Source organism: Podarcis bocagei (genome assembly GCF_964188305.1).
Source record: "Podarcis bocagei genome assembly, chromosome: 18".
NCBI classification, from domain to species: Eukaryota; Metazoa; Chordata; class Lepidosauria; order Squamata; family Lacertidae; genus Podarcis; species Podarcis bocagei.
This window is the reverse complement of record NC_138144.1, coordinates 11,104,012-11,244,599: the sequence shown is the minus strand read 5'-3', so window position 1 is coordinate 11,244,599 and position 140,588 is coordinate 11,104,012. Positions and strand designations below refer to the sequence as shown.

The 140,588-nt window shown below is 49.0% G+C and overlaps 4 protein-coding genes and 2 long non-coding RNA genes across 13 annotated transcripts; 2 read left to right on the top strand and 4 right to left on the bottom strand.

Annotated features, from left to right (window-relative positions):
* Positions 1-11,622: 11,622 nt before the first annotated feature.
* LOC308577764 lies at positions 11,623-14,464 on the bottom strand. The gene is made up of 3 exons (XR_014003664.1): positions 14,359-14,464; positions 12,860-13,019; positions 11,623-12,730 (listed from the first exon to the last, which is right to left on the bottom strand). It is a non-coding gene; the product is annotated as an uncharacterized lncRNA (long non-coding RNA).
* A 272-nt stretch (positions 14,465-14,736) lies between these two features.
* Positions 14,737-26,214, top strand: ARMC6 (armadillo repeat containing 6). Of its 2 annotated transcripts, none has more exons than XM_081177874.1 (8): positions 14,737-14,869; positions 16,812-16,933; positions 17,066-17,148; positions 18,017-18,587; positions 19,607-19,752; positions 20,980-21,111; positions 23,944-24,081; positions 25,473-26,214. In XM_081177874.1, the coding sequence occupies exons 2-8, from the start codon at positions 16,813-16,815 to the stop codon at positions 25,683-25,685; spliced, it is 1,404 nt and encodes a 467-aa protein (XP_081034000.1). In that variant the 5' UTR covers positions 14,737-14,869; position 16,812; the 3' UTR covers positions 25,686-26,214. The 2 variants fall into 2 exon arrangements, with proteins under 2 accessions (XP_081034000.1, XP_081033999.1); XM_081177873.1 differs by having other exon boundaries at positions 14,755-14,864; positions 16,807-16,933.
* A 2,851-nt stretch (positions 26,215-29,065) lies between these two features.
* On the bottom strand, positions 29,066-34,660 carry LOC308577584 (uncharacterized protein). 4 transcript variants are annotated; one of them, XM_081177914.1, is made up of 7 exons: positions 34,516-34,660; positions 33,866-33,958; positions 33,432-33,584; positions 32,669-32,764; positions 31,375-31,793; positions 29,892-29,986; positions 29,066-29,470 (listed from the first exon to the last, which is right to left on the bottom strand). In XM_081177914.1, exons 1-7 carry the CDS (start codon positions 34,528-34,530, stop codon positions 29,106-29,108), a joined length of 1,236 nt encoding a protein of 411 aa, XP_081034040.1. In that variant the 5' UTR covers positions 34,531-34,660; the 3' UTR covers positions 29,066-29,105. The 4 variants fall into 4 exon arrangements, with proteins under 4 accessions (XP_081034040.1, XP_081034041.1, XP_081034042.1 ...); XM_081177915.1 differs by having other exon boundaries at positions 33,432-33,581; XM_081177916.1 differs by lacking the exon at positions 29,892-29,986 and having other exon boundaries at positions 31,386-31,793.
* Positions 34,661-43,686: 9,026 nt separating this feature from the next.
* Positions 43,687-71,556, top strand: SLC25A42 (solute carrier family 25 member 42). Of its 4 annotated transcripts, XR_014003650.1 has the most exons (10): positions 43,687-43,975; positions 53,725-53,950; positions 59,207-59,332; positions 60,167-60,278; positions 61,114-61,139; positions 62,105-62,271; positions 62,845-62,961; positions 66,289-66,440; positions 67,355-69,235; positions 69,275-71,556. XR_014003650.1 is itself a non-coding variant. In XM_081177984.1 (9 exons), the coding sequence occupies exons 3-9, from the start codon at positions 59,246-59,248 to the stop codon at positions 67,678-67,680; spliced, it is 987 nt and encodes a 328-aa protein (XP_081034110.1). In that variant the 5' UTR covers positions 43,687-43,849; positions 53,725-53,950; positions 59,207-59,245; the 3' UTR covers positions 67,681-67,866. The 4 variants fall into 4 exon arrangements, 3 of the variants coding, with proteins under 3 accessions (XP_081034110.1, XP_081034109.1, XP_081034111.1); XM_081177984.1 differs by lacking the exon at positions 69,275-71,556 and having other exon boundaries at positions 43,687-43,849; positions 67,355-67,866; XM_081177983.1 differs by lacking the exon at positions 69,275-71,556 and having other exon boundaries at positions 43,687-43,922; positions 67,355-67,866.
* Positions 71,557-74,594: 3,038 nt separating this feature from the next.
* Positions 74,595-92,251, bottom strand: TMEM161A (transmembrane protein 161A). The gene is made up of 12 exons (XM_081177862.1): positions 91,854-92,251; positions 90,057-90,160; positions 87,976-88,056; positions 87,654-87,751; positions 85,962-86,118; positions 83,905-84,056; positions 82,577-82,637; positions 80,799-80,942; positions 80,560-80,673; positions 77,678-77,852; positions 77,174-77,270; positions 74,595-75,254 (listed from the first exon to the last, which is right to left on the bottom strand). The coding sequence occupies exons 1-12, from the start codon at positions 91,854-91,856 to the stop codon at positions 74,977-74,979; spliced, it is 1,464 nt and encodes a 487-aa protein (XP_081033988.1). The 5' UTR covers positions 91,857-92,251; the 3' UTR covers positions 74,595-74,976.
* Positions 92,252-98,679: 6,428 nt separating this feature from the next.
* Positions 98,680-136,386, bottom strand: LOC308577767. The gene is made up of 3 exons (XR_014003667.1): positions 135,502-136,386; positions 102,685-102,786; positions 98,680-100,571 (listed from the first exon to the last, which is right to left on the bottom strand). It is a non-coding gene; the product is annotated as an uncharacterized lncRNA (long non-coding RNA).
* Positions 136,387-140,588: the final 4,202 nt, after the last annotated feature.

The window sequence follows — 140,588 nt, the reverse complement described above, 5'->3', positions numbered from 1 at the left end:
ATGACCCTCAGGGTCCCTTCCAATTCTATGATTCCCTGATTCTATGACTAACTCATGGAGATGACTATGGGCACATCTGTGGCTACAGGCCATGTTGGCTCTCCTCTGCCTGCATGGTGGGAGACAATCAGGCAATTCCTTTCCCCCTCCTTGCAATTTCTGGTAGTGCAAAAATACTCTTCATCTCAGGGTCCTGGGCAAAATATTCCTGCACTGCAGCGGGTTGGACTAGATGACCCTTGGGGGGTCCCTTCCAGCTCTGATATTCTATCCCTGCTTCAGCAGCTAAGGAGAGTCCTCCAGATTTCACCCATGTGGTTGGAGATGGGAGCAGGGTCACACCCTCCCTCCAGCCCCTTGGAACCAGGGAAGGGGGCAGAGAGAAGAGGCAGCTCTCCATGTCTGCAGAAGCTGACTTAGGCCTAACTCGGAAAAGATTTGGGCTGCGTGCATTTTTTAAACCCGGCGTTCATGGGTCATGAAGTCCCTCTGTCTCCAGGCTCGGCTGCCCATTCACCTAGGAAAGGGAGCCGGGGACGGAGGCACCGGGCTTCAGAAATCAACTTCTGCCACTGCTTCTGTGGCCTCCTCCTCTCACGTAGGGACTTGGCCCTGCTCCAGCCCTGCCAGGCAGCAGGAAGGTTTGCAGAGTAAAGAAGCGAGAGGGAAGCAAAGGCTTCCTTGTTGTAGAGTCCTGGAAGGGCAGGGTGGGGAGGGGCCCCAGGGGTCGTCCAGCCCAACCCCCTGCAATGCAGGAACCGCAGTTTTGGTGCCTTGGGAGCATTTGCACCCTGGGAGGGGGCTGGCAACGAAGTCATGGCAATGCTGAGCGTTCTCTCACTCGCACCCCCCAGTTCAGGGCCTTGTGGGTGGGTGGGTGGGTGGGGCAGCCTGGGTGATTTCCCCAGCTTGGCCTGGGGCGCTGACTCACCCCATGGGTGCCGAGTCTGCCTTTCTGACAGCAAAGCATGTGGGAATACACCTCTCTCTCTCCTTGTGAGTGTTCTGGATGGCTGTGAGTCACGCTGCCTATCACAGGCACCCTCCCTGGTGCTGCTAGAAGCCATGATCTCTGCAGGGGACAAAGACAGGGGAAAGCAGGCAGGGTTCTCGGGAGGAGGGCTCTCAAATCTCCTCCTGCGCCAGAAACAGGGAGCCAGGAGGGGGAAAGGGCAGGATTCTCATGCCCCTCCAACCAATCCAGATCTCTGGCCCAGGCTGGGGGGGGGGAGGAAGGGAGCTCTCCATCCCCCCCCCAATGCTTTTTAGGGAACTGCTAAGCCTTTTCTCCCTCTAGACTTGCAGCATCTCGGGCAGAGGGGGGGGGGGACATTCCCGGTGCATTCAAAAGGGTTCCCTGTGTTCAGCAGCACCCCCCCCCCCGCTGGGAATGCCCTGCGAACCTGAGACCCCGGAGAGCCACTCAGTCAGTGCCAGCAGTACTGAGCTGCAATGGCCTGACTCTGCATCAAGGCGGCTGAGATTGCAAACAGATGAATATCAGCCTGGATAGCTCAGTTAGTTAAAAGGGTGCTGATAAGGCCAAGGTTGCAGATTCAGTCATGGTAAGAGACAACTGCATATTCCTGCCTTGCAGGGGCTTTTGCTAGACGACCCTCCGGGGTCCTCCAACGCTTCAGCTATGTGATCTCCCCTCCACACTTGAATCCTCACTGCTGGAAACCATCTTGTGCTCAGATCATAGAATCATCCGAAGGGACCCCAAGTGTCATCCCGTCCAACCCTCTGTGATGCAGGAACATGGGAACGGAGCCTGCAGCCTTGGCGTTGTCAGCACCACACTCTGAGGAATGGAGCTGCCCTGCCCAGGGTCCTGTTCTCACAGTCGCCAAACACAGCTAGCACCAGGGAGCCCAGATAGACTGCCTCTGGGCCTGGAGGTTCCCTAAAGGCACAAGAAGACCCAAAGCGCCCCCCCGAAACTGCCACACCGATAGGATCAGGGCCCCATTGGGAGGGGGTCAGGCCTCCCCATGCACGGAGAAGCCATTTTGCACAAGCAGCTGTTACGGTAAGATCTGGGTGCGAGGCTGCTCTGCCACCCAGCTCGTCGGACTAAGTCCCTGCGGAGCAAAATGAGCGCAGCCGGAGACGGGAGCAAGATGCAGAAGATCCACGTTTATTGCGCAACAGGTTCAAGGCGAGATTGAACCCCGAGGATGGGGTGACATGAACATTTAAAACTTCCCTCCCTTACCCATGATACAGTGCAGAAGCATCATCAATACATCAGAGTTACATCATGAATATATCAAGAAAGGGTTGGGTTACACAGGATTAACATATGGAGGAGGGAGGGGGAATATGCAGAGTTGGGGATATGCACAGATAAAAATGCTGGGACAGATTCTTCGGGCATATATAAGTATATGCCACCCCCATGCAGGACAATGAAATTGAAAAAAACTACACAAAACTACATAAAAACTGCATAAAACTACTACAAAACTACATAAAACTACATAAAACATTCAACCCCCCCTAAAAACTCTAAAACCCCATTTTAAAACGCACTATACTATAGAAACCCTTTGGCTCTGGGGCGCTTGGACCCCTGGTCAACCTGGCTTTCTTGGCCGCTGCAGGCGCCTTGGCCTCTGCCTGGGGGCCCCCTCGTCCTCGGCCCCCCGTCTTGCTTTCCTCCATGCCTTGGCCTTCGCTGGAGGTTTCCCTGGATCCTGCGAGGTAGGAGAGAGAGAGGAGAAGGGGCTCAAGTGGCAGAATGGCAGAGTTGGAAGAGACCCTGAGGGCCACCCAGCCCTGCCAGTTGGAAGCCATGCCGGACCCTGCTGAGCTCTGCCAATGTGCCAGCAGCCTTATTGCTGCACACAAGTCACCCCAGTGGCCCTTGAGGCTCTGAATCTCGGAGCCAAAGATGCCTGCCTTGCAGGGGGGTGGACTGGATGACCCTGGGGGTCCCCTTCCAACTACACTATGGAGAAGCAATGAAGGACTTCCCCACTTCCTTGGGTGCAAGCTAAAGGGAGATCCAAATGCAAACATTTGTTCCTTCAGGCCAGGGATGGGGTACACTCTCAAGGGCCAGATGCGGCCCTCCATGACTTACTGCCTGGCCCTCAAAAGGCTCTGCCAGTGCTTTTGCCCTTGGACAACTGCCTCTCATTTCGAGGAGGGGTGAGTGTGCGTCACCTGCTAACCAAAGGCAGCCCTGACATTGGCCACTCATTCGCTTCCCCCACTGGCCCCTGGAAGGTTGTGCAGATGGGCGTGCGGCCCCCGGGACGGAAAGCCTTCTGACTGAAAGGGGACCTGGACTGTGCAGGAGGGGAGGCGGCTGCATGGCAGCATCTTGGCGGCCTGAGGCCGGTTCTGGATGCTGCTCTTTGGAAGAAATTCAGAGGAGGGCAAAGAAGACAGAGAAGCCCCTGGAGGAAAGTGTGAAGGAGCTTGCAGAGAGAGGTTCAGCTTGGAGGGGCGGAGGCAGAGAGTTAAGACCTCAGCAGGCTTGGAGGCCCAGCTGTTAGAGAAGCAGAGTTGGGAGGGGTCCCCAGAGGTCATCCAGCCCAGCCCCTGCCATGCAGGGCTCTCAGATCAAGCATCCCTGACACTCGATGCCCGCCCAAGCTCTGCTTAGAAACCTCCAAGGAAGGAGAGCCCCCCATCTTCCTCGTTCTCAGCTGGATTAGTGACCCCCACTCTGGCCCCTTCTGCCCCACGGCCTGGTTGGCTGGTGGCAAGAAGAGGCCAGAGCTCAGCACTGTGGGGCGGCAGCCCCCAGCAAAGAAGACCAACCGCCCTGAGATCTGCAGGTGAAGGGGGGTGCACTAGGAATCAACAACAGCAACAGTAATGACACCCAGGACTTACCGGTAATGAAAATGATTTACAGGTGGTACATAACACCAGTCAAGCTTGCAAAAATTTACCATTTGCCTAATTTGCAGAGGCTTGTGGGCGAAGCAAGAATGCAAATGGAGAATTCACTCCTGCTGCCTCCAATACGATGCAGCGCAAAGCGTTGAGCAAGGGCATAAAGAGTCTAGTCCTCACTGTTCAGAATGAATAAGAACATAGGCAGCCAGGCCACCCACCCACTCGGGATAAGACATCCTTTCCCTGCACTGCTGTAGACTGTGATTTAATCTGAAGCTGGGGGATAGAGAGGTCTGAGGTCCCCACAGTGCTGGAAATAGTGTGATCCCCCGTCTGAAATCCCAAAGAGCTGCTGCCAGCCAGTGCAGGCAATGCTGGTGCAGATAAGCGGATGGTCTGATGTGAGACAAGTTCTGCATTCCATGGTCTGCGTCGCTTGAATGCAGTCACTTGGCTGTTACTCATGCAAAGGTTCTTGAAGACTGGGCACATTACTCAACCACCTGAAGCTCCTGCAGTTCATCCAGGAACTCTGAGTGACAGCCTTCGATCCAAGGAATGCTCTGATGCTCTGCACATGTGGAAGAAGAGCAGAGAGGGAGCACAAGGGGCCTGCACAGAACAAAGAGGAGAAACGGGCAGAATATGCAAGCGGAAAGAGGGAAGAAGGAGGTGCTAGGGCTGCCTGGTCATAGAATTGTACGGTTGGGAGGGGTACCCAAGGGTCCTCTAGTCCAGCCCCCTGCAGGGCAGGAATCTCAGCATTGTGCTTGTTGCATGGAAGACTTGGCACAGTTCCCTGCGCTGCCCACAGGCCCAGCGTTGTGTCCATTGCACTCGCCCCCCCCACAAACCCCACACTCCTGCGCTGTGAGAAGCCTGCCTGCCTGCCTTTGGGTCTTCTCGGCTGGAAGCCAGCGGCCGCCAAAGCTCAGACAAGCCAAGGATTTTATGAGGCAGCCTGTTCCTAGACAGCTGTCTGGATCCCACCCTCTCAGTCTCCGCGTGCCAAGTCTGGAGCAGAGCTGGAGGAGCCCCAAAAGGGGGCCTGGCTGCGTGGGGGGGGGGCTCTCTTTGCAGCCTCCCCAGAGGAAGTGGCTTGTCTGCAGTGGAGACACCCTGGCAGGCGGCGACCGTGAGGGTTTTGCTTGGTGCTCAGAGTCTCTGGCCTGGGAGATGTCTGGGGTTCGGCTGCAGCCAGACTGGGTGGGCGGCGGAGAACAGAGGACTCATCCAGCCAGGCAGCCAGCAGCGTCACTTGCCAGAGCCCAGAGGCTCAGCTGGTGGAAGCAGGGAAGCCTCCTCACCCCCAGGGCAGGTCAAGAGCAGGAGAACTTCGGAAAAAGCCTGGACCCATCTGGATCAGAAGACCCCCAGTGGAAGGAGCCCTGATGGCTGCATGCTGCTTCCAGGATCAGAGACAGGATGGGAACAGCAAGAGGCTTAGAAAGTGGCTGTTGCATCTAGTCCTGCATTTGAGCTTCTTGTCTGGTTGGCTACTGCAAAGAACAGGTCTCTGGACAGGATGGGCCCCCTTTGACCTGATCCACGCCCAGAGCTCCCTCCTTGGGAGGGAGTTGAAGGTGTTGTGGTGTGTCCTCCATCCCTTGCTTTCCTTGCAATTCCTGTCCCATTTTATGACTCCTATCTCATCTTCGCTCTGCCTTTATCTCCTCCACCCTTAACCTTTGTCCCAGGCGACACACTTGGCTTGCACAGGCCTTATCAGTTCTGCACGGAGCTTAGCCTGGTGTCAGTGGTGCCGGAAGCAGGAAGAGGAAGAGCGTTCCTGGGTGTGCATCCCACCTCTAGCCAGTCCCCAGCGGCTGCAGGACCCACAGACACCATATTTATACATAACAATTATTCCATTCAATTAAAAACGAGATAAGTTTACCCAAACCTTTGGACCTCCCTCCCTCCCTCCCTCCATGAGTTCTGGTTTTTTTTTATTTCTATATTTCATTTCTGCAACTTTTACTGTAATCTAAGAGAAGACTCCCTGGAAAAGACCCTGATGCTGGGAAAGATGGAGGGCACAAGGAGAAGGGGACGACAGAGGACGAAATGGTGGGACAGTGTTCTTGAAGCTACCAGCATGAGTTTGACCAAGCTGCGGGAGGCAGTGGAAGACAGAAGTGCCTGGCGTGCTCTGGTCCAGGGGGTCACGAAAAGGCAGACACAACTAAGCGACTAAACAACAACATCTAATATATATCTGGAATTTCCAAAGTTCACATTACTTTGCAAGTGTTGGTTATATTCCTGCTACTGTTTCCAACTGCTTACCATGGTCTCCCAAATATGTTACAAAATCATTCCAGTCTCTTGTAAAAATATGACCTTCCTGATTGCTGATCTTTCCCGCCAGCTTTGCCATTTCCGCGTACTCCATCCATTTGGTCTGCCCTACTTCTCTGGTCGGTCCTTTGTCTTCTTTCCACCTCTGGGCTAGGAGCATCCGTGCTGCTGTTGCCGCATCCATAAACAGTCTTTACTTATCTCTTGGTAGTTCGGCACCTGTTGTTCCTAATCAAAAAGCTTATGCTTTTTAAACAAAAGTTATCATAAACTTTTTTTTTATTTCTTTATATATCATTTCCCAGAATTCTTTTACCACCCCACATTTCCACCACATGTAATAAAATGTACCTTCCTTCTTTCGTTTCCAACACATTTCAACATGTTCTGTAAATTTTTGCTAGTTTCCTGGGTGTCAGGTCCCGATGATACATCATTTTCATGTAATTTTCCTTCAACGTACAGCAAGCTGTAAATTTTAAATTTTCCTTCCATAACTTTTCCCATTGTGAAAACTATATTATAACCAAAACCTCCTGCCCTGTGTATCATCACAGATTTAACTTCTTCTTCATCTTTAGTATACCATTCTAAAATCAATTTATACATTTTAGATAGTAATTTCATATTATTTTCCAACAGATCTTTTTCGAATTTTGATATCTCCGTACTGCAGCCATTTTTTAAATCAAGTTTCAAAACATCATTAAATTGATAATACTAAATCCTATCTGTTAGTAAATCTTTAATATCTTCAAACTTTTTCAACTTCAACTGATCTCCTCCTTCTGTTAACAGCTCCTTACAGGTTGCCTCCTCTGCCTGCCACGTCCCTCCTTGAGGTCTCCGGAGTCCCAGAAGGTGTCGTTCACTTCGGCTCAGGGAGCTGTCTGAGCTGATATCTATTTTGGGGAACTGCAGAGGACGAGAACTCCCTGTCAGCAGCGCTGGGAAGGGAGGAGAGACTTCCCAGAACCCTCTGCAACCTGGCCTGACGCTACAAGGCTCTCTTTGGCTACTCTGGCTTCCCTCCTCCTCTGTCACTTTTTCCGTGTGGGTCTTCATCCTCAGAGGTTGACTGTTGGCCCAGACAGCATGGAGGAACCAGCCCAGAGGTGGTGGGGAGAGGGGAGAAAGAGAGCAGCCCAGAATGAGACAGGCAGGAACCCAGAAGCCAAACTCTCCTGCCCGCATTGAGTAGCTGGCCAGGAAAGGCCTGGTGCCATGGGGGGCTGGTCCATCAGGACGAGTGGGGCAGCAAGCACAGCCTGCCCCCAGCAGCCCCCTGCCTGTCTGCCCCTTGCTCACAACTGGTCCAGAAGGTGGCCTCTTCCTTCCCAGCCTCAGGGTTGCCCTTGTGCAGCTCAGCAGGGCTTCCCTCCTGCTCTGTCTGCTATGTACCTCATTTATGGAGTCCCAAAAAGAGTCCAGTGAGGACACTGAGCTGAGGGAGCTCTCGGGGGTGATTTTTGGCACCTGCGAGGAAGAGGGAGAAGTAATGCGTGTGCCATAAACAGCTCTTTCCAAAATATAAAAACCAGTATCAGGAACATTAAAATGCAAAAGAAAAGCAATTAAAAAACACAACCAAACATTAAAACTCAAGGCACCCGTAATTGAAACAACAGAACAGCGGTGTAGCTAGCCGCTTGGGTGCCGGGTGCAAGGCACGCGTCCTGAGGGCGGGGGGCACTGCGTGGAGCCTCTCTGCTGCCTCCCCCTCAGCTGTACATCGGCTGAGGGAGAGGAAGAGGGCAGACACAAGCCCCACGCTGCCGTTTCAGGCAGGGCAGAACCTGCAAGTGCCCAAGCCACCACGTCACCCCCAGGAAATGGTTTGCTAATTCTTGTCTACAATAAATAGGAGACAGAGGTGGTGCACAAGGTTTTTCTCATTTTGATCACAGAAGTAACATCATGATTTGGGTTAAACTGAGATGCAACGACCTCTCCACATCAACTGAACCCAATGTTTCCTCCCTTATGCCGAAGACACAGCTCTTTACCTTGACCTTCCTAATGCAAACAATTTTGTTTCTTTTTAAAGTTTTATTTATGCATTTTTACAACTTACAATACACTTCATTTATCCTAGGACTTCATGGCATACTAAGTAAACCTTAGCTGCATTTTATAATATTCTACCCATTTTCATCTCAAATCATCCTTGTTATCTGCTGGTCATAAGTTAAGTCCCACTTGTATGTTAAATTGAACATTGTATCCTCAATGATATTCTCCAAAACAGTTCCACACTTCTGTTATTCATGATTTATCCTTATTTCTTAATTTTGCAGTAATAGTTACTAATACTGTCTATTCTACCAATTTATTCTGCCAGATTTCTTTCGTGGGTACTTCTTTTTCCTTCCATTTTTTCACACACACCATTTTAGCTGCAACTGTCACATATAAAAAGATATTGAGTGCTTAAGGCAAACAATTTTCTATTGCTTTCATGGACTGCTCATAGTAATGAGATCCCAATGGTCCCTATATTGTCCTCTGATGTCAGGCTTTGGAGAACCGTCTTCCTCCCCACTTGGCCGTGGATAGCAGAACAAAGGAAAAGGAGTCTTCTTACCACTTAGAAACTTTAATAATCACAGCGAGAGAACAAATAACACATCTCCTAGTAATTACAGAGCCCACCCCCTTTGGTCCCGATGAACCTACGTCGCTTCTATGTCTCCTAATCTGAGACTTTGGGGAGGGCAGTGGAGGAATGCTGTCTAGAGACTGTGAATCTGTTAACCCTCTCCCTCCCAGTGTTTCTTCTCCTAGCTGTTCCCCATTCAGTATTTCCCAACTTCTGCCTTCTGAACTATGTCCCTCTGCAAACCGCTGTTCCAAACCTCTACTCTGTTCCCACCATTCCTCCTCAGTGCAGCCCTCCTCAGCACGGTCCCTGATATGTGATCATTTTAATATAATGTATTGTCATTTTTGTATTCCGCTTTTTTTCTTGTGTCAAAATGAGAGTACCCATAAACATTTTTTTTAGAAAAAAAGCACTGTTATACCATAAAATTATAAATCAATGGAAAGATAATTTAATGAAGAATGTAATACAATAACTTTTATGAAGGATTATTTATCACAACAGAAGTCATACAGAAGAAGCGTGAAACACACAGAAAAACTGATATACAGGTTAAACTGCCAGGTTGGCACTTTGCGAGAAATAAATGGGTTTTGGGTTGCAGTTTGGGCCCTCGGTCTCTGGCCTAACCCTTCTACAACTGATCCGATTTCCCCTGTAAAAATACCAAACCATTTTATATGTAGCGGGAACTACACAGAATCATAGAATTGGAAGGGTCAACTAGTCCAACCCCCCTGCAATGAAGGAATCTCCACAAAAGCATCCATGAAACAGGGCCTCTCAGTGGAGCCTGTGAGCCAGGAGTGAACCCTCTTCCTTTCTTAAAGTATTGTGTAGTTTTGTTTTGTTTTTATTTCCAAAGGATAAAGCTATTTGTTTTTGCAGGCATTTTCTGGGACTTGAATCTGTATTCATAAAGTTATTTTGCAGCAAAAGGAGGCTCTTACGCTCTGTTGCTTTTTCATCTCTGAATGTACTCTAGGAGGCGGGAGCCCTGAATGTGTGCTGCAACAGCAAGAAGGATGCTGGAGGAGGAAGCAGGAAGGGTGCGGGGTGAGTTCGGATTCTGAGAGGTGCCCAGCAGGGCTCGTAGGGCCATTGTAGTGGCTTGGAAGGGGAGGAGGTAAACACAAATTCAGTCAAGCGGTGATACAATTGAATGAGTGGTTTATCCAGTCATTTAAAAAAAAACATTCTCTTAGGTTGCTTTTGGTTCAGTATTTATCTTGTAAGTTATCTGTTTGCATGAGTTTCCCGCTGAACAGGAGTACCCCTCCTGAGGGCCAGGGACCCCACAGCAGCCCTCCCTCGCCTCCGCAAGTCTGGTTTTATTTTTCTTCATTCAGCTGCCGGACAACCCAGCAGCCTGGCCCGTTTGCCAGCTGATGTCACAAAGTGCTTCTGTGCAAGCAAGCCTTATAATGCCCTGCAAGGGGGATGCCTGTCAGATGACAGTGAGAGTTGGTAGAGAAAGATGGATTCTCCAGGTAGGAGGCCTAGAGGAGATGAGTGGCAATATTATTATTGTGAGGTGATGCTATTACAATTCCAAAGGGAATGTCAAGCAGGGAGGGAGGGGGAAGAGAGAGAGTGGAATTCTGGCGGAGACGGAAGATGGACGGAGGCTTGGAAAGGGAGTTTGAGGGGGGGGGCAGGTGAGTGTTGGTTGAGAGTGGTGGGTTCTAGAAGGGGGCCCAAGGGGGGGGGCTGAAACTGAGCTGGACACAGCCGTCATCACTCTGAGCATGTGCAACTTGGCAGCAGGAGGATTCCCTTTATTCAGGTGAGCCATGGAGCCATGTAACCTCTTCCTTTTTTATTTTCCTTTCTGTCTCCTAGGACATAAAAGGCTGCTGAGACGGCAAACCATGAAGGAGGCTGGTGTGCCACTGAAAGAAACATTGGAGATTGTGGTAAGTTAATTCCATGGGGAAAGGGAGTTTGAAGGGGGGGCAGGTGAGTCGGTTGAGAGCTGTGGGTTCTAGAAGGGGGCCCGATGGGGGGGGGGGCTGAAGCAGCCACCACTGCTCTGAGCAGCACAGCCGCCATTGCTCTGAGCATGTGGCCGTTCAATGCCGAAAGAAGGGGGTCTCTCCAAACTTGGCGGCAAGAGGATTCCATGAATTCAGGTGAGCCATGGAGCCAGGGCTTGGCTTTGGAGTACTCAGGAAAGGCACCTAGCAGGCTTCAGCTTGCACGGGGCAGGAGCCTGGTGAAATTACTTCCGAATTATTTCTTTGCACCATCGCTGCACATGCCCCTTCATGGTAAGGGTCCTGCCCGGAGGGGCTTACAATCTTTAATAGGACACAGGGAAGGAACAGGGAAAGGTTGAGGTCCAGGCTGGATCCTGAGTCTAGGTCTCTGAATTTAGACTTTGGGATTCCCGGACATTTCCCACCTGTAACCTCTTCCTCTGTTTTTTATTTTCCTTTCTGTCTCCTAGGACAAAAAAAGGCTCCTGAGACGCCAAACCATGAAGGAGGCTGGAGTGAATCAACCATTGGAGTTTGTGGTAATTCCATGGGGAATCCATTCCCCACATGTGCAGGGAGGTCATGGCGCTGACCTGAGTGAAACAGGGCTGGGTTGGGGGGTTGCAGTCCCGTCTCGCCCCAGCCCCTTGCTCCCCTCCTTCCAAGCCAGGGGTCAGGTGCCCAGGCAGGAGCAGGCTGGCAGCCTGTGGTGACGTGGGCATGGGCAGCCTGGCAGGGGTGCTTGTTCTGCCCCCCAGAGAGTACAATGTCCTTCTTCCTTTGCAGGGCCGTGGTTTGGGGAAACAGCAGCAGCCCAGCGGTGCAGGGAAACCCAGCAAAATCCGGAGGTATGTTGTGACCTTGTGTGGCAGGGGAAGTGTTATCTGTTTGCATGCGTTTCCCGCTGAACAGGAGTACCCCTCCTGAGGGCCAGGGACCGCACAGAAGCCCTCCCTCGCCTATCATGGCATGGAAGTGCAAAAAAAAAGAAGAAACATCTTTGAAGGTCAGATAAGCAGGACCAGCACTCTCTGCCCAGCCCAGAAAGGAGGCGGGAGTCATCAATGTTTTTCTGACAGCCTGGAGGCTGCTGGAGATGCGAAGCAAGTAGGGTGCGGGGTGGGTTCAGATTCTGAGAGGTGCCCAGAAGGGCTCGTAGCACAATGGTAGTGGCCTTTCTGCTCTAGAACCAGGCCTTTGGCTAATTAAAGAATGCATGGCCTTTTAAACATGCTTGTGGATTGGGAGGTTGGCTTATGAGTTTGTTTTTGTTTTTAATGTGTATGCTGTGTTTTTATTTTGTCTTTTTATGCTGCAAGCCTCCCTGAGAGCTTCAGATGAAGGACGGCATACAGATTAAATTAATCGATAGACTGATTAATGATCATGGCAGTTTCCCAGAATCTGGAGGTGAATTGTCAGGCTAGAAATGGAAAGCGGGAAAAGGAGTCCCAAGACCCACTCGTGCCTTGGCCTGCGTTCCCTCATCGCCTGTGTCCAAAGGGCCTTTAAAAAAGTGCCACCACCTGCGCCACCACTGCAACCCAGAACCAGGACCAGCAGGGCGCAAGCAGAGAGGAGGCTGCTCCGCACGCAGCTGAGGCGGTGGATTCGCCAACACAGCAGCTGCATGCACCCAGAGGCACTTTGAGGATGAGGAAACACCACTTCTTCCCCGGCCACCACCCAGCACCAGCAGCCACCGGGTTTTCCAAAAAGCACCGCCACCAGTGCAACCAAGCACCAGCACCAGCAGAGGGGCGCAAGCAGAACCGAGGCCGCTGGGCAGGCGGAGACGGGGGAACTGAGTGAGGCATGAGGGGGTCGTGCAGGGCTCTGATGGTCACCCCGGGGGCATGTCCTTGCTGCCGCCACACAAGTAAGTCTCGTGGGGCTCTGATGGGGTACCAGGAGTCTCCTTGACGGGGGTGCGGCTCCGAGCAGATGACCCCCGCTGGGGATTCTTCTTCCCACCTTCCTTCGCTGATCTGACCTGTGAGAAAAGAAAACAATTCACCATCAGTGCTGGGAAGAGGGGAGAGACTTCCCAGAATCCCCTGCAACCTGGCCTGACCCTGCAAGGCCGTCCTTTGTCTTCCCTCCTCCTCTGTCCGCCACACACCTCCTTGAGGCATCCAGAGTCTCCCAAGGTGTCGCTCTTGTAGGTTTCATGGTCTAAGCTCAGGGACGGTCCGAGTCAGCGTCTCTCTGGGGGTCAAGGCGTTTCTTCCCATTTGGGCTCCTCCTGCACACATCCTTGGAGTTGCCGATATCCATTGAAACTTCCATAACAAAACATAAAAGCCACCAAATTAAAATTATTCTAAAAACAGGTAACAAATCCTAAAAGCAATCAGCGGCTCTCCAAACAACTTCAGAATTGCCAGGGACAGGACTTTCAACTCCCAAATACCTTGTTTAAACAGGGATACCTTTAAATTTCTCATAGACGCTAATAGCGAGGGAGTCGGACGCACCTCACGAGTGAGGGCATCTCACAAACGGGAAGCCACTGCCTTGTCTTGGGTTACCACCAACCGGCCACCCTGGCAGCCTTGTGTTAACCTTGTAGATGCAGGGTCACGTGGGCGGAGGACTTCTGCCCGCAAATGGGGCCTCTTTTACCCCGGCCACGCTAAACACGTCCACTCCCTTCCAAACTTTCTTCATCGGACTGTTCCCCACTTGTTCCAGTTTGTCCCTATCCTCCTTTAAAGTGTGGGACCCTCAACTGGGCACATTCCCACTGATGTTCAAGGAAATCACACCTGGCCTAACAGGCCTCTCATTCCAGGCACCGTCTTCGAAGGAAGCAGCACTTTCTCTGTTTTTAAAAGGTGTTTTTTTACCAATATGGTAAGTTCTAGACAAAAACGAATGTGTGACTGATCGTGCATCACATCCTCTTTCTGGAGATTCCTGCTTTAGCTGGTCAGTCGAAGCCGGTCCCAGGATTGTGGCCACTGTTGTCTGCTGAATGCTTCCGGGAGCCGCAGATGAGAGCGGAGTGCAGGGTGGGGACCAAAGGTGGACACACAACCCCAGAAGGAGCACAACATGTCTCTCCCCCCCCCCCCCTGAGACTGTCGCTCCCCTAAAACACCACAGGTGACTGGCACCTACAGACATGACTAGAGCAACACCAAGTATATTCTATCATCTCCCCTCAAAAAAGGAAAAAGCCCTCCCTGCCTGCCTCCTCCCAGCACAGTCGTACCTTGGGCTGAATATTTTTGGGTTGCTCTCCGCAGTGACCCAGAAGTAACGGAGCACGTCCAATTCTGGGTTTCGCCACTTGCGCATGCGCAGACGCTCAAAACGAAGCGCCGAATCGCAACACACGCAGACGCACAGACCCGGGTTGCGTTGGCTTCTGGATGCGAACGGGGCTCCGGAACAGATCCCGTTTGTATCCAGAGGTGCTCCTCTACAAGGTTTCAACAGTTTAATCCAAATAAACCATGTCCCACCCTTGAGCAACGCCGTCAGGGCAATTCTAAAACACGGTTTCCAAAATCAGTTTTAGAAAGTAGAAGTACTTAACCTATGAAAGCAAGACCTGCGACAGCAAGAAAAAGCCTAGGGCTGGGAAACTCTTCTTTTCGAGGGTTGCCAACTTACCAGCCTCTTCCTCGCACTTTCAATCGGGGCGCTCTCCATCTGGCGCATGCGCACAAGGCCCACTTTCGGCTCCCGGCCTTCCTGCGCTTTCTTCGCGGCAAAAGGCGTCGCCAAGGCCGGGGGCGCTTTCCGCGCAGGCGCAGTAAGGTGCGCAGTAAACGGGAGGAGGCCTCCCGCCTGGGTCGAGGGGGGCGAGCGGCCTCTGCGGCGGATTAGGGGCTAAGGAGACCATTCCTGACGGAAGGCTGAGCGAGCTCGACGCCGCCCGGAGTTACGGTTGCCTCACGGCCAGCGCAGGCGCAGTACACTAGCGCCTCGAGGCGCACGCGCAGCGCCGTTAAGCTAGCCGTTAAGGGGCGGGCCGGTCGCGCTCTGCGCACGCGCTGCCTGTGCTTTCGCGGACGGCAGCCGCCTGGAGACAAACTTAGGGCGCGCCGCCGCGCTAACGACCCTCGCTGCCGATGCGGCGTCTTTGACGGGACGGCGAGCGCCGAGGGACACACCAGGTGAAGTGATGCAATAATAGAATCTGGGGGGGGGGGGGTTGCGCTCTGCCCATGCTCAGAGTCCCGGTGTCCCCCCCGCCAGTCAGGGGCGGAGGCCGTTGGCGGTGGGTGTCAGGAGGTAGGGTGGGCTCGCCGGCACTCTGTGTGTGCTCAGAGGCACAGCTGCCTCTCAGGCCGCGTCTTCGGGGCTGGAGGAGGAGGGGGTCGTGAGGGCTGGAGACTGCTTTTCATACCGCGTTCTGATATTCAGGTTGCGTTTTGGGGGGTCGTAACTAGATAACGAGAATAGATAACAATATTTGAGTCCTTGGAGGCATCTCAGCTCCAGGGCTTTGGGGAAGCAGCTGGTTATCTCACCACCTTTGAGCCCAGATTTCAGTCCAGCTTCTAAGACTGGGTGCCTGCTGCCAGTCACGGTAGACTGACGTTTATAATAAAATAAAAATAATAATAAACTAAAAAGAGGCATTCTGATCAATCCTTCTGTATGTTATTTCACCCCCCACTCCCCTGCACCAGTGCTGAGCCCTGACCTTGACTTTTAAAAAATAATTTATTTTCTTATTTTTTATACTGCTGTTCATTGCAAATCTTCCAGAGTCAGACAGATCTTTATAAATAAAATTAATGCAAAGTAATCCAAATATCATAAAACAATGAACAAAAGTCAACATGGCCTAGCAGGCTACATTTTAAAATGCCATTCAAAAGCTATGGGAGCACCTACAGTACGATAAAACCTTCTATTAGCAGCATGGGGGAAACAGATCAGCTTTTTAAAACGTCTGAAAAACCTCAGGTTGCAGATCTTTTGAAAAGGAAATTCATAGGGGATATTCAGGCAGGATGCAGCATTTGGAAAGGGAGCAATCTGTGGAGCTGATGATCCTTCCCGCTTTCTGCATGAAAGAATGTCTTGTTCGTGCACAATCAGAAACTGATTACTCAGCAGAAAAGCCCCCCCCCCCTGCGTTCCATTGGACACTCTTCCAAGCAGTGGTAGACACTCAGACATATGAGCTAACCACCAAATCGCACCTTAAACCGAGGTAACAGTCGCCAGAACCAGAAAGACCAGGTTTGAAATCTGCACTTGGCCATGAAGCTCACGGAATTACCTTGGGCCAGTCTTTCTCTCAGCCTAACCTACCTGGAAGGGCTGGTGTGATGACAAAAAGGGAAGGGGCCGGGAGACGTTTGTATGTCACAATGAGCTCTTTGGGTTAAAAATTGGGATATAAATCTATTTTAAAAATAAGCAGAATGTCTAGTTGCCATTTTGGGACGAGATGGCTCTAAAGTCTTACTTTATGCATTGACTGTGATTGATTCTCAGTTAAACATCTGAACTAGTTCAGAGGGCAACCTTGAGTGAGGTTAAGAGCTTTCAGAACCTAAAGAAGAAAAGTCCCCTGATCCAGGGACAGTCCACACATCTATTGGCCTGTTCCGACCTCGTTAAATTCTTTAGCGACTGCAGCCTTGGTTTAAGGACCCATTTGGCATCTAGCTTATATATCTGAGTTTCTAGCACTGACAGGGGCACAAGTGACCGCCTTGTTCTGCAGGAGACCATTGGTCAGTCTAGCTCAGTATTGTATACGCTGACCAGCCGTGGCTCTCCAGAGTTTCAGCCCATATCTCTCACGGCCCACGGACTGAAGCTGAGCTTGTCTGCAGGCAAATTGGGTGCTCTAACCCCTCAGCTACGCTCCTTCCCTTTCTTTGGGGATCCTATACCGTATCTTTCTTTTTTAAAAAGAACACACGCCGCTATATGTAAACTGTTCTCTTGCGGACTCTCCTTCCTTGGAGGTTTGGAAGCAGAGGTTAGGCGGCCGTCCGTCTGTCATGGATGCTTGAGGAGAGATTCCTGCATTGCAGGGGGTTGGACTAGATGTCCCTCGGGGTCCCTTCCAACTGTAAAACTCTTGCCCCGCAGGTCAGAATGGCGGCCAAGCGGATCACCCAGGAGACCTTTGACGATGTTGTGCAGGAGAACATCAGCGACCTTGGCATGGATCCGGAAGAGGCCGTGATTGAAGCCGTCCAGCAGTTTGAGTCTCAAGGTGTGGTTTTTGCGAAGAGATGTTTTTAACTGGCTGGGTAGACCTGAGATGGCACAGCCTTCTCTGCTGTTCTAAGAATCCCTACTGAGGACCCCTTCTCATTGCCCCCACCGCTCCGTGTCTTTTCTCCAGGTGTTGACTTAAGCAACATAGTGAAGACAGCCCCCAATTCCGCCTCTGTGGGTGGGCAAGAGCCACAGCATGCTGTTTTGCAGGTGAGAAGGGTGCCTGGGGCCGCCCATGAAAGGAGGAAAGCCCCAGGGGTCGCTTAGGGAAGGGGCCGTGGCACCACAAGGACCTCAGGCTGAATCCCGGGCATCCTGAAGTTGGGCTGGGAATATTCCCTCTACAGTGGTATCTCTAGTGGCGGACTTAATCCGTTTTGGGGTGCCATTTGCACCCCAAAAAGTCCGCAACTAGAGTGCCTCTTCTGCGCATGGATGGGTGGCGAACCCAGAAGTAAACACTTCTGGGTTTGCTACATTCGTAAGCTGAAAGTCCGTAAGAAGAGCGGAACGCAACACGAGGTATGACTGTATTCCTATTTAAACCAGGGCTTTAATCAAAACCATGAGCGCTAGAATCTTGGTTTATTTCTTAGGAAAGGAGCACAGCTCAGTGGGTGGGCAGCACTTGTTCTGGAATACTGAGCTCAGTGGTCCGACTCAGTGTTAAGCAGACCCATAGGGCCCTAAGCATCAGAAGGTCAAATATATAAGCTGGGCGTCAAACGGCTCCTTAAACCAGGGTTACGGTCGGCAGAATGGAATGCCTACTTGCCATTTGGGGGCCAGACGGCTCGAAGGTCATATTTTTTAATAGGGCTTTCCTGAAATTCATTCTGTTTGTACCGATAAAATGGAGTTCTACAGGATGGGGTGTCCCAAACCCAAGGACCCCCAGGCAGGCACCTCCAGGTGGTGGAGACGCCAGGCACCCTCCCGGCACCCAGGCATCTTCACCTAGCCAGGTGCAAAATGGCATCGCAATGTTAATCACCAGCCCCGTCCTTGTATCAGCCATTGTGATCTACTGGTGTGTCGCAGATATTGCCCAGCCCTACTCGCTCCTTTCCTTCCGCAGACGCTGGACTCCTTGCAGAAGGCCGTTGCTGATGGCGACTCGGGCGCGGTGGACGAGCTGCTGGTGAGCTTTGCGGAGCAGTGCCGGCAGGAGATGGCCGTCCGCTACTTGGCGGGGCAGAAGGGCGCTTATCCTGCCGTGCTGGCCGCCTGCCGCCTGGCTTGTGAGGAAGGCTGCTCCCTCCTCAAAGCCCTCCGCGCCCTCTCCGCCCTCCTGGACGGCCAGCCCGACTTCCTCGATGCCCCCGGGCAGGAGCTGCTTCTGCGAGTCTTGCGGGAGCGGCAGGACGATGGCGACCTGACCCTGGCCACGATCCGCTGCGTCCGGCAGGCGTCCCTCAAGCACGAGCAGAACCGGCAGGACCTGGTGAAAGGCGGTGTCCTCTCCCTGCTGGTGGGGGCCATTGTCCGCCATGGGGACCGGGCCGATGTGGTCCGGGAGGCCTGCGCGGGGCTGCGCTTCATGACCTTCGACGACGATATCCGGGTGCCCTTTGGCCACGCCCACGAGCACGCCAAGATGGTCGTGACGGAGCACGGCGGACTGAGGGTCCTCATCGAAGCCGCCAAAGGTAGAAGCATTGTCCCTTCCTCCCCACCCATGGAATGCAAGGAGAGCCCTTCTGGATCAGGCCAGAGGGAGGGGGGAATTCGATTCCAGCGTTACCGGAGGCAAGACCTCCCTCTCTGTCTTTCCAACGCCAATCAAAGACAACCAAGAAGTGGTTTGGGTGTTGTCGGTTTTTGCCAAATCCTTTTTATTGATTTTCCAAATTCAACACAATTTCCCCCAAAATAGGTTTCCCACACTCCACGCAAGGTTTCCTCTTGTTGCTGCTTTGTTTCCTGGGTTGTTTCCAATGCTCATTCCATTAAACTTACTTATTCTGAACCATCGACTCTCTGCTTGCCAATTCCTGCTCGTATGATATTTTAACATTTGCAATATTGAGGATTGACTTCACGACAGAAGTACTGTTCTTGGGAGACAGGGGGCGGGCAGGTGTGGGGGACTCCCTGGTCCTGAATGGGGCAGCTGTGTTGGTGTTGACCCTGAAAGCCCTAAACGGCCTCGGCCCAGTATACCTGAAGGAGCGTCTCCACCCCCATTGTTCTGCCCAGACACTGAGATCTAGCGCTGAGATCTTCTGGCGGTTCCCTCACTGCGAGAAGCCAAGTTACAGGGAACAAGGCAGAGGGCCTTCTAGGTAGTGGCACCCGCCCTGTGGAACGCCTTCCCATCATCAGATGTCAAGGAAACAAACAACTATCAGGCTTTTAGATGACATCTGAAGGCAGCCCTATTTAGGGAAGTTTTTAATGACTGCTGTTTTAATCTTTGTTGGAAGCCGCCCACAGTGGCTGGGGAAACCCTGCCAGATGGGCGGGGTATGAATAATAAATTCTTATTCTAATCTACAAGTGTGGTTACTCCACAAATCATCAAATCCACAATGAATCAGTAATTGCCGTTTTTCAAATTCCTTTTCTTTCCTTCTGCATGTATGAAGCCCAAAAGCTCACTTTTACTTTTCACAACCAGGTACGATTCACAAACCATCTCGCTTTCTCTTCCTCCTCCTCCTCTCAGCCTTCCCCGACGACTGCAGCGTCCTGAGGGAGATCTGTGCCACTCTGGGGCGCCTCTCTGTCCGGAACGAGTTCTGCCAGGAGATTGTGGACCTGGGCGGTTTAAACTTCATGGTGGCGCTGCTGGCCGACTGCATTGACCACCAGGTACTACGAAGTAGGTAGCTGCCACGTCAGAGCACTGTGTCTGTCCAACCCAGTAGTGTCTACTCTGACTGGCAGTGGCACTCCAGGCAGGGCTGGCCTGATCCGTGAATATGCAGTGGATCGAAATAAATCAAGATTTCGGTCCTCATTATTCCGAAGGAAGGACTGATGGACTAAAAATCTAGGCAGCATCTTCATATTGCACTGCGCCAGCAATCCATCTGGCTCAGTGTTACCGACACTGGCTGGCAGCCGTTTCCCAGGAGTTCCAGGGGACATTCCAGAAATGCCAGGGATTACACTCATTTTTTTTAGTTTTTGTTGATCTGTGGTTTGTTTGAAAGGAAGTCTGAGACCAAACTCCTCCTGAAAAAGTTGATTTCAGAAAAATGATTCCAACGGGATCAGGGACTTTTGAGAGTTTTCTCACCAATGCTCCAACACCCCCTCCCCTTTTTTGGGGGTAAAAACAGCTACAAGCAAAGGGACTTTCAGATATATAAAAGCCAAAAGCGTTAGGGAGGCTGTCCTAACTGCAGCACAGACTTGACCATTTTCATTTCCGTGGGCTTGCGTTGGGTAATAATAATAATGAAAAGAACAATCTATGGCCTTTTAAACTTTGCATGGGTGAGTTTTTGTTTGTTATTATAGTATTTCTTGTGTTCTTATATTGCAAACTGCCCTGTGATCTTCAGATGGAGGGCGGTATAGAAATCTTCATCATCATCTTGGAAAGTAGTCGAAATAGTAATAATAATAATAATAATAATAATAATAATAATAATAATAATAATAATAAATGCCCATTAGCATCTTAGAGACCAGCTAAGTTTCTTCTGGGTAGAAGCTTTTGTACGCATGCACACTTCTTCGGATCCACCTGAGTTGGTCTCTAAGGTGTTGCTGGACATTTTTTTATTCCGACTGCATCAGACCACCTGCCTGACTCTAGACTCCTGGGAAGCAGATGTTCTGCCTTGGAGCTACAGCTGTTCCAGTGTTTGTTTTTCCAGTATCTTAGTGTTTGCTTCTCCACCCCAGATCCAAACTTTAGCTGACTTGGTGGGCTGGCCGTCTGTCCTGGATGCTGGAGCCGGGATTCCTGCCTTGCAGGGGGTGGGACTAGAGGACCCCCAGGGTCCCTTCCAACTCTGCGACCGTGAGGCTTTCTTTCCAAACCTGTCCTCACGCCTTGGGTCTTTGCCCTTCCGCTGCGGATTGTAGGACCTGGTGAAGCAGGTGATGAGCGCCATCCAGGCGATCGCGGGCAACGACGACGTGAAGGACGCCATCGTCAATGCCGGAGGGACAGACCTCATCGTGCTGGCCATGACCCGGCACCTCAGCAGCCCTTTGGTGAGTGGGTGTCGGTAGAGGAAGCTTCTATTTATTGGCTGGTCTGTTGCATTTATCCCGCCTCTTCCTCCAAGCAGCTTAAAGCGGCGTTCGGTTGTTCACCTCTACAGGTGTAACCCTCACGACCACAATGTGAGGGGGTTAGACTGAGAGGCCCCAACCAGCCCATCACCTTGTCATGGGGAGTGGGCTTGCACGTTCCTAGGACCCTTGTGAGCGCAGCCGTCGGGAGTCTCGTACTCCCAGCAGGGTCACCCAAGGCGGTAAGGTCAAAGGGGAGGAGCTAGACAAAGCATGATCCCAGAAGTCCTCAAGGGCAGAACAGGCGGAAGATGACAAGCGGTGTGTGACAACGGCTGTGAAGGCGGAGGAAGAGTCTACCGGTCATCGTGATCCTCAAGCCACTGGAATAGAGCCTTACTGTGAAGACCGTGCGTTGGTCAGTGTGCCCTGATCTATGCGCATAAAACAAATTCACACACAGGCGTCTTCCAAAAACCCCTCCCAAACCCAAACCCCAAAAGTCCCATGGGGATCGGCAAATGGTATCGGGGGCAGGACCGTGACATCTGGAAGCCCCTAGTCAAGAACCGGCACATGGGCGGTGGATACAGATTCAGTCGCTCTGAGTCAAGGAACGAGGCAGTTGAGTAGCTTGGCAGCTGTATCCATGACTGAGCAGCCCTATTTAGGATCCACTCTGCTCACCCCAAAAAGGGGGAGGGGCTAAAAAAGGTGCCCTAAACATAGTCTGCCTGCCTTTTCCCCTGACTGGATTACTGCGCCAAGGTCACCACCCAGCGGTCGTAAAAGACAATTGAAGCTGTGATGTTTAACTTCAATATTGCATCGCTTCAAGGAACTCAAAGAGCAGGTGAGGGACAACTGAAGGAAGAAAAGGGAGGCTACACTTTCTTCTGGAAAGGTCTGCCTGAACAAGAACGTTGAATACACGGAGTAGGCTTTGCTATCAAAAACGATCTTGTGAAGCTCTTGTCAGAAGTCCCTAATGGCATTAATGAGCGACTTTCAACACTTCAACTAAAACTCACCCCAAACCATCATGTCAGGGAACTGCCATCAGTGCCGGAGGGGGAGAGCAAAAGCCAGAGGGATTCCAGAGAGCGTCCCGGGAGTGGGAGAGGCAGCCCATCTTCTGGGGAAGAGAATCAGCGTAGCACCAGTGGAGAAGGGGGGCAGATGGGGGAAGCGGCGAGGCGGTCCCATGACTCCTTGCCGGGGACCAGAGGGGAGAGTAGGGGTCCTCCGCTGCCCACGCCCTCCTTGCGCAGAAGGCTTTCGCACAGAGAGTGTAGGAGGAGACTAGGCGTCAAAGAGCTTCTTTGCTGGAAGAAGTTTAAGAAACGGCCACGGACGGATTCTGCCAGCGATTGAGTCAGCCACGGGAGAGTGGCTGTCCGGACAGAAAAGGTTCACTCAGGCAACCCAGCCAGGTGTTGGCACCGGCTTACGCACGAGCAACCCCTAGAACCATTACACATCAGGCTCCTATTCTAAGCGCTTATGCACCAACACTGATTGCTGATGAAGACATTAAATAAAAATTTTACTCTCAGCTGGATATCCTCCTGGGTAATTTTAATGCAAGAGTTGGGCAAGATTTTGATCTGTGGCCTGGGACTATAGGGAAAGAAGGAATTGGCAACAGCAACCAGAACAGAATCTGACTTTTGATGATATGTGCAGCGCACAACCTTGGTATTACCAACACGCTCTCGACAAAAAAATAAATTTAAAACATCTTGGAGGCACCCTTGGTCAAACCACTGGCACCGCTTAGACTATGTAACCGTCCGAGCGGAAGATTGCCGTGATTTGCTCCTTACCAGAGCTATGGTGAGTGCTGATGACTGCTGGACAGATCACCAGAATTGGCCTCCACAGTAACTTACGGACTCACATTTAAAACTGTGTTTGTGGAAGACAATCTTACTTGGCTATGAGTGATCACTGAAGAAGAAGAAGAGTCACTCAGTGAGCTTCTCTTGGGTCCTGTACTGACCCTCTAACCTAGAGGTCTTCAACATTTTTGAGTCCATGACTCCCTTGACCAACTACATTCTTTTTGCGGCACCGCTGTGGGGCTCACCCCTTTCCTGGTGAACCAGCAGCCCCTCATCCCTTTTTGAGCACTTTCCCTTGTTGTGCGTTCACTCAGCCTCCCCACTCCCTCTTCTTGGGAGTCCTCTAGGCAGCCACTGCTGACACCCCTGGTCTCTGAGCTGCCCCCCGCTGCCCCAAAGAGAGATGCCTCCCAGAGGCCCCTTTCCCCTGGGAAGCCTATAGCCGGGCTGCTGCACCAAACAGCTGTGCAAGCCTTTGGGAGGCAGAGGGGCAAGAGGGCATCAGAGGAGGGAGGGAAGGAAAGAGGGACAGAGGCCAGTGCTGCCCGCTGCACCCCGATCATCATTCAAGGCACCCCAGGGTGCCATGGCACACTGGTTGAAAACCCCTGCTTTAAGCACTACACCACATTGGCTCTCTTTGGTTGCTCCCAGTTCCTTTGCTGTTCTTGAACCCCCTCCCTCATCTTTTCCCCCCGTCCCCTGGATCAGCCCCCTCCAGAAGAAAGATGCATGCTCTGCCCTGTTCCAAGGGATCATAGAATTGTAGAGTTGGAAGGGGCGGCATGCATATTTAATAAGCAAATAAATGTTACACTATATTAAAAGCAGTTGAAAAGAACTTAAACTTGCAGAAATACTATTACTGTACGATAAAATGCAAGAGTGGCGTCAAGCTTGCTGTATAATAAAAATGCAAGTGTGTCGTCAGTCGGTTGAACATGGCTGCCTGCGTTTCCGCCCTCAGGTGTGTGAGCAGAGTTGTGCGGCCTTGTGCATGCTGGCGCTGCGGAAGCCCGAGAACTGCCGGGTCATCATGGAAGGGGGCGGGGCCTTGGCAGCGCTGCAGGCCATGAAGATGCACCCCAAGGAAGCTGGCGTGCAGGTAACAATTTTGCGCTGTGAGACAGGAGTCGCTCTTTCACCCACCCTCTGCCCTGGCGTAACCACAATTACCTCTGAAGGTATCAAGTCTGCTTTCCCACAAGGGTATAAGATGGGCTGCATCTGGTGTTGGAACTACTGTTTCTGGGGGACAGGGGGCAGGCAGGTGTGGGGGACTCCCTGGTCCTGAATGGGGTAACTGCCCCCGAAGGACCAGGTGTGCAGCCTGGGAGTCATTTTGGACTCACAGGTGTCCATGGAGGCACAGGTCAGTTCTGTGTCCAGGACAACTGTTTATCAGCTCCATCTGGTAGGCAGGCTGAGACCCTCCCTGCCCGCAGACTGTCTTGCCATAGTGATGCATGCTCCGTTTATTTCCTACTTGGACTACTGCAATGCGCTCTATGTGGGGCTACCTTTGAAGGTGACCCGGAAACTACAACTAATCCAGAATGTGGCAGCTAGACTGGTGACGGGAAGTGGCCACCGAGGTCATATTACACCTGTTCTGAAAGACCTACATTGGTTCCCAGTATGTTTCCTAGCACAATTCAAAGCATTGATGCTGACCTTGAAAGCCCTAAACGGCCTCAGCACAGGGAACCAGGCAAAGGGCCTTCTCAGTGGTGGCACCCTCCCTGTGGAACACCCTCCCATCAGACGTCAAGGAGATAAACAACTATCTGACTTATTGGGAAGCTTTTTATGTTTGACGTTCTATTGTGTTTTTATGTGTGTTGGAAGCCACCCAAAGCGACTGGGGAAACCCAGCCAGAGAGGCGGGCATAAATAATAAAATTGTTGCTATTAGTAGTATTAGTCCTACTCAGAAGGCCCACTGAAATTAACATAAACATCTTAACACCATACTGGAAAACCACACAATGAATCCCTAGAGTGCAATATTATATACCATTTTTTACACACTGTTGATTTTATTGGTATTGCAAACATTATAATTTCATAAATAATGTACATTCTAATTAAGTGTAAACCACTTAGGAAGTGTATCAATGTTGTTTAAGGTGCCATATATTTTGGAGAGCTGTTTCTCTCCTCGCCCCTTACATTTGGATGCCTCTTAAGGTACCATAGACAACGTCTGCATGATGGTTTCTGAGATCAAGGAGCAGTTTTCTGCCTGCTTAGGGGTACAAGTTTTGACTCAAGGTGGCGAGCAGAACCTTTCAAAATGGTGCTGATTTTATTCAAACATTGCATAGTGGTCCTTGAGATCAAGGCGCAGGTTTCGGCCTATATTCGGATGCGACATTTTGAATCGAAACGGCACTGATATTTTTGTTGTTGCTTCTCAGAGGTCCCAGGCAACGCTGGGTGCTTTCTTCTGCTAACGAAGTAAATCGTTTGCCATTTTTCTCTTTCTCCGTCCAGAAACAAGCCTGCATGCTGATCCGCAACCTTGTCTCCCACACTCAGGATTTCTCCCAGCTCATTCTGGAAATGGGCGCTGAGGACTTGATCACTGAGGCCCGGGCCGCCCACCGGGCGTGCGAGGACGTGGCCAAGGCCGCCTTGAGGGATCTGGGCTGCCAGGTGGAGCTGAGGGAGCTCTGGACGGGCCAGAAGGGCAGCCTGGCACGTTGACACCCGGAGACAATGGGAAACGGGGGGTTGGAAGCGGTGGGGATGAGCGGAGAGCAAGATGGACTTGCAGACGGGAATAAACGCAGCCCAAGAGAGAAGGAGGGTGTTGGCCTTGGGGGCCATTAGCTGCACAGTCCCCGGAAATTCACCGCTGTGCCGCCATTTACTTTTCTGCAACAAGTCTTCTGTGCGGTTTTTGTTGTTATTTGAAATATCTGCCGCTTCAAGAACTTGACTGGCCGACCCTAGAGAATGGAGTGGTGCCTGCGGAGAAAGCTTCCCTTTCTATAAAAGCGGCCAAGAGCAAAAAGCAGCAACAATGGGGGGGCGGAGGCTGGCAGGCCGCTTGTTCCATTTACAGCTGTATTTTGGCCCTACCCTGGCTCTCCATATGGCCTGGCAGGCTTCTCCACCTTCAATTAGGCAACCACTGCTCCCTGCTGTCCTCCATTCTTCTTCCAGATGTGCCATCCTCTGGCCCTTGGCCGTTCTTTTTCCTCTTGTGTCATCATGCTGCCGGTTTAAAGCAGCCATGTGCCTGTCTCATTATTGTTCTCTACGGTTCTCCTCTTTGGTCTCATGATAGTTACAAGGAAGGAGATTCCAACTAAACATTAGGAGTAACTTTCTGTTGTTGGCAAGATCCGTTCGACAGTGGAATGGTCTCCTTCGGGAGGTTGCAGACTCTCCTTCCTTGGAGGTTTGGAAGCAGAGCTTGGATTGCCATCCGCTGAGATTCCGGCATTGCAGAAAGTTGGACTAGAGGACCGGGGAATCTCTTCCAACTCAACTATTCTCATTCTAATTGGATAAAAGTTGGCTCTCCCACATCCTCCGTTTCTTCCTTTTTTTAAAGTCAAGTTACAGCCCTTATGAGTGTTAAGAGATGCTTGGGAGAATCTCTCAGGAGCTGGAGCAGATTGCTGGCCTTTGGGGCTTTGGTTTCTAAGAACATGTTTCCAAGAACAGACCCTCCACGTATCCCCTTTTTCCAGGGACAGTCCCAGATTTACAAAAGCCGTCCCAGTTTCTGATTGATCCCAGAATGTCCTTCTTTTCCTTAGGACAGGGGTCAGCAAACTTTTCCAGCAGGGGGCCGGTCCAGTGTCCCTCAGACCTTGGGGGGGCGGACTATATTGGGGGGGAGAACGAATTCCTATGCCCCACAAATAATCCAGAGATGCATTTTAAATAAAAGGGCACATTCTACTCATGTAAAAACACGCTTATTCCCGGACCATCCGCGGGCCGGATTTCGAAGGCGATTGGGCCGGATCCGGGCCCTGGGCCTTAGTTTGCCTACCCATGCCTTAGGATGGATGTCCTTATTTTCATGAGAGAAATGTTGGAGGGTATGATGTAAGCAGGGAGCAGCGTGAAGGAGCGAGCATAAAAGATGCAAGTTGAAGGCTTCAGTTTTTCTTTCTGAAGAAGCTTGTTTGGCAGAGACAGGGAGGAGCTCTCTAGATGTCAGGGGACTCCAGCTTCCCTCAGCCCAGCTGGCATTGCAGACAGTCGGGAGTGATGGGAGACGGAATGCAGCAACACCCAGACTCTGCAGGTTTTCCTTCCCTGGTCCTAAGAGGAGACATTCCCTGCTGGCTGCACGAGGAAGGAAAATGCCTCTAATCAGAAGAGGGATGCTCTTCCAAGAGCAGGGAATGCCTCTTAGAGCTGGGAGGGGGAACTTCTGGAGCCCCATCGAAAGTTCCTCCAGCCAGTGGTCTGAGATGATGGCGAGGGGTGTGGGCGTGTGTGGCATCCGCCTGTCTCGAGGGACAGTGGAGTGTGCCTCCAGGGGTGAATTGCTGTGTTGGCAGCACGGAAGTGACCTCCCCAGGGCAAGGGCCTGGGCAGTGTGTCTGGGGGTCCTGGGCTGCCCAGAGGACAAGACCCCCCTCTTAGCCTCGCTGATGGGGGATCCAAAGGAAACCAGAGCAAGACGTTGGGCACCAGCCGGGCTGCAGGAGTTGCCAGAAGGAGGCGGACAAGGCACCACCCAACCGCCTTAGGGACTCCACTCTGGATTTGTGTAGGGCTCACTTCTTGGCCTTTTCTCTCTCAGAGATGTCCCACAAGGCAGAGTTTTCGTCGAGACAGGCTCCCTTCCCAGGAGCCTGGCTTCGCATGCAGGGGAAGCCCCTGACTCACTGAGGGTTTGAGACCCATTGGCTCCCCTCACCCGATTTAGCCAGCCAATCGAAGCTGCTCCCAGGATTGTGGCCGCTGTCGCCTGCTGATGGCATCTGGGAGCCACAGGTGAGAGTTGGGTGCAGGTGGAGACCAAAGGTGCACAAACGACCCCAGAAAGAGCACATGACCCCCCACAGAGCTACCACCCCTCCCCTACCACCCCATCATTATCTGAAGGGTTGCAGGCACCCCACCCATTGGGCTATGTAAAGCTGTCGTGTGAGCGTGCGTGCGCGCGCGCACACACACACACACACACACACAAACTAAGATCCTTGTTTTGTCTAGCTCTGTCCTTGCTGTCAAAAGCTGCCTTGGGTTTTGGCTACGGCTCTTTCCTCCGTCTTCCCTGGAGATTGAACTGGTGGCCTTCTGTGTACATAGCAAATGTTCCACTACTGAGCTAGGTCTCGCTTACGGAGATCCAAAAGTTGCTTCCAGAAGCTTCCAGGTTCATCCCAACTGGCTGCGAGGTGACACTCCCCCCGAAAGGCTTGTTCACCCAATAGTCGCACTGTGTACGCAACGGCCTAAGTAGATCCCTGATGGATCAGGACAAGGAACCATTGGTCCAGCATCCTGGCCTTGCCTTACAAATCAGCAAGGCTCTCCACCTGCGATCCCAGCAACTGGTATTTAGAAGCTTGCTGCCTCCAGCAGTGGAGGAGGGAGAGCAAGGGTGCGTTTCAGCCTTGAAGGGAGAGATGCCAAGAGGCACAGGTGAGTCAGGCTGGTGAAGGAGCCACGATGTCTCCCCTTTCACCCGGTCTCCCAGCACTAGAAGAGGTGTGAAGAGGGAGAGGCAGGCGCACCGGCAGAGTCTCAGGTTGGCTGGGAAGGCCCCATGGGAGAAGGTGGGAAGTGGCCACCTTTAGTCTCTGCCTCCTTGGGGCAAGATCTGCCGAGAAGAATTGCTGGGCTCATTGGGCCTGGCGCCCTTGAGGAAGCCGTTTCTTCTAATAAGCAGTTCACTTACTCCGCGTGGTTTATTGCTGGCTGGCTCCTTGAGCACACATCCTCCTCCCGTGCCGTGAAAATCCTAAATCACTCCCCACAGTACCTCCCCAAAGGGGCAGAGGCCAGGTCTGTACACTGGAAGTATAAAAAGGGTTACAATTGCAGGGTCATCCCAGCCAATGCTCCAACCACCCGTGGTGCCCATGTGGCGATGTGAAACGACTCTCATGTTTTAGTTCTGTGTTGTGAGCCAAGAAGAAAGCGGGAATTTTAATGGAAATGGTTGGCTTCTGCAAAATACCCTGCAACACACCCCAACCGGGCCCCCAAGGTCTGAGTCACATCGACTGGGGGTGGATGCGACCGCGGTACTGGGCAATCCACCGCCCCAGCCGCCTGGCCAGCGGCCTCCCCACTTGCGCCCCGCTGCTGGTACTGGGTTGTGGTGGAGGCTGCGGCGACGGCGCTTTCCTGAAGATCTTCCGGACCCAGGAGACCAGGAATTGGAGGCTGAGGCGTGAGGGGGTCGTGCGGGGCTCTGGGGGGGTGTTGTGACTCTCCTTGACTGAGGGGCGACTCCCAGCAGAAGGGCACTGCTGGGGACTTGTTCTTCCTCCTTCCGTCTCTAGCCTGACCTGCGAGGAAAGCAAACAAGTTACCTCCAGCCCAAGGGATTCTGGGAAACTGGTTACTATTCAGATGGTCCTGGGTAGGGTAACTGTGCCCCCCAAAGGAGCAGGTGCACAGCCTGGGGTCATTTTGGACTCTCAGCTGTCCATGGAGGCGCAGGTCAATTCTGTGTCCAGGGCTACTAGCTCCATCTGAGACCATCCCTGCCTGCTCCCTGTCTCGCCAGAGTGGTCCATGCCCTGGTTACTTCCCACTTGGACTACTGCAATGCGCTCTCCCTGGGGCTGCCTTTGAAGGTGGCTTGGAAACAACCAACCTCGAATGCGGCAACTAGACTACTGACTGGGACCACATAACATAGGTCCTGAAAGACCTCCACTGGCTCCCAGTACATTTCCAAGCACAATTCAAAGGTCTGGTGCTGACCTTTAAAGCCCTGAACGGCCTCAGCCCTGTATATCCGAAGCAGCACCTCCCCATTGTTCAGCCCAGCCACTGAGGGTCTTCTGCTGGTTCCCTCCCTGCGAGAAGTGAGGTTACAGGGAACCAGGCTCAGAGCCTTCTCAGTAGTGGCACCCAGTCCGTCAGATGTCAAGGAAATAAACATCTACCTGACTTTCAGAAGATATCTGAAGGCAGTTTAAGGTTTTACATTTTTTATGTTTTCATATGTGTTGGGAACCATCCACTCAGATGGGCGGCCTCTACATAATCAATTATTCCGATGCCTGGCTTGAGGTCCGGAGGGCCTATGGCTGGGCTGCCCACAGGCAGGGCTGGATGCTGAAGAACTGCAGAGGCCTCCTTATTGTGGAGGGTTGCAGGGGCTTCCCCTCCCTGTGCCAGCTGCGACCTCGCCAGCCAGCGCATAGCAGTGGGCACCTGTCCGCTTTTGAGAGAGCCAAGAGGGCTGGTGGGAGGCTCCAGCTGGGGAGCCCCTCCCCGAGGGAGACCCCCGAGGAGGCAGGCCCAAAGCCAAGGGACTGGTGGTTGGACACCGAGGAGGAGAGGTCAGAGGAATGAGAGGAGGAGCCGGACACTGACGGGGCAGCAGGGTTTAGGGAGCAGGGAGAGCCTGCGACAGGGAGCAATTCAGAAGAGTCTCCCTTTCCGGCTGCCCCAAGCTCCCCTGCCCTGGGTCTCTGAGGATGCACAGAGAAATGGAAAGGGGTTGACTGTGCACAGACACAGTTTGAGATTGCTAGGGAAACATCTGGGAGAGGAGCAGCCTTAGAGAGTTGGAAGGCAGGGACCTTCAGTCCTGGCAATGGCTCCATGGGGCAAGACCACCTGGGAAGGCTTGCTGAGACCACTAGGCCAAGTTGTCTGTTCATTTCCCTGAATGAAGAGTCCGTACCACTGACAACAGAGCCTTGCTTGCCTGCACCTGACCCCAGGGCTCTGGAAGGAGCTGCAGGGAGAGGAGATCTCTGAGGATCCACACAGCTCAGGTGTGGCGAACTAACAGCTGCTCCCACAAGGCAGCTGCACACCTCTGGGCGACCTTGGACCTCGTCCCCTGCAAAGCCACAAGCCCTGCTGCAGACCTCTCCCAGCGCCCCTTCTTCCCAGGGAGAGACCCAGATTTACAGAAGCCGCCCCGGTTTTCTATGTGATCCCAGAATGTCCTGCTTTTCCTCAGGATGTCCTGCTTTCATCAGGGAAATGCATGGAGTTACGTGAGCCCCAAGCAAAGGAGATAAGTAACAACCTTTTGAGGACATCTGAAGGCAGCCTTTTTCAATGCTCTTTATATATGCTGGAAGCTGTCTAGAGTGTCTGGGGCAACCCAGTTAGATGTACAGGGTATAAATAATAAAATTATTATTATTGAATAATACGGCCCTATTTCCATTGGATTAAATTGGGAGGGTATGCTTGCTGGGCCCCACCCAGAATTTGAACTCACATCGCGCCCACCTGCTCTGGGTTGGGGGGCAGGGAGCGCTGGTCTTGCAGCCGCGGCTTCAGCCCCCCTTCTGTGGCCTGCTCCTTCTCCGGGGGCCCTCGGTTTTTCCTCTTTTGAGGGCACTTCCTGCTCACACTGGCTGCTGGCAGGGGCGAAGGAGGGCTGTGGGGGGCTCCCTGCCCCTTGGTGGGGGGGATCTTCTTCCTGCCCGCTCGGGGGGCCCCACTCTCTCTGTCCTCGGGGCGCCCGGGGGGCTGGTAGCGGGGGAACTCCTCGTAGGTCCGGTAGCAGGGGAAGTAGCCTGTGGAGGCGCAGGAGTCGCCCAGGAGCGTTTCCTCGTCATCGGCCAGGTAGTAAGCCTCGTGATCCGCTGTGGCCCTTGCAAGTTGGTCTGCCTTAGCATTGTCATAAGGAAGGACCTTGAATTTTTCAGAGAAGAAAGAAAACAAGGCTGCAATCTGATGAAGTGAAACTGAATCGCGCTGGAGTGTTAGATCTGCAGGATTGCAGGGTTGGTTTGGGTGAATTGAGACCCTCCAAGACTCCCTATTTTCCCAGGACACTCCCGGATTTACAGAAGCCGTCCCGGTTCCTGATTTGCTCCCAGAACAGAACGCCCCGCTTTTCCTGAGGTTTCATGATTTTTGACCTGGCAATATATTGCAAATCATGAGCTGCGTGTTGGTGTGCTGTGCAAAAATCCCAACATGGGGAAAACCAGCCAAGGGCTCTACACAGCTTCAACTTTATTTCAGACATCGAGATATAGGGGGACATCGCAATGTTTAGCTGGTGATATATCACGATGTTGAAAAGCGTATCTTGCCTGGAACCCCTGGAGATTGGGGCATGCGCATCCGTGTCTCTGCATTAATGGGTGGATGGGTGGAAACCATCATTGCCAAGCAAGAAGTGAAATCATGCTCCATTGTTTGACCTTGTAAGTAACAACCCTGTACTATCCTAGTTCTCAGCCCCCCTACTGTGGAGTGGTGGGTTGTGTTTCTATTCAAATTTCAGACCTTATTCCTAAATCTGTCCCTTTGGCCATCCAGATGTTGCGAAACTACAACTCCCAGCGAGCATGCAGTGACTACGGGAGTTGCAGTTCAGTCCAGCCACATCTGGAGGGCCACATCTTCAGCCCAGTCCCGTTCCATAGAAATGTGCACACTCTTTTCTTGGGAGTTGTGTTCAAGGGCCACCCACTCCAACTTAGGGCCACCCAATCCTGCCATCTCACCAGTTCTGGTGGCAGGCAGTTCCTAGGACTCAATTACTACATGCGCCTGACCTCTTTGACTCTGGGCTCCGGGGGGTCTTCTTTGTTGTTGTCAGGTGGGGGCCACAGCTGCTCTTGTAGTAACCCCTTTTCTTCCTTTTCCTGCAGCTGTGGGACAAATTCCAAACAAAAATAGCAATATGAAGAAGTCTGAAGAACAGTGTTATAAGAATTCTAAGGTCTCAGATATAAAAGACCTGTTCATAAATGTACAAGGCAAACACAAACATAAGTATATAAACCACGTGTCTGAAATAGTAGAGGGGAGCAATCCTGAAACCATTTTGACTCTCTCAGGGACCTCAAATATTCCTCTGCAGTGAGGAAGGAAATGAGAAAGCCTCCCCATTGTCTTTTTGCTCCCAAATCCTGTCTTAAGGGCATATTTGTGCATGAATAGGGTGAGCCTGTGATCTGGATTCAGGAACTGAGTATTACAAAATACTTTGCCATTACAAAAAAATGGCCAGGCTGCCCAGGCGATGCAATCAGGGACCATTAACAGGTATCCTGACAGACAGGATGTCTGCTGTAGACCGCCTCCTGTGATGTGTGTCTGCTGTAGACGCCTCCTTCTGTGATGTGTGTCCTTGGGGGGGGGGTCTTGGGCTACAGGGTGGGCAATTTCAAAAGCCTACATAAGGGCTTGCACACCAATGTTCTGGGTTCTCCTTCCTCCCTGTGTGGGGAGTGTGAGGACCTTGTTGCAACAGTTGTGGGGTTGATATGCCCCCCTCCCCTTCTGCCAATTGCCCCTCAGCCCGCTGCCACCTACCCATCGGAAATCCAGCAAATCTGTGCCCTGTGGCCTGGGGGCCGCCTCCTTGCCCTCGCCTTCTCCCTCCAGGGGGCTGCCCGGGTCTTCCTTGGGCTCTTCCTCCTTGCCAGCCGCTTGGTCACGAGGTTTTTGGCCCTCAGATGCCGACTGCTGGCAGAGTCAGGACCCCCGAGGGGGTGGGCGGGGTGGGGGGCAGTGAAGAAAAAGAGAGCAGCCCAGAATGAGACAGGCAGGAACCCGGAAGCCAGACTCTCCTGCCCGCATTGAGTAGCTGGCCAGGGAAGCCCTCAAGCCCTGGCGCCATGGGGGGCTGGTCCATCAGGACGAGTGGGGCAGCAGGCACAGCCTGCCCTCAGCAGCCCCCTGCCTGCCTGCCTGCCCCCTTGCTCGCGACCGGTCCAGAAGGTGGCCCTCCTCTCTCTGCCACGTACCTCTTTGATGTCTTCAGAGCCCCCCAGGGTTTCAACGCTCAGGGGCCTCCTCCTGCACACATCCTCGGAATCCCCAATATCTGTTTCGGGGAACTGGGGAGGAAGAGGGAGAAGGGTGAGGGGAGGGAAGGCGTGGCATCTGCCGCCACACAAGCAGGGCTCTGCCCCAAGGAAGCTACAGTAGGAGGCTGACAAGAGGGAGGGTGTCAGCATGAGGAAGAGGCAAAAGCCTTTCCAGGAATGTAATCCTGGGGCTCTGGCTTGTATCTGACACCAGCCATGCTCAGAGTAGACCCATTGAAATGAATGAGAAGGAATAACTCTGGCCCATGACTCTGAATGGGTCTACGCTGGGTGGAAGCTAATGGGATCGAAGCCACACGGAACAAGGGGGTTTCAAGAAAGAATGCTTGTAGCAGAGGGAGAAAGAGAATTATTATTATACAGGTAGTAATTCATGTGTCATAAGCAGCTCATTCCCAAATATAAAAGACAAGTAACACAAACATTAAAATGCAAAAGATGAACATTTTTAAAAACACATTAAAACATTTAAACTCAAGGCACCCATAACTGAAACAAGAGAATAAAATAAGGACTCAAAACACTTTTAGCGACTTCCCATTAGCAATAGAGACTGGTCCCCTCACCAGTTTCCCAGCCATTGATCTTCAGGTTTTGCTCCGGCTTTCTTGCTGTCCCCAGATTTTCCGATTCTGTCCCAGCCCAACCTCGCCACTCACAGGCTGCTGACCCAAGGCTGGGTGGGTGGGTGGGGGGCACTCAACTGCACAGTGAGGCTGGGATTCTGAGCCAATGTCATAGACAGGTTCCGACCAGTCCACTTCCTCTAAGGGGGGGGGACACCTGTTTCCCCTTAGGGTGAGCGCTTAACACAGCACCCCAGAGAAAAAGAAGAAGAAAAGCAGGGAGATCTTCTAGTTCTGTAGCATGAAAGAATGAGTGCCAGGAGTTTTCTTTCCCCTGCCCTCCTCCATTCCAGCCCCTTTTCCTTTTGTGGACTGTCTTATCACTGGTACTTATAGAATCATAGAGTTGGAAGGGACCCAAGGGTCATCTAGCCCAACCCCCTGCAATGAGGAATCTCAGCTAGTTCATTCATAACAGATGGCCATCCAACCTCTGCTTAAAAACCTCCAAGGAAGGAGAGGCCACCACCTTCCTAGCTAGTCCATTCTCCACTCTCGGACAGCTCTTTCTGTCAGAAGGTTCTTCCCGATGTTTGGTTGGAATCTCCTTTCTGGTAACTTGAAGTCATAGAATCATAGAATCATAGAATCATAGAATCATAGAATCATAGAATCATAGAGTTGGAAGAGACCACAAGGGCCATCGAGTCCAACCCCCTGCCAAGCAGGAAACACCATCAGAGCACTCCTGACATATGGTTGTCAAGCCTCTGCTTAAAGACCTCCAAAGTAGGAGACTCCACCACACTCCTTGGCAGCAAATTCCACTGTCGAACAGCTCTTACTGTCAGGAAGTTCTTCCTAATGTTTAGGTGGAATCTTCTTTCTTGTAGTTTGGATCCATTGCTCCGTGTCCGCTTCTCTGGAGCAGCAGAAAACAACCTTTCTCCCTCCTCTATGTGACATCCTTTTATATATTTGAACATGGCTATCATATCACCCCTTAACCTCCTCTTCTCCAGGCTAAACATGCCCAGCTCCCTTAGCCGTTCCTCATAAGGCATCGTTTCCAGGCCTTGGACCATTTTGGTTGCCCTCCTCTGGACACGTTCCAGTTTGTCAGTGTCCTTCTTGAATTGTGGTGCCCAGAACTGGACACAGTACTCCAGGTGTGGTCTGACCAGAGCAGAATACAGTGGCACTATTACTTCCCTTGATCTAGATGCTATACTCCTATTGATGCAGCCCAGAATTGCATTGGCTTTTTTAGCTGCCGCGTCACACTGTTGGCTCATGTCAAGTTTGTGGTCAACCAAGACTCCTAGATCCTTTTCACATGTACTGCTCTCAAGCCAGGTGTCACCCATCTTGTATTTGTGCCTCTCATTTTTTTTGCCCAAGTGCAATACTTTACATTTCTCCCTGTTAAAATTCATTTTGTTTGTTTTTGCCCAGTTCTCTAATCTGTCAAGGTCGTTTTGAAGTGTGATCCTGTCCTCTGGGGTGTTAGCCACCCCTCCCAGTTTGGTGTCATCTGCAAATTTGATCAGGATGCCCTTGAGTCCATCATCCAAGTCGTTGATAAAGATGTTAAATAAGACCGGGCCCAAGACAGAACCCTGTGGCACCCCACTAGTCACTCTTCTCCAGGATGAAGAGGAACCATTGATGAGCACCCTTTGGGTTCGGTCAGTCAGCCAGTTACAAATCCACTGAGTGGTAGCAGAGTCAAGACTGCATTTTACCAGCTTCTTTACAAGAATATCATGGGGCACCTTGTCAAATGCCTTACTGAAATCAAGGTAGGCTATATCCACTGAGTTCCCTTCATCTACCAGGCTTGTAATTCTGTCAAAAAATGAGATCAGGTTAGTCTGACATGACTTATTTTTCAGAAATCCATGCTGACTATTGGTGATCACAGCATTCCTTTCTAGGTGCTCACAGACTGTTTGCTTAATGATCTGCTCCAGAATCTTCCCTGCTATTGATGTCAGACTGACTGGGCGGTAATTATTTGGGTCCTCTCTTTTCCCCTTTTTGAAAATAGGGACAACATTTGCCCTCCTCCAGTCTGCCGGGACTTCGCCTGTTCTCCAGGATTTCTCGAAGATGACTGCCAGTGGTTCTGAGATCACATCTGCCAGTTCTTTTAATACTCTTGGATGCAGTTCATCTGGCCCTGGAGACTTGAATACATCTAAACTAGCCAAATATTCTTGTACTGTCTCCTTAGTTATTCTGGGCTGTGTTTCCTTTGCTGAATCATTTGCTCCAAATTCTTCAGGTCGGGCATTGTTTTCTTTATCGGAGAAGACTGAGGCAAAGAAGGCATTGAGGAGTTCAGCCCTTTCTGTGTCCCCTGTTTGCATTTCACCATCTTCTCCTCTGAGTGACCCCACTGTTTCTTTGTTCTTCCTTTTGCTACGAACATACCCATAAAAGCCTTTTTTGTTGCTTTTAACCTCTCTAGCAAGCCTGAGTTCATTCTGTGCTTTAGCTTTTCTGACTTTGTGTCTACACGTGCTGGCTATTTGTTTGAATTCCTCTTTGGTGGTTTCCCCCCTTTTCCATTTTTTGTACACATCCTTTTTTAATCTTAATTCAGTTAAAAGTTCTTTAGATAGCCACCCTGGCTTCTTTAGGCACCTTCCATGTTTCCGTCTCATTGGTATTGCCTGACGTTGTGCTTTTACTATCTCCCTCTTAATAAACTCCCAGCCATCATGAACTCCCTTTCCTTTTAGTATTGCTGTCCATGGGATCTCACCCAGCACTTCCCTAAGTTTTATGAAGTCGGCTTTCTTAAAGTCAAGAAATTGAGTCCTAGTATGCTTGGCTGCTCCTTTCCGCTGTATAGTAAACTTCAGAAGAGCATGATCACTCGCGCCTAATGATCCTTCCACTTCTACCCCACTAACCAGGTCATCAACATTGGTTAGGACCAGATCTAAAATGGCTGTTCCTCTTGTTGCTTCTCCCACTTTCTGGACAATGAAGTTCTCTGCAAGGCCAGTGAGGAATCTGTTTGACCTTATGCTCTTGGCTGAGTTTGACGTCCAACAAATATCCGGGTAATTGAAGTCCCCCATTACTACTATCTCCCTTCCTTTTGCATGCTTGGCCATCTGTTCCAGGAAGGCATCATCTATGTCCTCCGTTTGGCTTGGGGATCTATAGTAAACTCCCACAATGAGGTCTCTGTTATTCTTCTCTCCCTTAATTTTGACCCAAATGCTCTCACATTGGCTTTGAGGTTCTAAATCTTGGATCTGTTCACAGGTATACACATCCCTGACATATAACTCCACTCCTCCTCCTTTCTTGTCTGGTCTGTTTCTCTGAAATAGATTGTATCCCCCCATTATTACATTCCAATCGTGGGACTTATCCCACCAGGTTTCAGTGATGCCTATTATGTCATATTTAGTTTGCTGTACCAAGAGCTCAAGCTCATCTTGTTTATTTCCCATGCTTTGCGCATTAGTGTACAGACATTGAAGTCCATTAATCATTCCCCCGTGTCTCTTATTTAAGGATTTTTTCCTCCCACCACTAGGTCCGCGTGCTGTTTGCTCCATTTGGTCTATGACATTTGGATGATCATCTTCATTAATTGATAGACTCCTACCTTCAGGAGCACTGTCTCCCTCCCCCACATTAGTCAGTTTAAAGCCCTCCTGATGAGGTTTCTGAGATTTTTGGCAAAAACATTCCTCCCAACCGTTGTGAGGTGCAGCCCATCACTTGCCAGAAGTCCATCTTCAAGAAACTGCAGTCCGTGATCTAAGAATCCAAACCGTTCCTGTTTACACCATTTGCGAAGCCAGCTGTTCACTTCCACTATTTTCCCCTCTCTCCCTGGGCCACGTCGTTCAACTGGGAGGACAGACGAGATGACAATTTGTGCATTTAGTTGCTTCAATTTCCTGCCGAGAGCCTCGTAGTCTCTTTTGATCTTCTGGAGGCTATTGCTTGCAGTGTCATTGGTTCCCACATGAACCAAGAGGAAGGGGTATTTGTCAGTGGGTTTTATGATTCCTTGCAGTCGTTCAGTTACATCTTGGATCTTAGCCCCGGGGAGACAGCACACTTCCCGAGACATCTTGTCAGGCCCACAGATCACTGCTTCTGTTCCCCTCAGTAGGGAATCCCCTATCACCACTACACGCCTCCTCTTGGGTTTGGTCGGGGTTCTTCCGTGAGCTGTCCGTTCCAAGGTCGCCTGCACATTCCCTGAGGACTGACTTTGCTGCTCGTCTTCATATACCTGATCGACTGTAATGAGGGAGAGATCCTCAAATGGAGTCTGCTCTTCGTCTTCCATGCTAGGGGAGAGGACCTCAAAGCGATTGTGTATTTCTAAACAATCAGAGTGAACCCTGGGCCTCCTACTTCTTTGAGTCACGTTTCTCCATATATCTGGCTCCTGTGTTGATGAACTAGCCTCCTTCTCAGGGGAGTCCCCTGTCTCCTCCTTGGTGGGGACGGTGTGCTCTGTTGCTTCCAAGAAGAGCTCCAGCTCTCTAATTCTTTGGAGCGTAGCTACACGTTCCTCCAGTTGCTGGACTTTGTCTTTTAAAAGGGCAATCAACATGCAATTGCTGCAGGTGAAGCTGCCTGCAACCTTTGGCAAGATGGCAAACATTGCGCAGGAATCGCAGGCGACTGCAGCTGTTCCCTCCCCTTCCATCTTGAGATCGTGTTGTTGGGGGTGGCTACAGAGGTCCTCCATCATAAAAAGCTTGAAGACAGGACAAATAACTTCGCCCACAAAAAAAAAAACAACCTAGGTCTCCCCCAACAAACGTTTGAGACTAGCTCCCCTAAATCTAAAAGATGGATATAACTGCGCGCGCCGCTAGGCGCGCGCCGCTGCCCTACAAACTCTGATAAGCTCCTCCCACAGCTAATCCCCTGCCTCAACAGAAACCCTGCCCCCTCTGACCTTTACACAGGGAAAACAGCTAATCAGCCACAAGAAACACACACACACACAAGAAAACCCTTTTTGCTCCTTCTTCAACTGCTGCCCTACAAACTCTGATAAGCTCCTCCCACAGCTAATCCCCTGCCTCAACAGAAACCCTGCCCCCTCTGACCTTTACACAGGGAAAACAGCTAATCAGCCACACACACACACAAGAAAACCCTTTTTGCTCCTTCTTCAACTGCTGCCCTACAAACTCTCATGGGTTCGAGTCCTACTCTCCAGAGCAGGAGAAAACAAGCTTGTTCCCTCTTCCATGTGACAGCCCTCGAGATATTGGAAGATGGTTCTCAGTTTCTCCAGGCTGAACAAACCCATCTCCCTCAACCATTCCTCATAAGGCTTGGTTTCCAGACCCCAGAATAGGGCTTGATCTTGTAAGTCACTGGTGTTAGTAGCAATAAAGGTAACACTAATCACAATAAGAAAGATAGTAATATTAGGGAAGTTTTTAATGTTTAATTCTGTGTTGTGTTTTTAATATTTGGTTGGAAGCCACCCAGAGTGGCTGGGGAATTAATAAATTAATAATAAATTATTATAGTTATTATAGGTATTGTTAACAATTGTTTTTAAGAACATTGTTCACACATATTTATACTGCTTAACTGTGTGTACATTGCAATCACTTATTCATTTTTGTGCGTAGTCATTTTAAGTGCATTGTTAATATAAGAATAAACGTGCAATACTGTTAAAATGCATATCTTCATAAAATATAAACACATAAATAAATGAAGTATCCTATAGTACAGTAATTCAGTGCTTGGATAATATAATATAATATAATATAATATAATATAATATAATATAATATAATATAATATAATATAATATAATATAATATAATATAATATAATATATTCCCTTCACCCCAAATTAATACTTCATTAATAATTACCGTAATATTCGTACTACTGTAATAAAAAAAAGCAAAGCCAGAGGCTCCTCCCAGCTTCGCCTTGCCCCGCCCACTGGGCGTGACCACCCCACGAAACCCCGCCCCGCTTTCCGCCGCCGCCTTTCGCGACCTATTGCCTTCCCCAGTTCCACTCTCCCCGCCTCCTTTCCACAATGCCTCTCCCGGATTGGCGCAGGCGGACTGCCACTCCCGCCAGCGCCGGAGCTCCCCGCTCCCCTCTCTTCCCTCTCGCCTCGCCCGCCCCGCCCCTCGGCCTCGCCCCGCGCTGATTGGCCGAGACGGGGGCGTAGGGGGCGTGGCTCGGCGGGCCTAGCCGGAGGCGGCGCGGCGGCGGCGGCAGAAGCAGCTGGAGGAAGGAGCGCGAGCGAGCGCGCCCGAGGGGAGGGGTGAGTTCTCAGCGTGGTCGGCACGGGACGCGCATGCGCACGGGGCAGCTGCCCCACTCCTCACCTAAGGGGGGAAATGGGGGGGGGGAGGAGTAACTGACACGGACCCCCCTCTTAAAAAGTGCATCTTTAATGTTATTATGAGTTAATTTTGGTAGGGGGAGTCGAAAGCTTATTGCCCCCTATAGTTTGTCTCCCATAGGTTAGGGGGCTTAAAGTCTGTGGCTCTGACCCCCCCATTTGATAGGCCAGTTCCAAACCCCCCCCACTTGAGGGGAAGGCTTGTTTCCTGGCCTCCCACCCCCCCGGGTTGAAATTGGTTGGGGGCTTATGCCCTTGGTGATATATTTGGGGGGGTTATAAATGTGACACCCCCCAATCTGAAATCAGGGAGGGGGTTAAAGTAAGGGGGTGGAGAGCTTAATCGCTCCCCTTGCTGTCTGAAAGAAGGGAGGATCATATGGTTAATTTCTGTCACCCCCCCCTTATGAGATTGAAGAGGGGCAAGGGGTGGTCTCTGAGATACGGATTTTGGGGGAGAAAAGATAACTCTCCCTACAATTTTGGGGGGCCAGAGGTTGAGTCCCTCGCCTCTTCACAAGAGCTGAGATCCTTATTGTGTGGGGGGAGGGGGGCAGTTGTCAAAAAATCCGCAACCCACCCATTAGGAAAGATCTGTCTCTAAAAGGGAACTGGCTTCCTCGTTTCTCTTCCCAGTGCCCCACCCTGCCCTGCAAGCTAAGGGGCAGGGGTCTTCATTTCCCCTTATCAAGCCTGAGTGCTTATGGGTGTTTTTCGGGGGGTTGGGGGTTGGGGAGATCAGATGTTAACCTTCGGACTAACAGCCCCCTGGTATGACTCCCTCACACAAAATAAAAAGTTTCCCTGCCTTGTCCCCCCACCCCCAACAGGTAGAGAATTGAACGTCCTCTGTGGGCATCGAGGGGTTAATTCACCCCCAGACTTAATTATACATTAACTCTGCTTGAAGGGGGGGGCAGAAAAAAGGCTAAGTTCTGCTCCCTCCCCATTTGCCTGCTTGAAAAGCGGGGCGGGGGGGGGGCTTTGAAAACACTCAAGCTTTCAAGGACTCGGGGAAATTTCAGTTCTGGGGGGGGGGGCGTGGAAGGTGACTTTGTTTTCCTGGTCAGAGTTTGAGGCTGGGGAATAGAGAGCAACTTTGAGGCTCCTTCGAAGGATAAAAAATGGGAGGTCTGTTTCTTTAGGTGTGGGTACAGTTTTTTTTAAGTGTTTTGGCTTCCTTTCTCCTTGGCATTCCTCCCACCCACTCCAAATTTATTTATTTAAAGTATTTATAAGCCAGTTTTGGGGGTAAAAATAGAGATACCTCTTCCAACCGTCAATGTATGCAAAGTTGTTTTTTTTTAAAGAAATATTCTCCCCCCTTGATGCCCTGCCTTTTTCTGCTAAAAATGTATAATATATAAATGGGTGTGTATATATGAACTGTTTCTCGAGACAGACGGGTGCCAACAAAACAACTCTCTATATTGGATACAGTTGTACCTTGGTTTTAAAATTCAATCTGTTCCGGGAGTCAGTTCAACTCTGGAATATTTAGAAAACCAAGGGGCGGCTTCTGATCAGCTTCCAAAAATTGTCCAAAAACTGGAATAATTACTTCTAGTTTTTGATTGTTGGGGAGCCGGAATGTTTGAGTTCAAAGGCATTTGGCTTCCGAGGTTCCGCAGTACATAAAGAAAGAGAGAGATTGAGAAATATCTCTAGCACAGCTGGAATGTACAAAGGTTAAGCGCCTCAGACATTGCTCTGCCGGTCTTCTTTGGGTTGAAAAAGCTGCTCACTGATGGGAAAAAATCATAGAAATGTATCGTCAGAAGGGACCACGGGGGGCATCTAGTCCAACCCCCTGAAATGTAGGAATCTGTCACCCAATGTGGGGCTTGAACCCTCAACCCAGGGATTGAGAGACTAATGCTCTACCAATTTAGCTATCCAGCTTCAAGTAAGATCTTAAAACTGGGGGGGGGGGGCATTTGCTTGTTGGAGGAATGCACCGTACTGGGAGAGACTGGCCAGTGGCCTGATTTGGAATAAGGCAGATTCACCTATTGGAATCCTTGGGCAAAATATTGGTGGGAATTTGCACCCATTGCCCTCCGGGTGTTTCAGTACTCCAACTCTCAGCAGCCAGGAATGGTCAGGGGTGATGATGGGAGTTGAAATTCAGCAAAACCTGGAAAATAGATGTTTTCTCCTCCTGGTTATCCTCTCCAAAGTATATGGGAAGAGTTGATAGTAAAATAGCAGGAGAGTCCTAGCCCAGCAGGACATCTGCTCTGCATGCAGAAGATCGCAGGTTCAGTCCCAAGCGTCTCCAGGTAGGACTGGGAGAGCTGCTGCCGGTCAGTGTAGGTGCTACTGAGCAACGTGGACTAATGCAAGGTCTGGCTCTGCATAAGCCAGCGTATCAAGGTTCTAGATTACAAAAAAATAAATCAACATCACCCTGCTTGCTGAGGTCCCAGGTTCACTTCCCAGCATCTCCTGATAGGACTGGGGATGTCACAGAATCATAGATTTCTAGAGTTGGAAGGGACTCCAAGAGTCATCTAGTCCAACCCCCTGCAAAGCAGGAATCTCAGCTCAAACATCCATGACAGACAGCCACCCAACCTCTGCCTAAAAACCTCCAAGAGGAGAGGCCACCACCTGTTCCTCTTATTATCAGAAAGTCTTTCCTGAGGCTGATTCTGAATCTCCTTTCTTGTAACTTGAAGCCACTGGTTCGGATCCTACCCTCCAGAGCAGGAGAAGACAAGCTTGCTCCCTCTTCCATGTGACAGCTGTTGAGATATTTGAAGATGGCTCTCATATCTCCTATTTTCTAGGCTACACACCCCCAGCTCCTTCAAGGGCTCCTCATAAGGCTTAGTTTCCAGACCCTTGATCATCTTGGTCTCCCTCCTCTGCACACCTTTCAGCTTGTCAAGATCCTTCTTAAACTGTGGTGCCCAGAACTGGACAGAGTATTCCAGGTGTGGTCTGACCAAGGCAGAACAGAGTGGGACTATGACTTCCCTTGATCTGGACACTAGACTTCTGTTGATGTCCCCTGGATCAAATGGTAGAGAACCAGTGCAGACCATATTGACCTAGACAGACGAATGCTCTGACTCTGTAAGCTTCCTGTGTCCCTAAGGACCAGCTGAGTTCCTTGTGCTGGGGCTGGTTAGCCCCCTTCCCCCCCCCCCAGCCCTATTTAATGTGAATCCATTGGGATTTCTGTTCATGGTGATATTGGGGAGGTTACATTATTCTTATTCTTGTGGTGGTGGTATCAGGGTGGCCACTTAATTAATTAAGTTTGTATATTGCCCTACACCTGTATATCTCAGGGCAAGAAACCAAACCAAAAATCCCTCTTCCAATCCTGCCTTTGATACTGTCCCTGCATAGTTTTGGGGGCAGACATGATTTGCTCCTAAATGGCGCATGCCCTGTAATTTCTTGCTGAAATCCTGCAACTTTTTATACTGCGAATGTTCTGGTTTGGGATTTCCTTGTTGTGCAAAAGGGACCTTCTGGAGGTCAGTAACAGTGGGGTGGCATGCATTGCTGAGCAACTAATATAAAGCAGAATGGTGTGTGGACGGTCCGGGATAAACCCAGCACTGATGCAGAATGACCTGATCAGTTGCAGCAGACTCCCCTAGGAGGAAAGGTTCCTTCAGCGTCTGGGACATTTTAGTTATGAGAAAAGGCAGGTAAGAGGCGACATGATGGAAATTTACGGCAGGTCCAGGCAAGTCCTTAGAACTATGGCACTCCCTCCCATTTGAGGCAGGAATGGCCAACAACTTGGTTGGCTTTGAAAGTTGATTGGGCAAATTCAGGGAGGAGAAATTCGGTGGCAGCTCGCCACTATGGCTTTATGCCCTGCTCCCATGTTCAGAGGCCGCAATGCTTCTAAATCCCAGTTGCTGGAAGCCACTGAAGGGGAGAGCTCTCTTGAACTCGGGTCCTGCTCGTGGGCTTCCCAGGGGGCATGCATCTGGTTGGCCACAGTAACAACAGGATGCTGGTTAGAATCAAGGTTGCAGGTTTGATTCCCATATGGGGCAACTCGCAGGGGGTTGGACTAGATGACCCTCAGGGTCCCATCCAACGCTAAAATTCTGTTTCTTGATGGGCTGTTGGCTGGATCCAGCAGACTGTGTTTATGCTGCACAATGAGCCCACCCACAGAAAAAACACACCAGCCTGGAGCGAGATTTCTCCCCACTCTTTGCAAAGATGCATTGCTTTCTCCTGTGTATATAGATTGAGCCTGACCGTGCCGGCGCCGCCAGATGGGAGTTGGAGCCCAAACATCTGGATGGCACCAGGTTGACAAAGGATGGTCCGCACCAGAGTTTCCCAAACTTGGGTTTCCAGCTGTTTTTGGACAACAACTCCCATCCTTAGGTGCCCAGTGGTCGGGGATGATGGGAACTGTAGTCCAAAAACAGCTGGAGACCCAAGTTTGGGAAGTCCCGATCCACACCAACACAGGTGCAACTACATATGCAAAAAAAGGTAGCCTTATTTATAGTAAAAACCGCCATAATTTCACTTCAGGGTTTGTGGACCATTGTGGAGCTTTTGACGATCGATTGACTGAAAGTTTAGGACAAGAATTGCGTAATGGCTTCTTTTCTTTAAGTAGTTAAAGCTGGATTAAAAGCAGATAAAAGCAGATAACAACAATTAAAAGGAATTGGCAGCTCTCAAAACAACTTCAGCTCCCAAATGCCTGGTCTGCTTTTAATTTCTCCTGGAAGCTAATAGCGAGGGAGGTGGATGCACCTCATGAGTGAGGGCATCTCACAGATGGGAAGTCACCACCAAGGAGGCCCCGTCTTGGGTCACTGCCAACCGGGCACCCTGGCAGCCTTGTGTTAACCTTGTGGATGGGGGGTGGCGAGGGCGGAGGACTTCTGTATCTTTTACCCCGACCAAGCATGGCTCGTCTTCCAGCCTCGCCAATGTGAAGGAAGGCCTCCAGTCCTTAGTGTATAACATGGCAGTGGCAGAAAGGAGTCACCCCCTGCCAGTCTGCTTGCTTTCCTGCGTGGAATGCCTGCTGGCAACAGATGAGCTCAGTCGTTGGAGCATGAGGCTCTAATCTCAGGGTTGTGGGTTCAAGCCCCACAATGGGCAAAAGCAAGGCTTTCCCCCCAGCTGGAACTTAGTTCCGTTGCCTCTCGTGCAATTGCCTTTGCCATTTTAAGAGAATGAGGGAGGCATTCAAAGTGAGTTCCAGCACCTCTTTTTCAAGAAAACTAGCACTGGTAAAATAACAACCCCCTTGGGCTCCCTTCCAGCTCTACAATTATAAGATTCTTTGACCAGGAATTTGGGATTCAAGGCTTTCTCGTCACTTTACACCAGCCCTGTGAGGTAGGCAAGGAGTTCTCTCTTCATGTGGCTGATAGAAGTGTGGGTGGAAAAAATGAGGCTGCAGGGAACAATTTCATAGCAGAACGGGGATTTGAACTCTGGACCGAAACGTTGCTGTTCCGCTCTCTTTTTAAAAAAGTCCCACATCTTTTGCCTGGAGGCTCTACCAGAATCCTTAAAAACAGCTAGGGAGCACTGTTTTCCCCCGACGTGCTACTTGCAGTGCTGCAAAGAGGACTTTTAATCTTGAGGAGCAATAGTACAGTATGTTTGCCTAAGGAGCTGCCCAGCGGGTAGACTTTGAACGCTCTGGTTCTGGACAGACCTCCAGGAGGGGACCTCTGCAGGAATTCTCCCCTGGTAGGCAGACAGGGTCAGCAAACAGAGGATAAACAAGCTGGTTGACTCCACTGACGTTGGCTGGGTCTAAGCCCCTGGGAGTGGGACCCTCACCTCTGGGGAAGGGAACCCACTGGAGCGTGATGGGGGATGATTATTGGAAGGCTGGATCCCACCAAAGGAGAGCCGGCTAGCCTAGCATGCTGCTCTCAAATGCATCTTCAGGGTCAAGCGCAAGTCAGGCCCCACAGAGAGCACTCTGCAGTAGTCCAGTCTGGACACATTATTAGCAATAGGCAACATTTTACTGTTTTAACATGTTCCGTGAAATTGCTCCCTCTAACAGTAAATCTGAAGAGATGACAGATTAGCGCCTGGCTAATTTCGAACACTGATCTTACAAATACAGTGGTACCTCTGGTTGCGAACGGGGTCCGTTCCGGAGGCCCGTTCGCAACATGAAAAGAGCGCAACCCACAGCGGCGCATATGCCTATGCGCAGGTTGCGATACGCTGCTTCTGTGCATGCGCATGATGTCATTTTGCACTTCTGCACATGCGCAAGCAGCGAAACCCAGAAGTAACCCTTTCCGGTACTTCCGGGTCACCGCGGGACGTAACCTGAAAGAACATAACATGAAGCAGACGTAACATGAGGTATGTCTGTACAGTCATAGCTCGGAGACTCACGCAGAGAGACACGGTTGGGCTCCTGTGAAGCCAGCTGGTCCCCATTTTATGAATAAAATCACATATCAGATACTCGCGCAGAGAGACTCCTCTGAAAGCAGCTGGCTCTCACTTCCTCTGCATCTTCTTTTTGCACCGTTCAGTTCAGGAGAGACAAGGTCTCCATCTCCAAGAAGTCTGAGGAAGCCTGTTAAGCTCTGAGTTTTTCCCCAAGGGAAAAAGAAATAGGTCAAGGCCTTTTTGGGAAAACAGCCATTCAGGATTATCTTACAGCCTGCCAGCCAGTTCCCTTTGGCCGAGGTGGGGAGTGGGCAAGCGAAGAGAGGTTTTCCTTTCCCCATCCTTTCGCTTCTTGGTGGTGGGCAGTGAGAATTTTGTGGTTTTGTGGAGAGACAATGGGAGAGCCTGGCTCCTGGTCTCCCAGCTGGGAAAAATCCCAGAGGTTCTTGGGGTGGTGGGGAGGCTGACCCCTTTAAAAGAAATAATGGTGAGGGCCTCTCTCTGCGTGGCTGAACTTGTGCCTAGGCTGGTCCCAGGAGAACAGGAGGGAATCTTATTTACTGTGGCTGCAAAGAGCAATGCTTGGGAAATGCACCCAAATCTATGCTTTGAACCAGAGGTTCCCGCCCGCCCTGGGAGCAGCAGGCTTTGGAAAACTGGTGTCGCTGGATCGAGACCATCAATTTTGCAGAGTTAATCTCTCCCCCCCCCCCCAATTCTTTTGCCCAATCTGGGGCTCGAAATAGTTTGAGCTGGATTTTGAACAAATGTGCAATTAATCGTTACTGCTTTGAATCTTATGGTGTCAGCACAGTGGTTCTCGAGCTTTCAGAATAAAAATTTGCTCACGCCACACCGGATTTTTTTATTGATAAGAAATATATTGGAAAACAAAAAGGAACAACTTCTGGCGGTGTTTGATTTGTAACGTAGAGCACAGTTACTTTATAATGCGATCATGGGACACCCAGAAAGTATTAAACAATGCAGCAGCGTAAGGACACACATCATTCCCAAAATATAATTGTAAGCGAACCTCTTACATATGAACCTTAAACAGTGCTTTTTCTGGGGTACGCAGGGGGACCCTACCCCCAATCATCTTTTTTTAGAAAAAAAGCACTGACCTTACATATAAACTCAGTGAGAGGTGTGAGCTTGGTTTTTTTGCTAGGTAATCTCATTTATATTAGCTCAAATTTGAGACGAACAAACACTCATCAACACAAAGCAGCCTTCCTCTTTTCTGATCTTTCATATTTGTAGGAAAATCCCTGTTCACAACAATATGATGTGGATAACTGTAGAAGAATAGCTAATACAGTGGACGCTCTGGTTGCGAACGTGATCTGTGCGGGATGCACATTCGCAACCCGCAGTGGCGCGTCTGCACATGTGCAAAGCGCGTCTTAGTGCTTCTGCGTATGCGCGACCGCCAAAACCCAGAAGTAACCCGTTCCAGTACTTCCGGGCTTTGGCGGTCCGTAACCTGAAAAAACCAACCTGAAGCCTCTGTAACCCGAGGTGTGACTGTGGTCTTGAAGAGAGGCATGGGTACTGTTTCTAGGGTATGTGTGTGTATTTGTGTGTGTGTAAAATTATTTTGATGCAATACCATGCTTACTACACTGAAAAGTTGAAATGTTTCTTTAATTGTCCTTGAATCTTCGCAGCACAATTGCCACCCTCTCCTGCTGCCCTTTGAGAAGCACTGGGTTAGTATATTCCTTGGTGGGCAATATAAACCACTATTTGTAACCACTAACCTGTCAAGTTTCTAGATCTCATGGTTGCAAAAAACCACACAAAAAAATATGTATACATGGATGAGATCATGGGTTCAGGTCCCGGCATCTTCGGATAGGACTGGGAATATCTGTCCCTGGGAATGGCAACAAGCTGCTGCCAGTCAGTGTGGGCAATACAGAGCTAGATGGACCAATATAATCCAATTTCCTTACAAAACACAATTATATAGAAAAGAGAGGGGAAAGAATTTTTTTTAAAAAAAACAGTTTTATTGAAGGTTTTTAATATATTGAGCACTAAAATCCCAACGCATTTCTAAAAAGATTATAAAAGATTATAAAAAGGAAATAAAATAATATTTTCCTCTTCTTTTTTGCTTTTTCTCTTACCTATAAAATTGTGTTTTGTAATAATATATTGTTGTTTATTGGGACGTGGGCAGCGCTGTGGGTTAAACCACAGAGCCTAGGACTTGCTGATCAGAAGGTCGGCGGTTCGAATCCCTGCGACGGGGTGATCTCCCGTTGCTCGGTCCCTGCTCCTGCCACCCTAGCAGTTCGAAAGCACGTCAAAGTGCAAGTAGATAAATAGGTACCACTCCGGCGGGAAGGTAAACGGCGTTTCCGTGCGCTGCTCTGGTTCGCCAGAGTCCTGCTGGCCACATGACCCGGAAACTGTACGCCGGCTCCCTCGGCCAATAAAGCGAGATGAGCGCCGCAACCCCAGAGCTGGCCATGACTGGACCTAATGGTCAGGGGTCCCTTTACCTTTATTGTTGTTTATTATCTTTTTAGAAGTGTGTTTGGATTTTAGTGCTCGATATGTTAAAAACCTTCAATGAAATTGTTTATATAATGCATCTTCTGCAAATAATAATAATAATAATAATAATAATAATAATAATAATAATAATATCTTTATTGTCATTGCCCCCTTCGGGGACAACGAAATTACTTGACTGCTCCATAAAAACACTAATTAAACAATACAGTATAATACAGCAAGGGAGATTAGATGACTTTCAAAGTCCGGGCTTCCCATTCAGGGCCAAGATCGCTCTGGAGAAGAAGCTGTTTTTAAGACGGCTCGTTCTTGTCTTCATCGACCTGTATCTCCGTCCCGACGGCAGGAGCTCGAAGAGACAGTGACCAGGATGCGATGGATCTTTTACTATGTCCAGAGCCTTCCTATGGCACCTTGTGGCATAAATCTGCTCTAAGGTGGAGAGTGGGCATCCAACAATGCTCTCTGCTGCCTTAACAACCCTGCACAACCCCATCCTGTCCTGGGTAGTACAGCTTCCGTACCACACACATAAGCCATAAGTGAGCACGCTCTCAATGGCACAGTGATAGAAGGCAAGCAGCAGTTTCTGCAGAAGATGGTTTTTCCTTAGTATTCTCAAAAAGTACAGTCTCTGCTGCGCCTTCTTCACAAGCCCCCTTGTGTTGACACTCCAGGACAGATCCTCTTGTAATTCAATGCCCAAAAATCTGAACGTTGTTACCCTCTCCACACAGACCCCATTAATCAAAAGTGGCTGGACGTTGCTCTTCTGTCTCCTGAAGTCCACCACAAGCTCCTTTGTCTTCCTTGTATTTATGAGCAAGTTGTTAGCTTTGCACCACTCTGTCAGCCGCTCCACCTCATCTCTATAATCCGTTTCACCCTCCCTTTCAGGGTGAAATCCCAGTGCGGCAAGTTATAATCTCACAATAAACTGAAATCCCAGTGTGGCAAATTATAATCTCACAATAAACATATTTTTTTAAAAAAACAGCTGAAAGCTTCTGTGACCAGTTTCACCCTCTCTTGTTGGCTTGTGAAAAATGCCTCTTCGTTTTATAGAGAATCTGCTTAGTTACTGAATTCCAAGGAGTGTTGCTATGCTGCTGGTTTTGATGTATTTAAAGTCTTGCCACTCCAGTTTCAAAAGTGAAATGTGGTTTGATTCCCCTTTGTTTGAATCCTGAGGTTTGTGGCTGGCTTTGGGTTTGAGGAGGCATTAGGCAGTGCGCAATGGGCTACCTGTGACAATCAGCTCTGCCTTTCGGAGAGGTGAATTGGGCGCCTGCAGGGTAAGGCGATCTCGTAGGGAAACTGGTCCCAATCTGTCTTGAGGTTGAATCCCAACAAGACAGAAGTGCTGTTTCTGGAGGATGGGGGGCAGGTGGGTGTGGGGGACTCCCTGGTCCTGAATGGGGTAACTGTGCCCCTGAAGGAGCAGGTGCACAGCCTGGGAGTCATTTTGGACTCACACCTGTCCATGGAGGTGCAGGTCAATCCTGCATCCAGGGTGGCTGTCTACCACCTATATCTGAGGCCCGCCCTGCCTGCAGAGTGCCTCGCCAGAGTGGTGCATGCTTTAGTTATCTCCCGCTTGGACTAGTGCAATGCACTCTATGTGGGGCTACCTTTGAAGGTGACCCGGAAACTACAACTAATCCAGAATGTGACAGCTAGACTGGTGACTGGGAGCGGCCACCGAGACCACATAACACCAGCCCTGAAAGACCTACATTGGCTCCCAGTACGTTTCTGAACACAATTCAAAGTTGGTGCTGACCTTGAAAGCCCTAAATGACCTCAGCCCTGTATACCTGAAGGAGCATCTCCACCCCCATCATTCTGCCCAGACACTGAAGTCCAGCTCCGAGACCGCCTGGTGGTTCCCTCATTGTGAGAAGCCAAGTTACAGGGAGCCAGGCAGAGAGCCTTCTCGGTGGTGGCACCCGCTCTGTGGAACGCCCTTCCAGCAGATGTCAAAGAGATAAACAACTAAATGACTTTTAGAAGACCTCTGAAGGCAGCCCTGTATTGGGAAGTTTTAAATGTTTGATGTTATATTAGGTTTTTATGTGTGTTGGAAGCCACCAACCCAGTCAGGTGGACAGGGTTGTCACTGTTGTTATTATATACTAATAGTAATACCTTGAACTTGGCCCAGTGGCAAATTGGTAACCAGTTCAGATCTCCGAGTAGGTGTGTTGCTTTCGACAAGGCCTGTCAGCATTCGCACTGCAGCATTCTGCATCAAGTGCATCTTCTGGGTCAAGCTCAAGGGAGGTCCCACGGAAAGTGCATTGCAGTAGTCCAGTCTTTAAGGATGGCTATTTGAAGATGAGTATTGTATGACCGAGTTAACACGCAGCGCCACTTGTCAGGTGTGTGGATGCAACCTCCCCTCTTTCCGTTGACCTTTGGACCTGATGGTGCTCTTGTGCCGCTCATAAACAGCCCTGATGCCAGAAGCCTGCCTGCATTCTCTCTCTGGACTGACCTGCTGAACAAGTGGGAGCAGAATAGATGGAGCCTTCCTCCTTTTTTTTTTATACAACCCATTCTCTCTCACTCTTTTAAAATTTTTATTAAGATTTTCCATCATACAAAAGAAAAAGAGAAATACTGTAATACATAACAGAAAAGAAACCTTAAATCATTATATATTAAATCATTATACAATATCCAAAAAAGCTAAACAAAATAAAATAAAGCCACCACCCTATTTAACTTTATTCCACCGCTACTCATCTTCTTTAGAATCAATTTTACCCTTATCATTGCATTCTGATTGTTTTTATTTTCTCTATATACATATATATGTCATTGATAAATTATTGTTTTGATGCATTTACATTCTTAGTCTAAGCATATTAGCATGTCTTTTTCAGATTAGTATTTTGTCATATAGTCATCAAAGCATTGCCGTTCATTTTTTAGTTTTTTATTTGACTGCTGTCTTATGGATGATGTTAATTTAGCCAATTTTAAATATTCATTTAATTTGAAAATCCATTCCTCCTTGGTAGGCATAGCTGTCAACCTTCCCTTTTTTTGCGGGAAATTCCCTTATTCCAGTGCCGTTTCCCGCTGCTTCCCGCTGCTATCCTGGATTGTTAGATATCCCGTAGACTGTCCCTGGGACAGGTGAGGCTGCTGATCCCTTATTTTCAAATCTGAAAGTTGACAGCTATGTTGGTAGGTGGTTCTTTAGCTTTCCATTTAGATGCTACTACTATTCTAGCTGCTAGGACAGGACAGTTAGATGGATCCTGCTTTTTGCCCTGTTTGGGTGAGGGCTACCTTTGGGTATTTTCCATCTCTCTTTCTATCCTTGCATTTTGTTTTCGTCGGCTTTCTGTGTCACTGCTCTGGGCAGCCTTGTTCCAGTGTCGAACGGCTCTTACTCTTAGAAAGTTCTTCTTAAGGTTTAGTTGGAATCTCCTTTCTTTTGACTTGAAGCCATGGGTTCGAGTCCTACCCTCCAGAACAGGAGAAAGCAAGCTTGTTCCCTCTTCCATGGGACAGCCCTTGAGATGTTGGAAGATGGCTCTCATATCTCCTCTCAGTCTCCTCTTTTCCAGGCTAAATGTACTCAGCTCTTTCAACCGTTCCTCATAAGGCTTGGTCTCCAGTCCCTTGATCATCTTTTTATCAAAATTTCCAGACTTTTAGCTGTTTGCAATGAGAGAAAAAAAGCAATGAAATGGCTCAACGGATGCTTCCAGTGGTTTCCCCAAATTCAGCTGAAATTGCAACTTATACTGGCTTCTCCAGTCTGTAGATTTTGATAATAAACCTGATTTGCAATGGGGGTTGGATAATTTCGATTGCAACTGTACGTTGACCAGTTCTTCGTAACATTGGGTCGTAATCTCCTTTTTTGCAATATCAATGCATTAATTTATTGCTGTTTATATCATTTAAAGGCTGGCCACACTTGTCTAATCTCACCGGGACGCCGAGCACGCCAGGAAGACCTCCTTGGAACGGACAAAGGCAGGTCTCTGTGCTGAGTTGAACAACGAAGGTCAATTTCGTCCATTTCCTTGAGGTGCCGAAGTGTGTGGGTGTGTGGGGTGTCCTTTCTCCTGCGGAGCTCAGCCACCCTCCCTCTCGAATCTTCTCTGCCGTGAGCCCCACCTCTGGACCCAGGTAAGAATATTTCTCCTCTCTTCCCCCTGCTGTGTGTGTTTCTTGTTAAGTTTCTTTCGGCTGAAATTTGCAGGAGGAACCCATGTCTTTCTGCTCCTTTCTGTATTTGGGTCTGGTTCCTTCCAGTTTAATTTTTGGGGAGCCAATGGTGCTGAACACCTCAAGGTGCTGGTGGAGGAGAAGGATGGAGGAAAGCTGCCTGGCTGCAATCAGTGTTCAAAATCCCCCTGGCAATGTATAAAACAAGTAATCATTGTTGGAAATGTAAAGAAAAGGAAGGTACTTTTTACCATATGTGGTGGGTCTGTAAGGAGGTGAAGGCTTTCTGGGAAATGATTTATAAAGAACTTACAAAAATGTTGAAATATACATTTGTAAAAAAAAACCCAGTAGCCTTCTTACTAGGCATTTTTGGTAATGAAATACATAAGCAAGATAAAAGACTGTTTTTATATGCAACAACTGCAGCAAGACTATTACTAGCCCAACGATGGAAACAACAAGAGATACCAACGAAAGAAGAGGGGCAGACGAAACTAATGGACTATGCCGAATTGGCGAAAATAACAGGGAAAATTCGGAACCAGCAAGAGCAGGCTTTCCTGAAAGACTGGAATAAATTTACAGAATACTTGAAAGACAATTGTAAACAACTAACCGCTAGTAGGGTTGCAAGAAATGAGAGGCACAAATACAAGATGGGGGACACCTGGCTTGAGAGCAGTACATGTGAAAAGGATCTAGGAGTCTTGGTTGACCACAAACTTGACATGAGCCAACAGTGTGACGCGGCAGCTAAAAAAGCCAATGCAATTCTGGGATGCATCAATAGGAGTATAGCATCTAGATCAAGGGAAGTAATAGTGCCACTGTATTCTGCTCTGGTCAGACCTCACCTGGAGTACTGTGTCCAGTTCTGGGCACCACAGTTCAAGAAGGACACTGACAAACTGGAACGTGTCCAGAGGAGGGCAACCAAAATGGTCAAAGGCCTGGAAACGATGCCTTATGAGGAACGGCTAAGGGAGCTGGGCATGTTTAGCCTGGAGAAGAGGAGGTTAAGGGGTGATATGATAGCCATGTTCAAATATATAAAAGGATGTCACATAGAGGAGGGAGAAAGGTTGTTTTCTGCTGCTCCAGAGAAGCGGACACGGAGCAATGGAGCCAAACTACAAGAAAGAAGATTCCACCTAAACATTAGGAAGAACTTCCTGACAGTAAGAGCTGTTTGACAGTGGAATTTGCTGCCAAGGAGTGTGGTGGAGTCTCCTCCTTTGGAGGTCTTTAAGCAGAGGCTTGACAACCATATGTCAGGAGTGCTCTGATGGTGTTTCCTGCTTGGCAGGGGGTTGGACTCGATGGCCCTTGTGGTCTCTTCCAACTCTAGGATTCTATGATTCTAAGAAGTTTTGTAAGGTGGACTTTATCAATTATTGCAAAGTATAATTCAAAAATTGTTGATCTATGATTAGGATTTAATAGTAATAATTATAATCCCAAAATGACGTATTAGATAATAAGTGGGAAAAGCATTAGTCAAGGAGGACAGAAGTCTCAGGGTGTTGTGGCCAAATGCTTTTTATATCATATATAAGTTGAATGTTATGTTTAAAATATCTGTAAAAATTAATAAAAATTATTATTAAAAAACTCAAAATCCCCCTGGCAACAGGCGCGTTTTGCAGCTGGCTTGGGTCCAATTGTGACCCCATGGAGATCTCAGGGAGCCAATTTGGCCCCCCAACGTCTCCCTCTGGCCGGCCCCTCTGACTTTCTTAAGCAAGTCAGCAGAAGAGACTATTTACTGCATTTATCTTCCAACTTTTTCTCAGAGGAGTGCATGGTTCACCCCCCTCCTCAGGGAGGGAGGTTAAGCAGCTGTGAACTGACTCACCAGGTCACCCAGGGAGCTTCAGGGCAGAGTGGGGATTTGAACCCTGATCTCCCAGGTCCTTGTCCAACACTCTAACCACTACACCCCACTTCCTTCCCAGAGTTAAGTAGGCAAATAAATATGGGGAAAGCAAAGTGTCCCTTAGAGAAGGATCTGAAATCTTTTCCTTGAAGCTGGAGTTTCATCATAGGAATCATAGAACCATAGCGTTGGAAGGGACCACAGGGGTCATCTAGAAGAATAATAACTGTTGTTGTTGTTGTTGTTGTTGTTGTTGTTGTTGTACCCTGCCCATCTGACTGGGTTGCCCCCACCACTTTGAGTGGCTTCCAGCATATATAAAAGTATAATAAAACATCACAGAGGAACAAAAGGAATCTTTTGCCCAACGTGGGGCTCAGACCCACAACCCCAAGATTAAGAGTTGCATACTCTTAATCTTAAAACGGAGCTGTTTTATTCTGGATTGTTATTTTTGACGTTTTAACGTGTTATAAACTGCTTGGCGATTTTTTCCCTTTAAAATGTAAATCAGTATAGAAATGAAACTACTACTACTACTACTACTAATAATAATAAAGTTCATTGCAATAAAGAAAAAAGGTGCCTGGACATTCTGTCACGGTAACGCAACCAGATTTAAGGTCCCGATTGGCGATTAGCTGATATATCTGAGTTCCAACCTTGTGTACGCAGCTCTGGCAAGCGTCGTAATGCCCTGTGCTTGAGATTAAGATCTCTCCTGCTCAAGTTGCAGCGGGAGAATTAAGATAGCAGCCGGGCGGTTAGCTCACACTACTCCCACCCACATAATCTCGCCGTCTCTCCTTGGCAGGCGCTCAAGCCGAAGCACTGAGTGGTGATAATAATATGAAAAATATTGTGTCTGCCGTCCTCAGCCCTTCTCAGTAAGGGGGGCAGCCGGTGACATCCGAGTAAGCCTGTTGTTTGCAGGGGAAAAACTCCCAAGATCAGTGATGGTTTCTGCTTTGCCCGAGTCCTTTGCTGCAGGGAATTAATTTCATTCCCCCTTTCGCCTGACACATGGAGTGCAACGCGACGTATGTGGTTCTCCTCCTCCTCATTTAATCCCCACTGCAGCCCTGCGAGGTGCGCCAAGCCGAGAGGCAGCAGGTTGCCACAGGCTGCCTGGCGGAATAGAAAGGTTTCCAGTCAGTGCTCGAAAGGGGTAAAGGGCGGGTGAGTAATAAAAACAGCGCATGATCAGGCCCAGGGGCCAGCATCCTCACCGTGGCCAAGCAGACACCCTTGACAGGAAACCCGCAAGCGGGATTGGAACCCCAGAGCCCTCTCCCCTCGTGCACCTGGGATGCAGAAAGATTTCTCCCTCTGAGCATCACCCTGTTGGCTAGTGGCCGTTCCTCTGTGAGTTCATCCAATCCTCTTTTGAAGCCAGCCAGGTTGGTGGTCACGCTGCCTCCTGTGGCAAGGAGTTCCATAGTTTAACTATGTGTTGCATGAAGGAAGGCTTTCTTTCATCTGTCCCGAATCCCCCAGAATTCAGCTTCGTTAGGCAAGGAGTTAAGCGTCTGAAGGCAGCCCTGCATAGGGAAGCTTTTTAACGTTTAATGTTCTGTTATGTTTTTTATACATTTTGGAAGCCGCACAGAGTGGCTGGGGCAACCCAGTCAGATGGGTGGGGTATAAATAATAAAACTATTATTATTATTATTATTATTATTATTATTATTATTATTATTATTATTATTATTATTATTATCATTATCATCATCATCATCATCATCAGTGCTCCCCCGGGGGTACTCAAGTGTACGCAGTACCGGCATGGTTTTTTCTCTAGAAGAAAAGCACTGATGTTGATGATGGAACAGGACATCCTGGGATTTCTTCCTTACAGGGGGTTGGTCTAGATGACCCTTGGGATTCCCTTCCAACTCTACGATTTAATAATAATAATTTATTATTTATACCGCCCCCCCATCTGGCTGGGTTTCCCCAGCCACTCTGGGCGCCTTCCAACAAAAGATTAAAAGTACATTAAAACATCAGTCTTTAAAAACTTCCCTAAACAGGGCTGCCTTCAGATGTCTTCTGAACGCCAGACAGTTGTTTATCTCCTTGACATCTGATGGGAGGATGTTCCACCGGGCGGGAGCCACCACTGAGAAGACCCTCAGGAATGATTCTTATTTTCATCAGAGAGATGTTGGAGGGTCTGTAATATGTGCTGCATTAATCATGGAAATGTTTGTGCGCATGTTTTTTTAAAACCTAAGTAGACGTCCCTCTAGTCCAGGAGCAGGGGGGAGGTCGTCTTTGCTCTTCTGCTGCTGCTCTGAAACCTGATTTGTGTCCCCCCTGCCCTGGTTTTTTATTCTCGACCTTGAGCTTAGTTCTGGTGACTCCACCGCTCCGCTCCTCCTCTCTCTCTGCAGTTGTGCATTGCTGAAAGCGGGATGTCAGAGAGCGTTTCTGGCCTGGGAGCTTCCCGTTGCAATCCTTCGTGGCCAAAAATAAGCTGGGGTGGAAAAGGGATGAAGGGGGGGGGGGAGGCAGAGGGGTGTGCTGTGACCACAGGCCTGTTTTTCCCAAAATGAAATTAGTAGTTCAAGAGAAGAATGGTTCCTTCTCCAAGTCTGTCTGTCTGTCTAGCCGTCCACTGATGTGTCAGTTCCTTACCCAGCTGTGTGTGAATAATAATAATAATAATAACAATAACAATAATAATATCCTGCCTTTTTGTCTAACAGAGACTCCAGGTAGATTACAGCTTAAATAGAAATAGCTAAAAATATTGGGTGGGTGGGAGAATAATAATAAAAAACCACAAATAAAAATACACGAACACATATATATATAAACATGTAAGGAGTGTCTCCACCCCCATCGTTCTGCCTGGACACTGAGGTCCAGCTCCGAGGACCTTCTGGCATTCCTTCACTGCAAGAAGTGAGGTTACAGGGAAGCAGGCAGAGGGCCTTCTTGGCAGTGGTGCCCGCCAGATGCCAAGGAAATAAACAACTACACAACTTCCTGAAGGCATCCCTGTACAGGGGAGTTTTTTGATGTTTGATGTTTTACTGTGTTTTTAATATTTCATCAGAAGGTGCCCAGTGTGGCTGGAGCCAACCCAGCTAGAGGGGCGTGCAGGAACTCTCCTCTTTCCTCCTCCCTCCAAGCTCATTTTCCTCTTGTGCTGTGTCTATTTAGATTGTAAGCTTTTTCTTCAGTAATTTGTTAGCTGCCCTGGGAGCCTTTTGTCGTTGTCATTGTTGTTCCAAATTAAGGTACTTCTTTGACTTCCTAACAAGTCCATCCGATTCAGGTTTTGAGCTACTGCCCTTAACTCCCCCCCCCGCCCCCCTTCTCTTCCTCAGGAGGTCTGGTTCTTTTCCTGGGCAGCCCCTGAGCCTGGGATGGGGAATGGGCGAGCAGCAGGAGGCCAAGTGGGTTTCAAGCAGAAAGATGTAGAGCCGCAAATCCACATGCCGATTTTGCCAGAGGTGAGTGCTGAGAACGCTGGCAGCATGAAGGTCAATTCAACAGGATAACAAATACTTGAGAGATGTAAGATAGGAGAACTGAATAAAATGGTTAGTGTAAAATGCAGGGATGGTGGATAAACTAAATGAGCCATGGAAGGGGAAAGAGGGAGGTCATCAAATGTATGGTGTTTATTTTGAGGTGCAAAATTGAAAACTTAATAAAAACTATAATACAGTGGTACCTTGGAAGTCGAACAGAATCTGTTCCAGAAGTCTGTTCGACTTACATAATGTTCGGAAACCAAGGCGTGGCTTCCCATTGGTTGCAGGAAGCTCCTGCAGCCAATCGGAAGCTTCGAAAGTTGCGTCGGACGTTCGGGTTCCAAAGAACGTTGAAAAACCGGAACAACCACTTCCGGTTTTTGATCGTTTGGGAGCCAAAATGTCCGACTCCCAAGGCGTTTGAAAACCAAGGTACAACTGTAATAAAAAAGAGTTGAGTGCTGGTCTCGAAGTGGGGGTGGTGGTGGGCATTGTAGGTGGAGAGAGTTTCAGGGAGGAAGGGTCCAGAACATCTGGAGAGGGCACCAGGTTGGCAAACGCTGCCCTAGAACAGCCTTGCAGTTAAACCAGGTAAGTTTACTAGTCCCACATAAATCCATATAGATTTGCAATCTGAAGGGGCAGGCCTGATCACCTATGGCGGACAGGAGCCAGCAAGGAAGAAGTTCGCCAACATCTCCCTTATCCGCTCACCTGCTGCCGGTTCCTGCTCGCCCTAGGTGACCAGCCAAGTGGCTTGTGAGTGTCTAGGCTGCTTCCTTGCCACTCTCCTTTGGTTTACTGTTCCAGGCTGCCCAGGAGAGAAGGAGTGTCCTCAACTCCCTGATATCTGGGGCGTTTGCTGGCGCTGTGGCCAAGACTGCAGTGGCGCCTCTGGACAGGACGAAAATCATATTCCAAGGTATTTGGGGGGGGGGGCAGGTTTTTATAATTTTGTAAGTTGTGTATGCCATATCATCACAGTTATAACAAATAAAGGCTTGACATATCTCGCTTTGCATGTCATGAGTCTGTCTCATATATTAGTTTCACCTTTTAAGTTGAATTACTGAAAAAAATGAACGTTTCCACGATATTCTAATTTTTTGAGTTTCACCTGTATATAAAAATAGAATGGATGCAGGGAAAACATAATTAGATGGACAACCCTGTTTTTAATGCTGTGGAATTTCAACTCCCATCGACAGGGCAGAGAATCCCCCAAACTTAAAGCCTGGTTTGCAGCTCAGATTAAAATCTCTCTCTATATATATATATATATTTCTGTTTTGAGGATTAATCCTCCAATGAGTTTTTGCTGGAAAGAGATTTGGCTTGATTCAGGGTTTGTTTGCTTGTCTTTGGACTGGCTTATCTGCCGGCTGGGATAATTGGGGGCAGGCAGAGTCAACCTGAGATTGGGGAGAGAGAGAGAATTGTTTTGGGGTGTTTGCAAATTGCATAAGAGATAACTGTTATGGCTATATGGGGTGGGGGAAACTGGGAAAGCAGGGGAGAATTCTGGTGGGGTTTTTCTGTTTTTTTAAGTGTAAATCACAAGAGAATGCGGCTGATCAGTAGTCTTCAAATCCTTCTAGGCTCCAGTATTGATAAAGAGCTTTGAAAGAAATAGTTATGGCTCTTACCCTAGGGAAATCCTAGTTCACTGATCCTTGAGTGTTAGTGGATTAATTGATTTGTACCTGCAAATGAGTAAAAGTATGCTTGCTTTTAATTTTTCTGCTTTTCTCTTTCAGTATCATCTAATCGGTTTTCTGCCAAGGTAAGAATTAAAGCACAATCCTCCTTTCTTTGCTCTGTTGCTTAGCTGAGCAGCTTTGGTTTTTTTACTTAACAAAGTCCCCCACCCCAAATTTTTAACCTGTACACCCCCTGCTGGGGTGTTGGGGAGGGGCGGTCTCTCTGGTGGGGGACATGTCCTGCTCCTTCTGGGGTTTTTTGCCCACCTTTGGTCCCCACCAGCACTCAGCTCTCACCTGTGGCTGCTGGGTGCTTTCAGCATACAACAGTGGCCACAATCCCAGGAACAGCTTTGACTGGCTGGCTAAACCAGGTGAGGGGAGCCAATAGGTCTCAAACCCTCCGTGAGTCAGGGGCTTCCCCTGCATGCGAAGCCAGGCTCCGGTGGATGGAACAGACGAGACCAAGAGGGAGTCCAGTGGTCAAGAAGGCAGTTTCTGCGTGCGCTATAGAGGGGAGTGAGGGGCAGGTGGGGCCCGTCCACCTGGGAAGGGAGCCTATCTAGGAGAAAGAAGACTGGTCCTTGTGGGACATCTTTGGGAGAAGAAAAGGCCACACAAATCTTGAGGGGAGTCCCTCAGGCGGTTGGATGGCGCCCTGTCCGCCTCCTTCCGGCAACTCCTGCAGCCAAACATCTTGCTCTGCTTTCCTTTCGATCCTCCATCAGCGAGCCCAAGAGGGGCGTCTTGCCGTCTGGGCAGCCCAGGATCTCCATGCGCCCTGCTCAGGCTTGCGTCCCGGGAGGGGGGCCACTTGAGTGCTGCAAACTCAGCAGTCTGGCTTCACCCCCAGAAGCGCACTCCATTGTCTCTTGAGGCAGACAGACGCCAACAACAGCAGCACACCCCACCTCTGGAACAAAACCTCCTTTTTGGGATTACAGTTTGTGGTCTGCCAAAAGCAAGGCAAACCGAGAGCCCTGGTTCAGATGATGCGCTCAGCCTCTCGGTCCCTCTTTTCCAACAACTCTGCTTCCGCTCTCCGTAGGAGGCTTACCGCCTGATCTACCGCACCTACCTCCACGAGGGCTTCTTCAGCCTCTGGCGGGGGAACTCCGCCACCATGGTCCGCGTGATCCCTTACGCCGCCATCCAGTTTTGCGCCCACGAGGAGTACAAGCAGATCCTGGGCAGTTACTACGGCTTCCAGGGGAAGTAAGAGGCTGCTGGGGTTGGGGTCTTCTGCAACAGGGTTGGGTCACGGGGGTCTCCTCCTCCTGCTGCTGCGACAAGCGCCCTTCCCCCTTTGTCTCCCAGGACCAGGAGAGGCATGAAAAGGCGGAGGAGAGGTTGCCTTCACACTGACGCAGTCTCCGATTGCTTGGGGAAAGCCCTGGATCGAAGGCGACTTAGAAAGCTGTGGGGAGACAGATTTTCAGTTTCAGCAGCAGGTTTTCATGGAGTAAGACCACTGGGAATGAGTTGCTGTGCTCATTCGGCCTAGCCCTTAGTTGGATTAGTTTCAGCGTTCATGATAGGCCGGTTGGTGAGAGCATAATGCCAAGGTTGCAGGTTCCGTCCCCCTGTGGGACAGCTGCACCACAGGGGGTTGGGCTAGATGCCTCTTAGGGTCTCATCCAGTGCTTCAATTCTAGGGTCCACCAGGAAACTTTCCCTAAAAAACTGATCCTTTTCTGCCCACAATGGAACTGTAAACCAGCTGCTGGAGAAAAGAGCTGTGGGGAATCCCACTTTTCAAAAGCCTCTCTTTCTCCTTCCTGCTTCCAGGGCACTTACCCCATTGCCCAGGTTCATCGCTGGCTCCCTCGCGGGCACGACGGCCGCCATGTTGACGTACCCCCTGGACCTAGTCCGCGCCCGGATGGCTGTCACGCCAAAGGAAATGTGAGTTGGCGCTGCGGATGCTCCTGTGGAAATTTTGGGTGGGATGGGAGTACCTAAAAGTAACACCTCAAAGCAGCTCGATTTGCACTGTAAAAAGGTAGTTGGGCACAGGCCTTTTGGGTTTAGCTGGGATAGAGGCTCGGACGAAAATGGAATACCAAAACGACGCAGTTTTATGAAATTATTCTTTTCTCCATCAACCCCAACTGTAGCAAAAGGCTAAATCTCTAGGGGATGAAAGGCTGGATGAAAAAGGCAGGTCTTTTACAGAGGCTGATAAGTTTGACGTGGGTTCATAAGTCTTCTTTTGGGGGGTCTCAGCAAACAAGATTCTCCCCTCGTGGGATTGTTGCAAGACGTATTAATGTGCCTGCAGCACAACCAGGGAGGATTTGACCTGCAGATCTCAATAAATAAGCTGTTCTGTGCAGAGAAGGCGCTCCCTCAGGCTGGAACGTAGTCTCTGGCACCAAAGCGAAGGGCTATCTGTGGTCGCCCCCCCCATGAATTGACATATGTCCATCTGAAAGGAAATGCCACTCCTGATCTCCTCCCTACTTTAAAAGTACCAGTCGGCCCCCCCTTCAGGGCATGGAACTGACCAGCCCTGACTTGAGAAGTAGAATCCTAGAACAGTGGTGTTGGGAGGGATCCCCGAGGGCCATCTAGTCCAACCCCCTGTAACAAAGGGGCCTTTTGTCCAACAACCGCTAGCTTTTCCCTTCAGTGTCTTGTTCGATGTTCCTCTTCCCCTCCTCCAATGCCCTGCGTGGCCGTCGTCCAGTGTCTAAAATAGCCTGGGTCCTTCTCAGCAGCACACCAGGTGTCATCGGGTGCCCAAAATAGTTAAGTTGTGATATGGGGCCTTGGTGTGTTTGTGTGTGTTGGTTGTCTCTCTTATGGCTATGGGGGGGGGGGAGAGAATGTTGACAAGGGAGCCCATCCTGTTCCTCTTTTTCCCGGCAAATATTTTTAATTTCATTTTGTGGCGGAAATAAAAGAGGGGAAACAGGTATAACGGCAGCAGAAACTTATAAAATGGAAAACAAAGCTGTAAAACAGGCACGCATAATGCGTACTACTAAAGGTAAAAAAGGTGAAAGCTACTGCTACTGCTTCTACTAATAAGAATAATATTTATATGCGGCTCAGCCAGATATATAAGCCCCAGCCACTCTGGGCAGCTACCATCCAACTGAAACATCAAACACAATAAAACATCAAACCTTTAAAACTTCCCTAAATCAACTAAGTCCATTTATTTCAATGGGTCTACTTTGAGCATGGCTACTTCCGTGTGCACTTCTAAATGTACTTACTGGGAAATAAACCACACCGAAAACAGCTGAACTTACTTCTGAGTAAATAGGAACAAGAATGCACTGTAATTAATGGATTTCAGACTCTGGTTACTGAAGCATTTCATTTCTGCCGCCAAGCTTTCACAAAATAAAAAAATCAAATGGAAATGAAGGAATTCAGTTGCGCAGGAGCTAAGGTCACAAAGTCCAAGTGAAGAATATTAGCTTTATTTGGTTATCCAGTCTGGTTCCAGTTTTGGGCAGTTTTCCACTGAGTTGCAATTACTATTTGAGCTGCTACAGTCGTATATCAGACCAGTTCTATAATTCTATGATTCAGAAAATATTATTTGAAATGAGCCTCTTACATATATATCTTAAGTACCTACACAAACGCATTGAGAGTTATGAGCTTGTTTTTGCCGGGTAATCTCATATGTGGTCTAATTTGAGACAAACTTGTCTTCTCAGCAACACTAAGAAGCCTTTCTGTCTTCTGATCTTTCATATTTGTGGAAATCCCTCTTCTCAACAATATGTCAAGGAGAACTGTAGAAGAATAATAGAATAGTAGAGTTGGAAGGGACCTCTGAGGGTCATCCAGTCCAACCCCCTGGAATGCAGGAATCTCAGCTAAAGCATCCATGGCAGATGGACACCCAACCTCTGCTTAGAAACCTCCAAGGAAGGAGAGTCCACCCCCTCCCGAGGGAGACATCCGTTCCACCGTGGAACAGCTCTTACTGTCAGAAAGTTCTTCCTGATGTTGAGTTGGAATCTCCTTTCTTGTACAGTGGTACCTCTGGTTACGTACTTAATTCATTCTTAACCTGAAACTGTTCTTAACCTGAAGCACCACTTTAGCTAATGGGGCTTCCCGCTGCCGCCACGCCACTGGAACACAATCTCTGTTCTCATCCTGAAGCAAAGTTCTTAACCTGAAGCACTATTTCTGGGTTAGCGGAGTCTGTAACCTGAAGCGTCTGTAACCCGAGGTACCACTGTAACTTGAAGCCCTGGGTTCAAGTTTGACCCTCCAGAGCAGGAGATAGCAAGCTTTCTCCCTCTTCCATCTGACAGCCCTTGAGATTTTGGAAGGTGGCTCTCCTGTCTCCTCTCCTCTCACTCTTTCCCAGGCTAAACATTCCCAGCTCCTTCAACCGTTCCTCATCAGGCTTGGTTTCCAGACCCCTGAACATCTTGAATAGCCAATGCTCTTGAGGAAAGGCATGGATCATGTTTCTGGTTGTGTATTCAGGTTTTTTAAAATCTTGATACGATGTTAGGCTATACTACACTGAAATGTTCTAAGGTTCCTTTGGTTGTCCTTGAATCTTCCGGCCACTCCTGCTGCCCTCTCCTGCCCCACCGGTGTGGCAGGCCAGACCCTGTGATAGCCAAGAAGGCTTGTTGCTCGAGAGGCATGATAACAAGACACGATTTCTGTCAGCATCGCCCTAGAGCCAGTGCACCAACTGGACTCTTGCACCTCAACCCCGACTGGGCTAGGCCAGCTGGGTAGCACCGCCAGAGACCTCCTTTTCCCACAGGAACAGGTCACAGTGCTGTGGACTCACAGCTTAGAGCTGAGAGCACCGGATTCACTGTCTCAATAATACAGTCGTTGAGCGGCAGAGTTTTGCAGAGTCTTGCAGAGTATAAACCACTTGGAGAGCAGCTCTGTAAAATATCTTCCTTTTATTCTGTAACTACAACTATGATACAAAACTATATACAGAGCTGAATATTCTAAGCATAAATCAATGCTACACTGAGAGTCTGCAGCTGCTCTTAGCAGCAATCCTATCTCTAGGATCTCTAACACTCTCACTCTCTCCGATACACTGACTGACTGACTCTCTCTCACACACAGAGAGATGTTGCTGGGCAGAACAAGTAGATAGGCAGGACACGCCTCCTCTTCTCTGTGGAGAGTCAGCAGAGACCATCAGGAGATGGTCAGGAGATTCTTGGGTATGGGAGGGGTGAAATCTCCTCAATTTCTCTTGCTCCGCTCTCCCGGCAGGTACAGCAACATTGTCCACGTCTTCATTCGGATATCCCGGGAGGAAGGGATGAAGACCCTCTACCGGGGCTTTGCCCCCACCATCCTGGGGGTGATTCCGTATGCTGGGCTGAGCTTCTTCACCTATGAGACCCTGAAGAAGTTTCATGCAGGTAAAAGCAGCAGGGCCAGGATGCCAGGCTTGACGAGCTCCTTGGGCATCATCCAGAAGATGGGCTCTTATGAATGGCTTTTAAGATTAGGCAAATCCACGGAAGAGCAGTGGCTACTAGCCATGTCTCAGAGGTGAGCTGGCAGTAAATCACACCATACAACTGGGAGTTAACTCTTTATTAGCAAGGACACGATCGGAACAGGAGTGTCAGGCCTAAGGAGCACAGCAGCCCCCTATGAAGCAGCCGCTGAAACGGAAGGTCCCTGCCTCCCCACCGCCGTCCAAGTCCCTCCAGGATTTCCCCCCAAGCCATCGAAGAATGCCCCTGCATGCAGCCAACCTCTCCTCCACCCTCTTCATGCCTCTCCTGGTTCTGGGAGACCAGAAGGGAGCGCAGCTTGATGCAGCAGGAGGGAGAGACACCCGTGGCTCTTCCCCTCTCTGCCTCTTGGCCTCCTTCCTCTCCTGCTTCAGCTTCTGCCTCCCATTCTGGACTTCTCTCTGCCACTGACTCTTCCCGCTCACCAAGCCTTGTTGCCTCTTCCACTTCTGACACCTCCTCCTCCCCCCAGTCCTCTCCCCCTGGCCACTCATCATCGCCCCACTGCTTCTCCCTGGGCTCTGAGCCGTCTTCCCTTGGATGTCCCCAGCTGGTTCCTCCTGCCATTCCTCTGCCTCATAACTAATCCATGCCACCAGGACGGCTGCGCACTCCCTCCACTGTTTGGAGGCGCTGCCCCTCCTGGCTCCTGGCCATTGCAGTTGGGGTGAGTTGCTGTTGCACTAAGGTCCTGGCACTCTTGCAATTTCTGGGGGTCCTGGGGCCCCGTGGCGGAAGGGAGAGAGGGAGAGCTGTTTGTGCCATCCCTGTACGTCTCCACAGTTGCCCACCAGCTTTTCCTCTTCCTCCAGAGCGCAGCAGCAGGACGCAGCCCTACCCCATGGAGCGGCTTGTCTTTGGGGCCTGTGCCGGCCTGATTGGGCAGTCTGCCTCCTACCCGCTGGACGTTGTGCGGCGGCGGATGCAGACGGCCGGGGTGATGGGCCACACCTACAGCTCCATCCTGCGCACTATGCGGGACATCATCCGGGAGGAAGGACTCGTCCGCGGCCTCTACAAGGGACTCAGCATGAACTGGGTCAAGGGCCCCATCGCCGTGGGGATCAGCTTCACGACCTTCGACCTCACGCAGATCCTCCTCCGGAAGTGGGAGCAAGGGGTGAACGTGGAGAGGTAGTGGCCGGCCGGTGACTGGCACTTGGTACACATGTTGGTGGAAAGGTGGGCAGGCATCCTCTTCCTCCTCCCTCCTTCCCTCCTCCCCGAGCCAGAGGGTTCTCGCGGCAGAGCTGAGTGACCCAGCGCAATCTCTGTTAGGTCCCCACGACCGCAGCATCCTGCCCCCTGCTCCCCTGAGCTTGCGTTTGCGAAAGAGAAGCCGCCGTGTCCTTTGCCGGTGGCGTTTTATTGCTTTCTCTCTCCTTTTCCCACCGAAGTGGTTGAAATTCCTCTGAATTCTGCTTGGATTTGTGGGGAACTGGCAAGGGGTCCTTCCAGAAGGCTGCAGCCATGCTATTTACTTGATTTTGCCTTGTTGTTCTAGACCATGGCGACACAGTCCCCTTACATCTCCTGCCTCTAGCTCTCCTGAACCCTTTATTTTGTAGGAAGCCAAACTTACCTGTATGCTTGAGACGTGGGGTGTGTCTGTCTTGGGGTTGCCGCTCCCTGCGGTCTCCGCCCTCCTTCCAGCAAATGGTTTGTTTTCCAAGCCCTGGAGACTGGGGCCCTTCATCTCCCCCCCCCTCCCTACTTCAAATGCTTTTGAAATTATGCCCCAAAACCTCCTGGAAGAGGGCCAGCCGGCCCCAAGGGAGAAAAAACCAATGACTGGAGTCTTTCCTTTCCTTGGGTTTGTCCAAGGCAGAGAGGTCACAGTGGAATCTTGAATTCTCTTGCTGCCGCAATTTGCGCAGCTCCTGGTTCCGAGATGGGATCAGAAGTTTGGGGTGTCGCAGCCTTCTTTCCTTGCTTTTCAGGGACTATTTTAATGATCTGTATTTAGATATGCACACCTATTTCAGAGTTCAAGCTTCGGAAGATGGCATGCGGTCGAGCTAACCTTTGCTCCTCCGAATTGTCTCTGCTTTTTAGCAGGGCTTCCCCCTCCAGTATTAAGTGTCAAAAGATGGAAGGAATAAGGACTCTCTGAAAGAGGCATTCCTAGCCCAGAGCAGGAGATGATAGAATCATAGATGCCTCATCTCAGATTGGAGATGGGGAAAACTTTTGTCCCGACGGTCAGGGATGACAACGAAAAATGGACTTCCATATGTTGCTGACCTTCCAGGTGAGGATGGGAGCCAGGTACCTTGAACATCTAGAGAGGAATTGGATCGGAGAAGGCATTTTGCAGGTCTCCTCCTGGGAAGAGGAGTGGGTGTTTTGCCAGACAGTCCTGGGTCTCTCGCTGTGTATGAGCTCAGGCACTCCCCACCTTCGAAAATCTCCTAGAACAGGGCAGCAATCCTGTGTCCCTCCAGATGTTGACTGACTCCCACCAGCCCTTTCCTGGAAATCATGCAAGATTAACCCTGCTAATTTCTCTCTCTCTCATCTGCCCTCCACTGCACTGCACTGCTTCCTAACACTTAGCAAGCAGAATGCCTGCCTTCAACAAAACCGCACCAGGGATTCACCCACCACCACCAGATGCAAACCTCAAGAGCTTTTACCTCCCCGGTATGAAAATAGATTGAACGGGGTGATGCATGTCCTAAACAGGAAGCCCAGTTCATGCAGGTTGGAGTGTTTTGCACATTCTGAAAAAGAGTTCATGAACCCCCCCCCCCAAGACACTTCTTATGCAGGTTGGACTGTTTTGCACATTCTGAAAAAGGTGGACTACCACTGGGAGAGCAGAACCTACACAGGGTTTCCAAACTTGGGTCTCCAGCTGTTTGGGGACTACAGTTCCCATCATCCCTAACCTCTGGTCCTGCTAGCTGGGGATAATGGCAGTTGTAGTCCCAAAACAGCTGGAGACCCAGGTTTGGGAAACCCTGGTCTACACCCACCCACCCACCCACCCTGTTTCCCCAATTCGCATTTTTCTAATTCTCCGTGCCATCAGCAGTTGTGATGGATCGCAATTGTGGCTCAGCGGGTTTTGTTTTTGTCGGGGAGAGAATTTCGGAGGGACGGCAGGTGCCACCTCGCCAGCAAAATAATGCTCATCTCACTGTGTCAAACCCAGATCTTGGGAGCATATATATAGATGTATGTATATATTCTCGGAGAGAGATTGCCAGCTCAGCGAAGGTGGCTTGCTGATTGCTAAGTCTCAAGCTGCTCCTTCGTTCGGACTCTGGGGTGCTTCCTTTTAAACCTCTCCCTGCACGTCCTAAAACCTTGAGGTAAAATAGGACAGCGTCCCTGGGGAAGATGACTTTCCCTTTTTGGGTTTAAGAGGCTGCAAGCTAGTGTCTTTTGATGGCCACACTACAGCTCCCATAATCCCCTGCCAGCTTGGACCGACAATCAGGGCTGATGGGATTGGTAGTCTAGTGACATATCTTCCTGCAAGGTCTTGAGTATTTGGGATGACCTTTTCTTCCCTCTCCCTTTTGAGTTTCCACCGCCAACCAGACTCCAGAAGTGAAGACCTGAGCATCTCCCATTCCAGCTCCCTCCCTGACCCACAATCGCACCATCCCCTTCCCAGTCGGCTGTAGATCTCTCCCCCCCCCCTCCCGCTTCCTGATAGCTTTCAGCTGTGGAGCTGGGTTTATTTATGCAAATCTTACAAAGTTGGCAAGGAGCAGTTAATTGGTGAAAGCCATTCTGCCGGCCTAAGGCCGTGAGGTCTCCCTTCCCCAAGATGGACTTCAGGCGGCTAGAGAATTGTTCCTGGGATGCTCTGGGCTGTGGGTCACCCCTTGCCCCAGCCTGCAGAGAACCAGATTTTCCAAAGCAGCGATCCCAGAGAGATGCTTTCCCTTCCCTAGAATCTAGCCCAGGGTTTCCCCAACTTGGGTCTCCAGCTGTTTTTGGACTACAACTCCCATCAACCTGAGCTAGCAGGACCAGTGGTCAGGGATGATGGGAATTGCGGTCCAAAAACAACCAGAGACCCAAGTTGGGGAAACACTCACCTAGCCCCCTTCCTACCAGCGTTCCTCATAACATGGAGGCGGCAGAGGTCATTTCCGGGGGGTCCCCGTAAGTTGGCTGCCCTCCGGCTTCAAGATGGCACTACGGCGACATGGGTGGGGGGTATCTGCACCGCTCTAGCCGCCATCAGTCGGGCGCCTGGAGGGACACAGATGCTCCCTGCCGTCCTGCTCCCCAGCACCCAATGGTGGGGGCGGGGGGGGCGCCGTTTCTACAGCAGGTAGGAGAAGTCGTAATTGCAGCGGTTGAATCAATGCACAACGGAGCTGGCATCCGAGGGAGCCTTTTCCAGCTGTGCTGCAGTTGTCCGTCGTTCCCGGCCACTGGAGATGCTGGGGGGGGGCACCCCTGCTTTAAACACCACCCTTCCCTAAGAACCGAGACCTTTTGCCAGGGGGACTCATTCCCCATTGCAGGGAATGGTTCCAAGAATCTGTTGCTCGGTTCACAAGGGGCAGGGGCCGACACCCCCAACTCATCATTCTTGATACAGGAGGGGTGCAAATTGATAGCGAGGGTCAAAGAGTGATCCGGGGGCCGTTGTCTGCCACTGGTGATCCCTGGTGAGTCCCCAGAATAGCGAGTCTGTAAACAGTGTTGTGTCCCCTCCCTGAAAAAAAGCCCCGGCCAGCCCCCCCCCTCCTCCTCCCTCTTGTCATGACAGTGTATTAACCAGGATGGCTTTTTGCAGGGAAGGTGGGTAACTCTATGCAGGAGTGTTTGTGCGGTCCGTTGTCAAATGCTGCCTTTGTGTCTCTCAAAGCGAGTGCGTCTGACGCCTCCGGAGGGTCCTGTGCGTGTGTGGATTTTTGATCCTTTTGTTTTATATATATATATATATACATACACACAAAAATGTGTGTCTATAGTGACATAACTTGTACAAAGATCTGTGCCAAGAAATGATGTATATTTAATAATAAAGAGATGATTTATCGAGGCTTGTGTGTGGATGCTCTGTGTCTCAAACAACCACCCTTGCTTCTCAGTTCTTGTGTAGGTGCTGGGGTGGTACTGTTTTTGTAGAGCTGCAGAGTTGGAAGGGACCTCTGAGGGTCATCTAGTCCAGCCCGCTGCAGTGCAGGAACTGCAGCTAAATAATCCCAGGCAGGGGGCAATCCTGCAATGAAGGAGGGAGTGCCCACCGCCTTCCAGGGAATTCCTTCCCACTGTCAAACTCCTCTTCCTGCCAGAAAGTTCTTCCTGATGTTTAGTCGGAATCTCTTTTCTCATCATTTGTTCAGGTCCTACGCCCCTCCCCCCAAAAAAACCCCCAGAGAAAACAAGCTTGTTCCATTTTCCATGGGACAGCCCTTCCTTCAGATATTAGTCTCTAGGGCTGGGCAATACCTGGTTTCCAACACTGTGATATATCACCAGCTCAACACTGCAATATACCAATACATCACAATGTCTGAAATAAGCCAGTGAGCTATAGAGCCATTGGCTGGCTTCACGGTTTTTCCGGCATCGTGATTTTTGCACAGCACACATACGCATACCTAAGATGATTCGCGATCTATTGCTGGCTCACAAACTACGAAACCAATATCACGATATGGATTTTGAACTGGTTTTGGACGATATAGCAGTTTGTCGCTCAGCCTGTCTCAGTCTCCTCTTAGCTAGGCTAAACGTATAGCCAATGTAAGTATACAGCTGTCTGAAACAACAGCTATGGGGCAGAAGCCGACCTTTCCACCAGTCCTACTCCTGGATGTAACCGAGGGGCTTCAGGCGAGGGGGAAGGCGCCAGAGCTGTAATTTTCAAGAGCTGTAATTTCAAAACTTGAGCTCCCTTCCCCCTCTTTCCTCCACTCTCATATTTTCAGAGCGCAAGTCTTAGTACTGGCTTTTTGCAAGTGGCTCTGAGAGGGCGGCTGGGGTAGGGTTATAAATGCCATCAATAAATGCTGGTGGGAAGCTTAGGGGGAGCAAAGTCCTTCCAGTGAGAAATTTCACACCTCGAGGTAAAGAAGGCCTGAAATGCCACTCGCACCATCTGAAACTTGTACGAACTGTCCTGTGGACCTGCGTTTTTTCCTCTTCCCTCCTCCCTTCTCTTTCCTCCACTGCCATATCTTTTTTAAGAGCACGAGTCTTTAGGACTGATTTTTGCAAGCCCCTTTTCGGCTACAGTTTGGGGATACAAACACTGCATAGCTAAATGCTGGTGGGAAGGTTAAGGGGAGTAGTGCCAGTCTCCACCCTCCACCGCCTCTTTGCCCCAAAACAAGCATAGAGGGTGAAGTGAAGCATTCGAGGCACCAGCCTCCTGCTCAAAACCCACAAGGTCCCTTCTTAGGGGAGAGACGGGGCAGATGGTGCCTTTAATTTGGGGAGTGGAGAGGGGTGGGTGGGGTTGCACTTCAAAACCTAGAGGGATGGAGAGCAGCTCACTGTTTTGTTGCACAATTGGGACCAAACAGGTCTGGCTTGTGTGCTCAGATACATTTTTAAAAGAGTGGATCTCTCCCCTCCTAATTGGCCTCGTCCAAGACAACGCCGGCTGTAGCTCCTCCATGAATATATCACAAGATAGGCAGGTCCCCAGAGAGGACGTGTCTGAAGCGGCTACAGAGCTGCTCCCAGTGAGGTCTTTGGCCTGACTCGTAGGCACCCTGTAGGAGCAAGGGGAATAATAGAACCGGCAGTGGAAGACAGAAGTACCTGGTGTGCTCTGGTCCAGGGGGTCACGAAGAGGCAGACACGACTAAACGACAACAACAACAGGGTTGAAAGGGACCCCAAGGGTCATCCAGCCCAGCCCACTGCAATGAACAGGGCACATTTTATCTCTCTCGCAAAAGAGACAGGCAAAATGCTTTGAAGTTGGGTGGAAGAGGAAGGAGGGAAGGTAAGCCATGACTTAAGGTGTTTTTTTAATCTTGTAAAAAGAGAGGCAGAAACCCCCAATCCCTCTAGGAAATGGAATTATCTACAGCCCTTCCTCAACGAGCCCACACCCCAAATTCTGCCTTGTAGAAAAATCTGCTCTCTCTTTTTGTGGCCAGATTTGCATTGGAAACTGCAAATCTCACAGCCTAGATGCAAACGACAACCTTTGCCGTCATATGCAAAGTGGTCATAAGACCCCTCTTAGTTTTGCATCATTTGTTCTGCAGGACAACCCCCCCCTCTGCCCCCAACCCCAATTTTGCCAGTATTGGGGGGTGGGCAAGGAGATTTACAGGGATTCTGATATATGAATACTTTTCAAGCCTATTATTCTCTCCCCCCTTTTTCCCCTGTGCAGTTTAGAAACTTGATACAAGAATGCCGGAATCAGATCATTGAGTCCATCTAACCTAAACTCACAGGCAGCTTTCTGCAATTTCAGGCAGGCCACTCCCAGGCCTACTGGGAGATGCTGGGGCCTCCTGCAACTAGGTTGGCTTCCTAGACCATGAGGTCTAGGAACTTGACCCAGGATTGCTTTTAAGGCCTTGTGTTTTGGCAACCACAAGATCTGGAAACCGGAATATAAGAATGCAAGAATTGAATATATGTACCAACTCGCTACACATGAACAAGTTGTATACAAACGTAGACTTGCCATGTGCAAATTTAACAATATTTGGAATTCATTCTTATAAATAACATATTAGGTTTCAGTCTGGTTAACTGCAATAACAATTCCCCCCCTCTTTTCTGTAATGTACACAACATCTTTTTTCTATTTTGTTCTCTACATGGGTACTATTTCTTGTTTTGTCTTCTTTTGTGTCTTATCTTAACTCTGTGTCCTTGTAATTTTGTACATTTTATTTTTCAGTAAAGAATTCACATTTTATATATATATATAAAGGAGTATAAGAAGAGTCTGCTAGATCAGGCCAGTGTCCCACCTAGTCCAGCATCGTGTTCTCAGCTGCAGCCAAGCAGAAAAAGGCTTTTAATCCCTTTTGCAACCATGAGATCTAGAAACTCTTTTGCTTTTAAGCCCTTTGGGGGCCACCATAAGGTCTGGAAACCTGATACCATTAAAAAAAATTTTTTTTAATGAAAGTTAAGATTCCCCAGCCAGCTGGCTTCTCCAATCAGCAGCCTGCAACACAGTTGTAAATCTCCCCAGCACACACAAAGATCGGATAGTGCAGGATCCGGCCGTGGGGCAGCCAAACTCCTCCGGCAGAAGTCCCGCCAACTCTCTGTGGACCATCAAAATTGGCAGCAGGCAGTAGAAGAGGTTTCTCGAAAGGTCTCTGCCTGCATAGTGCAATAATACCACGCTGGCGGCCCCCTGACCAGGAACTGACCGATTGCAACGGCCTGCTCTCCCGCCAGTCCCACCCCAAAGGGGTTGGGTGGTCTTCTGGTTTGTCCCGTCCAGGGAGCGCTCCCCACAGAAAACTTGCAGTTAGGACGCAGCCAGGTGCTGGTGGAAATACAGGCCGAAGAGGGTAGCGATGACCTGGCAGGCGGACACCCACCAGGTGAAGAAAGAGAGAAGCCCCCGGTAGAAAAGTGGGGTGAAGACGGTGCTGAAAGCCCCCAGGGCCCCCGTGATCTGCTCCACCGCTGCCTGGATGTCCTCCGTCCCCCCGCCGTTCGAGGGGGCGGCCTGGGGGGCACGAACCGCATCCACTGCTGGCGAGGTCAGGGCGGGCTCTGGGTACAGCCCCCAGGAATAGTCGCCTTTGAAAGAGAGACACAGGTGAGAAACAGGGCAAGGGGCACGCAACTCCTAACCCAGCCTAGTATTCGAGCCCTTTGCCGGTCGCCACAGGCGAGCAGGAACTGCGTGCAGGCGAGCAAGTGGGCCAGTGGGTCAGCACACAGCAAAGGGGTGGACCTCCCCAGCACAGGGTGGCAAAAGCGGGCACTGGGATTGGGGCATTCCACCGTATCTCTGTCAACAGCCTGGCTGGAGGAAGAAGAATGGCGGGAGGAGCCAACGGGGGAACCCCCAAGAGAAGAAGGCTCAGAGCCTGGGGTGGGGTGGTGGGACGATGATGAGTGGTCAGAGGGAGAAGAGGGAGGCGACTGAGGAGGAGGAGGGGTTGGAAGGGGAAGAGGCAACAGGGCCTAGTGAGTGGAGCGAGTCAGTGGCAGAGAATCAGTCCAGAATCAGAGGCAGAAACTGAAGCAGGAAAGGAAGGAGTCTGGCTGGGGAAGAGTCACGGGTGTCTCCCCCTCCTGCTGCATCAAGCTGCCCTCCCTGCTGGCAGGGACGCGGACTTATAAAAAATATTGGGGGGGGGGGGCCCGGGAAAGCTCATGAATAATAAATAAGCTCATGAATATGCAAATAAAGTGGCGCCGCCTCCTCGTGAGCGAATAGGGGAGAGCGTGCTGCGCCTATTAATCAGGAAATTGGGTGGAGCTTTTGCTCGGGAGGGAGGGCAGGAGGCATGCAGCCCGACCCTGTGCATTTTGGGCTGGGGGAAGGGCGGCGATGGCGCTCTGCTGGAGGGGCGCCGGAGATTATTGGGGGGGCAGAGCCCCCCCAAACGAATTTTTGAGGGGGCTCGGGCCCCCTCAAGCCCCATGGAGTCGGCGCCTATGCCTGCTGGTCTCCCAGAACCAGCAGAGGCATGAAGAGGGTGGAGGAGAGGTTGGCTGCATGACGGCACTGTCTCCAATTGCTTGGGGGAAACCCTAGAGAGGAGGGGACTTAGGCAGCCGCGGGGACACGGGGACTTTCAGCCTCAGCAACTGCTTCATGGGGGGCAAGACCTACCAGGGATGCGCTGCTCTGCTCTTTAGGCCTGGTGCTTAGCCAAGTCTGTGCAGGTCCTGTCTTATGAATAACAATGTCACTCCAACATGCACGGTGTGATTGGCTGCAGGCTTGCCTTTGACACTCTCCTGTAGAGACGGGGAACTCCTGGGACCCTCGAGATGTTGCCGGGATCTGGATGCACCTCATCCCAGACCAGGAGTTGGAGCCTAGCAATGTCTGGAGGGCCACAAAAGTTGCCCTCCCCTGCTCAACCAGTAGCATGGCACACTGCAGGCCAGAGAAAGGGGGCGGGTGGGGGGGATGGGGCTATTTCATCCAGCAAACACACCCCACGATCAGGGATGATGGGAGGAAAGTTCAGCAAACACCAGCAGGACCATGGATGTACCCCCCCCCAATTCCAGTGCTAGGTAAAGGTAAAGGGACCCCTGACCATTAGGTCCAGTCGTGACCGACTCTGGGGTTCTGGTGCCCATCTCGCTTTACTGGCCGAGGGAGTCAGCGTACAGCTTCCGGGTCATGTGGACAGCAGGACTAAGCCGCTTCTGGCAAACCAGAGCAGCGCACAGAAACGCCGTTTACCTTCCCTATTTATCTAATTGCACTTTGACGTGCTTTCGAACTGCTAGGTTGGCAGGAGCAGGGACTGAGCAACGGGAGCTCACCCCATCGCGGGGATTTGAACCTCTGACCTTCTGATAGGCAATCCCTAGGCTCAGTGGTTTAACCCACAGCGCCACCCGCATCCCTAATTCCTGTGCTAGTATTTGATAATAAATGCATGTGTCTGGGTAGAAACTGAAGTGGGGGCATTGAGCTATGGGGCAGTCCCATTCAGCTCCTTGAAGACCTCCCCTCTGCCACCACTTACCTAGCGTTTTGAGGAGGAACGTGCAGTGCAAGGTGAGCAGGATTGGGGCCAGGTACTGCAAACTGACCACAGTCACGTAACAGTAGATTCTGGTGATCTGTAATTCAATAATAATAATAATGTAAAAAACAAATAAACTCCAAAACAGAACAAAAACACCATCTTAGCAACGTTGACATTTGGAGGAATGGAACTTAAAAATAAACAGGACATTTAATTTTGCCCAGGATCAAGCCCCTCCAGTGCTTTGTTTGGAACTTATGGCCGCTGCAGCAAAATGTCCCTTCTGCCAGCCAGCCGACACTCGTGTTTCCTCTTCCCTCTGCATGCCTTTTTCCTTTCATGCTGTGTCTTTTTGGCTATCAGCATAGAGCAGGGAAGAGATTGCCTTGGCTTTTAATACAGGGGTGGGGGGAACCTTCAGCAAGTCCCAAACTTGTCCCACAAAGTTGTTTCCTTCATGCCTACGCCTGAGCCCCCCCCCCCAACGCTCTGCCTCCGCACCTTTCGCTGGATCTCCAGGACGGCAATCCTCCCGGCCTCCCTCTTCATCTGCTCCACCCATCTCTCGGCGAGGTTCAGGTAGGCCTGCAGGTGGTAGCGCACGACAGCCAGGCGGAGGAGGCACAGAGCTACAATGGTCCAGAGGCGCACCGAATTATAGGAAGCGTTGGAAAGGCTGCGGGCAGAAAGAGAAACAGACACACACACACATACAGAGGACTGCAAATAAAAGTCTTAAGTGTGTTGTAAAGTGCATTATGGGAACAGGACACTAGATGGTGATGGTGAGCTATGGCAAATTCAATATATTTTTCAAACGGTTTTTTTAAAGAAAGCATTTTCACAGCGTTTTATGTGCCTAGATTCCACCAGCCCTGAGTGCTCACTTGGAAGGACAGATCGTGAAGCTGAGGCTCCAAGACTTTGGCCACCTCATGAGAAGAGAAGACTCCCTGGAAAAGACCCTGATGTTGGGAAGGATGGAGGGCAGAAGGAGAAGGGGACGACAGAGGACAAGATGGTTGGATAGTGTTCTTGAAGCTACCAGCATGAGTTTGACCAAACTGTGGGAGGCAGTGGAAGACAGGAGTGCCTGGCGTGCTCTGGTCCAGGGGGTCACGAAGAGGCGGACACAACTAAACGACTAAACAACAACAACAGATTCCACAAGAGAGAGACTTCCTGCATCATATACATAGCTCAACTGGTAGAGTAGTCTTATGGGTTGGGTGATACACTCCTACCTTGAAGCGGGTTGGGCTAGATGACCCTCGGTGTCCTTTCCTACTCTACGGTTTCCCTTTTTTCCCCTTTCCCTTTTTTGCCAAATCGTCCCTATTGATTTTAACAAATCAGCCACATATTTAAAATCAGAATATAAAACCAGAGAATACATAATCAAAAAAGTTTCATAATTGTATCTTAGCTATTTTTAAAATGCTGGTCTGTGACCGTGATAAATGGAAACTTTGAAGCTTTGAGCTTCCCGTTTGAAACAGGACTTTATTGAGTTTATTTGGCTCATTTATGACCTCCAACTCTCCCCCCATTTCTTGCCAAGGAGCTCAAAGGAAAGCAAAAGGTTCCTGGTGCCAGCAGGCAAGGCCGAGCCGTCCTTTCAGAGTCCACAAAGACATTTCCAGCTAGCCAGGAGCATTCAAGGAGGAGGATGTTCCCAAAGAGCGTGTTAGATTATTTACGTAAAACAATGACAGCAGCAAGAATACTGTCTGCCCAATGATGGAAAGATGGAGAGGTTTCCAGTTAAGGAAGACCAAAATGATGAAAATGCCTTGAGGACTTGAGACCTTTCACTATTTGATGAACTATTAGAGTAGATGAAAATGCAAACAGGACTTGAAATATGAGCAGCAGGGCAAATTATTAGGATATGTAGGTTAAATTGAAGGCGGCCCTGTTTAGGGAAGTTTTAAATGTCTGACGCTGTATTGTTTTTAATATTCGGTTGGCAGCTGCCCAGAGTGCCTGGGGAAACCCAGCCAGATGGGCGGGGTATGAATAAATTATTATTACAGTGGTGCCTCGCAAGACGAAATTAATTCGTTCCGCAAGTCTCTTCGTCTTGCGGTTTTTTCGTCTTGCGATGCACGGTTTCCCATAGGAATGCATTGAAAATCAATTAATGCGTTCCTAGGGAAACCTACTTCAGACCAGGTCCGGGGACAGTCTGTCCCCGGACCTCTTCTGAAGGCTGGGGGGGGGGGGGACAAGGGCTTTTCTTCCCACCCCCAGCATTTTAAAAAACCCTGGGACAGCGGAGGACGTCTCCGCTGTCCGGGGCGATCTTAAAATGCTGGCAGGCGGCATTTTAAAATCGCCCCGGACAGCGGAGGACTTCTCCGCTGTCCGGGGCGATTTAAAAGCCCCTGGGAAGGCAGGCAGGGGGGACAAAGACTTTCGCCCCCTGCCCGCCTTCAGAAGGTGTTCCCGCCCCCCGCCCCGCTTCGGAACAGCGTTCCGAAGTGGGGCGGCTGGGGCAGGTGTCCCCGCCCCCCCTCCCCGCTTCGGAACAGCGTTCCGAAGTGGGGCGGCTGGGGCAGGTGTTCCCCCGAGCGCTTCTAAAGGCAGGCGGCGGTGAGGGAATCCCTTGGCCCCCCGCCGGACTTCAAAAGAGCTTCGGGAAGTCCGGCGGGGGGGGGGCAAGGGATTCCCTCCCAGCCGCCCGCATTTAAAAGCACTCCGGGCAAAGCAGCGAAGTGCGCTGCTTTCCCCGGAGTGCTTTTAAACGCAGGCGGCTGGGAAGGAATCCCTTGGACCCCCGCCGGACTTCAAAAGAGCTTCGGGAAGTCCGGCGGGGGGCCAAGGGATTCCCTCACCGCCGCCCGCATTTAAAAGCACTCTGGGCAAAGCAGCGAAGTGCGCTGCTTTCCCCGAGCGCTTCTAAATGCGCTGCGCTTCCCCGCTGTCCCAGAGATTTCCCTATGGGCTTTCGTCTTGCGAAGCAAGCCCATAGGGAAATTCGTTTTGCGAAGCGCCTCCAAAACGGAAAACCCTTTCGTCTAGCGGGTTTTCCGTCTTGCGAGGCGTTCGTCTTGCGGGGTACCACTGTATTATTATTAAATCAAATGTATTGAATAGTATAGGGGCAAAATATGCAGCATTCAAGGGTAACTATGGAAAACATGGAAAGGGAAGATACGAAGTCACGGGATAAAGTAACTTATGGTTTAGGTTAAAATTTATAAAACTTTTTTTCATTTTACTGAAAAATATGAGGGTTATGAGGGTTATTTTTTTAAAAAAAAGGAACACTCGAGGATGCTGCCAGGGAGGGGTGTGTGTGGCCTAGGGAGAGCTCCGGGGGCCAGAGGGAGAGCTCTGAAGGGCCACCTCTCCCTCCTGGTGATCGCAGAGGCACTTACATTTGGACGGTCTCTTTCCCCATGGGGGCGTTGAGCAGGAGGTCCCGGGAGATGGGCTTGACCCACATCAGAACGACAGCCACGGGTGCGAGGAAGCTGGCGTGGAGGAGCAGCCTGCCATGTTGGGGGTCAAGGAGGAGAAGGATCAGGCCCCCCACAGGCTGCCCCCTCCACATCCCTGCCCCTTATCCCCCCACCCCCTGTCTTTCGGGAAGGCCAGGGGCAAGCCGTTACGCAACTGGACCGCCGGCCGGTCTGCGGCCATCTTGAGGGCATCCAGGTGAGTCTGCGCCAGCCGCAGCCCTGGGAAGGTCAGGCAGGCGCCGAGGAACGAGCAGAGGGCCACCAGGCAGAGCTTGACGGTCAGCTTGGTCACGGGGACCCTGGGGGGAAGAGAGAGGGAGGCGTTTTTCGGGAAGGGCTAAGGCTGCTGGAGACGCAGCAGGAAGGGACCCCAAGAGTCATCCCTGCAAGGCAAGGCATCGCAGCTGAAGAATCCCTGACACAAAACAGGGCCTTTTCTGCGGTGGCTCCCCCTTTGTGGAATGCTCCCTCCATGGAGGTTCAGTGGGTGCCAGAGAAACCATAGAATTGTAGGAGTTGGTAGGAACCTCCGAGGGTCATCTAGTCCAACCCCCTGCAATGCAGGAATCTCAACTAAAGCATCCAGGACAGATGTCAACCTCTGTTGAAAAGCCACCAAGGAAGGAGAGTTCTTCCTTAACAACAGCTCTTAACAACAGAAAGTTCTTCCTAAAGTTTAGTCGGAATCTCCTTTCTTGTAACTTGAAGCCATGGGTTCGAGTCCTGGCCTCCAGAGCAAGCAAAAACAAACTTGTTCCCTCTTCCACGTGGCAGCCCTTGAGATGTTTGGAGATGGCTCTCATATCTCCTCTTTTCCAGGCTAAACACCCCCAGCTCCTTCAAGCACTCCTCATCAGGTCTGGTTTCCAGACCCTGGATCCTCTTGGTCTCCCTCCTCTGCCCACCTTCCAGCTTGTCAGCATCCTTCTTAAATTGTGGTGCCCAGAACTGGACACAATATTCCAGGTGTGGACTGACCAAGGCAGAAGAGAGTGGGACTTTGGCTTTCCTAGGTTTGTCCAGTTGAGTCAAATGAAAATTCAGCACAGGTTTTAGGAACACTCTTCCCTGCCTTTTTTGCAAACTAAAAAGTCCCAAACGCAGCAACTTTTCCTTGTAGGGAAATCACCTGGCTTATTTTGGCCAACATTTCCTAACTCTAGAACAGGGGTCAGCAAACTTTTTTCAGCAGGGGGCCGGTTCACTGTCCCTCAGACCTTGTGGGGGGCCGGACTATATTTTGAAAAAAAATATAATGAACGAATTCCTATGCCCCACAAATAACCCAGAGATGCATTTTAAATAAAAGGGCACATTCTACTCATGTAAAAACACGCTGATTCCCGGACCGTGTGCAGGCTGGATTTAGAAGGCGATTGGGCCGGATCCGGCCCCAGGGCCTTAGTTTGCCTACCCATGCTCTAAAGGTAAAGGTACCCCTGCCCGTACGGGCCAGTCTTGCCAGACTCTAGGGTTGTGTGCCCATCTCACTCAAGAGGCCGGGGGCCAGCGCTGTCCGAAGACACTTCCGGGTCACGTGGCCAGCGTGACATCGCTGCTCTGGCGAACCAGAGCCGCACACGGAAACACCGTTTACCTTCCCGCTTGTAAGCAGTCCCTATTTATCTACTTGCACCCGGGGGTGCTTTCGAACTGCTAGGTTGGCAGGCGCTGGGACCGAACGACAGGAGCGCACCCCGCCGCGGGGATTCGAACCGCCGACCATACGATCGGCAAGCCCTAGGTGCTGAGGCTTTTACCCACAGCGCCACCTGCGTCCCAACCCACGCTCTAGAATATCCTTTTTGACGTGAGCTGACCGAAACAGTCCTGGAGTGGCCTCATTTCAGACATCAGATCTCCACTTGAGGGCAGGAGGTGGACAAAGAGAAATAACTCCGGGCAGGGTTTAAGATTTCAGAGACACACTTACGTCCAGTCCCAGCCTTGCCCTTTCAGGAAGACCTCCAAGTTGTCCTGGACGCTATTCAGCCCTGTGGGGACAAGAGAGTCGGGGGAGAATCCAGGAGAATGCTGCAGCACGATTGCTGACAGGAGCGAGGCCTTATCAAAACGCAGTGGCAGACCTACATTTTTGGGGTCCCCCCACTGAATTTTCATGGGGAGCCCAACACAACCAGCAACAAGGTCATCTTCTTCCCACGACAGATAACAATTTTTTTAAAAAAATATCAATCTCAGATTTTCATTAAAATTGCTGTACCGGATTATCTCCCAAAGGCCAAGTCACTGGCATGAATAAAAATCTCCTGGGTCTTAACTTTTTTGAGTTATGGGGGGATGAAAATTAGGGAAATGCAGGCACGATGCCAGAGGTGCCAATTTGAATAAAATACTTTGGGGATGGGGGGGGCTGCAGGTAAGCCCTGCAAAATCAGTCACATGACGCGGTGCACACATGCTATTTGAAAGGCAATGCCCATCAGCTTTGGAGGGGCCCCTCAAATATTTTATTGTGGGGGGCAAAGGGTATGTGGAACACCCTCCCATCAGATGTCAAGGCAATAAGCAACTATCTTACTTTTAAAAGACATCTGAAGGCAGCCCTGTTTAGAGAAGTTTTTGATGTTTAATGCTGTATTGTGTTTTTAATATTTGGTTGGTAGCCGCCCAGAGTGGCTGGGGAAACCCAGCCAGATGGGCGAGGTATAAATTATTATTATTATTATTATTATTATTATTATTATTATTATTATTATTATTATTATTATTATTATTACAGTGGTGCCTCGCAAGACGAAAAGAATCCGTTCTGTGATTCTCTTCGTCTAGCGGTTTTTTTGTCTTGCGAAGCAAGCCCATTGACGGATTAGCGGATTAGCGCTATTAGCGGCTTTTAGCGGCTTATTAGCTTATTGGATCAGCTGATAAGCGGCTTAGCGGCTTAGAAAAGGGGGGAGGAGGAAAAAAACCCCGCAGGAACTCGCAAGACATTTTTGTCTTGCGAAGCAAGCCCATAGGAGATTCGTTTTGCGAAGCACCTCCAAAACGGAAAACTCTTTCGTCTAGCGAGTTTTCCGTCTTGCGAGGCATTCGTCTTGCGGGGCACCACTGTATTATTATTATTACTAACCTGATATGGTATTCTAACCCTTTCATATTTAAAAGTAATTTTAGAAAATCTTAGAAAAGTTAATTTTTCCATTCTTCCAACCACCGAGCGGTGCATACGTTTGAGGAAATAAGTAAAATTCTTTATATATAACCAGTGCTTTGTGAGCTCGCCCCCAGCTCCCTCACCTGCGTCGAGGCCAAATTCAAGGTAGTCTTCGCGGACGACCAGGACCAGCATGGCGACCAGGAGGAAGAAGAAAGCAAAGGCCAGGCAAACCGATCGCTCGCCCCCCTCCTTGGATCGGAAGTAATGTGTCATCACCGTGAAAAAGATTTTGCTGAAGGGAAGGGTTGCGCTAAGGATCACATGCCGGAAACATCACTTCTCCGGAGAAAGATAAAGGTTTCACTTTTTTCATTCATTCATTTGTCTCTATACATTTTCTTCCCAATTTTAGATTTTTTTTACAGACATACAAAGTGAATAACTTCTCAATAAACACACATATACGTATATATACAGAGAGAGAAAGAGGCCTTTCCCTTCACCCCCTTTGAGGTTTCTTATAATGTTAATTTTTAACACTGCATTTCCTACGTTATTCCATTTATTAGTTACTCCCTGGTTTTTACCTTAATCTTGCCAATGAACTTAATTGTGTACAAATTTTTTTATTCAGATACAGTATTCCACAAATTTTCCCCGTTCCTTGATGAAATTTCTTCTTGGTTCCTTATTCTTCCATTCGTTTAGCCTGACACACCTTCTTGGTTGGGACACAATCCTGAAATAGCTTCACTTTTGGGATTATTTCATTCCCGCTGTTCCCTTCACGGAACTACAGTTCCCAGGGTGCTCTATCAATCCGCCCCTCTTTCCCCGCAACTAACTCAGGTCCCTAAATCCCATTGGGTCTACTCTGAGTATCACTTCGGCCACCTTGACTCTATACAATTAAAAGCTCTCTGGTGCCACTTTAACAACCATGGCATTCCCCTCCAAAGAATTCTGGGAGCTGTAGTTTGCTTGGGGCGGTGCTGAGAGTTGTTAGGAGACACGCAACCCACCCATTCCTCTCCCAAAGATACAATTCCCAGAGTTCCCTGGGAAGAGGAATTCATGGTTAATCCACTGCCCGCCAGCTTCCTGGCAATTCCTGCAGAAATATGGATTGTTTTGCAACCACAAGATCTATAAACTGGAAATTCAAATGTTTTAAAACGTTTTTTTTTATTTTTATCCTGAGGTGTAGAATCATAGAAGCAAAGAAGCATAACACTGCAAGGTGGGAAGGGACCTCCGAGGGTCATCTAGTCCAACCCCCTGCAATGCAGGGACCTCAACTAAAGCATCCAGGACAGATGCTTAAAAACCTCTGCTTAAAAACTTCCAAGGAGGGAGAGTCCACCGCCTTCCATCCCTCAGCTGAACTGCTCTTAACGGTCAGAAAGTTCTTCCTGATGTTTAGTTGGAATCTCCCTTCTTGTAACTTGAAGCCATGGGTTCGAGTCCTGCCCTCCAGAGCAGGAGAAAACAAGCTGGCTCCATTTTCCATGTGACAGCCCTTGAGATCTTTGAAGATGGCTCTCCTATCTCTTCCCAGCCTCCTCTTTTCCAGGCTAAACACCCCCAGCTCCTTCAACCGTTCCGCATAAGGCTTGGTTTCCAGACCCTTGACCATCTCGTTCACCCTCCTCTGCACACCTTCCCAGCGTCCTTCTTCCATTTCCTGTGCCCAGAACTGGACACAGGACTCCAGGTCTCTGCCCAGGAAACTTGGCGCATTTCTTAAACGGAAGCTCAATTTCTCAGACTGACAAATCATGATGCAGACATTTGTTTTTTTGATGAAAGCATGTGAAATGGGAAGCGGTCATGAGAACCTAAGAGGAGCCTTCTGGATCAGGCCGGGCGTCCAGCATCCTGCTCTCACCTGGGCCAGGGAGATGCCCAAAGGGGAAGTCCACAAGCAGGATCCAGACACAAGGGCAACTCTCCTCTTCCTCCTCCTCCTCCTCTGATGATTATGCCCTGCCCATCTGACTAGGCTTCCCCAGCCACTCTGGGCCCCATCTGCCCTGGAGAGCCCTCTTCTAGTTTAGAGCTGGAAGGGACCCAGTGGCCATCTAGTCCAACCCCCTTGCAATGCAGGAATCTCAAGGTGTTCCTCAATTGGCCCAATCCTCTTTTAAAGCCGTCCCAGGTGGTGGCCACGAACGACATCCCCGGGGCCAAAGGATACACGGAGAAGATGACGGCCAGCAAGCACCAGAGGATCCCAATGTTGGCTTCCTTCCGGGGGTCAACCAGGCAGTAGTAGCCTTCGGTGAAGACGTAGATACCGGTGGCGTACGCAGCAAAGTCCACGTACCACTGATATTCCAGGAAATAGCACAGCACTAAGCGGAGAGAAGAGAGAGACAGGGAGATGCTCTTATTGCCTCCTGAGCCTGACCAGCTGCACCCAAAAGCCTCTTCCAAAAAGAAGAAGCAAATTTCCAGGCCTTGTGGAATGGTCTAGAATGGGTAGGAAGGGGCCCTGAGAGTCATCTAGCCCAACCCCTTGCAATGCAGGAATCTTTTTGCACAACGTGGGGCTCAAACACACTGCTCTGAGATTCAGAGTCTCACGGCTGAGCTATATTCCAAATAAATGGTTGATTTGACAAGGAACTGTGGAGCCTGCCTTATCTCGAGCTATCCAGCTTAGTGTTGAATTGGACCCGGAAACTAATTGGCAGTCAGTGCAGTCGGGCCAGGATCGGTGCAATATGCTCAAACCTGGCTCCCAAATTCTGCACCACTGAAGATTTTCAGTGTATAATGATAAGAATACCCCGCCCACTCTGGGTGGCTTCCGACAAATTAAAACACAATTAAGACATCAAAAACCTCCCTATACAGTGGTACCTCTGGATATGAACGGGATCCGTTCCGGAGCCCCGTTCGCATCCAGAAGCAAACACAACCTGCGTCTGCGCGGGTCATGATTCGCCGCTTCCACGCATGCCCGGGACGTCATTTTGACCATCTGCGCATGTGCGAGTGGCAAAACCCGGAAGTAACACATTCTGTTACTTCCGGGTTGACGCGGAGCACAACCTGAAAGCGCTCAATCTGAAGCAGCTTCAACCCGAGGTATGACTGTATAGGGCTGTTTTCAGCTGTCTTCTAAAAGTCAGATAGTTGTTTATTTTCTTGACATCTGATGGGAGGGCATTTACACTATTTTTTGTTGGGAGTCACCCAGAGTGGCTGGGGCAACCCACTCAGATGGGTGGGGTATGAATTATTATTTTTATTATACCGTATTTTTTGCACCATAACACTCACTTTTTTCCTCCTAGAAAGTAAGGGGAAATGTCTGTGCGTGTTATGGAGGGAATGCCTACGGGTGGCATGCCTACGGATTTTCCTCCTCTAAAAACTATGTGCGTGTTATGGTCGGGTGCGTGTTATAGAGCGAAAAATACGGTAAACCTGTAAGCTTCCTGGCGAAGGGGGGAATTTGAATCCTGGTCTGCAGTCAGATAGGTGGAATATAAATATCATCATCATCATCATCATAATTTAACTGCTTAGAAACTCCTTTGGCATGTAAGCGATATATAAACAATACCTAATACGAATAATACACAAATGCCATCTACGATCCCCGTGACTCGCTGGGCAGCCTATGGCAAGCGGCAGGAAACTTGCTTGCTTCAGGGAAAATTGGGCACAATGCTCTCCGCCAGCCAAAGGAACTAGAAACTTGGCTCTGACAAACAAAAGCTAAAACAATCTCAGGAAGAAAGGCTTGGGGTGTCCCTGAGGGGACCAGACCACCTCAGTCCTCCCTGACCCCCAAAGCTATTTGGGGAGGGGAGGATAGGCAGCCCCCCATTTCTGCCCGAGGGAGGGAGCTTAGGGGATCCAACCTTGGCGCATTTACCCAGAGCGTCCACGGCGGTGATGGGGCTGCTGTCCAAGCGAAGGTCAATATCCCGGGGGACGGAGGAAGGCTTTTCCTCAGTGACGCCATTGATCTTCCTGTCAGATAGACAGACCAGCGTCAGTCGGTTGGCGCCAGAGGGAGCTGTGTGGTCCAAAGATGGCGCCAGGGGGGCAAAGATGGATCTAAGTTGCCCCCACGCCTTTCCTGGGTGTCTCCATGCTGCGGGTGGAGATTCGTAGTTCCTTCCCCACCACCGGCCACCAGCTCCCTCAGCCCCCCGGACGGACAAGATGGCCGCCCTCACGTCAACTCTACTCACCGCTCCCTCTTCCCCTTTGGCCTGGGCTTCCCCGCCAGGGCAAGCAGCTCCTCTTCCGAGGGGTGTTTGAACCGGCGCAGGCTGGCGGAAGAAGAGGGGGAAAGGGCTCACCAAACATTGGGCCGAACGCAACTCAAGAGGAGTCCCATTGGGATGGATGGGAAATGATATATAATGAAATGAAAAAATGTTCAAAAACATGTTTGTTAAAAAACCAGAGGCTTTTTTTACTAGGAATATTAGGAGATGAAGTGCGAAAGAAGCAAAAGAGACAATTTATATATGCGATCAAAGCTGCCAGAATGTGACTTGCCCAGAAGTGGAAAGAAAAGAACGTACCAACGGAAGAAGAATGGAGGACTAAGGGGATCTATGCCAAAATGGCAAAACTCACCGTGAAGATCAGGCACCAAGATGAAGAAGAATTTAATCATGAATGGGAATTTTTTTGTAGATTACTTTAAATAGCACTGTAAAAATGTGGAAACACCAGCGGGATTGTTGTAGCATTTGTGAACTGAAGGCAGAATTATGATGTGAAAAAGAATTATAAGAATTATAAGAAGGAAAATAAAAGAAGAAAAATGGAAACCGGGTGGGGGGGAGTCAATCAATGAAAATTTGGATTTGATATGTAAGCACATGAAAGTTGTTGTTATCAGAAAGAAAGAAAAATAAATAAAAAGATGGGCAAGGGCTCCATTAATTTCATTGGTTCTGCTCCTGAGGAAAACATAGGCCACATTTGTGCCCTACGTTAATAGTCGTCATCATCATCATTATCATATTTATACCCCGCCCATCTGGCTAGGTTTCCCCAGCCACTCTGGGTGGTTTCCAGCAAAATATAAAAAATAATATGTCAAATGTTAAAAACTTCCCAATACAGGGTTAATAATAATAATTGTATTATTTATAATAATTTTATTTATAATAAAAACTTAAATCGCTTTTGATGCCACTTTAAATAGCCATGGCTTCCTGGGGAACAGTAGTTCAAAGGCACTGGGTTTTGTGAGGATGTCCCCACTTTCCCCCTCTGAGAACTACAATTCCCGGACCAGTTTAGCAGCTCATCTCCCTTCCCAGGGAGCTCTGGGAATGCTAGTGCTGAGAGGGGAAAGGCTCCAGGGAGCTGTAGTTTGTTTGGGGTGCTGCGCACTGTGAAGAGGCCTCCTATTCTCCTTTGCAGAACTACAGTTCCCAGAGTTCCCTGGGAAAAGGGATTGATAGTTAAAACTGTAGTGGAAAGTGGGGTTAATATAGAATCCTAGAATCCTAGAGTTGGAAGAGACCACAAGGGCCATCGAGTCCAACCCCCTGCCAAGCAGGAAACACCATCAGAGCACTCCTGACATATGGTTGTCAAGCCTCTGCTTAAAGACCTCCAAAGCAGGAGACTCCACCACACTCCTTGGCAGCAAATTCCACTGTCAAGCAGCTCTTACTGTCAGGAAGTTCCCTCTCAGCACTCTTCACAAACTACAGCTTTCAACCTGTCCTCACTGTATGCTGCCAACAAAGGTTGATTGATTGATTGATTGATTGATTGAAACTACAGCTCCCAGGATTCATTGCGGGGGGGGGCTGCTGCCACTACAGTTGTCCACAGTGATATCGCGGCGATTTTAAAAGGCAGGGTGTGAGCCTACAATTCCCAGAGTTCCCTGGGAAGAACGATGGATCGCTAAACAATGTTGGGAACTGTAGCTTCACAAGGGGAATCACACCCTAACAAACTACAGCTCCCAGAATTATTTTTAAGCCCTGGCGGTTTTAAAGCAGGACCAGAGCTTTTTAAAGGCCTGGCGCGAATGCGGCCACAGCCTAACCGAGCCAGCAAATCTGGTATGAACGCCAAATAAACAGGGAATAAATGCAATGGTGTTTTTCTGCAGGTGGAATTGCGGACAGACGGATAAATGGGGGGGGGGGTGTCCCGAGGCCGAATGTGGGAGCCCCCAAGTCCCTTTTGCTTCCATCCACGGTCAAAAAATAATAAGCAAATTGTGACCTCTTGCTACACTCCTGAGAAAACTTCTTGCCATCCCCAGGCCTGTGAAAAAGGGGATTTCTGGTACCTTCCGTTGCAGAGGATCCACCGCGCGAAGGACCAGTGAGGGGCCATCTTCTGCATGATGCTGGCCACCAGCAGGGAGACCACGAGCTGCACCCCCATCACCGCCTGTGGGGCAGAAGCAGAGGAAGAGGCCTTGGGTCAAGTCCAAGGTTTTATTCTCACCAAAGTTCCATTTATTATCATCATCATCCCCTCCAACGTTTCTCCAATGAAAATAGGGACGTCCCATTCAATGATGATGATGATAAGTCGGATAGCTTAGTTTTGTAATGTGAATATAAGGAACTGATTTACATATAATGAGGTGAAATGTAAAAAGAAGATAGAAGGTAAAAAAGAGGTTATAGAAATGCTAAGAATTTAGTAAAGATGTTTGGAAGTCAGAAAGAGGGAGGGAAGGAGGTCAATGCTCAGTTTGAGCAATGTTTTAGGCTATAGATTTACTGTATGTAACCAAATGTGATTATGATAAATATGGAAAACTCAATAAAAATTATTATTAAAAAAAGAAGAAGAAGAAGGTAAGTCGGATAGCTTAGTTGGTTAGAGCATGGCACTGAAGCCATCCAGAGAGGCTGTGGAAACCCAGCCAGATGGGGGAGCTATAAATAATAACATTATTATTATTATTATTATTATTATTATTATTATTATTATTACTACTACTATTATCATTCACTTCAACATTTCTCCAACAAAAAGAGCAACATCCTGAGGAAAAGTGGGACATCCCGGGATCAAATCAGAAACCGGGATGGCTCCTGCAAATTTGAGACTGTCCCTGGAAAATAGGGGCACACCAAGGTTGCAGCTTCACTCCCCACAAGGGACAGCTGCCTATTCTTGCTCTGCTGGGGGTTGGACTGGATGACCCTCAGGGTCCCTTTCCAACTCTTACGATTCTAGTCCATCCCTTTGTGTGAAGGATAGCTCCGTTGGCAGAGCATGAGGCTCTTAATCTCAGGGTCATGGGTTCGAGCCCGATGTCGGGCAAGATTCCTGCACTGGAGGGGGTTGGTCTGGATGACCCTCAGGGTCCCTTCCAATTCTACAGTTCTACCCCTTTGGGCTGATCCAGCAGGGATCCTGCGTCCAGTTTTAGAAGCAGGTAGTGAATTTCTCATCCCACTTTTCGGATCGACCTCGGTGTTCGCCCCCCACCCCAAATCCTACACTTCGCACCTCTCTGCAACTGTACCAAAAACGTAGACTCCGTGTAAGGTTATTGCAGAGATATGGACTCCCTTTCTATTTTAAGGGCAGGAAGTGGAGTTGGCGGCCGGCTGTGTGGCCTGGACACGGGATTCAATTTCAAGGAAGGAGATTCCCACTTAACTCTGGGGGAAACTTTCTGACAGTGGAAGGGTCTTCCTCGGGAGCTGGAGGGCTCTCCTTCCTTGGGAGTTTGCAAGCAGAGGTTGGCTGGCCCTCCGTCCTGGCTGCCTGAGCTGAGATTCCTGCATTGCGGGGGGTTGGAATGGATGACCTTTGGGGGTCCCTTCCAGCTCTACAGCTCTATGACCCCAGAAGGTGATGATCTCATCTCTCCTTCCTTGGAGGCTCTGAAACTGCGGTCGGATGACCACCTGCCAGGGGTTCTGCAGGTGCGCTTCGCGCCTTGCGCGGGGTTGGGCTAGATGTCCTTTGGGGATCCCCTTCCAACTCGACCGTTCTGTGGTCCTAGGACCCTGGCAAGCATGCAAACCTTCTCTCTCATGCAGAAAGCAAACCCACCTGTCCTCTAAGTCCATAAACACCCAACAATGCATTCTTGCAAAAAAATTTTTTTAAAACTTACCATTTTCTTTTAGGGTCCCGAGCAAAAAAACAGCCCCAAATCAAGAGACAAGCAAGGCAGGCAAGTTTTCCTGGACTTCTGATCTTGCAGACCAAAGAAGGAGAGCGACCCTCCCAGCCAATCACAAGCGGCACTTCCAGTTGATTGCCGCCAGCCAGCCAATGACAAAGCGAAATAAAAATAAAAAGGTTTGAAGGTAGGCGGGGATTTTTGCCATCCCCCACCTGTTTCCGGTTTTCAGGCGCCTGCCAAGCGCGTTGCATTTCGGGGCTTGTAGTTTCCTTTCCCAGACGAGGTTCTTTAAGATGGAACGGAGAGAGATTTTTTTTGCACGTTTTCCTCTGCAAAAATTCACAAGGTTTTCCCTTCCCTGTAAATCACACGCGCCTTCTGCAGCCAGTGTGGATGTCCTTAAAAGAGGACTGCACAAATGTGTGGGGTTTTTCACGAGTGAAAAGGATCTAGGAGTCTTGGTTGACCACAAACTTGACATGAGCCAACAGTGTGACGCGGCAGCTAAAAAAGCCAATGCAATTCTGGGCTGCATCAATAGGAGTATAGCATCTAGATCAAGGGAAGTAATAGTGCCACTGTATTCTGCTCTGGTCAGACCACACCTGGAGTACTGTGTCCAGTTCTGGGCACCACAATTCAAGAAGGACACTGACAAACTGGAACGTGTCCAGAGGGGGCAACCAAAATGGTCAAAGGCCTGGAAACGATGCCTTATGAGGAACGGCTTAGCCTGGAGAAGAGGAGGTTAAGGGGTGATATGATAGCCATGTTCAAATATATAAAAGGATGTCACATAGAGGAGGGAGAAAGGTTGTTTTCTGCTGCTCCAGAGAAGCGGACACGGAGCAATGGAGCCAAACTACAAGAAAGAAGATTCCACCTAAACATTAGGAAGAACTTCCTGACAGTAAGAGCTGTTCGACAGTGGAATTTGCTGCCAAGGAGTGTGGTGGAGTCTCCTACTTTGGAGGTCTTTAAGCAGAGGCTTGACAACCATATGTCAGGAGTGCTCTGATGGTGTTTCCCGCTTGGCAGGGGGTTGGACTCGATGGCCCTTGTGGTCTCTTCCAACTCTATGATTCTATGATACTAGGCAGGAGGGCTGTGTCTCCTTCCCCCAGTTCTTGGCATCCGTCTGTCACCTCCGGAGGTGAAGTCAAGTCGCCGGGGAATCAGAGCACCGACCGCGGCTGCAGAGGCCCGTAACCCGTGCATTGTGCGGGGTCAGACTAGATGACACTTGGGGTCCCTTCCAACTCCACAATGATATGATTCTGTGAGCTTGTAACTGCTGCCTCCGGCGTTGTTCTTGCTGCGTCAGCAGCACCCAAGTGACCTCCCCGGGGGCACAAGCCTGGGCCGTGGGTCTGGGGGTCCTGGGCTGCCCAGACAGCAAGACCCCCCTCTCAGCCTCGCTGAGGGGGTCGGAAGGAAAGCAGAGCAAGATGTTTGGCTCCAGCTTGGCTGCAGGAGTTGCCGGAAGGAGGCAGACAAGGCGCTACCCAACCGCCTTAGGGACTCCCCTCTGGATTTGTGTAGGGTTCACTCCTGAGTCTTTTCTTCCCCCAAAGATATCCCGCAAGGCAGCAGAGGTTAAGGATCAGAGTTTTCCTTACCCTAGATGGGCTCCCTTCCCAGGTTGACGAGCCCCATTTGCCCCTCACTTCCCTCTACAGAAACTGCCTCCTTGATCACTGTTGGGCTATTGCTCTCATCCAGCAGTCAGCAAACTTTTCCAGCAGGGGGCCAGTCCAATGTCCTGCAGACCTTGTGGGGGGCCAGACTATATTTTGAGGGGGGGGGGAGAACAAATTCCTATGCCCCACAAATAACCCAGAGATGCATTTTAAATAAAAGCACACATTCTACTCATGTAAAAACACGCTGATTCCAGGACTGTCCGCGGGCCGGATTGAGAAGGCGATTGGGCCGCATCCGGCCCCCTGGCCTTAGTTTGCCTGCCCACGCTCTCATCCTTCAATCCACCGGAGCCTGTCTTTGCATGCAGGGGGGTCCCTAACTCACCAAGCGTTCAAGGCACACCGGCTCCCCTCACCTGGTTCAGCCGGCCAGTCAAAGCCATTCCCAAGACTGTGGCCGCTGTCACCTGCTGACAGCTTCTAGGAGCCACAGGTGAGAGCTGGGCGGAGGTGGGGAGCAAAGGTGGACAAAGGACCCCAGAAGGAGCAAGACGTGATCCCAAAAGCAACTTCCCTGAACTTGGGGGTGAGAGAACTGAATCCTAACCGCCAGACCACCAGAGGGCAGCAATGCTCCTGAATCGCGGGTGCTGGAAACCACAGGCGGGAAGAGGGGCTCTGGTGCTGGGGTTCTGATTGGCTGGCAGAGATGCAAGGTTGCCATGGATACGCCTCTGGGCGATGAGAGGTCCTTCTGGTCCTTGTCCACTGGGTGGTGCCTCAGAATTTCTTTTGGTGTGAAGTTTACTTTGCATGCAGAAGGGCTAAGCAGTGACCTGAGTTTCCTATGTTCCCAGGAAAACAGCTTTCCTCCGCTTTCTTAAACAAGTACTTTGCTGGTGACTCACTGTCACACAAAATCACCGCTATGCAAAAGTCTGATGGATTCAAAGAGATGCTCTATATGTGTTGTTGTCCACTTAACATCACAGGGACGGATAACAGTTTGTCCAAACGGGTTTACCCTGTGTCCCCTCACAACCCCCCCCCCCACAAATCCCCCCAAGAAACGCAGGTTTCGATTCCGTGTGGGGCGAGGATGGTATGAAAGGACAATCCCTATGTTTTTATTCCTGTGACCTATGTAATGGAGGTAGAGTTGGAAGGGACCCCCAAGGGTCATCCAGTCCAACCCCCTGAAATGCAGGAATCTCAGCTAAAGCATCCAGGGCAGTTGGCCACCCAGCCTCTGCTTAAAAACCTCCAAGGAAGGAAAGACTCGAAGCAAAACAGTTCAACAGCCACCTTCTTCTTTTTTCATTTTCACTTCATTTATTTAACAACATTTATATATCATTTATTCACCGAAGCCTATAACTTTTTGTATTCTGCAGCTCTGCTCAGGTCCTGCTAGCTGGCTTCTCACTTCTTCTTGTCTTTCAGGCTCTGTTAACGTTATCGTGTTAAAGATTTTGCCTTGGGCCCGTTGGCGTGCAACGTCTTTATAAGCTACTTGGACCAGGGAATTGAGGAGGTTTGCATCAAATTTGCAGATGAGACCAAACTGGGAGGGGAGGCCCTTGTGAGCCCCTCCCTCTTAGGCTTATGTTGTGTATATACTCAAATAAGACCATATACCCTAACTGCAAGAAAACCAAACTCTGAGTAAGGACTGGGACCCCCTGGAATCTCTCACCATTCAGAGATCGGGGCATGTGCAACACTGGTGTCAGAAGTGGGATTGTGTTTCCTGGGGTAGGAAGTGGGGCCCTTCCACCCTATGCTTGGGTTGCACAGATGTGTAAATAAACCCTAAAGCCACTGTGTCTCTGCTGACCTCTATTTGAACTCTGGGTGAGCACCTGGCCCCCTCCGGAGTCTCTTCCTGCTTGCAGGTTGGGGTAGCTGCATTTTCCCCTTCTCCACTGTGGGTCTGGGTTAGGTCTTCGCTCTGGCGTCCCAAGGGAGGCCTAGCGCCTTTGTCCGGGGTCTCTCAGACATTCCTGCAGTCAGGGACTCGGAGGGTGTGTGTGTGTGTTGTTGTGTTGTGTGTGGCGACAGCAAGGAGACCAGCCTGTCCCGGATCTCCAGCGAGGGTTTCGCGGTCTGAGGAGCAGCTGGCCACGAATCCCTCCCCACCCAGAGTGGTGGCGCAGAGCATAGTGCGGCCCTGCGCACGTCTGCGGGCAGGAGGTACTTAGCATCACAATGCCAGAGGGCCTGTGAACTCCTTGCTCTCCAGACCTCTCCGCCCGAGAGCCCTGATGAATGGGGGCCTTGGGGGTTTAGCATAACAAACCGGCACATGTCGTTGTCGGCCCCCTCACACAAACACACCCACCCTTGGCCTTTCCCCGAGAAGAGGGTCCCTTCTTCGTACAGGAATCTGGGACAGGGCGCAATATGGGCACGGGGTTTCATTTATTGGGGGAGTGGGCATTTTCCATCTCTCTTTCATATCAAGATTAGATGCCATCTATCTGATATTTGGAAAGCTTCCAAAGCAATAGAGAGAAAGAAATAGGAAAGAGTTCTGTTAGAAAAAACTGTAGTGAAAGAATGGAAAATTAGAAAACATAACCAGAAGCCTTTTAATTCTTTTCCTCTCATGGTTCCTGCCTTTTCTTTTCTCTGCCTCAGTTTCCCTCTTGGTTTCTGCCCTTCCTTCCCAGACCCTCCCGGTATCCCTATTTTCCAGGGACATCCCAGATTTACAGAAGCCGTCCTGGTTTCTGATTTGATCCTGGAATGTTCCACTTTTCCTTAGGATGTCCCTATTTTCATCGGAGAAATGTTGGAGGGTATGATTAGTTATGTGACCCCAGAGCCAAGGAGACCAGGAACTAGACAACTGTTAGAAGACACCTGAAGGCACCCCTGCATAGGGAAGTTTTTTTTTAATGTATAATGTTCCATTATGTTTTTATATATGTTGGAAGCCGCCCAGAGTGGCTGGGGCAACCCAGTCAGAGGAGCGGGGTATAAATAATAATAAAATTATTATTATTATTATTATTATTATTATTATTATTATTATTATTATTATAGAATGGGATGTCCCAATTTTCAATGGAGAAATGTTGGAGGGTGTTTCTTCCTTCCTTCCTTCCTTCCTTCCTTCCTTCCTTCCTTCCTTCCTTCCCTCCCTCCCTCCCTCCCTCCCTCCCTCGTTCTTTCCCTTCCTTCCTTCGCCCCCACTTTCCTCTGGGCTTCCTCCTGCCCTCTGCCTCAGTTTCCTTTTGGAATCTCCTTTCTTCCTTTCCTCCCTTTCCCTTTTCATGCACTCCCATTGCCACCCCCCTTCCCCACCCCACAATGTCAATTCGCCCCCCCCCCCAAGGCAAGGCCTTACATGTTTCGAAAGGTCTGTCAGCAGCTCTTTGCCATTCGACCTAGATGGAGCCTCCCTAGTCCAAGATAGTCTACCACATTGTATCCCGGCTGCTGGGGGAAGAAATAAGAAACGAGGGCTGTTTCCTTGAGGACTTCCCAGAGGCAGGACCTGAACCGATGGAGTCAAGGCACAAGAACGGAGCGCCCCGACTAAACTTTAGGAAGAGTTTTGCGTTGTTTGGTCATGGCAGGGATTCCCCTGGGAGGTGATGGACTCTCCTTCCTCGGAGGTTGGGTGGCCACCTGCCAGGGACTAGATGAGCCTTGGGGTCCCTCGCAACTCCACGACCCCACGATGCCTGTGTTTCTGGAGGGATGGTGGAAGAGGGAGCGGGGAGGACGGCCTTGGGGAGAGGTTACAACTTTTTCCTCTTTTGCCTGGTTGGGCAGACACAAAAGGGCCCCATCCCTGGGCTTAATCCGCCGTTAACTCTGCCCACAGACCACCCAGCAAATGAGCAGCCAGCCATAGGAGATCCCTCCGGTGGGGAACTTACAAGCGACTTAAGGATTTAGCCGGACTTCGCCCCAGATCTGCCCGCCCTCGCCGGAGCTGTCAGGTCGCTCTTGTTTCCAGCTTGCCGGAGGAGACGGGGCAGAAGCCGCTGCTCTCCTCCGGGTTTTGCCACCTGAGCGCAAGGAAAACCTGCTGGACCACAGCATCGTAGAGTTGGAAGGGACCCTGAGGGTCATCCAGCCCAACCCCCTGCAATGCAGGGATCTCGGCTAAAGCATCCAGCACAGATGGACACCCAACCCCTGCTAAAAAACCTCCAGGGAAGGACAGTCCCCCACCTCGCGAGGGACTGTCCCACTGTCAAACAACCCATGGTCCATCGAGTCCAGCAACCTGTTCTCTCAGCGTGTACCCCAATGGGAAGTTTGCAAGCAGAACCTGAGTCCAGAATCATTTCTCCCTGCTTGAAATTCCCAGCGCCTGGTATTCAGAGGTAGAGCATAGCTGAGTAGCCTTTGATAGCCGTATCCTGCTCCCTCGCCCTCGAATTTGTCTAAACTCATTTTAAAGCCACCCAAGTTTGTAGCCATCGCTACCTCTTGTGGCAGGGAGTTCCGCCGTTCTAACTCTGCACATATGTTTGTACCATGTCCTACCCTGAAAAGTTTCTGGCAGAAAGTAATAGAGGCAATCAAGAGGACTGTACGGAACAGTCTTAAATTTGCAGAGGAAAATATCCTTTCGAATTATATACCCAAGGCATGGAATCTAACAAAGGGACAGTATCAATGGACTCTCCATGCCCTTACAACAGCAAAAAGAGTAATATTGATGAACTGGAAAAATTAAAATGCAGCTGCCTGTAATGATTGGATTGATGATTTGTACAAACTCGCTACACATCAACATGTTGTGTACAAATGTAGACTTGCCATGGTTAAATTTAGCGATATTTGGAATTAATTTTTATAAACACCGTATTACGTTAAGGTCTGGTTAATTACAATAGCAAGCCCCTCCCCCTTTTGTAATGTACACAGTTTTGTTATTGATTTGTTTTGTTTTGTACATGGATACTATTTCTTGTATCATTTTTTATGTCGTTTTTGTGTCTTCTTTCTTGTGTCTGCACACTTGTACTTTTGGACTTTTTATTTTTCAACAATGAAATAGACACGCACACACACATGCGCACACTGAGCTGCACAAAGAATTCCTTCTTTTCGCCTGTCCTGATTCCGCCAGTGTAATTCCTCTTACAAAAACCAGGCTCATGATCCCAAAAAGACACGGCACATGAGGAAAGAAGGCAGAGGAGGGAGGAGGAAAAAGCCATATTAGGGCAATTCCATCCCCATGTGGTAAGTCAGGCATGGTGCGCTTGCTGAGCCCCTGCCCAAAGGCCAGTCCTGACGGCACCACAAAGAATGGTTTGGCTTGAACAACAAAACACTAGTTTTGCCAGACTCCTGTTGAGAGTATCTGTGAAGACGCCAATGCAAAGCACCCCCCTCCAATTCCTGGGTTTCAGTTTTCAGAAAGCTGAATATTTCAGAAGATTGAATTGAATAGTTGGGAGATTTAAGGTGGACAAAGATGATCTGTTCAAGTGAACCAACAAGTCATCCAAACTGTCCTAAGGCACTGATTGGCTAGAGTCAATCTCTATCTTTGCCAATTGTTTCCCAAATGCTAGTGCATCTTTTGTGAGATAAGGTTCAGGATGTCTGCAAATCACACACAAGCACCTATTGGCTAGCAGTTGGGAAGCCACCAACCACCATAGAATTGTAGAGTTGACAGGGACCCCGAGGGTCATCTAGTCCAACCCCCTGCAATGCAGGAATCTCAGCTAAAGCATCCAGGACACACAGCCATCCCATCTCTGCTTGAAAACCTCCACAGAAGGAGAGTCCACCACCTCCCAAGGGAGCTCATCCCACTTTCAAACAGCTCTTCTTGTCAGAAAGTTCTTCCTGATGTTTAGTCGGAATCTCCCTTCTTGTAACTTGAAGCCATGGGTTCGAGTCCTGCCCTCCAGAGCAAGAGAAAACAAGCTTGTTCTCTCTTCCATGGGACAGCCCCTTAGATATTTGAAGAGGGCTCTCCTATCTCCTCCCAGTCTCCTCTTTTCCAGGCTCAGTTTCCAGACCACTCCTCTCCAAATTTCCAGTGTTCTCTGCTGCTATCGAAATGCCCTTGAATTTGGTGTGGAATGCAAAGGACGATGGCGTGTGCATTCCGAATGCAAGAGGGTTGAAACGAGGCCAAGGCTCGTCAAGGCAAAGGAATGCGCATGGCAAAAAGTTCACTTTTTATTTCAAAGATAAGGCAGTCTCTTCCACAACTCCAGATCCCTTTGCACACCAATCTCAGCAGCCAGGTCCACACTCTATGGAGCAGTTGCAGCAACTGGGGACCACTCCCTCCGCCAGCTTATGTACCTTCCTCCGACAGCTGGAGACTGCGCCTGCATGGAAGCTGTTTCTGCTCTTCCCTTTTCAGTCCCCGCCTGGTTCTGGGAGACGATGTTACAGGAAAGGTTGGGGAAATAGCAGGCCTTTCTTTTGTCCAACCCAACCAGCAGGTTGTTGTTAAATGTTATATGTCAATTTGGACTTTTGGATTTTGTATGTTTAGGAGCTTTTGTTGAAGATTCTATTGTTTATTAGTATGTATTGTTTATTGTTTTTATTATGCTTTATTTTTACTTTTACTATGTTTTGATTCAGGATCGCTCCGCTGGTTAATGCATTGAGTGAATAATACGCAGGTTGCATATTCCTGCCTTGCAGGGGGTTGGACTAGATAACCATCAGGGTCCCTTCCAACTCTCTATGATTATTTTTATTATGTGTTTTGCAGGGCATTTTTTCAGCCGGAACTCAGGTGAGATCCGCACCCATTGCTTCGCCCAATCTTGGCCCTGGTCCTGCCAATCGCTAACATGTGGTCCCCCCAAAAATCCCTCCAAGGGGATGCTTCCCTTGGGCAGGAAAAGTCACCCCACGCCTGCCGCAATACAAGCTGGGATGTCTGCTTCCGATGGGGACGGCGATGGTGAAGACCTCTTTGATTCCTTACTCCCATCTCCAGCTAAAATTTGAGAACCAATTCCCGTGAGAAACACAAGTCTGGAAAGGACACGCCATCCAGCCAAATCTTGGAGAGAGCTTTGCAGTCGAGAGTCGCTGGGTATTTTGCTCTCGCCACCTGCGTTTGAGGAAGAGAGAGGGGTTAGTGACAGAGTGGTAGACCTTTGTTAGCCTCAGATTGGCAAGGCTCCCCTTCCATAGCATGCCGCTGTCCTGAGTTTTCCACAGGACACCCCATCCCCACACCCCGAAGGAAGAATGAGACAATTCCCAGCTTTGTATCTTCCTGTGAAAGGGGCTTCCTGAGGCTGCTGTTTCCCAGGCCCCTCTAAATCTTGGTGAAGGCTTGGAGGAGACCTTGGGGAGATCATCTCATCCAGTGGGTCCCAAAGTGAGCAGGATCACCCCCTAGGGCAGTTTTTAATGTTTTTATTATTTTTATTATTATTATTATTTACAGTAAGTTTCACCACCACTCCTCTTCTTCCCCGGCCTTATACTGTACTCTCCACTAATGTCTCATAACAAGTGTAACTGATCTGTAGAAAAGATTTTTCAACTGGAAAAAGAAACAAGGCACGTGCTTTTGTAAACCAAGAACATCTTTAATAACAATGATTAAAAAACTAAACAAAAAATTTGTACATGTTTCACCTGTTGTTAATGATGCTGCAGCAACCTCAAGGTGTCTCGTTTACAACATCTTTCTTTACTGTGTTGTAGAAATATAGATGCATACAAGAATGCAAATTTGTCCCTGCATCTTTCTGTTTGTTCGCTTGGAGAAGATAGATTTCTGGGGGGGGGGGGGGGAGCTGAGTATTTTTTTCCTGAAAAGGAGTGGTAGGCCATTATTTCAGAGTGAGTGGTATTCTCAAGCAACCAATGTAAGATTTGGGGCTGTTTTCCACCGAGTTGCAATCACTACTCGAACTGCCAAGATCAGGACGGTTCTTTTGACAATATATCTTGGCATCATCACAGACGTTCAGCGACACTGATATGTCTTCAGTTTTAATTCGGGGGGGGGGAATTAGGGTGTTTTTCCAGGGAGGGGGTCAGGAAGTACTTGAAGGCCAGCTTTAAAATATCATCCCCCCACCTCACGTCAGTGCAAGAGTTTCTGAGCAAATAGCATCGACCTGCAGTACCAGGTGCAAAAGCGCAGTTTTCATCTCCCCACCTCAACCCCCAATTGAGAGTGTTGCCCCCCCCTGCCCACGTTTGCTAATGACACATTTTATGCCTAGCTCAGAACCTTTGGGCGGGTGACGGAAAACGACTCTCCCTCTTAATTTAGTGATGGGAAATTGTCACTTAAGAAATGTGCTTTTCGCCCGTCACAGGTGCCCGGGAGGTCAGTAAGGCTAAAAGGAGCGTTTCTTGAGTGCGCAGAAACTGCTTGGCTGGCAGAATATTTGGGTGGGTGGGTGGGGGGTTTGCCTTCGCCGAAAGGCTCGCGCAAGGGGTTGGGGTGAGCGCGGGAGGGGAGGCAGAGGACGGAGGGAGAGACGGGGACATTTGGGTGCCAGTGGCAGAAAAATCTCGTGGGTCTCCAACCCTCACTTCTAGTCGTCTGGAGCAACAAGGAAGGATTCTGGGAACTGTAGTTAAGGTTGACAAGAAACCCTTATTTCCCGCCCCATAAGCTACAGTTCCCAGAGGTCCCATGAAGAGGCATAGATTGCTAAACTGTTCTGGAAATTGCAGCTCTGGGAACATAAGGGTCCCTTAGCAACACTCAGCCTCATTAACAAACTCCAGGGGGTTGGACTGGATGTCCTTTTGGGTCCCTTCCAACTCAACAGCTCTATGATTCTTTGAGTCTGCATCTCCCACGATATTTTTTTGGGGGTGGGGAAGACACGACTGTCCAAAGAAGAAGAAGAAGAGGAGGAGGAGGAGGAGGAGGAGGAGGAGGAGGAGGAGGAGGAGGAGTTTGAATCTGATATCCCGCTTTATCACTCCCCTTCAGGAGTCCCAAAGCGGCTGACATTCTCCTTTCCCTTCCTCCCCCACAACAAACACTCTGTGAGGTGAGTGGGGCTGAGAGACTTCAGAGAAGTGTGACTGGCCCAAGGTCACCCAGCAGCTGCATGTGGAGGAGCGGAGACGCAAACCCGGTTCCCCAGATTACCAGACTACCGCTCTTAACCACTACACCACACTGGCGCAGTGGTATCATTGTGCTCTAAATGCATCTTGCGATTGTGGATTCCAAGCCCCCTCACCTGTTAGCAGGGAAGGCTCAGAGGACACGCAGCAACCCAGGAACGAGAACTATTCTCTCTCTCAAGCACCAGCAGGAAACAACCGACTCAGAACAGCACCACCTAGTGACAAAACAAGAGAATGACATTATCCACATGCTCTACATTGAATCTATACCTCCAGCATTTACTTAATTTATATACAGTGGTGCCTCGCAAGACGAAATTAATCCGTTCCGCGAGTCTCTTCGTCTTGCGGTTTTTTCGTCTTGCGAAGCACGGCTATTAGCGGCTTAGCGGCTATTAGCGGCTTAGCAGCTTAGCAGCTATTAACGGCTTAGCGGCTTAGCGGATATTAACGGCTTAGCGGATATTAACGGCTTAGCGGCTTAGCAGCTTTAAGAAAAAGGAAACAAACTCGCAAGAACTCACAAGACGTTTTGTCTTGCGAAGCAAGCCCATAGGGAAATTTGTCTTGCGAAGCGACTCAAAAAATGCAAAACCCTTTCGTCTAGCGAGTTTTTCGTCTTGCGAGGCATTCGTCTCGCGGGGCACCACTGTACTTCAGAAGTAACAAATTAACAACACGTTTATTAACAGCGGATAGAACAGTAGTAGCCAGAACTCAGAAAACCTTGCAATTAATTAATATTGATCACTGGTATAATATCATCTGGCAAACAGCCATAATGAAAAAGCTGTCACAAAAATTGGAGGTGGCAAAGGGAGAGAAGCAGCAAGGCACTTTTTGAACTGCATGGTGTGGTTTTATTAAATGCACAAAAGGAGCAAGACAAGAATGAGAAATACGTCCAACATATATCGCAATAGATAAGAAGATGCTGCTCATTAGCTCAAGCCGATCACTCTGTTTTATACGTGGATTTATTGAAGAACTCCTTATCCTGGTTTACTGTTATCTTATTATTATGTACTGTAAAATAATATGCTTAATAATATTGTTCCCCAACCACTCTGGGCGGCTTCAAGCACATATAGAAACATAATAAAAACATAGTCTTTTACACCCTTGGTGACCCATTTTCTGTTAGTCATGCCATGTTTTATTATTTATCTGTGTACACTATTGTAACCCGAATATTGCTACAAAGTTGGGTGGTGCCTGCCCCTCTCTCTGCAGAGCGATGGCAAGAGCCCAGGGCGTTCCGGACACTCACCCAGGGTCTGTGTCCCTTTGCAGAATTGAGACAGGGCGGAGACTGTTGTAGCTTTACGAAATGTGGTTTATTTGCCTATTTGCACCTTCAGTCTACATGGAGGGAGTCCAGATCTTGATTATTTGGGATGTGGAGGGAGAAATACAAGCTGCAGAGGAATTCCTGGACTAGCCTACGCAAAAGGACCTGGCCAAGCTAGGGCCACGTGGGAACAATAGAGGGCCATTGAGGATAACTGTCCTCCCTCCTTGCCCTGAGACTGGGGGTTTGGAAGGCTGCAGGGTAACTGGGTGTGAAGTGAAAGGAAAAGAGAGGCGTTTTAAGCAAGGTGTGCTGGGAAGAAGAAAGGGAGAGAAGGATGGGATCCATCTTGGGCAGGCTGGCTGCAGGCTGGCTGGGAGACATGCCTTGGAGTCCAGGGCTGCACAAGCCCCTCTTGAAATGACCATGCTGTAAGATCGGGGCTCCCTCCAGGCAGACTGAAGGTGTAAATAGGGGAATAAACCATCTTTTTTAAAGCTATGATGGTCTCTGCCATGTCTAAATTCTCCAAAGGACCACAGACCCTGAGTGGGTGCCTGGAACCCCCTGGAGTCTTGCAGAGAGAGGCGGCGGCACCCGACTTTTGCAGCTGTCTTCTTTCTATTACAGGTTGCATCACTACTTGTCTACATTCAAGGTGAATCAGAGTTGGAAGGGACCCTGATGGTCATCTAGTCCAACCCCTGCTTCAAAAGAAACAGAACTATATGCAGAGAATTCCCTCCTCTCTGCTCCTGGCAGACTCACAGACACAGGCTCTCTTCTCCCTGAGACATGGCCTGATCCGGCTTTCCTTCTGTTTGCCAGTGGATCTTCCTCCTTGCTCCTCCCTCGCTTGACCCCGTCCCGAAGGCGGCCGCCTTGCTCCAGACATCATTTGCATTTCTCCAGCAGGTGGACACCCCATCTGCTCCCAGGCACTGATGTCAATTAGCTCTCTCCCGCCTCCCCCGCCCCCCAGACGTGCATCCAAAGGACACAGGACCTGGGCGGCAAGGATTCGGGGCGTGTGGGCTCTGCGCATCTCCCCCGACACACAGCCCATTTATGCCAAGGAGGAAGAGAGATGTCTGCCGTCTCGACAGGCCGCTGCCCCCAAGGGGCTCTTCGTCGCCTGGGGGACTGGGGCAGACAGACGCAATAACCGTAGCCAAGGGGGGATATCCTGCAGGAGACAGACACCAAGGGCTGGCGCTCAATTAGAGGCTCCCAAACTTTTTCGGCCCACTGCCCCCTTGGCTCCATAAGCCCATTCTCTGTGCCCCCTACCCTGTTAAAACAGGCCCTCCAAGTCCCCCCATTTTCCAGGGACAGTCCAGGATTTACAGAAGCCATCCCAGAATGTCCCACTTTTCCTTAGGACGTCCCTATTTTCGTCAGAGAAATGTTGGAGGGTCTGGAGTTATGCGACCCCTGAGCCAAAGAGATAAGAAACTAGACAACCTTTAGAAGACATCTGAAGGCAGCCCTGGACAGGGAAGTTTAAAAAATGCTTTATTATGTTTTTATATATGCTGGAAGCCTCACAGAGTGCCTGGGGTAACCCAGTCAGATGGGGAGGGTATAAATAAGAACATTGATGTTGTGGTTGTTGTTGTTATGGAAAAGGACCTCCCTATTTTAGGGTTGCCATTTTTCAAAAAGAGTTATTTTTAAGGACATTTGCCAAAATCTACACTTCCGACACGGGTTGACATATATCCGGATTCTCCTGGACACTTCAGAAATTTCTGCCTGGACACTGTATCTGACGCCCGAATCCCGGCTATGTCCAGGAAATTCTGGGCGAAGGGCAAACCTACGGCCTATTTTCAACAGATAAATGTTGGAATGGAGGGTATGTAAAAAGTATTTATTCAGGGGGGTGGCTGTCCCATGGAAGAGGGAGGAGGCTTGTTTTCTCCTGCTCTGGAGGGCAGGACTCGAACCCATGGCTTCAAGTTAAAAGAAAGGAGATTCCAACTAAACACCAGGAAGAGCTTTCTGATAGTAAGAGCTGTTCGACAGTGGAACAGGTGGTGGCCTCTCCTTCCTTGAAAGTTTTCTAAGCAGAGGTTGGACGACCATCTCTCATGGATGCTTTAGCTGACATTCCTGCATTGCCGGGGGCTAGTCTAGGGACTCAGCTATGCAGCTGCAAATAAATTTTAAGTGAAGAGGCAATGGGGCAATGGGATGGGGGCACCAGAAGTGCAAATGATTTTCAGACTTTGAGAAGCTGGGCTCTCTGGATCAAGTCTGGGTGAATTAATCATAGAGTTGGAGGGACCCCAAGGGTCATCTAGCCCAACCCCCTGCAATGCAGGAATCTTTGGCCCAACATGGAGTTCGAACCCACAACCCTGAGATCAAGAGTGTCATGCTCTACCACCGGAGCCAGCCAATTAAAACAGTTTCAACTGGATTCTGAGCAAATGTGCAATGAATTGTTCTCTTCAAAATTGATTGAGTGATTAACTTCCTTAGTGGTTCATGCAAGCAGCTGTTCTGAATTTTGCTTTTTATAGGGCACTGGGCATGAGCGTATGGAACTGAGGGGGCAGGGACCCCCCAAAATCAGGGAACCCTGGGGGCCGGCTGTATTTGAAGTTGTACATTGGAAGAATCAACACATCACATCACGCAGCACCTTATTGAACTGTGGAACTCCCTGCAGGGATGGCACCAACTTGGATGACTTTAAAAGAGGATTGGATAAATTCATGGAGGAGGAAAGGGCTGTCAGTGGCTTTCTGGAATAGGGGTTTCTGGAAACTGTAGTGGGGAGAGAGTTGCTCTTGTGTTCAAATCCTGTTCTGGGCCTCCCTTTCTGGTGGGCCGCTGTGAGACCAGGATGCTGGATTTGACGGGTTCTGGGCCTGACCCAGTAACAAGGCTCTTCTTAGGTTCCTATGGAACCTCCAGGTCCAGAGGCAGTCTATCTGGAGCCCTGGGTTCATAGCCACTATGGGAACAGGATGAGTCCTAGGCCTGATCCATATGCTCTCATGTTCTTCTGGCACACCGGTTGGAAATGGCAGTTTACATTTCTTAAATAAACGAATATTGCGCTGATGGCAATCCAGTATTTTTTCTTTTTCCGATACGGGTCAACTTGCATCCCTTTCCCCCCAAAGCACGCACACCACTATTAAGTTAACTTTATTCGTTTTACAGCCCCGGAGAGGACAGTTTGAATAATTCATGCCTGGCGGTGGGGAGGGGAGGGGAGGATGGAGTTACCTCTGACCTTGAACGCTGGGGTCCTTTTTATCGTGCCCCATCTCCCCCCCCCGCCCCACAGTCCGCGTGCCCATTCACAACAGCTGGGGTGTCTAGCCGCGAGTTGACAGTTCAATGCAGTCTTTGTCTAACCCGGCCATTAACCGAGACGAGTTCTTAAAATGCAGAGAAGTTACAATATAATATTTATGGACTCTACGCCAGCTCCTCTGCTCCACCCCCCCCCCCACGCACATGCACACATGCTCAGTGCGTGTCTGGGCTTTGGCAAGCACTACCTCCTGGCCTGAAAATTTAGAAGCAGGAGAAGTAAAAGCAAACGAGGACAGCCATCCCAAGGCTGCAAAAGCCTTGTTATTACTGCAGAAAATCTCCAAAATAGCAAAACAGGTAATAGAATCAAGTACAGAACTAGCATGCCCTCCAACCTTTCTCCAGTGAAAATAGGGATGAATCCTTTTAAATATCTCCCAGGACAACAATGTGCATGTACTGTTTAGGGAAGTTCTTAATGTTTGAAGTTTTATTCTTTTTTTCGTGTTCTTTGGGAGCCGCCCAGAGTGGGTGGGGTATAAACAACAACAACAACAACAACAACAATTATTACATGACAAGGAACTCATAACTCACTCTCAGCAACTAGAAATATGGTAACTAGACACTGGAAGGACTTATCAGGAATTAACATAGACCAGCGGAACCAAAATGTACGGGAAACTGCCCTGCTAGAGAAGTTAGCCAACAAACTTAAACTAGCACAGGAGGAAGCCTTTTTCATGGCTCTCCTTTTTCATATACAGGATAAAACAGCATACAACTCAATATGGCTAACCTGACCCTCCCACCCACAGGCAAACAAGGCACACGGCAACTAACTGAACTTCCAATCCCTCGCAAGGCCAATGAAGACAAATAAATATAGAAATAAAGGGCCGACCCATGTGATGCAGACACAAATCCCCACCCTAACTCTATGCAGGAGAATGAAAGAACAATACTCCCTTCCCCCCTTTCTTTCCCCCCCCAACTGTACAATGTCCATTACATTAATGTCTCAACTAGGTCTCAACTAGGGCCAGGGCCTTTTCAGTACTGGCCCCAACTTGGTGGAACGCTCTGTCCCAAGAGACCAGGGCCCTGCGGGACTTGACGTCTTTCCACAGGACCTGCAAGACAGAGCTGTTCCGCCTGGCCTTTGGTTTGGACTCAGTCTGACCCTTATGTTTCCCTCCCCTTATGGTTTTGATCTATGGGCTACTTTTCAAATGAGGCTGCATTTTAAATGATATTTTAACCTGTATTTTAAATTGGTCCCCCCCCATTATGTTTTTACTGTAATTTTACTGGTGTTAGCCACCCTGAGCCCAGCTCTAGCCAGGGAGGGTGGGGTATAAATAAAATTTATTATTATTATTACTATTATTATTATTATTATTATTATTATTCTGAACATTAAAAAACTGTGAAAAAGACTCTGGAGAGAGCTCAGTTGGCTAGAGACTGGTGCTGACAACACCAAGGTTGCCAGTTCGATCCCCGTGTGACAGGACAGCTGCAATGCCTCCATTGCAGGGGGTTGGACTGGATGACCCTCAGGGTCCCTGCCAACTCCACAATTCCAGGATACTATGAATCAATAGTGGAGATGCTATATGTACATTTCCTTGTTTATTTTGTAACACAAGACAATCGTCAATGAAAACTATTTTTTTTTAAAGGTGGTGAACAAAAGGGCAAGCAGGACTATTGAGGGGATGGAGCGACTTGCCTGTGAGGAAAGGTTGTAGCGTTTGGGAACTTTTGGTTTAGAGAAAAGGTGAGAAAGGGGGGACGCAGCGGCAGAACTTCATCAAACGATGTGTGGCCTGGAGAAAGTGGGAAAGAAAAGTTTTTCTTCCTCTCTTGTCATGCTGGAACTCACGGGCATCCTGTGCCCACGAAAAGGACTTATTGGAAAAGGACTTATGCAGGAGGCTTTGATGGTCCCAACCTGGATGGATTTAAAAGAGTATCGGACACAGAGGAGAAAGCTATTGGCTGGCATGGAGGCAGCGGCGCTTCTGAATACCAGAGGCCGGAAACTGCAGTTTCCCCCTGAGGCATCTGGCTGGTGAGAACAGGTGGATGGACTAAACAGGCCACTGGCCGGATTCAGCAGGCAATTCTGAGGCTCCTGTTTTGTAGAATCACAGCATTGTGGAGTTGGAAGGGACCCCAAGGGCCATCTAGACCAACCCCCTGCGAGGCTGGAATCTCAGCTAAAGCATCCAGGACAGATGGCCTGTTTAGAGCTCTGCTTAAAAACCTCCAAGGAAGGAGAGGCCACGACCTTCCAAGGGAGACTGCTCCACTGCCGGACAGTTCTTCCTGGTGTGTAGTCGGAATCTCCTTTCTTGTAACTGGAAGCCATGGGTTCGAGTCCTGCCCTCCAGAGCAGGAGAAAACAAGCTTGCTCCCTCTTCCATGTGACAGCCCTTGAGATCTTTAAAGATGGCTCTCCTATCTCCTCTCCATCTCCAACCCTCTGGAGAGAGAAGGAAACTCAGAAGGGTTCACTGCTGGGGAACACGGACAGAAAAGTGGGTGGGAGGGCAGCGCAAGTGGAGGAGGATGCAGCTAGCCGACTGAGCTATGCCCTGAAGTGCTGCACATGCTGCAACATGCGGCTGCAGTGGCAACTGGATCCTGCTTTAATGTCCTCCTCAGCCTACATAACATAACTGCAATCAAAAAGCCTTCTTTTTTGTGAGCAGTTTTTTTGTCGTATAATGTTTTATTAATTTTTTCAAATGTTTTCACAATAACCTTCAAATCAAATAATTACATTATTTCGCAAGCTGACTTCCCACTCTCACTTCCACAAACCTTTTCTACTGCATTATATTTTTATCTATTACAAAAAATAATAATTCCCGTTACAATTGTTTTGTCATTTTCCTTCCACTGCCTGTATCTCAAATCTTGCCCACTGAAATGTTTTTTGTAAACAGTTTTGACAACCACCACCAAGCAGTATATATATATATTTTACAATTGTAAAAACCCCCCTCAAAACTGTTTACAAAACAAGATAAAGCAATAAAAGAAAAACTAGCAACCACCTAAAACTTTAGAAAAGTTTGAATAACGACAGACTAAAGACAGATTAGAACTCACACCAACTTTCTGAACCTCTGGACAGGCTTATCTAAACAAGAATGCTGTGGCTCTTGATGTCCACGAGCCATAATAATAATAATAATAATAATAATAATAATAATAATAATAATAATAATAATATATTATTTATACCCCGCGCATCTGGCTGGGCTTCCCCAGCCACTCTGGGCGGCTTCCACCAAGATATTAAAATGCAATAATGCACCAAACATTAAAAGCTTCCCTAAAGAGGGCTGCCTTCAGGTGTCTTCTGAAAGTCTGGTAATAGTTGTTCTCTTGGTGGGATCTGCGCTGCCTCCCCGGCCAGAAGCCGCCCTGCTTCTGCATCCCAGTTGCTCTTGCGCTCGATCCAGACATCTGATCAGCCGCGGTGAGATCAGGGCGCTGGACCAGGGAGGCCGGTGCCAGACGCGCAGTCTCCGCGGGCGCAGGAGGGGATTTCCAGGCGGAGACACAATGATCTCATTCTCTGGGGCCTCGAGGTGGGTCTTGCCCCTTTCCCAGCCAGACACAATAGCCGCCTCCTCCACCCACCACGGCCCCGGCCATCTCCCCACATTGTCCGCCGGCTTTCCCACACACGCTCCCTCTCCCGCACGCTCAAATCCTTTGCGCCCTTGGGGAGGGATAATGGGGACATTAATGCTTTCCACGGCGGAGACGTTTTTGTCCGGGAGGAAAAAAGAACTTTGTGCATGGATTTGTTAGGCGAGGGAGCAGTTGGGGGGGGGGGAGAGAAGCCCATTCCTCTTTTCCATCCATAACCCAGAGAGAGAGAGAGAACTCTGGATTTAGCCCCAAATAGCTATAAATATTCAAGGCGGACAGAGAGAAGAAGAGAGATCTCAGCTCTCAGTACAATTGTCCCTTTTGGAAATTGGCATCACTCACCCCAAACAACTTCGCGCATGCTTGGGGACTGGGGTTATTATTATTATTATTAGCCAAACATAGAACTGTAGAGTTGAAAGAGACCCCAAGAATCATCTAATCCAGCTCTCTGTAAATCTGCTTGTTTGTTTATTACATTTATAAACCTCCTTTCATCCTAAGACCTCAGGGCAGTCCACAGAATAAAATACAGGATAAAAGCATGAAAAATAAATAAAACAAAAACACCAAAATAAGTAAAAAACAAACAAGCACACAAATGCAAAACAATACCCTCCTTCCCACAGACATACTTTAAAGGCTGTAGAATATTAATCGGGAATGCAGGGACCTGAGCTAAATAAACCTGAAAACCTCCAATGAAGGAGCGTCCACCCTCTTCTGAGATCAAAGAATCATAGAACGGTAGAGGTGGCAGGGGACACCCAAGGTCATCCAGCCCAACCCCCTTGAATGCACGAATCTCATCTAAATCATCTCTGGCAGGTGGCCACCCAACCTCTGCTTCAAAACCTCCAAGGAAGGAGAGTCCATCACCTCCAAAGGGAGTTCTTTCTGATGTTTAGTCAGAATCTCCTTTCTTGCAACTTGAAGCCATGGGTTCGAGTCCTGCCCTCCAGAGCAGGAGAAAACCAGCTTGCTCCCTCTTCCATGTGACAGCCCTTGAGATATTTGAAGATGGCTCTCATCTCTCCTCTTAGTCTCCTCTTCTCCAGCTCCTTCAACTGTTCTTCATAAGGCCTGGTTTCCAGACTCCTGATCACCTTGGTCTCCTCCTCTGCACACCTTCCAGCTTGTCAACATCCTTCTTAAATTGTGGTGCCCAGAACAGGATGCAGGACTCCATACGTGGTCTGAGCAAGGCAGAATAGAGGGGGAATCCTCCCCCTACAGAGCCATCATTTCTGCTTGGAAGCCTCTCCAGGGACCCCCAAATAATTTCACCGGAGTTTCATGCCAAAATCATACCGACCTCCCTAATTCAGAGTTAGACCATTAGTCCACCTAGCTGGCCCTCAGCCCTGAATGCGAAACCAGGTGTGCTGGAAGGCTGATGCCAATAGGAAGCTCAGGACTGGCTGTGCTCCACTGAGCTCAGGGCTGCCTGCGCTGACTGGCAGCAGCTGCCCAAGGCTTCAAGCAGGGGACTCTCCCAGTCCTTTGCTGGAAATGCTCTCAGGGATTGGACCTGCATGTGAAACAAGAGCTCTGCCATGAAGCTGTGGCTCTCTTTCCCAGGACAGGACCACATGCCTGGCATTTGGTGTTAGACTGCCCCTGAACAAGGAAGCTCTACTTAACTCTCAGCAATGGATGCCTCCACTCATCCTCTGAGAAGCAATCCCTATTGATGGTATCAAACAAATCCTGGAAATGTAAACATAATGAGGGAACATAGTCGCCCAGAGTGGCTGGGGCAACCCAGTCAGATGGGTGGGATATAAATAAAATAACAACAACAACATGAACAATTGTACCCTGCCCATCTGGGTTGCCCCAGATCTCATAATATGAAAAAAATCATAATAAGATGAAATAATTAGCAGGTTTTGAAATATGAGCAGCAGTAGAAGATTGATAATATAGGAAATAGAAGATGTCATGGATGTTTTAGCTGAGATTCCTGCATTGCAGGGGGTTGGACTAGATGACCCTCGGGGTCCCTTCCGACTCTACGATTCTATAATTCTGTGTCTTAGGTGAAATGTTTATTAGAATGCAATGTGTAAATGGGATGGGAAAGGCGGGAAGTCAAAGTTTAAAGAGAAATGTGGAATAAATTTGGAATCTGGAGTATATATGTAAAGATTTCAAAGTTTAATTTAAAAAATGGACCCAAGAAGTACCGTAATCCCTTTCCTTTGGAAAGCCCAGCTCAGGCTTCCCAGTGCATCTTACAGTGAATAAGCAAAAGTGTAGAACTCAGAGCAGAAAACTGGGCAGCAGCCCTGCTAGCGAGGAGAGGCTGAGCGGTCAGAAGGGAGGAAGGGGCTTCAGGGACCAGGGATGCCAAGTGAGAAAGAGGAAGGAATTTGAGGAAGGCAAGAGGAGCCTTCGGATATTCGATATTCGGGGCTGGAGCTGCAGAAACAGCAGTCCTGGAAGGATCAGGCTTCAAGGTCTGGGGGGGAGAGAAGGGGGAGGCAAATCTATGGCGACCTGGACGATGAGGACCACAAACCTGCACTGGGTGCACAAACTGTGATAGCGAATCATTGCTGAGCCAGGTCCATATCTACATCTCGGCCATCAGGAGGATGGATTAGATGGAGGGGCTGCCATTCTTCATTGGCTTGTGGGGCAACCGGGCAGCAGTGAGTCAATGCAAGTTTTCTTGAGAAAGCAGATGGGTAAATTCTTCTCCCTCTCTCACAGCAACACTGGAACCCACCGATATTTTCATTTTACTCTTACCTATACTGCCTTTCTATATTACTGTATGCAAGGAGGTTTACAGCAACAAAGAACACGCACCTTATAATGACCCCTGACCGTTAGGTCCAGTTGTGATGACTCTGGGCTTGCAGCGCTCATCTCACTTTATTGGCCGAGGGAGCCGGCGTACAGCTTCCGGGTCCTGTGGCCAGCATGATGAAGCCACTTCTGGCGAACCAGAGCAGCGCACGGAAACGGCGTTTACCTTCCCGCCGGAGCAGTACCTATTTATCTACTTGCACTTTAACGTGCTTTTGAACTGCTAGGTTGGCAGGAGCAGGGACCGAGCAACGGGAGCTCACCCCGTCATTGCAGGGATTCAAACCACCGATCTTCTGATCAGCAAGCCCTAGGCTCTGTGGTTTAACCCACAGCGCCACCCGCGTCCCTGCGCCTTGTAATAATCTGATCCAATTCTGAAAGAAGAAGAAGAAGAGTTTGGATTTGATATCCCACTTTATCACTACCCTAAGGAGTCTCAAAGCGGCTAACAATCTCCGTTTCCTTCCTCCCCCACAACAAACACTGTGAGGTGAGTGGGGCTGAGAGACTTCACAGAAGTGTGACTGGCCCAAGGTCACCCAGCAGCTGCATGTGGAGGAGCGGGGAAGCGAAGACACAACTTTTAAATTTGTTTTTATATCCAAAGAAGCTGATTGCTGAAGGATTCATGACAGATGAAAGAAAGGACTTTCCCACACAGCGCAGAGCTGAACTGTGGGACTCCTTGCCACAAGATGTAGTGGCCACCAACCTGGACGGCTTTGGAAGAGGATTAGGTGGATTTTTGGAGGAGGCCACAGATGGCTACTAGCCCCACAGGCCATGTTCTCCCTCTGCTGATGGGGGTGGCAAATGCCTCAGAATTCCAGTTTTGGGGGGATTCACCTTTAGTTTTGCCACACGCTTCCTAGGTAAATGTCTGGGTTCCCCAGCCTTTCTTTCTCTGGGAAAGCTTGCATTCCAGTGTTGAATCATAGCAAATGTCAGTGCGCAGAAAAGCCCATTGCCGCTTGCTGCAATTCAGGGCTAAATTGTGGGTTTTCCCGGGGAAAGAGGCAGGAGAAAAAGGAAACGTTGCGAGAATATTATATGCCCCCAAATGATGGGAAGATGCAGAACCCACGACGGAGGCGTGGCAGTTGAAAATGATGGAGTACGTTGAACTAGCAAGTTTAACCAGTAAAACTAGAGAACAAGATGAGAGAGCCTTCAAGGAGGATTGGAAAAGGTTTATAGATTTTTTTTTTAAAAAAACTATTGGAAAATTTATAAATAAAAGTTAATTTATTAAAAGGAAATATTGCTTGGACACAGACCTGTCCCTAAAAAGGCAGCGAAAAAGGAGGGGTGGAAGAGCTCTTTCTTGGTGTGTTGGGCCAATGGGAGAACAGGATCCCTTCTTTGATAGAGGTCAAATAGTTTACGGCCTGATCAGCTGCCCTGCAGTGTTGGCAGAAAGGTTGCCTTTTGCAACACAGTTCCAGGGCCAATAAAGAGAGTCTGTTTAAATGATGGGAGTCTGTAAAACCAGCAGGGGAGTCCATTTGGCTGGAAACCAAATGGAAGGACATCAGCAGAGCCGGCTGGACCAGACGGACGGGGACCCATCTAGTCACAGAGTCATAGAATTGCAGCATTGGGAGGGGACCCCAAGGGTCATCTAGTCCAGCCCTCTGCAATGCAGGAATCTCAGGAGAAGAATCCCTGGTAGGTGGCCACCCAGCCTCTGATAATAATAATAATAATAATAATAATAATAATAATAATAATAATAATAATAATAATTTATTATTTGTACCTCGCCCATCTAGCTGGGTTTCCCCAGCCACCCTGGGCGGCTTCCAACAAAGATTAAAAATACATTAAAATGTCACACCTTAAAAACTTCCCTGAACAGGGCTGCCTTCAGATGTCTTCTAAATGTCAGGTAGTTGTTTATCTCTTTGACATCTGATGGAAGGGCGTTCTACAGGGCAGGTGCCACCACCGAGAAGGCCCTCTGCCTGGTTCCCTGTAACCTCACTTCTCGCAGGGAGTGAACCACCAGAAGGCCCTCAGCGTTGGACCTCAGTGTCCAGGCTGAACGATGGGGGTGGAGACTCTCCTTCAGGTCTACAGGGCCGAGGCTGTTTAGGGCTTTAAAGGTCAGCACCAACACTTTGAATTGTGCTCAGAAACGTACTGGGAGGCAATGATTAAGCCTCCGGTTCCTACATTGCAGGGGGTTGGACTAGATGACGCTTAGGGTCCCTTCCAGTTCTACAAATGCCCTGTCTATTATCCTCCAAGCATTTAACCCTTGCTGGATCCAGGACACCAGTAATGAGAAGGGACTTGGGCATCATGCAGACTAAGCTTGCAGCAACACACACCTCCCTCAAGCTTTCCCCAGAGGACTCCGTTTCCAGACCTGTTTTCATCTTAGTCGCCATCCTGCCCACATGTTCAATGTGATGCCCTCACTGGGCCCCTGGGGGGACCCCTAAAACTGGATCGGAGCACAGTAGCCCCCCCCACCTGCGTTTCCTGACAACAGGTCTTCAGAAGCATTGCTTTCTCTGAAAGTAACCCCACTAGGATTTATGGATTTGGGGATTTCATAAGACCACTATAAGCAAGACTCATAGAATCATAGAGTTGTCGAGTTGGAAGAGATTCCCAGGGGTCATCTAGTCCAACCCCCTGCAATGCAGGAATCTCAGCTGAAGCATCCATGGCAGAGGGACACCCAACCTCTGCTTAGAAACCTCCAAGGAAGGAGAGTCACAAGCTCCTGAGGGAGAGTGTTCTACTGTCAAACAGCTCTCACTGTCAGAAAGTTATTCCTGGTGTTTAGTCGTAATCTCCTTTCTTGTAACCTGAAGCCATGGGTTCGAGTCCTGTCCTCCAGAGCAGGAGAAAACAAGCTGGCTCCCTCTTCCATGTGAATATTTGGAGATGGCTCTCCTATCTCCTCTCACTCTTTTCCAGGCTAAACACCCCCAGCTCCTTCAACCGTCCCTCATCAGGCTTGGTTTCCTGTTTCCTGTTTCCTCCAGCATCTTCCCAAGAGGGTTTTGCACATTTAATAGCTGCACATAGAAATTCAACAGGTGCAGCGCCTGTTATTGCAGCGCCATGATAAAATGCACCTGTTGATTTTTCCGTTTTTGCACTGCTGTTAAAGGCAGAGGAGCCTCACTCAAGAAAGGAGTTGGCACTTCCGGTTAGGCCGTATTGAAATAACCAGTATGTTTTCGAAAGTTTCCTCTCTTTTAAACACAGATCAACTTCAGTTTTTGTACCAGCTTTTTCTCTTCTTGCCACTGGATGACGGGTTTAACAACCACTGCATCTGAATCTGGGAGCAGGGTGCTGATGCAAAATTATGTTGTGGCTGATGTACACTGGTTGCAATTTTGGGGGCGGGTGGAATGGGAGAAGAGTGCGGGAAGCATTATTTTTTTAAAATAATAAAAATAATAAATTGGAAACAGAACAACTGGACCAGGAGGAGAAGGCGAACGCCAGCGTGGCAGTAACTGGCCACAAGGTCACCCAGTGAGCTCCATGGCCAAGTGGAGGATTTGAACCCTGGTCTCCCAGGTTTAGTAAGACACTCCAACCACTACCCCACACTGTCTCTCTTGCAAGTGACATAGCAAACTATGAATATTTATAAGAGTTATCTTCACAGCACATTATGGCTTAAAAGAAAACTATTACAAGATGATATATCGCAGACCCTCCCAGTGCCCCTATTTTCCAAGGACAGTCCCAGATTTACAGAATCTGTCCTGGTTTGTGATTTGACCCCGGAATGTCCCGCTTTTCCTTAGGACATTTCTATTTTCATCCGAGAAATGCTGTAGGGTATGTACCACCTTCCAGCTTGTCAGCATCCTTCCTAAATTGTGGCACTCAGTGGTCTGCCCAAGGCAGAACAGAGCAGTGCTTTTACTTCCCTTGACCAGGACACTTGACTTCTGTTGATGCAGCCTAGAGTAGCATTCGCCTTTGTTGCTGCTGCATCACCCTGTGGACTCATGTTCATCTTGTGGTCCACCAAGACCCCTCGGTCCTTTTCACATGCGCTGCTAGCAAACCAGGTGTCCCCCATCCCATATTTGTGCATCTGGTTCTTCCTGCCTAAGCGCAGAACCTGACATTTGCTCCTACTAAAATTCGTTTTGCTAGCTTGGGCCCAGTTCGCCAATCTTCTAAGATCATCTTGAATCCCGAGTCTGTCTCCCCCTCCCAGATTGGTGTGAGATGCAAACTGGAGTCTTCTTCTGCAGCCACCACAGAGAGGGAGTTGACTTGCTTGCCCCCGGAGGAGCTTGCTGGTTGCACCCCTGTTTGAGTCTCTGCTCCGTCTCTTCCCACCAACAGGCAGCTTCCTTACAGGGATTAAATGTCTCGGCTGAGCTAAACGGGGACATTCAAGTTACTCCAGGTGCAGAGGGGATGCTGTCTCAGAGGGAATTATCTGTCACACTCGAAAAGGAGTTCTTTAGCTAGCTGATGGAATAAGCTTGAAGGCTTGTCTTGCAGGAATGTATCAACCGTCCTGTGGGAGTGAGTTCCATAGGTCAACTCTGTGCTGCATGGACATTATTTTATCTGTCCTGAATCTTCCAACTTTCAGCTTCATGGGATGCTCAGAGGTTGTAGCATTGTGAGAGATGGGGGGGGGGACTTTCCTCTACCCACTTCTTCCACACAATGCAGTTATCTAAATGTTATGCATGTTGCCTTGCCGTTTCTCTGAACTCAAAAGCATCCAAAGGCAACGGACCACAGTTTGCAGACCTCTCTGCTGGAAGGAGCACAAAGCAATGTCCACAGACTTCTCCTGCCCCTTTTTATCCTCACAACAACCCTGTGAGGTTGGCTAGGCTGAGAGAGAATGAAGAACACCTGGAGGGATGTGGGTCTCCCTGTCCCTCACCTGGGCACAGATATCCCCGCTCTCCCAGAACCCTCCTGGATTCCCTCGCCGCTTGTGTAGCAATATCTGCACAAAACTACAATTCCCGGCACCCTTGGAACTACAGTTCCTCGTATCTTTCACGGCAAAAGCCATGCACTGGAGGCAGTTCCACCAAACGGTGTGGCCCTCTCCTTTTCTCTCTCATGAACCCTCCTGCACCCCCTCTTCTCTTAATCTCAGGGTTGTAGGTTCAGGTTCCACATTGGGCCAAAGATTCCTCCATTGCAGGGGGTTGGTCTAGATGACCCTCGGGGATCCCTCCCAAATCCACAATTTGACGTTCCTATGAAAATCCACACTGAAACACCGATGAACTTTCACAATAACTTTATAAGTTGCAAACCGAGGTTGAAATGTAGGATTTGCCTATCCATGCTTTGTTTATTATTAAATTTTGGTTCAGCCGCTTAGAATTGCAGAGTCGGAAGGTTCCCCAGGGGTCATCTAGTCCACCCCCCTTAGCACAGGCCAACTCTACGATTCTACGATTCTCCTGCCTGAACCCCCATTTCCCTCCACCCCCCAGAGCGACGTCTGGAGGTTTTCTGGGGGGGGGGGCGACACCCACACCTCCCCTTTACGGCAGACCCCCTTGCAGCCTTCCCTAGCGGCGGAAACAATGGTCTGTGTTTGCTGGGAAGGAGAGAAAGAGTCGTCAAAAGAGTGTCTCGCTTGAAAGACTGAATGGAGGCCAGCCTGAGGAGGAGGGGGGCAGCCCCCTTGCCTATTGGAGGCCTGAACAGCTGTGAAAGGGGCTCGTCCAATTTTCCCACGCTCGGGCGAATGGCCCCGCCAGGGTCACCCCCCCAACGCTAATATATACACAACCCGCGTCCTCCATTTGGAGGGGCGTTTGTTTAGTGCACAGAGACAGCCCTGACACTAATTTCACCGTCAATTTGCTTAAAAAAAAACCACACCTCGCCGTCCGTCCCATCCCCCCACTGCCCCACCACCTTTTGTTGCTGTGGGGATAAAAGATGGGGGGAGGCAGGGGGGAACACCCCCACCCCCACAAAAACCATACTGAAAAACAGGGAGAAACAAAAAAGGTGTCTCAGCGGCCCAGAAATAAAACTCGGCTGTGGACTCTCACAGAGACACACCAAAGCCCTCTTTCGGCATCTGGCTAGGTTGCCGGCAAGGTCAAGATGAAAGTTCGCACAGAGGGATATTGGGGAAGGGGGCTGGAGGTTTCCGAAGGGCCATATGGCGGTGGGGTCAGGATGCAGTGAAGGTACAGAACCTGGAAAATGTGCTCCCTCCAGTCTAGAGCATATTGGGTGGGATGGCAGTCAATGTATAGAGGCTGAATCCCAAGGAGTGCTGTTTCTGGGGGGCAGGGGGCAGGCAGGTGGGGCGACCTAAAGGACCAGGTGCGCAGCCTGGGGTTCGTTTTGGACTCACCACTGCCTACCAGCTCCATCTGAGACCCTCACTGTCTCACCAGAGTGGTACGTGGGGCTACCTTTAAAGGTGACTCAGAAACTACAACTAATCCAGAATGTGGCAGCTAGACTGGGAACTGGGATCATATAACTCCAGTCTTAAAGGATCTTCACTGGCTCCCAGTACGTTTCTGAGCTGGTGCTTACCTTTAAAGCCCTAAAAAGCCTCGGCCTTGAAACCTGAAGGAGCGTCTCCACCCCCATCATTCAGCCCGGACACTGAGTTCCAGCACTGCGGGCCTTCTGGTGGTTCCCTCACTGCAAGAAGTGAGGTTAGAGGGAACCAGGCAGAGGGCCTTCTCGGTGGTGGCGCCCGCCCTGTGGAACGCCCTCTTATCAGATTCCAAGGAGATAAACAACATATGACTTTTAGAAGATATCTGATGGCAGCCCTGTATGGGGAAGGTTTCAGTGTTTGAAGGTTTCAGTGTTTACTGTGCTTAATGTGTTGGAAGCTGCCCAGAGTGGCACATAATAAAATATCATTATTATTATTATTATTATTATTATTATTATTATTATTATTATTATTATTTCTACCCAGTGTGCAGATGGAGCCTGTGCATTGAAAAGAATCAGGCAAGGTGTCTCTCTTGGCCCCAATCCTGAGAGATTCAGTGCCAGCTTAGAGTAGACTGCTTTCAGTCTTCAAGAAGATTGGGCTCAGTTCTTTGCTGGTGCACAAAGAACACAGTAAGAACAAATTAAAACACAATAAGATCTGTCCACATGTTTTTGAGCCTGTGAGCCTGTTGCTGCAGGCATGAGGACTAGAGCCTTTTAAAAAAAGAAAGCAATCTCTTATAAGAAAAAAATGGGGTTGGCTTTTACAACCCAACTCCCCATCAAGGGATGGCAGTGCACCCTAAAGTCTGTTATAATTCTGAGAAGAATGAGCAGAGACAGGAATGAGTTGAGGAAAGCAAGGAGGATCGGTTCCTGTTGTAGGGGCACTCTCCCCCCCCCCCACTTTGTAAGGAGGTGAGGGGACCCAGAACAAAAGTGTGCAAGAACTTTTTAAAGCTTAGAAGCTGCCCAACTCCTTAGCCAAAGTCCACCCCAATGCATCATACAGAAAGAGGCAGTCCACAACAGAAATTTGAGAGTGTGGCTTGTCTCCTGTCCATCAAGATACTGTACAGAATGTGTTCATGCCACGACTGCATGGCATCCTAGAATTCTGGTGTTGGACGGGACCCCCGCGGATCATCTGGCAATGGCAATGCAAGACTGACCTCTGACCCTCAGTTCTGAATGCGAAACCAGAGGACCTGGAAATCTGATCTCAGCAGGATGCTGAGCCAGGCAGGGGACTCTCCCATTCCTTTCCTGGAGGTGCCCTCAGGGATTGAACCTGCATGGGAAACAGGGGCTCTGCCATGAAGCTTCCCAGGACAGGACTACATGCCTGGCATTTGGTGGTAGACTGCCCCTGAACATGGAAGCTCTACTTAGCTCTTTAGCATTCAATGCCTTGGTCCATCCTCTGAGAAGCAATCTTTGGGAAAACCCAGCTTGGCTGCTGCACAGAATCATAGAGTTGGAAGGGATCCCAGGGTCATCTAGTCCAACCCCCTGGAATGCAGGAATCAACAGTCTCTCAGTCTCTGTATTTTCTGCACTGACTGGCAGAGACTTGCCAGGGTTTCAGACAGGGAGGTTCCCCCAGTCCTGCTGGGGATTTCAACTCAGGCTTGATGCTGCACAGCTGTGATAATCCCTGAAAACAGGAAAGCTAACTGCTAGGCCTCATGGCTCTGAATGAGTTGCTCATCTCAATAAAAGCTACATGAAATAATGCGCACAGCCAAAATGTTTTAAAATAGCCCAACATCATTCTAGGACACATCGCTTAGGACTGCACACATGGATGGAAAATAACAAGGCTTTTGCTTGTTCATTTCTAGGGCATGTGCAGAGTGCCCGTCCTGAAGCCCATAACTACAGCCAAGTTAAGGCTTCTGGTGTGGAAGAATGTTCATTTCACAGTTTGGTACAAAACTCTTGAGGCGCTTTGGTTTGCAACACCCAGTAGCCAGCATGACCAATGGTCAGGGACAATGGACGCCAGAATCAAGGCAAGAGCCAGAGAGCCACAGGTGCTTCTCAGTCTGGACAGTCTTCAGCTCCCAATGGTCCAACTCTGGGTAAAGCCACTTCCTGAACTCCTGTTTAAACCGGAGTCATGAGGAGCAGCATCTTGCTTTATTTTAAAGGGAAGAAGCATCGCTCAGCGGTAGGAGACCTGCTCTGCAGGGAAAGAAAAGACACCCCCCCCCAACACCTGTTGAGATGGAAGCTTCTTATGCCTGGATATTCTCTGATCTTTGAGATTAGGTACATTCTCTGGAGGAAAGACAGGCCTATGGACCTGCTGTTAAGTCAGGATATTAAGGGAACATCCACACACAGGCACAGTCTACCTCAAAGTAGCAGCTCCCTGGGGATAAATGCCACGAGAGGCCTCACTGCCCTGTGGCCCTGACTGCATGGGCTTCTCCTCAAGGGCTGGCCGCTGCTGAAACCAATACGAGTCCATGATTTGATGCAGCCAAGATGGCTACGTTGAGCCTCCAGTTTCAGAGGCAGTCCATCACTCTCTTTTATCCCCCTCCCCCTCCAGGCATCATTATCATTCCCATTCCCTGCAGGGTCTTTCTCTCCACTCATTCTGTTAACATCCCACTCTGCAAAAAAGAAAAATTATCTTTCTTTCTCCAGATTGTAGGCTCCTGGAGGCAGAGTACCGCTGTTCCTCTGTACTGCAATATGAAATGTTGTTGCTTTAATCGAGGACGTTGTGAGATCAGAAAACTTTGTCTATTGAATGCTTTTTATAGAAATACTTTAAAAAGGTAAATATAAATTAAATAATAACTGCTTTCCTTTACTCCCTGCAGGTAGAAACTTTGCATATAAAGGTGAGGAAATATATCAGCACATGATTCTATGATTCTGTTCTAGGAGATCTGGTGTTATATGAGAGAGGGAGAAAATATTTTCTTTATCCTCTTTCTCCCTGCCACTCATAATTTTATACAGCTCAGTCATTTCTCATCTGAAACATGCCTTCCCCCTAATTTAAAAGCCCCAGACATTGCCACTTTTTTTTCTCATCGGGGAGTTGCTCCAGCTCCTCAAGGGCTGCCAGTAATGACCTCTAAATTGGGCAGCTTTAAAATGGAATGACACAAAATCACAGAATAGTTCGAGCTTGCTGTTTCTTCCTCTCAGCTCTTCCTCCTTTCCTCGTGTGCCGTGTCCTTTTAAGCTGCAAGCCTGATATTTTCGCAAAAGAAATTACTCTGGTAGTTTCAGAACCAACAGAAGGAAGGACTTCCTCACACAGTGCAAAGTAAAAACACAGAATTTGCTCCCACAAGATTTTGTGATGGCCACCGACTGTAGAGGACAGTTCTTATGATGACAATTTTATCATTAGACTGTCTGTCAGTTTGCTTTCTCTTATGTTTTCCTTATGTTTTTATCATTGATGTTCTGTAATGTGTTTTTAATGTTGTACACTCCCCTGGGATCTTCTGATAAAGGATGGTACAGTATATAAATTGAAATAATAATAATAATAGGTGAGACCAATTCACAGATGCCCACAAGTTGTGGTGTTATATGAATGCATGAGGAAATCTTCTCTCAATCCACTTTCTCCATTCCACACACCATTTTATAGCCTCCCTTAAACTAGCCTTTTCTCCAAACTTAAGAAAGCCCCCAAACTTTGCAAGCTTCCTTCATTGGGGAGTCGCTCCGTCCCCTTGATCATTTTTCTACTTTTTTGTGGGGGTCCCTTTTCCTGCACCTAAATTTATTACTCTCGCCCAACACCATTCATGCTTATACAAGCCTTTCTCTGTTTAGGCTGCCCCCCCCCCCCGCCTGCCTTCAAAGACTTTTTCCTGAAAGTGCCCCACTTTGCAAACTGGGAGACTGTTTAGCCCCCGAACAAAGAAGTTTAAAAAAGAACTTGGACTGGCAGATCTGAACTCGACTCTCAATATCCGCCCAAGCCAGGCAAGCCCATTCAGTGCCTGGTGGAGTCAAAACTGAACAGAAATGGCCTCCGATTCAGCTGCCTCGTCTTGGCACCGGGAGAGCGGGCATGGGCGGCCCTCCATTGTGGCACGGAGGAAGCTGGTGACAAAGCAAGCCTCCAAAGGACATAGGAAAATGGACCCAGCAAAATGCCAAATGACCCCCCCCACTCCCTTTTCAAGTACCAACTGAGCTATTTCCGAGTCCTTGGCAGACTCATCCATCTCATTGGGGTCATCCCTCACCGCAGTGTGCCAAGAACATAGCGACAAAAGCGAGGCTTCCGCAAAATGTTGGGCCCTCCCGCCGGCCAGCCAGCCCCTGCCCTCTGGCAGGCTACTCCACTGCATCCCCCGCCCTCTCTGTTTTCTGTTACTTCTCCTCCACCCCAGTCAGCCAGTACTCCTTCTGCGCAGGGAAAGCTCAGGCCCATTGCCACTCACTCCGGAAGAGGGCAAATATTCCTTCCTTCCTGGGGTGGGACTGGATGACCCCTGGGGTCTTTCCAGCTCCACAATTCTATCATTCTATGAAATACAGGGGGGAAGATAGACAGACAGAGAGCAGAACCTCCAAGTGCCCCAATTTTCCAGGGATAGTCCCGGAATTACAGAAGCCATCCCGGTTTCTGATTTGATCCCGGAATGTCCCGGTTTCCATTTTCCTCCATTTAAAAGAAAACAATTAAGAGTGGTTTGTGTGTAGGTGCAGAAACGGAGTCCAGTTTCTACAGAAAATGAAATCCCTGCGCCAAATGAAGGAAACGGCGAAGCTGGCATACGAAGCCTTTCTTATATTTTTGGAAGAAAATGTCACCAATCCATTTAAAATTCTTTACAGTGGTACCTTGGCACTCACACAACTTGGAACCCAAACACTGCAAACTTGGAAGTAAGTGTTCTGTTTTGGGAACATTTTTCGGAAGCCGAACATGCTCCGTTTTGAGTGTTATGCTTCCATTTTGAGTTTTACACTGAGGTCTGTCTATTTTTACTATTTATTTTGCATCTTTGTTTTTGCGGCTTGTTTTGTTTTGTTTTGTTTTTGTGACTGTGTGGAACCCAGTTCAGCTACTGATTGTATGACTGCAGTACATTGTTTATTGCTTTCATTTTACGGATCAGTGGTCTTGTTAGATAGTAAAATTCATGTTAAATGGCTGTTTTGGGGGTTGTTTTTAAAAGTCTGGAATGGATTAATCCATTTTGCATTACTTTCTGTAGGAAAGTGCACCTTGGTTCTGGAACGCTTTGGTTTTGGAACAGACTTCCGAAACGGATTAAGTTTGAGAACCAAGGTACCACTGTAATTGCAATGCTTCCACAGTCAGCCATATCTTAGGAAATGTGGGGAGTGTTGATTCCTTTAATGCAAATAGAGCCTTGCCCTGTCTACTCAGAAGTAAGCCCCATTGTATTCAGCAGAGCTTACTCGCAGGTAACTTGGTCAAGACTGGGCTGCCTTACACTGCGGTCCTAAGCATTTTCACTCAGAACTAAGTCCCACTGAGTTTAATAGGATTTTCTGTCTAGCATGTTCCCGATCATTCTGTTTCTTCTTCTTCTATTATTATTATTATTATTATTATTATTATTATTATTATTATTATTATTATTATATCCTGTTTTTTCCCCTGACAGGGACTCAAGGCAGCTCAAATCCTATATCCTATTTCCTTCCATTTATCTGTGGAAGGTGTTGCACACAATCCCTTCCTTCGCACATTTTCCCTTCACAACAACCCTGTGAGGCAGGTTCCGCAGAGAGGTTGGCGTTGGCTCAAGGTGACCAATGCTGATGTGCCCACGAGGTCTACGTGTGCAGGAGAAGCTTCCTGATGTAGAATAGGGTGTCCCATCTGAGAAATGTTGGAGGGTATGAGAAAGATAGATAGATAGATAGATGATAGATAGATAGATAGATAGATAGATGATGATGATAGATAGATAGATAGATAGATATAGATAGATAGATAGATAGATAGATAGATAGATAGATAGATAGATAGATGATAGATAGAGGTATCTCAAGACTGGTGGGTGCATAAAAATACAGTTATCTATACAGTGGTACCTCAGTTTTTTAACGTTTCAGAAGTCAAATGTTTCGGTTTTCAAATGCCAAAACCCCGGAAGTAAATGCTTCCGTTTTTGAGCACACCTCGGAAGTAAAGGGCTTCTGCTGAGGTGTTTTTTTAAAAAAATTCTCTATTGAATATGCAGACCGCCCTTCACACATCGGTTTTCAAACATTTCAGAACTCAGACGGTCTTCCAGAACAGATTACGTTCCAAAACTGAGGTACCACTGTATATATAAAAAGTTGAATCTTGATTTTAAAATATAAACCTGTTAACACTACAGTATGTAACACAATAGTTTTTTTTAAAAAATATACCGTATATATAAACATAGTGATAAAAAAGCTAACCATTAGAAAATGGATTTTATACACAACCTGCTTTTTTAAAAAATGTTTTGTATGTAATTGCAATTAAGGTTTTTCTGTTCTTAAAATTGTTTTTACACATAATGCAGTTTTTAAAATATTTTGTGTGTGTGAAATTATTGAACAGGAGTGCAGTCATTATGATTCTTAAATGAAATAAACGAACAAGGAAATCTCCTCTTGTTTTTCTTACTATAGTCCTGCTCAGAGGTGGCCCATTGGAAACTTGGGTCCGGTAACTTTAACGTGTCTACTTTGAGTAGAACTTTGTTGGATACATGCAGTGATGTACCTCCCCCTCCCCACACACTGCAACTATGACTAGGACTTGGGAGAAACCCGAGTTCGAATCTGCCACTCAGCCACCAATCTCACTGGGGGACTTGGGGGCAGTCACTATATCTCTCAGCTTAACCTCCCTCACAAGGTTGTTGGTGGGAGAGGATGGAAAGGGCCAAGGAGCTCTGGGAGAGTGCCTGCTCTGCATGCAGGAGGTCTTGGGTTCGAATCCCTGGCAGGATCTCCAGGCAAGACTGGGAGAGAGGCCTGTCTGAAATCATGGAGTGCTGCTGCCAGCCAGTGTGGGCAACACCAAACAGCATGTGCCAGCTTCCAATGTTCCTAAGGATAGCTAAATAATTGAGGGGATCCATGGTCTGGAAATTAAAGCACAGTGGACAGGAAGTTTTTTTTGAGAGAGCGGACTATTATAAGAAGAAAAGGGAAAACATCTAGTGAATGTCAACTATTAGATTTTCATACACGCAGAATGGAGGAAAGGAACTTAACTTAGAAATGATAATTATTATCATGGACTGATAATTTGTTGATTAACCTCACTTACAGATATTGCAAATGTTAAAATATTGTACGTGCAGGAATTGGAAAGTGGATAGCTAATGGCTAAGGATAAGTTTAAAAACACACAAAACCTATTGTAATATAAGGTTAATTGTAAGGAATGGAATGTGAATTAGAAATAACTAGGGAAAGAATGCAGCAACAAGAGAGAACTTGGGAAGCATCAAGAACGGAATGCAGGAAATTTTTTGGGGGGGAAATTCGTATTAAATTTGTTTGAATGATTTGGTAAATATTTGGAAAATAAAAATAAAAATGATCTGGCAAAAAAAGAGGGATAACTAAGTAAATCCCACTAGCAGGACTGGCATTCAAAGATAGACTCTACTTGGACATGGAGTTTCCACCAAGCTGACATATGAGTCATAAGGCCGTCAGAATTGTCCTGCTGACTCAGCCCAGCATCCTGTTCTCCTGGGGGCTGGCCAAGGGCCCCAATCCTAAAAGCAAGGCATGAGCGACACCCTCCTCTCCTGTGGTTTCCAGCAACTGCTATTCACAGATCCTCCAAGTGTCTCCATTTTCCAGGGACAGTCCTGGATTTACAGAAGCTGCCCGGTTTCTGATTTGATCCCAGAATGTCCCACTTTTCCTTAGGACATCCCTATTTTCATCCAAGAAATGTGGGAGGGTCCGGAGTTATGCGACCCCCAAGCCAAGGAGATAAGTAATGAGACAACCTTTAGAAGATATCGGAAGGCAGCCCTGGATGGGGAGGTTTATAATGTTTAATGTTTTATTATGTTTTTATACATGTTTGAAGGGTATTGGTTATATGTGTTGGAAGCTGCCCAGAGTGGCTGGGGCAACCCAGTCAGATGGGCGGGGTAAGACGGAGAGCATATTTACCCAGTGCTTTTCCAGTTGCACTGGCTCCTGGTGGAGTACAGGGTCAGGTTCAAGGTGCTGGTCTCGACCTTTAAAGCCCTTTGTGGCTTAGGGCCCTCGTATTTACAGGACCGCCTCTCCTGGTCTGCTCCACAGAGGACCTTAAGGTTGATGAATAACCACAGTTTAGAGGTCCCGGGCCCCAAGGAAGTCAGACTAGCCTCCCCCAGGGCCAGGGCCTTCTCAGTGGTGGCTCCGACCTGGTGGAATGCTCTGTCCCAGGAGACCAGGGCCCTGCAGGATTTAACCTCCTTCCGCAGGGCCTGTAAGACAGAGCTATTCTGCCTGGCCTTTAATTTGAATTCAGCCTGATCTTATATTTCCCTTCCCTTCCCTCCCCTCCCCTTTTTACGAAGATTCCCCGCTCTTAGACCCCACAGCTAATTCTCCCCTGGTCTCCTCGCTGGCCCAAGTAGGACCAATTCAGCCAGCTAGCCCAGGGGATTATCTAACTGGTTTTTGAATTTTATTGTTATTCATGTTTTTATACTGTATTTTATGCTGCTTTTATAATTACGATAAGTGTTTTAAATTTGTTGTTAGCTGCACTGAGCCCGGTTTTTGAACTGCGAAGGGCGGGGTATAAATAAAAAAGTATTAATATTATTATTATTAATAATAATGGCCATTGATAGCCCTCTCCTCCGTGTGTGTGTGTATGTGTTGACACTATAGTTGACCTTTTAAAAATATAAATCTAGGGCCAGATGATTTAGCAGAGTGAGGTGAGGCCATGGAGGCTGAGGGAAGAGAGAGGTGGCCCAACTAGCTGTTTTCTATTCTCCGTGAACTACGCAGATCATAAAACAGCCTCTCTCCCCACAATTCAGACTCCAGACAGATCCATTGTGTTGCCTCCTCTCCGATGGGCAGGTGGTCTTCTCGCTGTCGGGATTTGCGGAGAATGGGTCCCGGGGGTTTGTGTGTGTTGGGTCTAGATCAGAGCAGCTGAAACGAAGTGTGTCTGTGGATAACGTTTTTGTTCAAAAGGTCACATGGCCTTGGAATAAAATTTGGGAAGCAACACTCTTAAAACCCACAAGTAACGCCTTGACATTACTACACAGATGGCTTCGCACAGCTTTGCAAACCCTGGAGGTTCTTAAGGAGCGGTTGGGTACGATCTAGTGGAGATTCTTGCATTGCAGAGGGTTAGACTAGTAGACCTTGAGGACCCCTTCCAACCCCACAATTGTATGGTGCTATGATTCCACAGTTGACCCCATACATTTGATGCATAGTCAACATGCACTTAAAGGCCGTGGTGTAACCCCAAAGCAACTACAGGGGGTTGGACTAGACAACCCTCAGGGTCACTTCCAACTCTAGTGAAAGAGGCTTTTAATTTGCAAAACAAGCAAACAAACAAACAAACAAACAAACAAACAAACAAACAAACAATTCTCATTTTACAGATCAGCCTGGAAGATTTTTCCTTTTCAGTTTGGGGTTGCTTTTTACAATTGACTGTTGTTCCCTTCCCTGGAATAGTTTCTGATGCTAGGATACGGAGAAGGTCTGTAATCTCCAGAAAATTAATGGCATTTGGAAGACGAGACCTTAAAGTGGAGCCTATTTTAAGATGTTCTTTCTGACTCATTGGCTTGCGCCTGGGGGGGGGGGAAGAGTTCTCCCTCCCACCTTCTGCCACCTGCCACAAACCAGGAAATTGTTATTTAACTACCTTTGCAGAAAGTCCCCAGGAAGATGTTGCCCAAGTAAAATGGTGAAGCTGTCTGGGGGTTGGAGGAAGCTGTCAAATTGTTGGGGCCAAACAGATCTTTAAAGGTGGGGAATCATTTTTGGTCTGAGGGACGCACTCAGCGCATGAACAGGGAGGTCAAAGTCGCTGGAGCACTAAACGTAATTTGTTACCTTTGAACACTACGCTGGTTTCTGCAAACACAGACAGCAACCCTCTCCACCCCCTCCAGGCGAGTGAGAGGCAGGATCTGAAATTAAGGACACATTCCTGCCTTGCAGGGGGTTGGGCTAGATGACCCTCGGGGGCCCTTCCAACTCTACAATTCCATGATTCTACGATTCTATGAAAAATAATAGCGGTAATAAAAAATTATTAGTTTTGTAACCAGGGCACTGAGTATGCTTTGATTCTGTAGTAGTTTAAAAGGAAAGAAAAGCTTCATTGTTTCAAAAGAAAGAAAGTTCTAGCTCTCCGTTTTTAAGAAGAAAGGCTTGAAAGTGTCTGGGCCAAGCCAAATGTTACCTTGCCAGCCAGGGAGAGCGAGATTTTGAAGCCTGGCATAAGCTCTCCTTGGTGATCCATCCCATAACTGAAATCCTAGAAATGTAGAAAAATGCGAGGCACCCCAAAGGTCATCAAGTCCAACCCCTTGCAGGAATAATTAGCAGTAATCTGGATAAATTAGGCACCTAAAAAAGCAAACCTTCTGCAATTCTATGATTATTATTTCTGCTGCTGCTGGCATCCATCTCTCTTGGGAGACCACAGAGGAGTGTGTCATGGGCCAGAAGTCGGCTTCACCTGCTGAGCAGCAGCCTGAAGGAGCAGAAGGTGAGTTGACTCCACCTGTTGCTCATCAGCCTTCTTGCTCCTGATGTGAACCAGCTGACTCCAGCTTTCTCAAGCAGAATTTCCAGCCTCAGTCAGTTACTGGAAACAAAAGTTTGTTGTTTCTGAGCAGACCTTGCTGCTTCTTGTGACCTTGGGCCCTCGGCTTCCTTGACCCCCAGATCGCCTGACTACGTGAACTGAGATACTCCTGACCTTAGGGCTGGACCTTGCATTCGGACTCTGCCTCCAGGCAAGGACCCCCCTGAGACTTGGCTGGCTTCTCCCTCACCTGAGCTCTGCCACAGCTGGCAGCACAGGACTGCAACAGAGTGCACCTTTGGGGCTGAGGTCGAGCTGTTGCAAGGTTGCAGCGCTTGCTGTGGCTGTAGAGACCCACGCAGGAGAGACATGTTTTGTTGCAGCTGGGGCAGAGGACTGAAGACTGAACCATAGAATCCTAAACTGTAGAGCTGGAAGGGACCCCGAGGGTCATCCAGTCCACCCCTCCCCCGGCAATGGAGGAATCTCAACTAAAGCATCCATGACAGATGGGACTTGGGACCTTCTACATGCCAAGCAAGTGCTCTGCCACTGATCTGTAGCCCAGCTGCACTGTAGACTGCTGTCACGATCAACTGCTTTTCCAGGTAAAAACACACACACATAATTTCACAGAATTGCAGCCTTGGGAGTGGGCAAGGGGTGGGGCAGAGGAATGACTAATGCAACTGAGATGGCTCAGGCAGTAGAGCAGGACACTCTTAATCTCAGGGGGGGCTCTCTCCTTTTCGTGAACTCTCCCGCATCCCCTTTTCTCTTAATCTCAGGGTCATGGGTTCAAGCCCCACATTGGGCAAAAGATTCCTGTATTGCAGGGGGTTGGGCTAGATGACCCTCAGGACCCCTTCCAACAATGCTTCCACTGTCTGGCCAGAGTGGTGCATGGCCTGGTTATCTCCCGCTTGGACTACTGCCATGCGCTCTACGTGGGGCTACCTTTGAAGGTGACCCGGAAACTACAACTAATCCAGAATGTGGCAGTCAGACTGGTGACTGGGAGCAGCTGCTGGTACCATATAACACTTGTCCTGAAAGATCTGCATTGGCTCCCAGTATGTTTCTGAGCACCATTCAAAGTGTTGGTGCTGACCTTTAAAGTCCTAAACTGCCTTGGCCCTGAAACCTGAAGAAGCGTCTCCACCCCCACCATCCACCCCAGACGCGGAGGTCCAGCTCTGAGTGCCTTCTGGCGGTTCCCTCCCTGCGAGAAGTGAGGATACAGGGAACCAGGCAGGGGGCCTTCTCAGTAGTGGCGCCCGCCCTGTGGAACGCCCTCCCCATCAGATGTCAAGGAGATAAAAAACTACAGTTGGACGTACCTCGGTTTAAGAACAGCCCTATTTATGAACAATTTGGTTTATGAACTCCACATAACCGGAAGTAGTGTCCCAGTTTGTGAACTTTACCTTGGTCTAAGAATGGGATCCAAATGTTGGAAGGGCACTGGTTGCAGGAGGCCTCATTAGGGAATGTGTACCTTGGTTTAAGGACTGCTTCGGTTTAAGAACGGACTTCCAGAATGGATTAAGTTTGTAAACCGAGGTACCACTGTATGACTTTTAGAAGATGTCTTTAGGCAGCCCTGTAAGGAAGTTTTTAATGTTTGAGGTTTTATTGTGTTTTTATATCTGTTGGAAGCCGTCCATAGTGGCTGGGGCAACCCAGTTAGATGGGTGGATATTATTATTATTATTATTATTATTATTATTATTATTATTATTATACATGACCCTCATGGTACCTTACAATTCTGTTATTCTATCTAGTCCAACCCCCTGAAATGCAGGAATCTCAGCTAAAGCATCAATGATAGAAGACCATTTGAGGGATCCCGATCCTCCGTCCAACAGCTCTTACCGCCAGGATGTTCTTCCTAATAAAATCCCACCCCTGTTGAAAGCCGGCCAGAGGCCCTCAGAGAAGCCCCATTCCCTTTTATTCATTTATATTTACCCCCAGCCTTCTAGTTCAATTCCATCCTTCTCTTTCAGCAAGTAAGAGTTTAACTGGCCGCCTAAGAGAAAACTCTTCCTGTACATCCCACAATAATGTGGAAGGGGTCGCCTGCCCCCCAACCCCTGCAACAATTCTCAGGACCCTTTGCCGGAAGATGTAGACGTGGGGAGACATTTGCAAAAGCTGGGGTGCCCCGTCGAGTAGTGGGTGGGTTTGTACATTCGGTTTTCTAGCTTTATGACATCATATATACTCATACAGCTAGATAACCAAAGAGAAAAACCAGCCCTGTTGGGTAGGCCTTGCCCAAACATCTGTGTATTTAGCCCAAGGGGGAGAGGGAGAAATCCAATCTAGTTCACGCTTACATTCTGAGCTACCTGATCCATGTTTTTGGACACAAGACAGGAGCCATTTTTCGAAACTTTGCCCCTTACCTGAATTTCGCAGTGTGTCCAGAATTTGGCAACACAATGTGTCCAGAAATACATATATCCCTGGTGTAGTGGTTAGAGCATCGGGTAAGGACATGGGAGGCCAGCGTTCGAAGCCCCACTCAGCTGTGAAGCTCACTGGGTGCGACCTTGGGAGGGGGGCAGCCACTGCGTCTCAACCTAGTCTGCCTCACAGGGTTGTTGTGTGAGGAGGGGGAGAGCATGCATGAACTCCTTGAACTCCTTGAAGACAAAGCTGGGCTTTAAGTGCAGTGAAACAATAACCTGAAATATGGCAAAGGCATCCAAAAATAACCCTGCTGTCCAAACTGCCGCTGGGACAGACACCCAAAGCGGCTTGCCCTCAAGGAATACCCCCCTTTTACACCCCCACAAATATGTGGCTTTGGAGACCTGCCGCCTCTTGCAGGCTGCTCCCACGATAACAATATATATACCCCACCAACCCCAGTCCAGGCCCAAGCATATCCCACTGAGACCCCAGTTGCACCTGCCTTTAGAGTAACCCTGTGTGCAAAAAATCTCTCCCCTCCCCAAGTTACTGGCTCTGCAGTTGCTGAGTCACAAACCCAGGGGAAGGAAGACATGGTCTGTGCATCTTAAAGGGACCGGCCATAATTCTCCGCCTCCCCCTGCCTACGATGCTGATAATTATTCTGATTATTTTGTTATTATCCTCAGCCTCCACTCCAGTTCGTGGAAATCTCTGGATGGTAAAAGAAAACCAAACCATTGCACAGCTTCCCAGGATTTCAACACATTTCTCTCTCTACGTGTCTGCATGGTCCGTCCCTTTGCAAATGCTTACAACCAGCACTACCAGCAAATCGCTTCGTTTGTTCCTATTTTGATCAAACCAAAGTTCCTAATTTATTATTCTTATTATTGGGGGGGCTTCCCCCCTCTTCACTGCCCCCGACCCCACCCTTGGGTAAATGCCACCTCTGAAATTTCATTTGCAGGCTTCCAAAACAGAGTCCCTAGAAGCAAAGAGGTCTATCCGAGGATTTCGCCCGGCGATTGGATCAGCTCATCGCAAAGTGCCTAACTCAACTTGGCTACCCAACCCAAAGCCTGGAGGTAAGAGGAGGAAGAATTTTTTATTTTATTTTAAGCAACAACAGCAACATGTGCACACAAATATTAACACAGCAATCTGTTTCGCACGCTAGCAACCGGTTCATCTTGAACAGCTGATTAAGATTTGCAGGTATGGGACACTTTCAGCCTCTCGAATGCATCTTTGGCCTAATTGATGCAAGACCTCCCTAACTCTTTAAGGATCTTCCAAAGTGAGTTGTTCTCAAGTTACTTTGGGAGGAAGGATTGGATAGATGGATGGATGGATAAATATTAACAAAGCATCTAACATAGCCTCTGCCAGTGTATGAAATGGCAAAATGAATCTTGGAAGAGCCCTCCAACCAGGTGAAAAGTGTTACAAGGGTGTCCTCAATTAAATTTGTAAAAGAAGAGGAGATAATATAACTTCTTCTCTCTCTCTGGACAGAGTAGCTATTTAGCTGGCCTCAGCTCAGAAGGTAAACCTACAAAATTCGCAATTTCATTTCATTTTTTTTTATTAATCTAGATTTTCAAGATAGCCTACAAAAGAGAACCATAAAAAACATAAAACCGATCAAAAACATCAGAAACAAAAGCAAATTCCCAGTTTTGAAAAATATATGGAAACCAGAAAACAGCTCCCTGTCAAAATTTGCACTTTCCTGAATTTTACAAGCCAGTTCTCCAGCCAAGTCATGCGCATATATATATATGTGTGTGTGTATATATATATATGCACATTATTTTGACACTAAAGTGTGGATAAAATTCAGCAATGATGTTTCATGAGAACTTTTTCCCTTAATAAAAATACAAATCACAAACTGCTGTGAAAATGTAAAGAACCAAGCTAAAGACTGGGGAAACAAGAAAGAGTGAAATGGACACATTTGCCTATCCCTACTAGTCCTTATTAAAAAAAAATAAAATCCTACAGTTTTAACAAAAAGCAATATAATTGTAGCCAATCCTACTCAGAAGTAGACCCATTGAAATTAGTGGCCATGACTCACTCAGGACAATTCAAATGGGTTATTTCCTCCTCCTACTTTCTATCTGGATTTGAGGCTCCGGATTTCACCCTGTGCAAAGCCTATTCCCCAAAAACGTCAAAACATTGCCCACAAGACAGAGCCCATTTTCATTTCTGCAAAAGTTTGCTACTCACTCAGTCTCCTGCCCTGTCTCTTGCTGTCCAGAGTTGACGGTTCCACCTAAATCACCACGTTTTGCCATTTCTGCGTTCCCAAAGTGTGTGGTAAAGGGGGGGGGGTGTCAAAAAGAGAGATTTTGGATGGGGAGAGAAAACTCAAAACAGACTCCCCCCCCCCCCCGCCCTGCAAAATAAAAATCCTTTCAGCATATAAGTGTCTGGCTCCTCCAGCCTCTCCGAATGTGAGGAGTCTCCTTCTCTTCTCTAAACTTGACTGATTTTTAAAAACCGGCTCGGGTTGGGGCGGGAGAACAAGATGGGAAGGGGTTGGGAGGGGGTGAACCTCTGAGAGCGACAGCATGGGAAAAAGAGGGGTGGGGGAGCAATATGTAAATGGAGGGACAATGGCCAGACAGGGGGAGAAGACGACAGGCTTTCTATGCGGGAGAGCCAGACAGGGTCAGGGGTCGTCCTGCAAAGCCACCAGATGATGCGAATGTCATTTAGGGGTGCCTATTCAGACACAGATGAACAAGTTTGCATGAGGCTGCCTCTGAGGTAGATGTCTGGTTTAAATTTTTTTTTATATGCAAAACCAACAACCCGCCCTGTGCTCACACAATGCCTGACCCCCCACACGCTCCCTTTCTCAAAGTCGGGTCCCAGTTAAAAGCGGGAAACGTTATTCCAAAGGGTTGGCATCCAATGGGTGAAAAACGGCTCAGTTGGGTGGTTTATAAAGAGATGTCCTTGCTGGATCCGGCTCAAAATATCCTGCACCCTGGCTCGTGGTTTGGGGCTGAGCGTGGAAGCGGCAACCCCAGTTTGTCCCTGGGAGTAGCTGGGATTCAGAATTGTGTGTCTTGGTTGGAAAAGGACAACACCAACAACAACCTTCTCAGGAGCTCACGTCATGCCCAATCCTGCCCCTGCCCCGCTAGCCAAGAAACCTTAATTTAAAAGGTGGGCACCCAATCTGTATAACCAAAGGGGCAGAAGAATGACCCAGTTTGGCTGTCAATAATGTTTGCATATATTTGCAGTATTACTGAGCCACGTTCAAGATTCTAGTATGACCTGGCAAAATCCTGAGCAGCTTAGGTCAAGGATACCTCTGTTGCCTCCTGAACCTTTACATATCCCAGCTCCCTCAACATCGCTGGCTGTTCCCTGAGTCAACGAGGCTCGTTTGACAACATCAAGGACACCAAGCCTTCACTGTCTTTGGTTTGGTCCTGCGGAACTCTCTGCCACTGGAGATTCGATGGGTGCCTTTTGTGGCAACTTTTAAATGCCTGCTGAAAACTTTTCTGCCAGGCCTACAAAGGCAGTTAAGAATAGATCCTTCCACAACCGTTAACTGAGATTTGTGTGGTTTTTAAAATGGTTATTTTATGGTTTTTATTGCTGTTATGGGCTTTTTTCAGCTGGAACTTGCCGCCTCTCAGGAGGGTGCCATTGCTATTCTAAGAGAACAAGGGAGGTGCTCGTGGTGAGTTCTGGCACCTCTTTTTCTAGAGCAATTGACTAATTTGCCTATTCCCCCCCCCCCAATTGGATGATTGCTTTCATGAGCCCTGCAGGAAGACCTGTAGAATTTGACTCGTCCTTCCAGGCCAGCAACATGGGTATGAGATGCAAGATGCTGCAGGGGGTGGAAGGTCTTGACTTGAGCTGAGTTCAAATTGTGCTCTCTCTCCCCGTCTCTCCCTCCTTCTCTGTGCCTTGCCTACCTCACAGGGTGGTTGTGAGGCTACAATGGGGTGCAAGAGAGAGCTTCTTAGGGAAAAGATAGGATAAAAAACCAGTCATTTCAAACATTCAGCCAAAAGGAAAGTGATGCCCAACTTGGTGATACCAGAATAAATGATGCAAGGAGGGATCTGCATCCCAAGATGGGAAAAGAGGTAGTAAGGGAACACCTAGCTACTTTAAATGAATTCAGATCTCCAGGGCCTGACGAGATGCATCCAATTTCAGAGCCTTTGTCTATGATCTCTGAGAAATCATGGAGAACAGGTGAGCTTCCTACAGACTAGAGGCGGGTAAATGTTGTCCCTATCTTCAAAAAGGAAGACCCAGGTAATTACCGACTGGTGAGCTTGACATCAAAACCAGGGAAGGTCCTAGAACAGATCATTCAACATTTGGTCTGTGAGCATTTAGAAAAGGATGCTGTGATTACTAAGACACACCACAGGTTTCTCAAAAATAACTCATGTCAGACAAACCTTGTTTCTTTCTCTTTTTTTTGATGGCATTACAAACTTGGTGGATCAGGGAAATGCTGTGGACATAGAATCATAGAATCATAGAATCATAGAATTGGAAGAGACCACAAGGGCCATCGAGTCCAACCCCCTGCCAAGCAGGAAACACCATCAGAGCACTCCTGACATATGGTTGTCAAGCCTCTGCTTAAAGACCTCCAAACAAGGAGACTCCACCACACTCCTTGGCAGCAAATTCCACTGTCAAACAGCTCTTACTGTCAGGAAGCTCTTCCTAATGTTTAGGTGGAATCTTCTTTCTTGTAGTTTGGATCCATTGCTCCGTGTCCGCTTCTCTGGAGCAGCAGAAAACAACCTTTCTCCCTCCTCTATGTGACATCCTTTTCTATATTTGAACATGGCTATCATATCACCCCTTAACCTCCTCTTCTCCAGGCTAAACATGCCCAGCTCCCTTAGCCGTTCCTCATAAGGCATCGTTTCCAGGCCTTTGACCATTTTGGTTGCCCTCCTCTGGACACGTTCCAGTTTGTCAGTGTCCTTCTTGAATTGTGGTGCCCAGAACTGGACACAGTACTCCAGGTGAGGTCTGACCAGAGCAGAATACAGTGGCACTATTACTTCCCTTGATCTAGATGCTATACTCCTATTGATGCAGCCCAGAATTGCATTGGCTTTTTTAGCTGCCGCGTCACACTGTTGGCTCATGTCAAGTTTGTGGTCAACCAAGACTCCTAGATCCTTTTCACATGTACTGCTCTCAAGCCAGGTGTCACCCATCTTGTATTTGTGCCTCATTTTTTTTGCCCAAGTGCAATACTTTACATTTCTCCCTGTTAAAATTCATCTTGTTTGTTTTGGCCCAGTTTTCTAATCTGTCAAGGTCGTTTTGAAGTGTGATCCTGTCCTCTGGGGTGTTAGCCACCCCTCCCAGTTTGGTGTCATCTGCAAATTTGATCAGGATGCCCTTGAGTCCATCATCCAAGTCGTTGATAAAGATGTTGAATAAGACCGGGCCCACATAGTGTATCTTGATTTCAGTAAGACTTTTGACAAAGTCCCCCTGATATTCTCACAAGGAAGCTGCTAATATGTGGGTTGAACGAGGTAACTGTTAGGTGGATTTGTAGCTGGTTGACTGGTCAAACCCAAAGAGGACTCATTAATGGTTCCTCATCTTGGGGAAAAGTGACAAGTGAGTTCTGTCTTGGGCCCGCTGTTGTTCAATAGTCTTGGATGAAGGAATTGAGGAGATGCTCATCTAATATGCAGATAGTACCAAACTGGGACGGGCAGCTAGCGGCACAGAAGACAGAATCAGGATTCAAAATGACCTTAACATGTTGAAGAACAGGGTCCAGGCTAGCAAAATGAATTTCAGTAGGGACCAATGTACTTAGGCAGGAAGAACCAGATGCACAAATATAGGATGGGGGACACCTGGCTTCTTAGCAGGACATGTGAAAAGGATCTAGGGGTGTTGGTGGACCAAAAGCTGAACATGAGTCCACAGGGTGATGCGGCAGCATAATAAGTGAATGCTGTTCTAGGCTGCATCAACAGAGCAAGGGAAGTAATGGTCCTACTCGATTCTGCCTTGGTCACACCAGACTGGAAAACTGTGTCCAGTTCTGGGCACCACAATTTAAGAAGGATATTGATGGGCTGGAAGGTGGGCAGAGGAGGAGACCAAGATGATCAAGGATCTGAAAACCAAGCCTGATGAGGAACAGTTGAAGGAGCCAGATATGTTTAGCCTGGAAAAGAGGAGACTGAGAGGAGATAGGATAGTCATCTTCCAGCATCTCAAGGACTGTCACATAGAAGAGGGAACAAGCTTGTTTTTTCCTGTTCTGGAAGGTAGGACTTGAACCCATGGCTTCAAGTTACAAGAAATGAGCTTCCGACTAAATATCAGGAAGAACCTTCCAACAGTAAGAGCCATTTGATAGTGGAATGGTCAACCTTGGGAGGTTGTGGACTCTCCTTCCTGGGGGGTTTTTAAGCAGAGGTGGTGTCTGCTCCAGGGTCGATTTTATGATTCTACTAATCTTTCTCCAAACTAAAAAGTCCCCAACGCTGCAACCTTGCTTCACAGGACACCCCAGTGATCATTTGGGTGGTCCTTTTCTAACTCCATAATATCCTTTGAGGTGAGGCAACCTAGAAGTCCTAACTTAGAGAGCCAGCTGGAAAAACAACAACCCACACTATGACCTAAAACTTAAAGTTTGCGTGTTCAGTTCAGACTTGAGGTGGGAAAGCCGACTGAGCACCTCAGGGGAGGATCCTGCTGGGTATTGGGACCAAAATGAGACTGGGAAACAAAGAAAGCAAATGGGATCCCCAAGAGATAGAGATGGCGGGGGGGGGGGGGAGAGAACAGCCTTGTCCGTGGTGCTGAAATACCCCCCCCTACTTTCTGCCAAAATCTTTTTGTTACTTCTAAATTTCAAAAGTTTACAAAATGATATTGCTGCCATATACACATCCAACTACAACTTCCCCTCCATGGTTTCCCCTGTAGCTTCTAAAGTTGCTGCATATTATAAATATTCTATACATTATCTTTTCCACACTGCACTCCAGCACTTCAGCTGCTGTTCTTCATTCAAATCCTATGTTTACAATGATTCTTTAAATATTCAACAAGAGGTTTCCACTCCTCCTTAAAGTCTACCTCTTCTTGATCTTTAGTTTACATAGTTACGTTTGCCAATTTGGCAAGGCTTTCTGCCAAAATCTCAGGGTTAGTCCCATTACCAGTCCTACTCATAGAATCGTAGAGTTGGAAGGGACCCTGAGGGTCATCCAGTCCACCCCCTGCAATGCCGGAATAGGCAGCTGCCCCATGCAGGGATCACACCTGCA

Bases quoted from the DNA above. Each gene is read 5' to 3' on its own strand.
- ARMC6 (XM_081177874.1), top strand. From the start codon at position 16,813: ATGGCGGCCAAGCGGATCACCCAGGAGACCTTTGACGATGTTGTGCAG. The intron at 16,934-17,065 runs GTGTGGTTTTTG...TCTTTTCTCCAG, and splicing joins CCAGCAGTTTGAGTCTCAAG to GTGTTGACTTAAGCAACATA. The intron at 24,082-25,472 runs GTAACAATTTTG...TTCTCCGTCCAG, and splicing joins CCAAGGAAGCTGGCGTGCAG to AAACAAGCCTGCATGCTGAT.
- LOC308577584 (XM_081177914.1), bottom strand. The intron at 33,585-33,865 runs GTACGTGGCAGA...TGACTCTGCCAG, and splicing joins GCTCTGAAGACATCAAAGAG to CAGTCGGCATCTGAGGGCCA. The intron at 29,471-29,891 runs GTCAGCACCAGA...CTTTCCTCGCAG, and splicing joins GGCCGTTCAGGGCTTTAAAG to GTCAGGCTAGAGACGGAAGG.
- SLC25A42 (XM_081177984.1), top strand. From the start codon at position 59,246: ATGGGGAATGGGCGAGCAGCAGGAGGCCAAGTGGGTTTCAAGCAGAAA. The intron at 61,140-62,104 runs GTAAGAATTAAA...CGCTCTCCGTAG, and splicing joins CTAATCGGTTTTCTGCCAAG to GAGGCTTACCGCCTGATCTA. The intron at 66,441-67,354 runs GTAAAAGCAGCA...CTCTTCCTCCAG, and splicing joins CCTGAAGAAGTTTCATGCAG to AGCGCAGCAGCAGGACGCAG.
- TMEM161A (XM_081177862.1), bottom strand. The intron at 84,057-85,961 runs GTATCCTTTGGC...CCTTCCCTTCAG, and splicing joins CTGGCCGTCATCTTCTCCGT to CAAAATCTTTTTCACGGTGA. The intron at 77,271-77,677 runs GTGCGGAGGCAG...ATTGAATTACAG, and splicing joins TCCTGGAGATCCAGCGAAAG to ATCACCAGAATCTACTGTTA.